The sequence below is a fragment of the Anolis sagrei genome, chromosome 1 (assembly GCF_037176765.1).
Source record: "Anolis sagrei isolate rAnoSag1 chromosome 1, rAnoSag1.mat, whole genome shotgun sequence".
In the NCBI taxonomy this organism is placed as follows: Eukaryota; Metazoa; Chordata; class Lepidosauria; order Squamata; family Dactyloidae; genus Anolis; species Anolis sagrei.
This window is the reverse complement of record NC_090021.1, coordinates 109243150-109353552: the sequence shown is the minus strand read 5'-3', so window position 1 is coordinate 109353552 and position 110403 is coordinate 109243150. Positions and strand designations below refer to the sequence as shown.

The following is a 110403-nucleotide window of genomic DNA, read 5'->3' as shown; positions in this document are numbered from 1 at the left end:
GGAAGAACACACAAGCCAGGATCTCCTTCTGGATCTCCTCTCTCCTGTAGTGATTTCAGCTAGGACCACAGGCAAAGAGGCCCATGCTTGGTGAGTATCCTCTAAACTAAATCAGCCAGGACAGATAAGCAGCTCCCCTGGTTGAAGGCAAAGGCACAGTTTATTACAATTTGGACAAAAAGGATGCAAGTACAAGCAATTTGCTCCAAAAGGTGCAAGCATAAACTCACAAAGAAAAACAGGATATCTTTTATACAGTTCTGAAAGTTATTCAGGCTTCCCACTTCTTCCCCTGATTGACTGAAAAAGAGGCCAGCTAGGATCCGCATCTGAATTGGTTGGGGGTTCTCCTGATGTCGCAGCCCACAGGCCTGGATTTCCATGGTGAGAAGGAAGACATCTGAGAACTGAATGGATCTGTATCTACTACGCTGCTTCTTCCATGGAGGAGGCAGACCCTCAGCCTCAAGCTGAATGAACAAACATCCTGAGCTCATTGTGTTGACAAAGGGGGTCATCTATCTGCATAAAGATTCTGATAGCTATCTGGCTTGGGAAATAGCTGGAGGGATCCTAGCCATTACCTCTTTTACCAAGGGAATATGTAAATTGGGAGCACAGAGAGGTGGCTGCCTTCAAAAGGTGTTTTGATACATGCCTTTGATACAGTTTAGGCTGTACTTTTAGGGATTGATACAGTACATAAAAGATACAAATTATATAGAAACCATCAAACTGATACATTTTATTAAATTGTTAGGTATGATAGAGTTTGTAGGGTACAGCTGCTGTTAGGTCTGTTCCGGAGTCTTTAGCACTTTGGCATTTCTCAACTCCAAATCTCCAAAAAAGATGTTAATAAACAGAAAAAAAATATTATTTGCTTGAAATCTTTTGGTGTTCTGCAAATCTTTTTTGTTTTGGGAGGTGGTGGTGGGATGGCTTGACAACACCCCCAGATTTAGAAATTCAAAATGAAAATATGCACATCTCAGACTTTTCCCTTTAAAAAGCAGTTTTTTTCCATATCTCAGGATGAAATTACTATTACAATCTCAAGCTTTCCATTACTCATAATTTCTATACTGCTTCCAAGTACCCACTGCTTCATTGCCAACGCTCATTCTGATTTGTGGATTTCTGTGACTCATTTTCCTCTCAGCATCCTCAGGTTTAGATACAAAAGAGGAAAGCGTGTGCGCATTTATGTTCCTTCAGAATGGCCAAAAAGGCCAGGAGAGGCAAGAGAAAAATCATATGCATCATTTCAACTGTTATTAAAGAAGAAATGGAGGACACAGATCAAAGAAACGTTGGTTAATTTAATTTATTTATTAAAATATTTCTATCCCATCCTATATTAAAAGATTTCTGGGCAGTATGCAAATATAGTGGAAGCAGCTATATTACTGTTCTTAATACTGCCAGACATGTTCTGGCAAGTGTCTAAGAGAAAGGTATCTGGGAGAAATGATAGGGCCTTGATGTGTTCTGGGAGTTGCAGTTATATAAGGCATTAAGCACAACTCCCAGGATCCTGTAGCATTGAGCCATGACAGTTAAAGCGGTGTCAAATTGCATTAATTCTGTAATGTAGATACATCCTAGAATTCTGGGTTTGAATCCACTGGCAATCCTGAGCAAGCCACTTTCTCAAAGTCCCAGAGGAAGGCAATGGCAAATCTCTGAATAACTCCTATCCGGAAAGCCCTATGATGGAGATGCCATAAACTTGAATTGACTTGAAGGCACCTAACAACAAATAGTTCATATTTTGTTAGGTCAACAATAAAACAGACAGATTTTTAAAATGTGTGATTAGAGACAACGAAGGTATCTGATATATAATGAGAAAGGCAAGCAGCATTTGTTATTTTATTTTTAGATTCATTTGGGGTTCTACTCAACTGGCCTGGCAAGAGAAATTTTTAGAAATCAGTCATTTCTGAAAATGTGCAGGATAGATCAGAGCAAATACAAGCTAACTACAATCATCATCATCATCATCATCAACAACAACAACAACAACAACAACGTCATTTCTGCTTAGGCCCAAGCTTTGAGTCAGCTATCCCTTTGTGACTATGTCATATTACCACTCTGTGTTGCGTGCAATTTTGAATCACAGTTCTTTCCATTCTTCTCTTGCAGATGTGTGACTCTACTATAGAGTCTTAAGCAGAAGATTGCTGTTGTGTGTTCATTGACTTTGAATCACATGGAGAAGATTTTGAAGTCAAGTATATCTTTGGAGTATGCCTGTAGCAGTTTTAAGGTAGTTTCTGGTCATGACTCCATAAAGAACCCAGCAAGCTTTCTCCCTCCCCCATCCTTGAGGCAGGCATTTGGTTTCTCAAGCAAGGAGGCATAACTCACTTATAAGGTAGTTCAGTGCAGATTAGGTGGATTTGCATTCTCTTAACTTTGTCAACTCCTTTTCTTTGGCTACCGAAACTGCATTTCTACATATTCAGCTGAAGTTTAAAGTACTACAACACTAGAAAATTTGAAGAAAAATGTCACAATTCTTACCTTGAGGAAAATGCTCTAATTTTGCTCCCTGTGGCTACATCCTTTGTGAAATGTATGGTAGCTCAAGTTGTCCTATATTCAAATTTCAATTATTTTTATGCTACTTTGTTTTTGCAAAATCTAGTTCTCTATGTCTGCCATTTACACTGACTCTGGTCTTATGTGGTTTTTCCCTCAAAAAATAATTAAATGAAGACATGCTGGCTGCAGTTTTCTAGGGTGCAAAAAGAAGATTGATACCTAGAACAGAATTTGTTCTGTTCATTCAATCAAGCTTTCACATGTGGGAATCTTCACACTCTTAAAAGGCTTTCATTTGCCTGTTCTCTTGACCTGCTGTCATTACCACTCTGTGCTGCGTGCAATTTCAGCATACTGAACAAAAAAGGAGAGTGAGAAAAAGTGACCTACACATGAATTGTGAAATACGAGTTATCAAATCCAGCAGCATAATGACTAGGGTCATCTTTCTTATGCCCAGATGGCTGGGAACATTTCTAGATTAGAAAATGGATATGTTTCTTGGAAAGCTCAGATCATTGTTCATTTCAATTAAATTAACAACCAAGGCAACCATGACCAGCACCTTAAAGCAATCTTATTCCTGGTTTCCTTGGCAAGATTTGTTCAGAAGAGGTTTGCCATTGCCTTGCTCGGACGCTGCGAGGGCATGATTTGCCAAATGTCACCTCGTTGGTTTAATTGCTGAGTCCTAGTTTCCAGCATCGTAGATTACATCTACAGTGACCATTTAATGCAATTTTAAACCGGTATTGAAGAAAATGGTTTTGCTATGCAGATAATAACATAAGAAATCCTGAAACTAGTTTGAGACCCTGGCGGTGATTTCACAAACCACAGAGCAGTGATGCACATTAAGGGCTTTCTTTTGCTGGTTTTGTGGGAGTTTGTTGTCTTGTTGCCACAGTTTGAAGCTAGCTTTGAATGGCATTAAATGCTCACTGTAGATGGGGCCTATACCCCAATGCTCAAACCACTACACCACACTGTATGTAAGCCATCTTAAATCATCATCATCATCATCATCATCATCATCTTTATTTGTATCCTGCCCCATCTTCCCAAGGGACAGGAGCAGCTCACAATACAAATTTAAATGCTACTCAAGTACAATGAAAATAAATCAAAATATTTTTGCATTGAATGTTATAGAATAACCCCCACCCCCAAAAAGGATAAACTCCACACAAGACTCAAACCATATATTAATTTTATTATTTTTTTACACTATGAAGTTCTGCAATATCAAAATATTTCTTTATTTATTTACTCAATTTATATCCTGCCTTTCTCTACCCCGAAGGGGACTCAAGGTAGCTTTACATATGGCAACTATTTGATGCCTTTACAGAACAATTAAATACATTTAAGTTAAAATTTAAAAATTAGAGTTAAAAATGTACATTAAAACATATAAATATTATAGTCACTATTAAAATCACTATTCAAATATTAACATTTTCCCAGTTTGCAATAGACTTCATTTCCAGCTGCCTGGCTGGAAAACTACACTACTAATGTTTTAATAGCATAACATCTGAGGGAAACCAAGGAGGAAATGTGTGCCCACAAAACTTAGACAAAGAGCCTATCTACTAATCCTGTAACAAAAGGAGTTTTGCTCTATGCTTAAAAAACTATATATTCCTGTTCTTCTATAAAAACCCATTTGTAACACTCATATGGTTATAGCCCTTTTGAGACACACCCCGCACGCACATGTCGCACACACACTAGCTGTCCCCCGCCACACGTTGCTGTGACCAAGTCTGTGTACATGGGTTTTGTGTGTATATATATTTGTGTATATGTGTATATGTGTGTGTGTGTGTGTGGTTTAGCACATGCATTGCATTGTATTTTTTGTTTTTTGGCTTTTGAAGTCCCTTCCTCTGTGTTTTTCAGTGTTTTTATGAGTGATGGTCACTTGTTGGCCTGAAAGGTGTATTGCGTCCAAATTTGGTGTCAATTCATCCACTGGTTCTCCAGCCAACAGGAGCCCAGATTGAACCTGGGCCAGCTTTTGACCAAAGAGGATAAAATGCCTTGTGTTGCATTGCATGGTTATGTCCAATCCTTTTTGAGTGCAGGCTCTGTATCAGACATCTTTTCAGGTCTGAAAGAAATGAACCTCTGGGTTTTTTTTTTGTGTTTTTTTTTTGCCTTCAACCCCACTTTGTGTGTTGATCTGGTCTGCATGGTACCAGGGCACGCTGGGCACCAGAACCTTTGTGGGTAGCTGCATTTTGACTTCATGGGTGAGGTGTTCATATTCTGGGGAACACTGACACAGTGAATGTAGAAAAGTTGGTAAAACTGGGAAAATGTGTCTTGCACTTGGCATGTGGATTTTTGTGTAGCCACAATAATACTACATTTATATACAAATTGAGAGAGGTGTTAAAAAGCTTGGGGGAAAGCAGATGTACGAAACACCAAAGAACCCAAAACAACACTTTTGGGCAGGGGAGATGCCAAAATAAATCAGAATCCTCAATGGACATAAAACACTAACTGACATCAGAAACTAGAAACAGGGAATGCAGCATCCCAGAACAAGGCATGCCTAACTGGTCCACCTGCTGGCATCTGGAAAATTATGTTGGAGATGTAAACTGCAAATCTATTTAGTGACCCAGTCCAAGACCAGAATTATTTTCAGCTCTTTTGTTCAAAGGATATATAGATTAAATCCTACAACAGAAGAGGGACGTGAAGAACCTTCTTGGTAAATAATAATAATAATAATAATAATAATAATAATTATTATTATTATTTATACCCCGCCACCATCTCCCCAAAGGGGACTTGGGGCAGCTAACATGAGGCTAAGCCCGAAAATACAATACAAAAAAATAAAATAAAAAAACAACAAAAAATTACATCACAATAAATTACATAAAGTGACAGGATAAAATAAACAGTGCAAAATAACAAATGAAAAGTTGAACACGGTGGGCGGGCCAAATCCACAAGATAAAATAATAAAACCCTGGATGAGATAGAAGTGGAAAAATGTATTTGAGAGGGAGGAGCCCAAAAAGGATGAACAGTGTGGTTAGGCCTTCATTAAGGGTGGAGGAAGGTGCATCATGAGGATGCCACTGTAGATGGAAGAGGCAGAAATGGGATATATGGTCACTCTCCAAAGGCACGTCAGAAGAGCCAAGTTTTTAGATCTTTCTTAAAGGCTGCTAGGGTGGGGGTTTCTTTTGAACATTTTCCTGTGGTTTATATGTAACAGAACTATGTCTAAAAGTACTTAATAATCTTCTCGTCACAGCAAATGCACCAGTATTAAAGTGTTTTGTTGTAAAGTATCTTTAACAAAACGAAGGAAGAAAGAGTAATGAATTCTGCTAATAAGGCAATAATTACATTTCAGGTTGGCTTGAACCGGGCCATTGTATGATTCTTTAGACTGGACAATATCAAAACTTCTCTTGCTTTGTTCTATAGTCACACCTACAATCACATGAAAAGTGCAGTATGAATGTAACACTGAAGCTGCTGTGCCACATATTGTTTAAAACTGCTAGACTAGTGAAGTAGGAAAGATAGATGTAATAAAAATTTTAGACATGTATTAAGAAGTAAGAGAAGACATTTATGACCTCATCCCATGGGTGAATTTCTCCGCTTTTCAGCGCTACTAGCACACTGCCAGCATGGAGTTCACTTGAGCCCATCAAATGATACAGGCCTATTTCCGGCAGGGCCCCATCAGGCTCCATGCCAGCAACACCAAGAAGCAGAGCCCAAAGATGCCAGGGATAATGCAGTACGAAACCAAAGACAAGATGGAAATGTTGTGGGATGGGATCCCATGACTAACAACAGTAAGGGGACAGATCTTTATGCTGTCTCACAGTTTCCCCCGCTGTTCTCTGGCATCTCGACCTCCATGTGATGATGTCCTTAGACAGCTTTCAGAAAAATTCACTATGATTAGTCAGAAGGGGGGAAACATTATTTGGTGTAGACTGAGGATGAAGCATCATGACAAATACAAAATACTACTGGATAGGTCCTGCAGTACAAGCAAAGTTAAATCCTCGGTTAATCTTATTTTATCACAGTGTTTTAAATTCTAACACCTCCAGATAGGGCTGTCATAAATCATTAAACAAAACAAGAAATTGTGCTGCATGTACTTCACTGATAGTAGCTGACTGCTTGGCTGAAACATGAAAGCCAAAATGTGGTTCCCAAATCATTTCATCTATTCATCTCTTAAAAAAGGAAGGAAAGAGATTTGCTACGGAAAAGGCATTTTCAACCTCATGTTTTTACATTTTTCACCAGTGTTACTCTAAAAGTGCTTATAGGCATCGCTTCCCAGTAGCAACAGTAACATCAAATCAGAAATGTCTTCTATTTGTTTAAGTTTTCAACAACATCCACAGTTTGATCTCTAACTTATGGTGTGGCTCATCTTCTTGAGTTGACACATCTGATAAGTTTCTGTTTTCTGCTTGTGTTAATCCTAATCTTGGTTCATCAGAGGTTGTTGGACTATAACTCCCAGCATCCTTGATCATGAGCAATGTTGCCTGTGGATAACAAAGCAACATTTGGGATACCCAAGCTTGAGGAGGTCTAGATTGTGGTAGATTCCCAGTTAACTTTAAACCATACATTTTATATTTGCTATTATTATTATTATTATTATTATTATTATTATTATTATTATTATTATGCCCCCTGTTGGCGCAGTGGGTTAAACTGCTGAGCTGCTGAACTTACTGACTGAAAGGTTGTCGGTTCGAATCCGGTGAGCGGGATGAGCTCCCGCTGTTAGGCCCAGCTTCTGCCAACCAAGCAGTTCAAAAACCTGCAAATGTGAGTAGATCAATGGGCACCGCTTTGGCGGGAATGTAACAGCACTCCATGCAGTCATGCTGGTCACATGACCTTGGAGATGTCTACGGACAATAGAAATGGAGATGAGCACCACCCCCCAGAGTTGGACACAACTAAACTTAATATCAAGGGAAACCTTTACCTTATCATCATAAGATGACTTGCAAGAACGTAATGTCCTGAATTCTTATGGTTAATGCCAAATTGAGTAGAATAAACAAGATTTTCTTCTGTGTTGACTGCTCATCCAACAAATGATTTAAATAGGTCTACTTCCAGTTGACAATGACCAATAGGATTCACACCAATGAAACAGAATATATGCTATTGGCCATATAAAACTTTAACACAGGACACTTGCTTTTCATGGTAGATCTTGCATGGAAAGAGGAAGGCAAAAGGAGTACAAAATGGGAATTTATATGGGAATTTAGCATATCCTAACAATAATTCGTACCAGTAGAGCCTTCATTAATATAAAAACTAGATTTTAAGAAAGCCAGGCTCTATCTATCCTTAAATTCAAGACCCAGCATTGAGTTGGACTACAAATCTGGACACTGGGATTCAATTCCTTGCTTAGCATGAAAGCTCAACTTGGGTGGATCACACACTCTCAGCCCCAGATAGTGTGGTAGGATCACTTTTGGGTCACCATTTGTCAAAAACAGCTAGAAGACACACACAACAACAATCCTGAGACTCACCATTCTCTGCTTTGCCCCAATTCAAGTAACAGGTATCTATCTAGAAATAATGTCTTTAAAGGCAGATAGAAGGGGAATGTGTGTTGAACTTTTTTTAGGCACAGGTACAGTAAGCATTAGGAGCCCCCGGCGGCGCAGTGGGTTAAAGCACTGAGCTGCTGAGCTTGTTGATCAAAAGGTCACAGGTTCGATTCCGGGGAGCGGCGTGAGCTTCCACTGTCAGCCCTAGCTTCTGCCAACCTAGATCAATAGGTACCGCTCCGGCGGGAAGGTAACGGCGCTCCATGCAGTCATGCCGGCCACATGACCTTGGAGGTGTCTACGGACAATGCTGGCTCTTTGGCTTAGAAATGGAGATGAGCACCACACCCCAGAGTCAGACATGACTGGACTTAATGTCAGGGGACTACCTTACCTACAGTAAGCATTGCACAATTAAATAGTAAACAACACTTTCAAACCAGGAACAGATTTTTTTTTTCAAATTTTGTTACATAGCATAATTGGGAGAGGGAGGGACATTTCAGGTGGAAAATATGGGCAAGAGAAGGAACCTGTGGGTTCGTAATGTGCTTAAGCCTCCGTGATCCCATTCATTTTACAGGAATTTACAGGGACCAGTGGGGGTGGGGGCTGGAAGTGGAGACATAATGCAAAGGTGGAGCACCTGTTTGTATGCAGAAGAATTCTTGGTTCGCAGTGGTCTATAGAGATTCCATCCATCTGACCAGGTGCCCCATCCCGCAGACCGCAAATTTTGAAAGCGTCCACCTGAGGGTGGGTGACCGGGACGGAATAGGGATTCTGTTAGTGTACCGTCCACCTCGCTGCACTACAGTCTCCCTACCTGAGCTAGCGGGGGTGGTCTCGAGCCTGGCGTTGAAGTCTCAACAGCTCCTTGTGCTGGGAGACTTCAACATCCACGCCGAGGCGACCCTCACAGGTGCGGCTCAGGACTTCATGTCTGCCATGGCAACCATGGGGCTGTCCCAACAAATATCTGGCCCCACCCACTGTGCTGGACACACATTGGATTTGGTTTTCTGCCAGGGATGGGAACAGGGTGGCGGTGTGGAGGAGTTGTCCATCTCTCCGTTGCCATGGACCGACCACTTCCTGATCAGATTTAGGCTCACTGCGCCCCCTAACCTCTGCAAAGGTGGAGGACCTATTAAGATGGTCCGCCCCAGGAGGCTGATGGATCCGAATGGATTCCTGACGGCTCTTGGGGATTTTCCCGCCACCTTGGTAGGTGACCATGTCGAAGCCTTGGTGGCTCTCTGGAATGGGGAGATGGCCAGGGCTATTAACATGATTGCTCCGGAACGTCCCCTCTCAAGTAGCCGAGCTAAACCAGCCCCTTGGTTTACTGAGGAGCTGGCAGTGATGAAGCGAAGGAAGAGGGAACTAGAGAGCGTGTGGCGTTCGGATCCGAGCGAGTCAAACCGAGCACGGTTTGTGTCCTTTCTTAGGGCATATGCCGCGGCAATAAAGGCCGCAAAGAAAACTTTCTTTGCGGCCACTATTGCGTCTGCAAAGAACCGTCCGGCGGAGTTGTTTCGGATTGTCAGAGGTCTTTTAACTCCCACCACTGCAGGTGGGAGCCCTGACAATTCGGTCGCGCGCTGTGAAGCATTTGCTCGGTTCTTTGCAGACAAAGTCGCCTTGATCCATTCTGGGCTGGACGCCGCGTTAGATACAGTCTCCGAGAATGTAACAAGAGCACCTGCTTGTCCTATTTTGATGGATTCTTTTCAGTTTGTGAAACCCGAGGATGTGGACAAGATACTTGGAGGAATGAGGCCCACCACGTCCATCCTAGACCCCTGCCCATCCTGGCTTCTGAGGGAGGCCAGAGGGGGATTGGCTGAGTGGGTAACAGTGGTGGTGAATGCCTCCCTTCGGGAAGGCAAGATTCCAGCGAGCCTAAAACAGGCTATTATAAAGCCGCTGTTGAAGAAGCCATCACTGGACCCCACTAAATTGGACAACTTTCGGCCTGTTTCCAATCTCCCCTTTTTGGGCAAAGTCATGGAAAGCGTGGTGGCCTCACAACTCCAGGTATTCTTGAGAAACACGGATTATCTGGATCCGGCACAGTCTGGTTTCAGACCGGGGCATGGTACCGAGACGGTCTTGGTCGACTTAGTGGATGATCTGCGCCGGGAGCTAGACAGGGGGAGTGTGTCCCTGTTGGTGCTCCTGGACCACCACGGTATCCTTCTGGGGCGCCTTGCAGAAATGGGTCTTGGGGGCATTGCTTTGCAGTGGCTCCAGTCATTTCTGGAGGGCCGCACCCAGAAGGTGTCATTGGGGGACTCCTGTTCCACACCACAACCTTTGACTTGTGGGGTGCCACAGGGTTCCATACTGTCCCCCATGCTGTTTAATATCTACATGAAGCCGCTGGGTGAGATCATCCGGAGTTTCGGGGTGAGGTGTCATCTGTACGCAGATGATGTCCAACTCTGTCACTCCTTCCCACCTGCTACTAAGGAGGCTGTCGAGGTCCCGAACCGGTGCCTGGCCGCTGTAACGGTCTGGATGAGGGCGAACAAACTGAAATTAAATCCAGACAAGACAGAGGTACTCCTGGTCAGTCGCAAGGCCGAACGGGGTATAGGGTTACAGCCTGTGCTGGACGGGGTCGCACTCCCCTTGAAGGCGCAGGTTCGCAGCTTGGGTGTGACCCTGGACTCATCGTTGAGCCTGGACCCCCAGGTTTCAGCGGTGACCAGGGGAGCATTTGCACAGCTCAGGCTCGTGCGCCAGCTGCGCCCGTATCTCGGGAAATCTGACTTGGCCACGGTGGTACACGCTCTTGTCACATCCCGCCTGGACTACTGCAACGCTCTCTACGTGGGGCTGCCCTTGAAGACGGCCCAGAAGCTTCAGCTGGTTCAGCGTGCGGCAGCCATGTTACTAACTGGAGCGGGTGGCAAGGAGCACACAACACCCTTGTTGTCCCAGCTCCACTGGCTGCCGATTTGCTACCGGACCCAATTCAAGGTGCTGGTTTTGGCCTACAAAGCCCTAAACGGTTCCGGCCCAAAATACCTGTCGGACCGCATCTTGGCCTACGAGCCCACGAGGACCTTGAGATCGTCTGGGGAGGCCCTTCTCTCGATCCCGCCTGCCTCACAGGCACGGCTGGCGGGGACTAGGGAGAGGGCCTTCTCGGTGGTGGCCCCCCGGCTGTGGAACACTCTCCCTGCACACATCAGACAGGCGCCCTCCCTCATGTCCTTTCGAAAAAGCCTTAAGACATGGCTGTTCGAGAGGGCATTTAATTAAGTGCTAACATTACGGTAAAGAGAACTGGAATGGAACAAGGAATATGAGACTGGTTATGATTCCACTATTAGACGAAGCGGATTTTTAGTGTAGTCTGTAATTGTTGTTAGTTATATGTTGTTGAAACTGGCTTTTTGTAATTGTCTTTTATGTGTACTGTCCACCGCCATGAGTCGCCCTTAAGGGCTGAGAATGGCGGTTAATAAGTGCATCAAATAAATAAATAAATAAAATAAATAAATTGGTTTAATCCTTTGCATCTTTAATTGATTTTTTAAAATGGATCAGGTTGTAATTTTCCCATCAGAATAGGCGATATTAAATTCATTATAGGTATCTGCCCAGAGTGTAGTGGAGGTTCCTTCTTTGGAGGCTTTTAAACAGAAGCTGGATGGCCATCTGTTGGGGGTGCTTTGAATGTGATTTTTCTGCTTCTTGGCAGAATGGGGTTGGACTGGATGGCCCATGAGGTCTCTTCCAACTCTGATTCTATGATTCTATTCAATGATTCTATCCAGCATGGCGTAGAAGTTCGAGCATTGCAGTGCAGCTATGGAGTCCAGGATTATAATCCATATCCAGTTTGGTGTAGGAGTTTGAGCATTGGACTGCGGCTCTGGAGTCCAGGATTATAATCCATACTCATCCATGGAAACCCACTAGGTGACCTTGGGCTATTTATTTATTTAAAACATTTATACCCAGTCCTTCTCGACCTCCGAGGAGGGACTCAGAGCGGCTTCCAATAGACAACAATTCGATGCCAAATATAATATAAAAGACATGATAAATATATCCACAAAATTAAAATAAATCTAAATATACATTAAGAACCCACTTGCCAGATTAAAATCACCAGAATTAAAATTGTCATCCAAAGCCGTCCAAGTCCGGTCCAATAAATCTTGCCTTTCCAGTAAACAAACTATTCTGTGAATGCTTGATCCCACAACCAGGATTTAAGCTTCTTCCAGAAGGTCAGGAGGGAAGGGGCAGATCTAACTTCATTGGTTCCACAGCCGAGGAGCCACCACGGAGAAATGTCTCTTGTCCCCACCAAACTTGACTGTGATGGCAGTGGGACCAAGAGCAGGGCCTCCCCGGATGATCTTAAGCTTCTAGATAATTCGTAGGGGGAGATATGTCCGAACAGGTAAACTGGGCTAGTCACACTTTTTCAGCCCCAGGGCAAGGCAAAGTCAAACCCTTCTGAACAAATCTTGCCAGGAAATCCCTGTGATGGGGTCACTTTAGGGTTACTGTAAATCAGAAAGAACTTGAAGGAGCATACTAAAAACAACTTTCAATATAAAGAGATAACCTGACTTGATGGAAGGGAATGGCCAACAGTTATTCCACCCCTGCAGACAGACGTAGTAGGAAATTGTTGTGTTTCCATTCAAATGGAAGGACATTTTGCTAGACATTGAAAGACATGGCTAATAAACAGATTAACATTTGAAAAGAGGAAGAAACTCAGGTGAATCAATAAGTCTGCCTGGAGGGGGACTTGTCATGTAACAAAGGGAACTGCCATTTCCCCTCCTTACATCACCCAGCAGCAGAAAGGAAGGCAAATAAGCTGCAGCCTTTATAGAAAGACTGGGGGAGAGGAACCAGCCCAGTACAATCAAAAGACTGACAATTCTCCTTGGAATGAGCCTTCATTAGTCCCTTGGCAGCTTGCCCACGTGCCACAGGAAAACTCACATTTGGTTCACACTTTCTCTTCAACACAGCTAAGAGCTGAGGATTGCAGAAACGTGACTGCCTCTTTGGCAAATACTGGATGGGAGATGGAAACTACTCAGTTTCTCCAGTCAGGCAGAGAATTGTTTGAAATTTTAGCCTAGTTAAAATTCTTTCATTGGAAACGTCTTTCTTCCAGTTTGGACTAGTTTTATTTTTGGAAGCCGGGAGGAGAACAGGGAGAGACACATTTGCACAGTTTTATCTAGGAAAGTAATAGCTCCTTCCATAAATAAGAAATATTGTTGGGAGTGGAGAAAATGATGAGAAAGATGTTGTTTATTGAGGCTTCAGTTTGGTTTTCAGGAAGGTGACACTAGGGATCTGCCAAGCACCATGGAGGCCTAGAACAAGATTTTAAACAATGAGGCAGCAGTGTTGGGACACCGTATGCTCCGCAAATTTCAATTACCAAGCATCAAACTAATTGCTAAGTACTGTGTGTGTGTGTCTGAGTGTCTGTGTGTGTCAGTTCCCCTCTTTCGTTACGCGAGGTTCCCACTTGAATTTACTTTTCAAATTGATATTAGATGTTTGTGCATTATATATTACTTTTCAAATTGTTCCTCCATATATGTGTTAAGAAGCTTAGCCTCCTTTTGTTTTGCTTTAAAGAGCAGTCAAACATGTCTGTCTTTCCATCGGAGCCACAGGCGGCAGCAACTAAAATTGATTTGATGGCTAAGACAACTGTTTGCGATGAGAAGGAACATCATTCAGCACATAACGTTTGGTGACAGAGATGCTTCAGAGAATACTAACAGAAACCCTGCATTTTTCCAATAAGGATGCCTGCCTTTTGAGGATGGATATGGACATATATTTTTAAACCCTATGTGGTTTTGGCATGCATCAGTCAAGCATTATCTCTGTCTATCTATTTGTCTGTCTTATCTATCTAACCCTGAACAAAACATAATGTAAATCAAGCTTGCAAATTCAATAGGAAGCAAGGTCCTGGCTTGCATGGGCCAAAGTGCTGTTCTCCAGATGCTCCATTTCCCATCAGGTCTAAAAGGCATAGCCAGTGTTGAAGAATGCTAGGAGCTTCAATCCAGCAATCTCTGCTAGACTTCACCTTTAGGGACAGTCCTCTTTGGCATCCATTAGGATTTGGTTCCAGAAATACCAACATCCATGGATGCTTAAGTGATAATAGTAAAAAGCACACCTGGACCACATATCTCACCCAGGTGGGTTTGCCTAACTCTCCTTTTCATTATCTATATTTTCATTATCTAACAAACTTATCCTTCGGCATCTAAATATGTAACATCAATTTCTTGCCTACTTTTATCCTGCTTGCTGCCTCTGAATTCTCTACCAAATCCCTAACGTTCTCCTTCATTTAGGTGAGCCTTCTACCTCACTGGAACATGCACACACTTTCATCTTTATTTTATTTAAGGCTGATGCTCACTTCCACACATGCTGCTCCTTATTTTGTCATGCTTGCCTTCCATATACAAGTAAATGCAAACTTGGTCAAGACCCAATTACCATTTACACCACAACTTTCTTTGTGTCTATTCCAGTGGTTCCCAACCTTTCTTTGACCAGGGACCACTTGACCAGGGACCACTCTCCAACATTAGTACAAAAAAAATTTTGGTCAACTTTAGATTTGTTTTGGTGTGCTGATTCAGAAAATTGTATTGGATAGAACACCTCCACTCTAGTTTCTGCTACAGAACATATGCCATGGTCAGAGACAGGGAAGGAGTGGCAGGTGGCATGAAAGGAGCGGAAATAAAATAAAATAAATACAATAAATAAAGAGGAAGGAGGCCCGCAGACCAGATTTTTGTCCTTGCGGTCTGCTGGTGGTTCGCTGCCCATAGGTTATGAATCGCTGGTTTGACATGAGGTATTAAATCATATATTCAACAACAGTTTTGGAATCACTACATATGGTGTATTTTAATGAAGAGCACAATGGTATATATATTGGATGTGGTGCAATGTCTTTTGTGTTCATTTTGTGCTTTGGTATACAATTGTCCCCTTCATATCCATAGATAAAATCTGAATTCATGAATTCAACCAACCATGGCTCATAAATATTTGAAAAGTTCCCCCAAGTAAACTTAGATTTTGTTATGCTCTGAGGACTATACTAATGCACACCATAGGCATACTGTGTTGTAGCTTAGTGCTATTTTGTAGTTCCCTCCAGCACACTTTTGAATTCTTTGCTAGTTTAATATAAGGGACACCATTTTATTAAATGATTATATATAATGGGACTTAAGCATTTTGATATCCATATGATAGTAGTGGTCCTGGAACCAAATCCCAATTGATGTCAAGGGCTCACTGAACATACAAAAAGTAGGAGACAGTCTCTAAAGAAAAGATCAAGAAAATTTGTGATCAAATGAAAACTTTGGCTTTTCATGAAGGACACATAATTTTGTCGATGGACCATTTTAAATGCTAGAGGGCCATGAGACGTGAGATAATTTTTCATTCATCCAACCAGCTCTTTTTTAAAATCAGATGAAATAAATACCCTTTAAAGAAGGGAACTGTAGATCTAGCCAAGTGTACACTTCAGTGGGACTTCATGGCAGTAAATAGTGCCCTCTAAAGGAATTTTGTTTGATTTACAATACATGGTTTCTTATTGATTCAAATAACTACTGTGCTTACCATTTTTTTCCAAGAACACAATTCTCATAAACTAGAAGAAAAACAGGATTATAAAAATGATTTCAGATCAAGTTAATTTGGATATACTAGATCACAATGTCATCGCTAAGACATGCAATTATTTTAAAGACCGTAATTACTAGGTACACACAGCCCTTGGCAAGGAATACATTATTCCCCAAAGTACTTATTTTTTGCCACAGAAAATGTATATAATCAGAACAAGGTATTTACATATAATATTTGCAGATGTCAGTGAGTAATACATCAGACTATCTCAGAAGTACACACCCTTTGAATGAACAACAGAAAAGTCTTGAAAAGGCTAGCTTTATTTTTAAAGTTGTGTGTAATGGTTTGAGCACTGGACTCACCAAGGTTTCAATTTCCGCTTGGCCATGAAAATCTACAAGGATGCGTCTACACTGTAGAACTGATGCAGTCTGACAGATTAAATATGATGGAAATTTCCAAGATGGCAAGTTGGGAGAGGACTTTTTTTGTGGCTGCTCTGGAATGCTTTCCCAAGAGACATTATGTTGGCCCCTTCCCTGAAGACTTTTGAAAGGACCTTTCAAAACCTTCTAGACTTTGGTGATGGGTTGCAATGTTCAAGGAAGAAAGGGCCTTTCAAAATGGGCTGTACTACTTATTTGCTTTCTATGATATTAATTTTAAAGCTGCATTTGTTGTGGCCTCTGTAAAATGTCCCAGTCTGGGGAAAAGTTGGTCATTCACATACCACCCAGACCATGATCATCTTACTAAACAGAATCAAATCAAATTCAATCAAGTGTTGAAGTAAAAGCCCAAATGCCACATGCAGGTGTCATCTTGGACAAAACAGGCAATTGTGAATCAAATACGTTTCTTCAAGGCTGAAAAGAAGTTAAAGAATCAGAAGCTCCCATTTATTGTTGTTGAAAGCGATAGCTTGTTCAGAGCTAAAGGTACATCTGTAATGTGGAATTAATGCAATTTGATGCCATTGCAACTGCCATGGCTCAATGCTATGGAAACAGAGCTGTCTGTTTACAAGGTCTTTAATCTTGTAAATGATTAAAGGATGCTGTTGCCTCGCCGAACTACAATTCCAAGAAAAGAAGAATTAACGCTTTTGGTAGCTTTCAGGTATAGCGATTACTTCCCGAAGTAAAGTGTGTGATGTGTGATACGTGAAATGCAGATGTGAGATGCAGATGTGCAATCAGTGAAAATTGTGCTTTTAATACTTAATAAATTTAAATTTTAAATTAAAAATTAAAAAATGCTTAATAATAAAACACTGAAGTGAATGTCAATTGTTTAAATTCAACAAAACAAACTAAAAATAAAAAATATTCCCCATTTTAAAAAGGAATCCAGCTTGTGATAGGACTTTAGTAGTACTGGTGTAAAGTGTCTTCTGAAAGGCCCATTCATATCGTATCATTATAGTACTATGATTCTGCTTTAATTGCCATGAGACTACTAGGATTCACAGTTGATAGAAGTTTATTCAGAACAGCTCCTCTGATGCCATACCACACTAAAAATCCCAGGATCCCATAGGATGCAACCAGACACGAGCTGAAGTCCAAAACACCTGGAGGGCCAAATTTGTCCATGTCTGGTCTATTCTGTTACATAGCTCAATGTTATGGAATCATGGGAGTTGTAATTTTATGAAGCCCTGAAGTCTTCTCTGTCCCAAAGTGCTGATCCTCACCAGACTACAACTCCCATGATTCCATTGCACTGAGCCAAGGCATCAAATTGCATTAATTCTACAGTGTAGAGATTAACCCGAAGATACAATGTTTCCATCAGGTAAGTCCTAATGGAGTATCTGGAAGTAGGCATAGCTTGGATTTTAATGGGAAGGGAAGATAATAATTTTCCTTCTTACAAAGAATTAAATAAGATATAAGACATAAAAACATGTTTACAAGAAAGCCCTGCTCACAATATTTGTAGCTTTTAAAGTGCATGGCCTTCATATACTTTACGTAAGACCTGGACACAAATCCGAATAGATCTCCTATACCAACTGCATGTATTGTATTGTTAATCACATCAAGGGTGTGTATCCTAGCAACGTCTCCATAAACAGCTGACCACAATACTAAAGGCCTGATTATTTCTGTACCGAAACCAAATCATATGGCTGTTTCAAAGCAATAATTTAATGGGAGATAATCACACTGGGCTGGACAAAAATTCAATTTATAACTCTATCATTGATCAATGATAGCACATTTAAACCAGTGAGATTTTGGATAAATGACTAGGGGAAGATATGACTATTATTAATACAATTACACAATTGAGTAGTAGATAATTTATCAGCAAGAGGATTAACAGGGAAGTAGTTCATTATCACTTATAGCTTGGGGAGGGGAAGGTGGATAAAAATTATGATTTTTGGTGTACATTAGTATTGTGTATATTGTGCATATTATATACTGGTGTGTGTATAAATATATGTTATATGTTTTTAAAATATATAGTCTGAAATTTTTTTTTATCAAATGACCACCTCCCTGAAATAAGCATGGCATAATCAAACAAAATAAGCAATAATGATGATAATAATAATACCCCAGAAAACTACTTCAGAGGTAAGCTTTTGAGGGCTATAGTATGTTGGATAAGAGCAAGGCTCCATCTGTGCTTCCCAACCCATGTGATATGTTTTTGGCAACGGACATATGCTACTGCAGTCAAGCATGGCCTTAATAGTAGATCAAAGTTGTAAGAGGCAGAAACATACCAGTATAGCAGAGAAAAGTGTTTTGAGTTTAATCCTAATCGCTTAGGACTGCTATGAGGTCAAATGATCATCTAACCCCATCCTAAGCCATTTGAATCAAGTTAAAACAACCACAACTGTTTGGCTGAATCAAATATGCTGAACACAAACCCATCACAGAAATATTTTAATAGAAATCATTTTGTTAAAAAACAACAACAACCATTCATCAGATAGAACTTTTACATAAAATATAAAGTTATAAAAACAAATTAACAATACATAATAAATATATTTTTGAATCAGTACAGGTGGTAACAGACTACAGAGTCACTACAGGAATTGCCCTAAAATAATTATTTTTAATGACACACTATTTTCTTCTTAGTCATAAAATAATTTGCTTTATATTACAAGAGAACATCTTTATTTTTGCATAAGAAGTGCAAGGACATTTGTGTAAAGAAGTACTGACTAGTGGCTAGGATCCTGTAGTGAGATGCTCACTAAATATTATAGTTATCTGTTTGCAAGATGGAACTGGAGGTCTCTGTCTACAAAAGTTTAAAGCTTCAGATTGGAAGCCTTAATATGGTCATGAAAAACAAAATCCATACATGTTACGTACTGAATAGAAGAATAAAACTGAACCCCCACACTAGACTTTTGTGTTGTGAGTGTGTTATAGGGAATTCTTCTCAAGGGCTTTCGCCCCATGGGTTTTAAATTGAAGCTAAATTAGTGATTTGGGAAATTGGCAAAACTAAAGAGTACTTTGAAATAGTCTGTTTCAAGCAAAGATGGCATCTCACAATTAAGCTTGTTCTAGATAACATTAATATGGCAGTTAGACAGCTTGACAATCTTGATGCAAATGGAAAGACCTGTCATTTCCTCACTGTTCCTTGAATCTGCTCTAAGAGTTTCCATCCCATTTCCTTAATCCTCAAGATGCCAATGTGGAACAATATCTTCTAATTTCCTTCTCTGCAAAGTTGCTGAAATCATTGAGGTGGGAGTGAGCAATGGGCATGGCATCCAGTTCTGATTTCTGTAACCTCCTACCAGAGACTACAATATTCTGCTTACTATCCATTAAATAGGAATATCATCCTCCAGGTGTTGGGATTGCAGTTCTCATAATTCTCCCCATCTACTCTGGCTAGCACTGCTGGGAGATGCAGTCCAACAATATCCAGAGAAGGATACATTACCTATTCCCATCCTGAAGTCTCCAAGACAGCAACAGCTATTAAATTCTTCATGGCAAAGGTGTTCCACACTTAACACCAGTATGGAAATTGTAGGACTCTTTATCATTGGTAGTCTGTAGTCAAAATAAACTGTACAGGCAGAACTATACTAATTCCTTGGCTTAATATGTTTAAATATTTTCAAATAAAAAAAGATTCCACATGAAATGATTTTACACTTCTCCAAAACTGAATTTAAAACTATGGGGCCATGAATTGCACTAAGTTACCAATCCTAGGCTTTCACACATATTATGCAATGCTTTCAGTAATGTATTAAATATTCTACAATGAGTTTTTGAAAGGAGAAATTAGGAGGGAAGCATTTAACAAATGTATTTGCTCCGATATTACTGAGTTTGCCAGCATATTTAATAGCCAGCAATGCCCTTACCTTTATAATTTAGTTTTAACATTCGCTTTCAGTAACAGACATTGGTTACAATTCATCAGGAGTATTTGTCCAAGGTTGTGTTGAAGCATTTCATAACACTAAGTAGATGCTACTCCAGATTGTAATTCACACCATATTTATTGCAGAGTAGGCTATGAAATGGGATTGCTATGGTATAGCTGCTTTGTGTCTAACCATAAATTAAGAAAAATTCTAAGTCATCTTACATAACTTTTTGGTTTGGTCTTAAAAGGTTTTTTGTCAAACATTCCAACAGAAAGTATGTGATAACAGAATATAAAATTATCAAAATCCTCACAACATACATAATTATGTGCCCTCCATACAGATTTGCATTTGTTCTACTGAATGGAGTGCTCATACGGATGTCTGCGGAAACTGTAGCTGCTTATGTAGTGATATTCCAAAGAAAGAAATGGGATTTGCTATGCAAAATTAGATCAACATGTTGATAAGAGGAAGAATAAGGTACAAGGACAGTTTTTCCTCTACAGTCATATTTTTGTCAGCTAGACAAAAGTATCCCATATATAACTAAGGGAAAAAGGGTGCTTTTTCCATAGAAAGACGAAAATACCACTGAGGCTTTTTGTCTTGCCTTCAATGTGACCAATTTGAAGCCCTTGCTGCACCAGAGCTTCCATAATCTCTCACCGCCTTCTGTGCTAACTAGGGTTGATGGGCATTACAGTCCAAAACTTCTAAAGGACCACACAAGAAACCATTTAGAAAACAGTCCTGGAAGGTCCTTGGGTATTTGAGGCAAAACATAATAAATTATATTAAGGAGGCCACCACTTTTAATCTCTTAGGACACCATAGAAGGAGCTCCACTACCCAGGCTAAATATCCTAATCTTTCCGCATATATGTCAGTCAGTTCAGGCATATAACAATATCTGAAAAGATAGTAAAACTATAAATAGCATATAAAATATTCATTGCACATCTGGAGTTTCACACACTACAATCATTGCAACAAAACTTCTTCAATTTCATCTTCTAAATAATCAAGAGCCTTAACTGCTGGCTTACTTGCTGCATGCTGCAGTCGGTGCCGTTTGGGGTTCAAGCTCTTTCCTTCGCCAAAGAAAAGATTGGCATCATCTTTTGCTCTGACTGTGGGGCGTTTATCCTGAGAGCTATTGTCTGTGTGGCTATCTTGTCGGAAAAGGTCCAAATCATTTATCTTTGGTGAACCAACAGTATTGGCACTGCTTCCAAAGAGTTGCTCCATTAAATTAGACTTCCTCTCTTTCTTCACATCAAGCCCTACATTCTCCTTGGGGAGGTCATCTAGGAAGTCACTTTTCTGATTGAGCCAACTTGGCCTTCCTGACGTTTTCCCAAAGGAAGGTACATAGCTACCAAATGTCAAATCAGTATATGTAGTTTCTGTATTCTGCAGTCTCTGGCTTTCCCCTTTTGTGATTTTATTACGTTGGTCATATTCTGGAAAACCATTGAGAAATTTCTCTGTTGTCTCTGAAATCTGGTACGACCTGTTACTTTTTTCCAAGGAGTAAGGTGTAGTTAATGAATTTGTGGTATGCTCTTGGGAAGTGACCTTCATATTGACTTGGGTTTCTCGGTCAATTTCATACATCTTAGCCAGCAGAATCTCCTTTCGTCTTTCCTCTTCTGTTCTTTCACTACTTTGTGTTCTATTTTCCTGATTAAATATTACTGCTTCAATCTTTGGCTGTTCTTCTTTTTCTAGAATAAGACTGTTTTCTTTCTTCCTTCTCTCCACTTCTTCTTTTTCCCATTCTGTTTATTAAAAAGAGAACAATGAAAGCCACATATTTTCTATGGGTTCCCCCCATATTTTCTACAACAGCAAAGTGAGATCTACAAATCACAAGGAATTGCCTGAATCCATTTTTGTATACACCTAAACCAAAAACAAGCCACTTCCAAAATTCAGCCATGTTTTCTGATGGCACTACAGATTGCCACCAAAATTTTGGAGACAGTAGCCAAAGTTGCTGCCAAGCAGCTTTGGGGATGAATTGTGGGAATGGGAGCTTTAAGGATGCGTTTATATGTGCTATGGGATAGGGGATGTCTCAAGTGAAAAATATGTGATTGAAAAAATCAAAATGACACTTGAAATTGTTATTTTATTTACAGGAGTAAAAAACAAAATCTAAAAAGATCAAGAGCTTTTTTTACAATTAAAGAAAAAAAGTATAAATTATAGTAATTGTTAGAATAATTTATTTTAATTTAATATATTAGGAGAAAAAGTCCATATGTTTATTAGTGTGTAAATTATACATGTGTGAGTTTCATATTCTGATAGTTTAAACCTGTAAGTGAATTTTCTTACCATCTCTCAGTTTCTTGGCTCTTTCTTCTAAAGACTGTATTTCTTGGTCACTTTTCCATCTCTCTTCTCTTTCTCTGCTCTCTTCCTCCTGGAAATCTTCTGCTTGTTCATTGCAGTCTTTGTTTATTACTGGATCCTTATAGAAATCAAATACAGTAAGGGAAGAATTTTTTAAAACACATTTGAATAAATACCCAACTCAAGGAAATTATATTAATATTTCCTAAGTGAAGATGTTACATCAATGGATATTCCGGTGCTCAAATCAGTGGAAATCAACATCAAAAGTGACATTATATTGAAGAAAGGCGGGGGAAACAGACCTTGGTCAAGTTTATGGGAACCCAGGCCAAACTCCAATCCACTTCAGCATTAGATCATTTCAATCCAACTGATATTATTGCTGAAAGAAAAGCTGAGAGATCAAGGCCTAAATGGAGGCTCAGTATATGTATCGGATTTACCAGCATGAAAACTGGGGGGAGGGCTTCTGAACCTTCATTAGCCATGTAAAAGGGGGGATTTTAGTAAGTGTTGCTTATCCCCTGGTTGTATGACAGCCAACAACTGCTGAAATTCTCTTTTCAGCTTAGCTATTCAAGGTACAAGATCTTTCTCCAGTTTCCACACTACTAACCATAACAGTTTCTCTTCCTGTTCAGGAAATGTGCCTCTACTTAAGTCTCTCTTCCTGCCTCATTTGCTACTTCTCAGGTTCATAGCTGACACAACTCAACAGAACTTCCAAACTGCATAAATTATGTGATCATTTGTCTGGATCCAACCAAAAACCTTGACTCCCCCCAGCAAGTATAAATTCCAATATATTTTCTCACAAGGAGAGCCCCAGACCTCATCCTAGCATTCAAATACTCTTTTCTGATAATGGGGATGAATGCCCTAATTCCCTAACCAATATCATGCTGTACTTTTAGTCAGCTCTAAGCCAATTAAGCCCCCTTTCTAAATAATGTAAATAAAACCAAAATACCTTTTTACACCGGATAGGTGATGCACGTTCAAATAGTGTTATTTAATTTCTTTTAGTAATGAGTTCGTAGTGGTCCATGGGCACCTTTTCCAAACAAAAGCCAACACAACCTATTCTAACCTGTATCCTGGGAAAAGTCACTTATAAAATGGAGACCAAACTCACCATTTTGAGTGAATCCTCCTTTTCCTCTGGCATTTCATCAGAAATGAAGTCTGGGGGCAAAGGAAAATCTACTGGGGATAAGAAGCCAGAAGTCTGCACTCCCTTTGTTATCTGGGCTTCTCTTTTGTTGTTCTTCTTAACAACTGCAATAAATAATATATTCATGTCAATTTATGATGAGATGTAAATGTCACTTCCTTCTTCATCTAAATAGCTGGAACATACTCATAAACTCAGTGTCTCATTTTTGGAAACCTTTAGGAAATCTTTCACATAGTAAAATTACAGATCATTGGAGGCTACTTCTTATTCCCTATCAAGGAGTGTGTATTTAAGATTATTCTTTAATATGTCAACCCACTTCATTTGCACTTTAATTGTACTAAGTGCACATTTACTTCAGTTTTCAAATATGCAACTTCAGATTACAGTTCAATACAAAAAAGACAAATAACTAAACATTCAAAGGGCAAACTGTCAGGTCAAAATTCCAAAAATTGTAGAACATACTGATTATTATTGATTGATTTATGATCACTAAAGTATACCTGGTCATAAACAGGGCTTATAAAATTTCAGAAAATGATTACCTTTTTTATTTGGTGTGGTATCAGCATCTTTTTTAGGTGACGGTTTCAACATTCGATTAGCATATATATTTCTTGCTTCAAGTTCTTTTTCCTTCTCCTGATAAAATAGAGAGAATTTGGTTTTTTCTAAGCAAAAATATTTTCTTTGTAGATTTTTCTCTGCCTTGTACAATGTTGATACGATTCTTCATGTAATGATATACAAATATGTTTTATTTTTGCAAGACGTATTTTAAGTTGCTTTCCCCCAAAAGAAATTAAACAAATAAATTGGCAATATTTCAACGTAGGACTGCTTGGAAACTTTCTATATTCTTTTTGAGGGTACTTCACTTAAAGAATTTGGCTCAGATTTCCACTATTACTGGAGACAGAGAGAGTATGGCAATATCCCTCAAAGATTAATCCACTCTTCAGGGAGGGAGCAACAAAATAACTTCCAAGGAGTGGTCTTACTATATAAAAAACCTAGATTAATCTAGAAATACAAGATTATTTCCCTTAAAAAAATGAAAAAGGGAAGAAACTCTTAGCCATTTCATCTTCTTGACAATTCTAGAGAAAATATTTCCATTTATCCTGAGAAAGTGAGAATGGAGACTATGCGGCCCAGTCTCGGTTCTATTTTATTAAGTTTTCATTCAGGGGAATTATGCATCTGCATTCCATCTTATCAAACATTTTTAAAAAGAGTTTTTGTATATCAAGTCTTTTTCGACTCAACGGTTATATCCTAAAATTGGGAAGTGAAGATCTATAAGATGATATCCCCTGCATGCAGAAGAAAATTGCCTCTTTCAATAAATGTCAACTGCCCTTTACTGTCTCCTCTCCTTCAATTTTAGCAGTACATCTGGATTTTGCTCAGAGGACAGATATGGGAAATGCATGATGTCCAGATGTTGTTGGAACACAATTTCAGTCAGCCTTCCTCATTTGGCTATGGCATGGGCACATGGGAATTACACTTCCACATACACATTAATATATATTACCCACTTTAGAACAGATATACAGTAAGATCTCTGGGTATGAGGAAAGGATATGGGTCCCATTCTTATGGGGGTGGTGCTGTACTGCAGAATGATAGTAGATAAAAGCCAAGATGGCTTGACCATGGTATACATTGCACATGTACCTTGTATCTGGTAAAATGCCAGGAACAGGCTAGAGTGGTGATTCTTAACCTGTGTGTCCCCAGGTGTTTTGGCCTACAAGTCCCAGAAATCCCAGCCAGTTCACCAGGATTTCTGGGAGTTGAAGGCCAAAACATCTGGGGACCCACATTTTGAGAAACACTGGGCTAGAGTAACCTGAAAAAATATTGTGACCAAAATCAGTCATAGGTTGATTAATGCATCATTGTTGTTCTAAATTATGACTACATAACACAATAAATTACACGAAAGCTACATATCCATATAAATGATTATACAGAAGCCAGAATATCTGAAATGAAAAAGAACAACTTCTATTAAAAGTTCTATATTGAAGAACATTTAATTCAATGGCTACCAGAAATTTGCAGTTTTTACCTTCAGTTTTTGATTCAGTCGTTGAACCTCCTCTTGAAAAACTTTATTTTCTTCCTGTGCTTCACATAATTTCTTTTTTTCAGAATGTAACTGTCTCTGGAAACTACTGTTACTAAGGTCAAGGTTCTTCTCCAAGTCCTACAATACAATATATATCAGAAATATCCCTTACTATAAATTCAAAATAGTGTAAAACATGGACATCACTGGAAGAACACTTGCAAAGAAAATTCATCTTCATGATTCCGGCTTGCTCTGGTGAGCAAAGGGAGCCTATAATGGGGAGTGGAGGAACTCGGTGTTTTCCCCAGTCCCAATGCTTGGCTGAAGCCTTAGATTTATTTTGGTTGTGAACCCAGCATAACGTAGTTTTAATCTCTATCTCTAAAAGTAATCACCTGCTATGTAACTGTAAAACCACCATAAAGCTGCTTAATAAAAACTAGCAACTCAACTAATAATGTAATTTCAAAGGACAGTTTCTCTCTTTGTTCTAAAAATTAAGGGTTGGAACAAAGATTAAGGTTTGGAAGGAAAATGTACATGAATGGAAGCAGAAGAAGTGACTGGAAGTGGGGATGTTGTTTTTGCCAGTTCACTAGTCCTCTGTAATGCCACTCTCCCAATCTTCTTTAATGAATATTGTTTTTTAAATCTATCACTACCAGTCTCTGGAAACGCCCATTTTCTGACTACAACTCTACCCCTAGATTGTAGCTCCCAACCAAGTATATAAATTGGGAAAATAGATCAAGAACTTTTTCCAGTTATGGAAGAACTGTAGATGCACCCCTGTGATGCATGGAGTTCTATGGCTTTACTCAAACTTACTTAAGTGCATATGAGGTTACACATTTAAGAGGTTAATATTTCTGATGAGGTTTAACAAATCTGAATGTTTAAAAAAGAGAAATGTAATTATTAACTGAATGAAAAGGAACTGTATAATGGCTGTTCTTCCAAAATGATTGCTATTGGGAGGGGGGAATTCCCCAGTCCCAAAATGTCTGCCATGATAGGCATGGCCAGTCACAAGTTTCTCATTTTTCCAAAGATAAATTGGTGGAGCTACAAGGAGCTATTTCAAGCACATGGCAGGAATAAGATTTGCATTCCAAAACACAAATCACTCTTTGTGATTTTTGCTCTAACACAGTGCTGCTCAAAGTGATGGCTCGTGGGCTGATGCCACTCCCCGAGGCATCTGCTGCCAGTCCACAGGGAGCCATAAAGAAAGAAACACTTGTAGCCAACAGGCAGAAATATAGTCACGGCTCTATAATGGGCAAAACATGTTGGGCCCCATGTGAGATAGCTTAAGAAACTTATTTAGAAAAAAAACAAAACAATTCAATGTGGCTTAGAGACCACTAGTCTCTAAGATAGTCAGAGCCCTAATATCATGCTGCATATTTGCTCACAGAGAAACCACAGAACATCTATCTTACAAAAAACAAACTGGTGATTTAAACACACATACATATTCATGCAAAACATCCCTTCTTGCCCCCCTTGCTCCGAAGCCACATTCTGCCCCCTTCTAACCTAGCAACTTTCAATTACATTTTTTTCTGAGTGATTAGATGCACTTCAAAACAAATGCAGTGATTTACCATTTTCTAATTTGTATTAATGCCTCTAGGACTCATGTGCATCCTGGAAGCATTCTTGGAAATAAAGGTAGTTTGGGAGCTTGTGCTTTAGTTTGTCACCTATTATTTTAATTAATATTCCAGCTATCAAAATATTGATTTAATCTAAAGGTGAAAATTTTAAAATATTAAACATTCAGTAAGTCCAATGAACATCACAGACATTATTAGGTTAAACTGCCCTATTATTTTTGAAATTAGCATTTGCTACAGTCATACTTTGATTTTTTTTCCTCCACTGCATCTTAACTTGAATATTCATATAAAGGTGGTACAAAACAATTAAAAACGTATTTATATGTTAAAATTGGAATTCATATAATCCCTTCACCTTAATTCTCTTCTCGCTGTCATCTAGTCTGTTTTCTGCTAAAGTTAACTTCTTTGCCAGCTCATCACGTTCGGGGAGGTGCCGGTCTTCTGCGAGCCTCCTCAGTTTTTGCAAGGTGCCTTTGACCTTGTACAGCTCCTCCTCAGAAGTCTTCAGCTTTCTCTCAGTTATCTGCTCCCTTTCTTGAGATTTCCTCAAGCGTTCCCTCAGTATTCGCATGTCCTCGTTATGCCGCGCCAGGAGTTGAGCGATTTCATTCTCGGTGTCTTCAAACTTATGGAGGGCTTTCTCATGTCGGTACTGAAGCCGCTTCAGTGCCCTATTTTCTTTCTGCAGGTCATCGAGTTTGACATGCAGTTCCGTCAGTTCATTACGAAGCTCGTTAATTTTCATCAACCTGGCAGAAAGCACGCGTTTGGTTACCAAGCTGATGTCTTTGGCAGGAGAGTCCCTGTTGAGGCTCTGGGATCTGAAACCCCAGCGAATTCCTCTTTTGCTGGGGGCATATTTAGAGGCAATCTGCTTGGTGGCTACAACAAACCATAACAGAACGGGTGTTAGGGAGAATTAGCATGCCACTCCTACGTGCAACAGTTAAATAGGATCAAGTCCTCTTCTCTGCTAGCGTACAAGTATGCCTCCTACCATCCCTTAGTAAACAATAACATTTGGATCCTTTGCTGGATGTAAAGAGTCTTTGTAGACTCATTTCCAGAAAATGTTAGAACAAAACAAATTCTGTACAATTTCAGGTTTTTTACCTTCTGTAGGTCTGCTTGAAAAGGGAGTTTGAATTCAGCAGGATTAATTATCAAAATGGTAGCCATCACAGCATTTACAGCCAACAGCTATACAACAATGAAGTTCAACTAAACATAATTGTGCCATATAGTAGTTCTGATGCAAATGCAAGGAAAATCTTCCATCAGTAGTTGGTTCCTAAAAACTGAAGTGATCTTTAGAAGAAAAAAGCCTTCTAATAGAGTTCAATAACTAAACCAATCAGGTAGAAAAGCCGAGTGGATCTCCAAGTTGTCGCTTTTAAAGCTTACAAATACCCATGGGGAGGCAAGTATTCATACCTGTTACAGCAGTGGTCCTCAACCTGTGGGTCCCCAGATGTTTTGGTCTTCAACGTGCCAAAATCCTAGCAAATGGTAAACTGGCTAGGATTTCTGGGAGTTGTAGGCCAAAACACCTGGGGACCCACATACTGAGAACCACTGTATTACAGGGACTGCAGGAAGGGTATTAATGCCTTTTCCCCAGTGCCATTTCTCTGATGAAACCCTCCACACAAGAAAAATCAACATTAACTATATTGGACCCATCTCTCTCCTCTACACAATGATGAGGCTATTAGCAATTATGTTGGAGGGAAAAGGAGAGAAGAGACAAGATCACAAAAAAGAGTAAAGGGAATAGTAACTGATGGGTCTCTCTACCACCCCCAGCTGATATTTTAGGAAAATCTTCCCTCTCTTTATCACATGATGATGATGATGCTGATAACAACAACAACAATGGTTCATGTATTACGTGCCACTCCTCAAGGCTTGAGTAAGGATACACCACAGTTAAAATATGTAGATAAAAATATAAGGCCATGAAAACACATATATAGATAGAGCCATAAAATCAAATCCCATTAAAATCATTTGAACCAATAAAATGTTAGTTCATAGGCTAAAACTGACTGGTTAGTCCTGCCTAAAGAGAACTGATTAAAATGTGAATGTGATTTCAAGCCTTTTATTTCAATGCAATATTAGATGTAGGTTCCGAAACAACAATGTTTCTTACATAATACCAATTGCTACATTTGTTATAATGCAGAGTATAAACTATATATTTGAAATATAGTTAACTGGTGTATTTCACACCCAAAGTAGGCTTCCAGCATTTTGTATGGCAAATGAAAATTTGTATGAATATGAGAAATATTTCCTTGTCTAAGTAAATTACATTTTTTCTTACTTTAAAGCAACACCTAGATTTTAGGCATTATAATGAATTGTAGTTCAGTGAACTGATTCTACCTTTTGTATTAGGTTTATTAATCATGTTTTATCAGCCACTTACCCTGGTAATGTGCAAGGCTTTTCAAGTTTTCTGCTTTACTGCTTTTTTCTCTAGTGTTTGTGGACCGAGTGCTAATAATTGGCGAATGATCAGAGGCACAAGGTGAATCGTCATCAGAATAATATGAATCACTGCTTTTATCACTGTCTGGTTTCTGATCGTGTCCAGTGTCCAGACTTCTTCCTCTCTCTCCCATTGTAAATAAAAATAATGTTGAATGCTGTTCCTCAAGGAATATTCATTTTTTTCTGGGGATGTTTTGGGCAGTTCCTGATAGAACTGCAGGCTGCTTAACAATTCTTCACTCACATTCAGAAAAAGAATTGCTGGCTTCACTTTGGCAATCTGCAGCTGTCATTCGGAATTGTTGTTTCTATCTAAATTCAGAGAAGAAAATGGGCTTAGTTTTTCACTAGAACTATAAAATTTCAAAAACATTGTTAAAAGAATATAGTGCCTAATTAATCTGGCATCTGATGTTTAAATAAGCCTCTACTTAAATAAGCCAACATGTATATATCAGAGACGTGAAGTTAATTAAAAGCTGCAGTCAAATAAGCATGTTTTGGATATTATTAGAAACACAAAGAAAAACACAGCACATTGCATCACTGAAAAAATGGATCATATAGTATTTGTTATGTACAATAAAAGAAAACATAAAATAGAGAAAGAAAATACTTGAAATGTGATGCTGAAAGAGAGTTCTATAGATATCATGCACTATAAAAAGGATAAATAAATGTCTTCTAGTAAAAATAAAACTTGAACTTCCAGTAGGAAGCAAACTGATTAAGCTGCAATTGTTGTAGTTTGGATGCATCATGAGACAAAATGACACAACACAAAGAAAAAATGCTTATTAAAAAGGATGGCAATAGATGAACTGATTCCATAAAGGAAGCCATGGCATTGAGTCTGCAAGGCCTGATAACTGTGGCTCAGGTGGTTTCCAGTTAATAGAGTCACCTTTTTTTGCAATCTGACTTGATTGCAACAACAACAAAAACCCCAAAACTAAAATGCATGAACACACACACATATATATACACACCAAACATTGTGTTATAAATTTTGTGTTACTTTAATTTAAAAACAGCAAGGCACTCAAGCTTCAAATAGGCTAATATTTAAGATTGTGGCAGCATAATATTTTGTTTAATATTTTTAGCATAGTGAGAACTCTAAAAACAAATAGCATGTCCCATTGTTTGGATAAGATCAAGGAGAATAGAAACCAAATATTTTCTTTACTCAAAATGTCCAACATCACAGCATGAAAGGCATGGTCATGCCCCATTTATTCCCAGCTTAGACCTTCTTGGAATATCCAGGCTTCACATATCTATTATAGAGAAAAGCTGTCACTGGATATGCTCCTTAAGTTCATCTAATCCTTTTAAACAGCCAACTAAGGTAACAGAAAACATCTTGTCTTGTAGTAAATGTTGTTAATTATGAATTCAGTATATAATCGTGTGTTTTCCAGGTAGGCTCCTATGGGAAATCTTGTGAAAGAAGTATCAGTCCAGTAAAGAGAGATAGCATTGGATTTCATAGTCAGATTAAGGCAGTTGTCTATGTTATTTTATATACTGTATATAATGTTATGGTACTTGAGTGGGTCATCTCAAATTGTATTAAAAGGAAAAAGATCTCTGCCTCTGCTGTATTCTCCCATAGTGATTTGAAATGCCTCAAAGGAACAGTAGCCTATGTTTTGGATTTTAACTGCCAGATGATACTAGTAGGCTGGAGCTGACAGGAGTTGCTCTTCAAAGCATTTGGAAGGTATCACATAGCTTTCCCAAGCTGCAGAGGCATTGGGTTTCTTCCAGAGGAAAGTTATCCCAACATTTACATGATTGAAAGAGGTTGTCTGAAATTCACCTTTATTCAAAATTTCAGGGAGTCTTCCAAAGAAACTGATTTTGTCAGTTCATTTCAGAGACTTCCTGAGAAATTCCATTTTCTCTGCCTAAGAAAGTAGCAGTTTGGTTAACACAGGTCAGAGGTAGCAGAATCTCAAGGAAAGTAACTTTTCTGTTGATAACGGAATTGAAAATGTATGTTGCTATTGTGTGCCTGAAGGCATTTTTGAGTTCTGGCAATCCTGAAACAAACCTACCGGGGTTTTCTTGGAGAAACATTTTTCAGAGTGGGTTTATTTTTGCTTTCCTCCAAGGCTGAGAGAGTGATTTCCCAGTGAGTTTCCATGACTGAGTTCGAATTTGAACCCTAGACTCCCATGTTTTCGCCAAATCCCTAGTCCGTTCATGGCCAAGAAGGGAAGGGGAATCTGTCTGCATTTAAATCCCTCAACAACTTCTTAACTGACAATGAAGTAACATTTCAGACATATGAGTCTTCACCTTTTTCCTCCTATATGATTTTAACATTTTTGCCTGATGAAGAAGCCAGTGCAACATTGACAACCTGAATAATGTATTTCACGCTTTGGAGGTGGCTGAATTGCAGTATCACTGCTTTGTGGGTTTTCCATTTTGTTGTATTTTGCTGCATAGCGAATACTGCTGAATATGTTTCCTGACTAAATCGGTAAAAAGAGCATTCTCCTCACATATCTTTACTCCTTTTGGATATCAGTTATTCACCCTAATTTACCACTTTTCACCCCAGCGTTATAGGGTGCATATTCCTGATGGCTATTGTTCCATTCACTCTCAGGGAAGAGTGCCATCTCATGCCAAACGTACATTGAATCTTACAGGATGAGATTGCACTCCCTCTCATTTTGCTTGTAGTTCAAGTCCTTTTTAATTTAAAATGGCTACAGTAGAACTACTCCAAAAATGTGGCATGATTATACCAGCTTCAGCATCTTTTTGATGGAATTCTTATTTTAAAAGTTGGACACACTTAATAGAAGAAAAATGTAGACAATATAATATTTTCAACAGATAATAAGCAGGGGAAATTAGAATGTATATGAAACTCAAAGAGGTCTCACCTATTTTGTGAGAGAACTATATTCCATGTGCCTGTACCTACTAGTCAAAAATGAGCTCATGGGGCCTCTTTTCCCACACTTTTCTATCCCTGGAATCCAATTGAGTAGTACTTTAAAGAGAGATCTCACATTTACTCAGCGTCTTTTAAAACCTCTAAGCCTAGGTACGGTGAGTTAAGAGTTTAATTTGTGCCATGACTGAGCTCTCTTAACCCAAATTGCTTTTATCTCTAATGCACTGAAATGCTATTAATCTGTTCCAGCCCCCCCTCCCCCCCCATTTTTGTTAGATTTTTTTAAATAAGAAAATGTACTTCATAAATAACAAATAGTGTATAAATGCACATGGAACAAAAAATAAGATCAACTTTACAATGCTAGAAACAGAGAGTTGTGGCAAGGAAGCACAAAGTGCAGAGGCAGAAGCATCATTTTCTTCCTACTGTACTCATTCCAGCCTTCCTACCTCTCTCTCTCTCTCTCTCTCTCTCTCTCCCCCCCCCCCCCCTCTTCATGAAGCCAAACATGCCAGGAATAAAAACCACACAAAATCAACTAACCCAAAGTTCCTTAAAGTGGACATAAGCAAAGCAGACCGCAATCTTCCAAAGCAGACAAGAGCATGAAACACAGAGGCTGCTCCCTTGAAGTCCCAAAGCCCCATACTCTCACGCTCCCTCTGGCGCTAGCTCTTAACACAAAAATTACTCATATGTCAAAGCGAAACCTGTACTGAGTGACAGCTCTTAACTCAAAATGCTGTTAAGTTGGGATGCTTGTAAGTCAAGAGTCCACTGTATACTGATTATCCGATCTTAATGAATTCAGTTGGAATTATTCAGGGTGAGGAAGTAAAGCTGCAATTGGTCATTTTTATGTTATCTGATGACACAGGGTATATCTACTGTAAAATTAATGCTGTTTGATTCTAGTTTAACTATTATGGCTCAGTACTATGAAATCATGGCAGCTGTGGTACTACAAATCCCAGATTCCATAGCACTGACTGAACCAAGGTAGATAAATTGGTGTCAAACTACATTCGTTCTATTAATTCCTGCATGAAAATAGTAGAAGCAGTGCCTCAGAGACTTTTCACCTTTCTCTGCCTCTTAAATTTTTCCCCTATGAATTATGGCAGCCCCATGCTTTGGAATATCAGTTTGAAATTGGCCATTGACACTTGCATGACAACCCAAAATACTGCCAAAGAATGGCATCTACCACAGTTTTTTTTAATGTGCTTTAGCTTTCCCCTTTCATTTAAAGGAAGTTCCCTGTTCAAACTATCCTCAGGAAATTTACCTCTGCAACCTGTACTTTAATCAAGAGCGCTCTGTCAAATTTTGAAATGTCTAGCAGAATTTCCCCAAGGAATTATGGCTGCTACAGATGTTCTCCTTTATTATTGATAGATATCTTCCTCACTTCAGGTGATTAAAGAAGACATTTATGATAAATTTAACTGACTTTTCAAAAGCAACCTGAAGGATATTATATAAATAGCCAGGAAATATATTTAAGAAATTTACATATATAGCACATTAAATCACCCCACTCCCCGGATTTGAACCCGACTTTTCGGTCAGCAAGTTCAGCAACTCAGTGGTTTAACCCGCTGTGCCACCAGGGGGCCCTTTTACATACACCAACATTTTTCTCCTTTCCGTGTACGATTACTCAATATACATACCATATATATATAGTTTAACTAGCTTGCTTAATTCCAGTATCTTCTGTTTCGATTGTGTTCTGCAATCTTTACATTTTGTAATATGCCACACTGGTAAAGTACTGCAGTTCTTCAATTCTATGACACAATTTTCCCATATAAACATCTTTAAAAATGAGGTGCATCTTAAAATTGTAGATGATGTGTGTGTGTGCATAGACAGCCTTTTTTCCTATTGGAGGTACTGAAATTAGTGTGCTTCTTACAATTGATAGAATCTTAGAATCAAAGAAAGACAGAAGAGGTAAAGGCTACTAAGTCTTTACAATCTATTAGAAGGACAAACTTTATTTGAAAGAAAGTGCACTAACCAATATTTGTCAAAATGCTATTCTAGTTCCCTAAGCTTAACAGAAAAACCATTTGGGAAGATAACAGCAGCAGGCTACAAAATATATTCTATTGTTAAATTACTGTGGTATTATAAGGTAAATCTGTTGGTCTAATGCTAAATAAATTTCAAGCCCTCTTAAGAATCTTTTCAAGTACTTGGACAATTTGAGGAATTTATAAATTAAGAATGCATTTTTCCCCCTAAATGAAATCAAGTACATAGTGTGGCAGGCTTTACCCAGTTTGGTGCCCTGCCAACTTGTAAACTAATTTCATCAGTCTAAAGAAGAACTGTTCATTTTGGAGGCTAATGAATTGCTTTGAAATTTGAGTTACTTCAGCAAGTATAAGGACTTTTATAATTAAAAAACTTCTTGGTCCATTGCCTTTAACTATCATGGCACACTTTCATTTAATTATGAAGTCATTTTAATTTCAGCACACACCAGTTAAATCCTCAAGGTTATCTACATTTCCTTGGCACTTTCAAAAGCATTGTTCAAAATTCCAGTCATTTACAGACTTACATGCAAGTAACAGACACAGGCAGAAATCAAATCTACGGAAATAACAGCAAGACAAGATGGTTACTGTAAGTCATGAAAGGCTTTCTTTGGTGTTATATAGCTAATAATGCTAACTTGTCTCCTGGGTTTCATTTTCAAATGCATATTTCACATATACAGAACACAAACTTTTTATTTAGGGAAACGGGTGGATCTACACTAAGCATGGGCAAACTTAGGCCCTCCAGGTGTTTTGGACTTCAACCCCCACAATTCTTAATAGCAGGCAGTTTGTTAGGAACTGTGGGAGTTGAAGTCCAAAACACCTGGAGGGCCGAACTTTGCCCATGCCTGATCTACACTATAGAAATAATGCCATTTGACACCATTTTAATTGCCATCACTCAATACTATAAGATCTTGGGATGTGTAGTTTGGCGAGGCACCAGCACTCTTTAGCAGAGAAGGCTAAAGACCTTGCAAAACTACAGGTCTCGGGATTCCACAGCACTGAGTCATGACAGTTAAAGTGGTGTCAAACAGTATTAATTCTATAGTGTGCATGCGTTCTGCATCACTACATGCAAAAGATTACGACTTGAAGCTTTATGTTCTCTCCCTGAATAAATCCAACTACATTCAGTGAGATTGGATAGTCAATATCCATAGGATTACAGCCTATATCTAATATCTCAGCCACAACAGGGTAGAAGAAAGATCACCTTAAAAACCCTTCTGGGCTCCATTACATTCTAACCAATTCTTACCACATAAGAAATAGGCTAAGATAGGCTAATAGGCTAATATCATTCTCTATGTCACCTGAAAAAGTGAACTGATATCCACAAAAGAAAATAAAAATCAGACTTTAAGTTGCTGTTAGAAAGTGTTTCTTTTTTTCCTTCTTCACGATAAAAATCAGTGCAACTTTCTATTTTAGGTTTCTTCTTCTTCATCATTATCATCATCATCATCACTTTATTTCTTAATTAGTCGCTCTCCACCAAGGTGCTCCGAGCGACTTACAATTTAAAACAGTTTATACACAATATAAAACATTCTATATAAAAACATTCAATATAAAAACATTCAACATAAAAACATTCAACATAAAACATTCAACATAAAAACATTCAGCAGTGACTATGGCAAAATTTGATCCGGTTACTTAAATGCACAGCCAAACAGCCAAGTCTTGAGCGCCTTGGCAAAAGGTCGCAACTCCGACATTGCTTAGTGTAACATTGCAATTCTGACAATACAAATGGAAAATTAATTCACTTCAATGCAGACTCAACATGATTCAACAGTTTGAGAATTGGAAAGGGACTGCAAACCATTCATTTGCATATTGACAACAGGAATGATTTTGCTTAATCTAATGCTAAAATAGTGGCATTTTTTCAAATAGGTACAAATGGGAGTGAAATGATGGCATTGTTTCAGTGGCATATGAAAGAGACAAAAGCAGAAAGATTTCATACCTCTGAATGGTAGAAAAAAGTCCACTCAATGCTGGTTGATAAAAACTGGAGAATAGCTTGTTCCTGTTAGTATGTTACCCACTTTTTTGTCTAGGACAACAAAAGGAATAATTAAGTGATAAGATAGTCCCCTTGGCAGGCTGCAACGTCATGTTTCAGCAGCTGAAAGTAATGAAATGTCACTTTTAGCTACCAGTTGGCTGATGCTTGCCCTTTTTAAAATGAGGCTTAGAGATTTCTTTTCTGGCAGCAGCAGCAGAAATACACCATTACATTTAAAATCTGTGCACCACAACTGAAGAGAGATATTGACAAGCTGGAATGTGTCCAGAGGAGGGCGACTAAAATGATCAAGGGTCTGGAGAACAAGCCCTATGAGGAGCGGCTTAAGGAGCTGGGCATGTTTAGCCTGAAGAAGAGAAGGCTGAGACATGATAGCCATGTATAAATATGTGAGAGGAAGTCACTGGGAGAAGGGAGCAAGCTTGTTTTCTGCTTCCTTGGAGACTAGGACGCGGAACAATGGCTTCAAACTACAAGAGAGGAGATTCCATCTGAACATGAGGAAGAACTTCCTGACTGTGAGAGCCATTCAGCAGTGGAACTCTCTGCCCCAGAGTGTGGTGAAGGCTCCTTCTTTGGAAGCTTTTAAACAGAGGCTGGATGGCCATCTGTCAGGGGTGATTTGAATGCAATATTCCTGCTTCTTGGTAGGAGGTTGGACTGGATGGCCCATGAGGTCTCTTCCAACTCTTTAATTCTTTGATTCTATGATCTGGATGCTTTTAATTGTTGTTCTTTTAAAAAGATAAAGAATATCCAAAATCAGCATAAAAATGAAATAGGGGTGGAGGCCTGGGAGGCACCTGGGTCTGACTTTTGGGTTTCCAAATCAGAACCTGACACTATATTCAATGGGTCTTACTTCCTAGCCAGCGCTGTATGTTCAAGTTTGCAAATGCAGCTGTTTTTAAACATATGTATTTCAGACTTGTAAAATATTAGGTACTTTGTAAACTGATTAAATAGATTACACCCATAAAAGTATATGTCATTTCCATACTTTCTTGGGAAGTGGCCCCGACCAATGTTATAACTACTTCGTTTTACTTCAGAAGACCAAAGACGATGATGTAACAAGAACATCATCATATAATTGTGTTGGAGTGCCTACAAATACAATAGCTAGAGAAACATAGGTCATTCAGTATGATTCTATGGGCAACATCCAGTGGAAGCTGACCACAGAGAAGCATTGGCACACCTAGAGAGAACATATTAATCAAATCCCCAAACAAGCAGAGCTGCAAAATTTAAACTTCTAAATGTGGAAAGGCTTTAATTGATCTTATCCCATTTTGGTGCCTTTTATATTTCCTAACTCCATATTTCAGAGGATAACAAAATGCCTCATATTACGCATACATGGGGTCCTCCTATTTCTCAATGCCTTGCAAGATAACATATTAAAAGGGAAATTGCTAATTTATTAAAATCAGCAAAGCACAGCATCATAACTAACAGAACGGAACTGATTTCATCCAGGAAATGAAATATTAATATCAAAATACACACATTCACAATGTAATCCCACAGGTTTACTAGATGTAGGTCCCACTGTGCTTAGGTGAACATCCTCCTTAACAAGTGTGTTTATTTACTTCAGGGGCTTCAACGGAAGGCTTTTATTGTGCACTGAAGTAGCTCTGCTCTGTCATCTAAATACTCCAAAGATACCAGATCCCATCTGATCTTGCATGCTAAGCTGGTCATTTTGGGTTAGTACTTTAATGAGAGACTACCATGAATACCAGATGTTGTAGGCTATATTTCTAAGGAAGGAAATGGCAAAAAAAAGAGAGACAACTTTCTCATATTTTTTGCTTAAGAAAACGCTATGAAATATAAGGGGTCACCATAAATCAACAGGCCACCTGAGGGGACAATAAGTGACAAGAAAAATATATGATATTCCCCATTTTCTAATACTTTTTTCTATTTTGATTTCTTATTAGAAAAAAGGAAGAAAAAGATGGAATAGCTGCATATTGTTTTTCAAATGGTGATATTAGGAATGGTGATGTTAATCCATCAGTTCACCCAGTAAAAATGAAGATAAAGTCTAATCCCTGAAAACCACTGCTTTAAGCTTTTTACTGATCTTCTGCATTAAGAATTAAAAGAGAATTTTCTCACCTACTAATTCTACAGTGGTATGGAAGGGTGATTAAAGAAAAAGAATGCCAAAAAAGGCCACAGAAATCTTATCTTCAAAAGTGAACATGCTGTTACCGTTGCTTCTCAAGGAGCGCACTACTGTCCACAGCATAATAAAAATGGTCAAGCCTCCCGTGACTAGAAAACTAACACATCTGAGCTGTAAATCCAAAACATATTTCTAGAGTAAGCACTCTAGAAGACAGGGGAATATACTAAATATGCCTAAAATTATGCTATTGTTGTACGATGAGCTTTCACAGATTAGAGATTGGATGCCATTAGTACTTCAAAGTTCAAAGTAGGTTTTTTTCATCAGCCACATACCTTTGTAAATCATGCATCACAATAGTCACAAGAAACAGAACGATGACATTAAAAATCAAAAGCATGAAGAGATATCTTCAGTTGCCATGCAAATGCACGAACAACAATTACAAAAAGGTGTATATGGGAGTAAAGAAACAACATTCAAGTGATAGTTTGTGCCACTTCAATGGAGAGCTGAAATACATCCAAGATTAAACACAGAAACGCAAAGAGTACAATAGTATTAAGAAAAAACTTATGTAGCTGAATCAGTGTTTTATGGTAGTGCTGGACCAGAACTAAAGAAACAAGAGTTTAATTGCCCATTGGTTACCTGGGAGAAGTCACATTCTCTTAGTTTTAGAGGACAGTAGTGGCCAACCTCTTGGGGAAAACTCTTGCCAAGAAAGCCCTGTGATGAAGTCTCCATCATTCAGAGATGCCTTAAGAGCACAAAACAAAAAAGTATTGCCCACCTTGGTGGAGATCAACAGCTAGAAACATGAACCAGAACACTCCCTCCTATTTATCTTCATATCAAATCTGATTAAAAGAGTTCTGGCTGATAAAAGATTACGTTGCAAAACACTTATGGTCCTAAGGATTAAGAGAGAGACGGTGGCTGCGTGGTGGCCTGAGACTTGGAAGATTCACATTCAAACCTTCATTTAGCTATAAATTTCACAATGGGATAGATGCATTCTAGCTCAGGCATGGGTAAATATTGGCCCTCCAGGTGATTTGGACATCTACTCTCACAATTCCTAACAATTGGTAAAATGGCTGGGATTTCTGGGAATTGAGGTCCAAAATTTCTGGAGGGTCAAAGTTTGCCCATTCCTGCTTTAACTCCACCGGTCTCACAAGCCTGTTGTGACACTAAGGGCCCTTCCAGACAGGCCCTATATCCCAGGATCTGATCCCAGATTATTCGCTTTGAACTGGATTATATGAGTCTACAGTGTCAGATAATCTGGGATAAACAGATACTCTGGGATCAGATCCTGGGATAAAGGCCAGTGTAAATCCAGCCAAAGTGGGGAAGGGAGAGGAGGAAAGCTTCCAACACAATTGAGAAAAACTGTTAATTCAATGAGTGAAATGAATCAGATGCCCTATATTTCTTTATTCTGTACATGCAAATAGCCTGTATCACCAGAAATATTACCAAAAATACTAGTGAAAACCAAATCTATGACTGATATGAAAACTCACATTATCATGAACATCTTACAGGCGCAACAGGAATATATGCTTTTTGTTTCAACAAATTAACCGATTTTCCTTTGGAAATATGTATAGAAATAAAACATTTGACAAAAGAAAGGGAAAGGCTTAAATATTTTCTAATCTGGAAAGCTAATCAACATCAGCCCTGGATGGTACTTGGATGGAAGACTGCCAATGGACACCTGATGCTGCATTTAAGAGGAAAACACTGCAAAAACCATCTCTGAGAATTATTTGCCTAAGAAAATCTTGTGAAATTCATTGGCTCACCACATATAGTAGATGTCCCCTTAAAAATGTATACATGATTTAACAGTGAATACAAGTCGCTTCTGGTGTGAGAAAATCAACTGTCTACAAAGATGGTGCCCAGGGGATGCTCAGATGTGTTACGATTTTGCGGGGAGACTGCTCTCATGTCCCCACAAGGTGCAGAGCCAATCTTCAGAAATGGGGCTACAAAATGGAGCCCACAACATGCGAGTGTGGAGAAAAGCAAACCACAGACCACTTACTACAATGCAGCCTGAGCCCTGCCACATGCACAATGGAGGATCTTTATACAGCCACACGAGAGGCACTTCAAGTGGCCAGCTTCTGTTCAAAGGACATTTAGTATAATGCCAAATTTTAACTTTGTTTGTGTTTTTAAATACATTATACCCTAAATTCGCTTCTGACACAATAAAATAAATAAACAGTGAATAGTAGCTATAATGATTATTAGAAGACTAAGTAAAGACAATTCCATTTAAGAATAAATGTCATAATATTTATTTAGAATTAGAAATTTTATCATAATTCACAATTGTATAACAGGTGTTCAAGGTGTTGCCCCTGCACAGCAATGCACTCACTGCTTGCATAAGGAAAGCATAGAGTTGCAAACCTCACTTAAAAGTTTATCTTCTAATGTGGTTCTCAACCTGGGGTCCCCAGATGTTTTTGGCCTACAACTCCCAGAAATCCCAGCCAGTTTACCAGCTGTTAGGATTTCTGGGAGTTGAAGGCCAAAAACATCTGGGGACCCCAGGTTGGGAACTGAATACTTCTATATTATCAGAATCTTTAATCCAATAATATTTTTAGGAGCCAGTGTGAATGCTGAACCATGACTCTGGAAACCAGGGTTCTAATCCCCTTTTTGACCACGGAAACACACTGGGAGACCTTAGGCAAGTTACATTATGCCAGGACACATCTAAACTGTGTAATGAAAGCAGTTTGACACCACCTTATACTGCCATGGCTCAGTGATATGGAATCATGGGAGTTGGAGTTTCACAGGGTCCTAAGAAGTTTCTGCCAAACAGTGCTGGTGCTTCACCAAACTACAAATGTCACACTTCCATACCGTTGAGCCATGGCAGTTAAAATAGTGTCAAATGGCATTAATTATAGAATGTAGAGTCTTGTAAAAAGCAAAGCTCTTGCCAAGCAAACCTTGTGAAGAGTTTGCTTTTGTGAAGGCACATAATATTTGTTTGTGATGTCCTGTACATAATGTCCAAGGGTGCATCTACACCAAGCATAGGCAAACTTTGCCCCCCCCCATAGGTGTTTTGGACTTCAACCTCTACAATTCCCAACAGCCTACCAGATGTTAGAAATTGTGGGAGTTGAAGTCCAAAACACCTGGAGGGCCGAAGTTTGCCCATGCCTGATCTAGACTATCACATCGTCTGGGGATTCCCTGCTCTTGATCCTGCCTTCCTCACAGGCGCATCTGGCGGGGATGAGAGACAGGGCCTTCTCAGTGGTGGCCCCTCGGCTGTGGAACTCCCTCCCTAGGGATATTAGATTGGCCCCCTCTCTCCTGACTTTCCAAAAAAAAGTAAAGACTTGGCTCTTCTTTGGAAAACGCAGCGTAATCAATGAACATGAAACTATGAAGAACAAACATGGAACGGCCCAACAATGCTACTAGACAATGAGTTTAACAGGATGACTCTGGTGATTAGATTTTTAATGTTTTTTTTAAGTATAGTTTTTAAAGTGCTATGTTGAATATTTTTAATTGTATCTTTTATGAATGTGTGGCATCAAATTGTTGCCAATCTGTTGAGTCAACCCTTAGGGCTGAGAAAGGCGGGCTAGAAATGCCATGAATAAATAAATAAATATGGCTATGCCAATGCCTGATCTACATGGGTAGACTTAATGCAGCTTGACACCACTTGAACCGCCCTGGTACAATGCTAAGCGATGCTGGGATCTGTAGTTTGGCAGGAATAGAGTAATAGAATCATAGAGTTGGAAGAGACCTCATGGGCCATCCAGTCCAACCCCATTCTGCCAAGAAGCAGGAATATTGCATTCAAAGCACCCCTGGCAGATGGCCATCCAGCCTCTGTTTAAAAGCTTCCAAAGAGGGAGCCTCCACCACACTCCGGGGCAGAGAGTTCCACTGCTGAACGGCTCTCACAGTCAGGAAGGGAAGGATGGAGGCCTTGGGAGACTCCCATTCCCAGGATTCCACAGTATTAAGGCATAGCAGTTCAAGTGGTGTCAAACTACATCGGTTCTGTAGTGTAGAATCACCCTAAATCCAGCAAGGGTAGCGACCAGAAGGTGAGGATTAGGAGGCAATGTATTCCTATGAAATAGATAGTTGCCCATATCCCCTACAGACAAAATCATGGACCTAGGAAGAACCACTGCAGTATCAAGTACTATGGATCCACAGGCTGAGCTCTGAAGCGTATTTACACCCAAAGCAATCCCCCTCCCCCTCCTCCCCCCCACCCCCTGAGGCCTTCCTGCTCCCCCCGCCTCCTCGGCGTACCTCAACCAAACGGTTGCTGAGTCTCCGTTTAAAGCGGCCTCGACTTCGCCGCGAGAGATATTGACAACAGATGCCAAGGCAACGGGGCGGAGGAGGAAATGGGCGGGCCGCGCGCGGGGCGGAGGGGGGCGGGCGCGCGGAAGAGGAGGAGGAGGAGGAGGCACTCCGGCTCGCTCCCATTGGCTGCTTGCTTTGCTCAAACCCTCGCCGGAAATCCCATCCGGCACGTGCGCGTCGGCCGGAATAGGCGAGGCCAAGGAGCGGCGCGCGGGCCCGCCAATTGGGCCATTCGGCTAAGCAGGGGAGCCCTCCCATTGGTCGGCGGGAGGATTCCAAGAAACAGGGGGAGGGAAAGAGATGAGAGCTTCCTTGTCTCTCTCAGAGGGAGGAGAGATCATTGCTATGGCCAGGGCCCGTCCGCACAGCTGAATTAAATCCCATATTTTCTGCTTTGAACTGGAACATATGGCAGCCATTGGTTGAGGTTCTGGGTTTTAGCCTGCCACTTTTGGACTCTCGCTTACTGAGGTGTTCTAGTGAGTGTCTCTGTAGATCTTAGAAGCATCCAGATAAATGCATTGAATAAATAAATAAATTCTCAGCCAAATAATGCTGGTGTCCCTATCATTTCAATTGGGGTTGCTCCGGGACAAACCTATACTGGATTTAGCCTCTATTGTTTAGGAGCATAACTTCTTTTAATGTGTATAAAATCCATCTTTTTAAAAAAATCAAATATTCAGTAGGGCAATTCAGGCCCCTTCCACACAGCTTTATAAAATCCCCATTGAACTGGATTATATGGCAGTGTGGATTTAGATAATCCAGTTCAAAGCAGTTATTATGAGTTATTTGCCTTGATATTCTGGGTTATATGGCTGTGTGGAAGGGCCCTATGTTGCATTTGTACTCGGAATGCAGGAAAATAGCAGACCTCACCCAGTTGGATTTTAACTATCAATGATACTATTGTTTAAAATGGAAATGCAGTTATTGATAATTATAGATTGTAATAAAAGAGTGAAAGAAATCGAATGGGAAATTCTTAAAATGAACCAAAAGTATATACCCATATTTAAGCACTGTTTGTCTCAATTAGTTGTGTGCGTCTCTAGATGCTCGTGGGATTACTCCTAGTAAAGAGGGCATACAATTGCTGTTTCACTTTACTTTCTGAAGTGATATTAGTTTTGTTTAGATGGTAAGCATACCAGTTTCATGTATTGATGATTGTGTCTAAATCATGTGATAAATATGCAAAAATGGTTTTTGCTGAATTTTAAAAGTATCTCCTTGTGTAAAGGTTACTAGGATAACTTCATACTAAGCTGGCAGAGACTACTACTCATCGAAAACTGTTCTACTCATAGCGTTAATTACTGACTTTGTAAAATTTAGATTAATAGTTTCCTTTGAACCTGTCAACACTGTTTATTCATAAGTCCTACCTTGCAGCAGGTTAATTTTACTTTCAATTTAAGAGAGAAAAATACCATGCCCATTCCTTTGGATAAATGCACCCATGCTCAAAGCAAAGATGTATATTGGAGATCCCAGGGGCAAACTCCCAAGCAATTATGTTAGAGCTGGTTGACAAGGTCTGGCTCAGAGGACTTCCTTCCCACTTAAGTCATGCAGTTGTGCTTGGAAGCCATGGTGTGTGATGGGAAAACTGTAACCCTCCCCAGATGTTACTGGATTGCCACTCTCATCAGTCCCAACTAGCATAGCCAATGATGAAAGATTTGAAAATGCATTTTGCCCACCTGGGCAAAGTTAGACAAAGGAGAGAAAATGTGTGACTGTACTGTACTTATATCATGTTAGTCAGTCAAAAGACAACAGAAGAGAGCAGAACGGAGGCGCGCGGGGGTGTGTGTGTGTGTGCTTGGACCAATTTGTGCTCTAAACTATGCTTCTTCCAAAATACCCAGCCAGCCAATTATGCAAGTTTTGTTTTGATGGAATAAGGCTTAGTCATGACATCTGTTCAGAGCAGTGATCAACTAGAGACCCTTGAAAGGTCAACTAAAGATCCATGCAAGTTCAATCCACTTTTCACAGCTACTAAAGATCATTTTTCTCTGAATTGATCTATCAGTAATAATGTTTTATATCAAAAAGTTCAGAAAAAATACATTTTGGAAACTATGACTTGGAATGCAGTAATAGAAGTTTTTAACCTATTTCAGAGAAATAGACCAAGCAGAAAAGGAGGAGGAGGAGCATTCTATATCAAGAGAAGAGAGTTCATGATGGATGGGGATTTCTTAAAAGTGAGCTGTTTAAGGAACAATTTCAAACAGTTCTAATGAGGGGTGAAAGGAGGTGTCTAAAGAAACCAGAATAGATGTCTAAAGAACTTTCAAATGGGCTAACATCTAAAAGAGACAAGCACAAGAAATGGAAAAAGGGAGAAAGCACCATAGAACAGCTAGTACAGAGCTACACGCAAAAATGAGCTTAGGTTAAGAGGTTGAAAACAAAAGAACTTTTGGGATCATGTCCATGGCAAAATGAAGAACAAGTAAATAGTAGAGGCCCTGTGTGGCGAAGATAACAAAAAGCTAACAGGAGACAGAAAAGCAGAATTACTCAACAACTTCTTTACTCCAGTCTTTTTGAAGCAAAAGGAAATTAGTTTTGTATTTCACTTATTGCCACTATGGCTACAACCTGCTATAGTAACTTGCTAAACATCATGTTTTACAATAAATCGATAGAAAAACAGTTCAATACATGGTAACATTATGTAGTAATTACTGTACTTACAAATGTAGTACCAAAACATTGCAATGTATTGAAACAGCTGTTGATCTGGGTGGGAGGCAGACTGCGTTGGATAATACAGAGACTTATATATGGAACTGATTACTTCTTTTTTGCCCATTACTGTATGTGAATGTTCACTCTCAAGCAATGGAAAGAGAACAGGAAGGGTCACATGGTGAGTTGTCTCCTTCTGCAGCCAAAACTACTGACCTTTAATGTCTTCTCTCTTTTTCTCCAAATTTCTAAGTGCAAATTCTCAGTTAGTCACTTCAGGGAACAAGGAAAACCAATATTCCATGTTCTGTGTAGTTGCAGAGCACACTTCTAACCACCAAAGATCCAGACCCTGATAGCGTTTTCTTGCTTACTCAGGTCTACAAGAGCAATGATGGGAATTAAGTAGACAAAAACAACCATCCTATGTCATCTTCGTTTGGGCAACAATGACATCCATAGGAAAAAGTGAGAACGTGCTATGGTCAGAACTTGGGAAAGGTTTCCATTCAGGACCAGCCAACATGGTCATTGTGCCAAGGAATGACAGAAAGTGCAGGCCACCTTGCATTATAAATGGAAAGTTAAGAACTGCCTTCTCCCTCAGACCTGTCCAAAATGACCATTCATCTCTTCTCATTCTCTAGTATTCTTGAGTTATCTGTTCAGATTCAGCAACATGCTTGATAAAGTAGGGCATCTTAAACTATTCTTATTACTCTTATGCCTGTGCCGCCTAAGATGTCAGCTTTCAGAGTACAGCTATTTGCAGCTCCCTGAAAGTATTTTCTAAAATATCTTTTTGACAGCAGCAGCAGTAGAACTGCTCTCATCATTACTGCACCTTTCCCTTTGTACTTTTCTGGCAAGGAAAAGTAGCTGCAGATCCTTTCAACTGAGCTGCACTCTTGAACATATCAAAGTATCAGGATTTATACTGTCTGGCAAATTTCAAGTTAAAGGTCAAGGCATTTTTATTTTTCCAAAGAGTTTAAACCACAGATGAGAAACCTGTGGCCCTCTGATGTTCAAGAACTACTATAGCTATCCCTCTGCATTTGTGAATTTGACTTTTGCATGGATTTGATTTAATTGTTCATGGATTTGACTAAAACTCATTGTATCCCTAGGTCCTCCAAAGTGACTATGAGGACAATGGCAATAGCCAACTTCCTCAGTCATGCTGAAGGACCTAGAGACTGTTAAAGAGAACATCTCTCCAGGAATCTCCAGGTCTTTCAATGGAAGCTTTCAGTGGAAGATAACTATAGAGCTGTGCTGGAAGGTCTGGAAATTCTTTTTTTTAAAAAATAAATAATTTTTATTGAGTTTTCCTTCAATGGTGAAAGAGGGGTAACAATCAACATGATAGGAAAGTAGGAAATAAAAGGTAGGGTAGGGTAGGATAGTGAGGAGGAAGAGGGGGAGTGGATCAGCCAAAACAAAGCAAAATCAACCACCCAAGATCCATATGAAAGTCATAGGGGAGAAAAGAAAAAAATAAAAATAAAATAATACAATAAAATCTCGGGCTTCCAGTTCGGTCAACAGAGGTACATGCATTAAGTTGCTTATGTCTTCTTATGGTCTCATTCGCCCCGTAATTGATGTTAGTTCTTGGTGGCGAATGTTAAATGTTTAGTTTGATTTTCTCTCTTAGATACTCTTTAAGTTGGTTCCAGTTTACGGGTTTTTCACAACTCTGTTCCCTTAGTAAATAAGAAAGCCTATCCAGGTCCATGTATTCTACTATTTTCTTAATCCAATCCTCACTGGAGGGGATTTCTTTCGTTTTCCATTTTTGAGCAATTAATACTCTTGCGGCAGCTGACATATAAAAAAAAAGATTTTTTCATCATTTTTCTTTAAGTCAAGATCTGTTATGTTCAACAAATAGTATTCAGGCTTCATGTCGAATTTTGTTTTGATTATATTTTGTGTATGTTTATGGATCAGAGTCCAGAATTTTTGGATCTCCTTGCAACTGCAAAATAAATGATAATAAGTTCCCGCTTCTTTCCTACATTTCCAACATAAGCTATCATGCTTTTCATTAAATTTGGAAAGATGGATAGGTGTCACATGCCATCGATGGAACACTTTAAGCCAGTTCTCTAATATATTCATGGTCTGGAAATTCCTAGAGAAGTGGTCTCTCCGATAAAAAAAATAGCAGTTTCTTTATTTACAGTTTTTCACTTTCACGGATCTCTGTGTCCCTAATCTTGTGCATGTGAAGGGCTGACTGTACTCCCATCATGGATCCCATAGCGAAATCTTAACATTTATTTATTCATTTAGGTGTATACATATATAACATCCAGCTAGGTAGCAAGAGGTTTGGAGTAATATCTGAAGGCCCATCCAAACAGGTCCAAAAATGGGACTTGTCTTGGGTTTTACCTGAAATGACGCCTCCAGTAAAAATGGATTAATTCAGAATTCATTCGGTTTCCTTGGCTTGTTCAAAATTAATTAGATACCACGTTAGATCTGGGTCTTCCTAAAAGGCCTGAGTTTAATGAAGTATTGGTCCTGTAAAGAACTTCTGGATAGTCCCAGGAGCCTAAAGGTGCAGGATGGTGCCTTCCTCCTCCCGAAAAGTTAATTAAAAGGTACCTGGCCACCATAACTTACCTTTTCACTTTGTCCCGGAATGAGGAAATGATGCACAATGATGCACAATGGAAGAGGTTCTGAGGAGAGATTTTCTTCATCACCGCTCCCATCTCCTCAGGATGTGTGGCCAGGTACCTTTTAATTAACTTTTAGGGGGAAATGGGGGGGGGGGGGGGAGGGTTCGGATGGCTTCATACCATCCTGATTTTAAAAGAGTGGGTTTTTGTTGTGGAGTGATGACTGAAACCCATGCCGAAGCAGGTTTTTTAAGTCCGCTTTTGTGCGGATTTTAGTCCTTTGTGGAAGTACCATGAGATCATTCTATGGAGAGTCCTGCCACTTAATTTCAGCCAATGGATGATGTGATGTCATAGCAATGATTTATATAGGGTCTACCTGTTATTTTGATCTTCTCGGGTAGAAAATGATTACAGGTAGTCCCCAGTTATGAACAAAATAGGTTCTGTAGGTTTGTTCTTTGTTCTTAATTTGTGTGGAAGTCAGAACAGGTGCATTTTTACGTGCACCTGTTTATGTGTCCAGCCACACATGCTTTGCGTGGCATAGGGAAGAGTTAACAGCCCTGTGTTGTTTGCTTTGATTTCTCTGCCACTCTTCAAAAGATTTCACTTCACTTTCTGTCCCTGTGATAGTTGAATTTTGATAAATTTGGCTTTTTGTGGAAAAAAGGATTGGTGATAAAGCTTCAGTTAAGGCTCCTTTTCCCATGGTAATTCTTTCTGGAGTTAATTTCCCTTCTGAGGGGTAGATTTCTCTCATTTCCTGTTGTCTCACCCCCATTCCTAGCTATGAAAAATTTGTAAGTCAGATGTTTGTAATTTGGGGACTGTCTGTACTGCCCTATTAAGCAACAACAGAAATTTGAGAGTTTAGCTGAAGTTAGAAGTGTCTGAGAACCATGTGAACAGTCAAAAAGAAAAATCTTGATTGTTGCAGAAATCCTCAATCCCGGTGAAACCTAAGCATTGCCTTTCCTTTGCCTTGCCCCAAGATCACATTAGTATTCTTGGTTGAGGACTTGCTGGTGCTTTCAAGATAAAGAAGATCATTTTGGAATATTGAGGATTGGTCCATGAAGTCACAAAGAGTCGGAAACGACTGAACGAATGAACAACAATAACATGATAAGTGATGGCAGAAAATACCCCTTTCTATTTTTAAGTGCTATCTTAATTAATTGGAGTTCCTATTTAAGTTATGTTAGCTGTTCTATCTATACATTTTTTTGGCTAAAGTTCATGGTGGCTCTGTGATCTCTATTAATATTATCAGATTCGAGGTTCTGAGCAGATTATCCTGCCACTGTTCGTAGTCTTCTTAATGTCAATGAAAAGAATTTTATTAAACTTTATGTGTGTGCACACATTTATGAGGAAATTTCACAGGGTTTTGTGTGTGTGTGTGTGTGTCAGGAGCGACTTGAAAAACTGCAAGTTTTGAGAGAATTGGCTGTATGTTGTGGTGATGCAGAGAGGTCCATACATGTTGCTTGGAATTTATGGTGAAGCTTTGCTCCTCACCCTGGAAAAATGCCTGTGGATCCTCTAAATCCCTATCATCCCTCACCATTGGTCAGGCTTTTTTTGGTGTTAGGAGCAACTTAAGAAACTGCAAGTTGCTTCTGGTTGAGAGAATTGGCTGTCTGGTGTGAGAGAATTGACATTGTCCAGGGGACACCCAGATGTTTGATGTTTTACCATTCTTGTGAGAACTTATACCATGTCTCCACATGGGGAACTGGAGCTGACAGAGGGAGCTCACCTCACTCTCCCCGGATTCACATCGCTGACCTATCGGTCAACAGTTCTGCCTGCACAAGGATTTAACCCATTGCTGCAATGGCAATTGTAGTCCAAGATCTGTGGATTCCAGCCACAGGCCCCCAGCCCTGGTTTAATCTACAAAAGGGAAATGGAAATAATGTGGGTCTTTTTTTTGCATACGTTATTTTATTCCTTGGGGTGAGAGACTAAAGAAGATTGGTGTGCGTCCAAGGAGTTATCAACCCATTTCCTTGTCCTTTTTATTATGTGTTTAAATAAATAAACCTAATATTACAGATACAGAGATGTTTTCCGTTTACAGAGCTCTCTTTCCCAAGGGAAACTTAACCTGAAAAATTGCTCTTAGTAGTTCTTATCTTTTGAAATAAGGAGTGCAGCAAGAATTCATTAAGTCACTGCGCAATTATATGCATGCTTTTTTTAAAAAAAGAGTCCAAATGCATTTGTAATTCGACAACATCTGTCTTGTTTGCGTTGTTTCACCCAGACTTTGCATACAGTATGCAACAAGGATGTTAGTCATTCATTTGGGGCATACATGTCACACTGCAGTATGCCAAACCAATAATGACCCTCCCTCAAACCAATCTGGTTTGAAATTGTGTGTGAATGTACCCTAAGGTCATCTGTCAGTTTATGGTAAGCCACATGGATTTCATAGGGGTTCTTGGGCAAAGGTTTTGCCAATTCCTTCCTCAAAAATTAGTTTTCCTCCCCAAAATCATTGTGTGAACCAGTTGAAAAACATGGGCAGGATGTTATTCCTCGCAGGAACTGACACTATCTGCATGCTTATTTAGTTATATTTAAATGTTATGCCTCTTTTGCATGAAATAATAAACACCTTCAAGGCTTCACAAATAAACTGACAACAAAACCATCACCAATAAATCTATACAAAAATAAATAGAAATAATAAATGAACCCCCAAATCTCAATGGAGACATTGGGAACACTAGATTAGCAGGCACAACACCAGAACACCCCCCCCCCCCCAAATGTGTAGGACTTAGCCTCCCATCAAAACTGAGATGATGTGGATAATGAGAGTTGGAGTCCAAGACACTCTTGGAAGTGGCTTGGTGGTAGAAATCCACCAGAGATAGACAAATATAGATTTGTACAGAGCTCCTTTCTTGCCTCTCTTAGTATATGTGGCTTCTCCAAATAACAATTTCCTTCTTTTCTTCCTTGTCTTATGACAATATAAAGATAGCTTTAATTTCTAGTTCAAAGGATCAGAATTCTCATTAAGCACCCTGCAATTATCTCTGAAGCCTCTAAGTGGAGCTTCAGCACTGAAGCAGGCAATGGCTATGAGTTGGCAGGAGTTGACCTAACTGCTGTGCATGCCATCACTTTGTACAAGCTATAGAGACCTTTTCTTTCATTAAAGCTCTTTATTTTCCTCCTTTATGTGATTACATAGATTATATCTGCACTCCTATATGTTGTTTCCATGGAATCAAGTACTCTTGAACCCAGAGTCCTTCTGAGAAGACATGCATAAGATTTTATAGTAGGGATGTTGAGGAAATGTACTTTGTGCATTAATGATGTCAGCCAGTTTGACAGTCTGAATATGGATTAGGAATTTAGTTACCTGGTCAGGACTCTCCCTGAGGCTAAAGGTTTAGAAGGCCAAACCCTGAGGACTAAGGATGATCCATGTCTGATATCACCGGGAGTAGGTTCTGGTGAAGCTGCAAGAGTGCTGTTACAGTGGGTAGGCCATGCCAATGCACTAAGCGCTATGCATTAAGTATCAACTACAGGAAGTGAGTATGGACAAAGAGTCACTCTTTCCTTTAATTTGTTTAAGTCTGTTGACCTGTGCCAATGTTTTGTACCTGGTGGGCTCCAGGTTCACATAGAGGCCTTTCCACACAGCCATATAACCCAGAATATCAAGGCAGACAATTCACAATATCTGCTTTGAACTGGATTATCTGAGACCACACTGCCATATAATCCAGTTCAATGTGGATTTTATACAGCTGTGTGGAAGGGGCCATAGTTCTATAAAACTATGGAAATGTGTGGTGGTGTTATCGTTTGAATTTTCTACATAATGCAAAAAATTGTATGATACAATAAGAGTTATGGAGAACAAAATCACAGACTCATATAATCAAAATGTGTGAGAAAAGGTTGAAGGGATCAGCTTGGTGACACGAAGATTGAAGGGTGCCATAAGCTGCATATTTTGAATGTCTCAAGAGAGAAGAGGCTACGGACTTATTCTCTGTTGTCCCAGACATAGGACCATGTCTAATGGTTTTAAGATACAAGAGGGGATGTTTTGACTGAATTTTAGATATATATAAGAATGGTTTGGCAACAGAACTAATTGCCTAGAGAAGTAATGGGGTCTCCTTCACTGGACACCTTCAGAAGGAGGCTGGAAACTTACATGCGGAGATGATTTAGCTCCATATCTTGCACTGAACAGGAGATGGCTCATGTGGCTCCTTTCGACTCTGTTTCTATGTCTCTGTGCTCATTGTTAATAATCCATCTATCAAATTGTGTTCAGTCTTTGTCGTGTGACTCACCATTCAATGTATACATTTTTGTACTACTTATTGGTATGGGAACCTAACATGCATTACTAGAAATAGCTGCATCCTTTATCATCTGTGATTGGACCATCTTTGATCTACAGTTACATCATCAGAAGTTTCTCCGTGTTCCTGTCATATCTGATACATTGGTGATTGTCTCATCAAAAGCTTCTGTAAATAATAAACAAGCTTGTTGCGAATATAGAAATTGAACTGGAACATGGAACAGGAACATTATTAATCAGGGGATATGAAGCATCATAAAGGAAGAAATGGAACATAAACACTGCAGTATGAGAGTGAGGCCCCTTTCACACAGCTGAATAAAATCCCACATTTTCCACTTTGAACTGGAATATATAGCAGTGTGGACTCAGATAACCCAGTTCAAAGCAGATATTGTGGGATTTTTTGCCTTCATATTCTGGGTTATATGGCTGTGTGGAAGGACAAAATGGGCAAAAATGAAACATTTTGAATCTGATAAGTGCACAGTGTTTACTTAGGAAATTAAAACCTAAGAAGAAATAGAGTGCCATTAATTGAGAGAAGAAATGTAGCAAAAAGAGCCAAAGGATATACGGTAATGCAAAATCTGATTGAATAATATCAACAGGATTTCAGATTCGTTTTATACCTTGTATTTATGCAGTTTTAAAAATTATTAATACTACTAATCGTTCTATTGTTAATGCAAATAAAATGGGGGGAAAGTGAGACAGCTTGCCAAGTTCATCTAAGTAAAGGGAATGATTGAGAATCTATTGAATTTCGACATACTACAGCATTTCTGGAGCTCCCGGTGGCACAGCAGGTTAAACCGCTGAGCTGCTGAACTTGCTCACTGAAAGGTTGGTTGTTCGAATCCAGGGAGGGGGTTAGCTTCTGCCAACCTAGCAGTTTGAATTCATGCAAATATGAGTAGTTCAATAGGTACCATTTTTGTGGAAAGGTAACAGCACTCCATGCAGTCATGTCGGCCACATGACTTTGGAGGTGTTTACAGACAATGTCGGCTCTTTGGCTTAGAAATTGAGATGAGCACCACCCCCAGAGTCGAACACAACTACACTTAATGTCAAGGGGAAACCTTTACCTTTACAGCATTTTTATTTTCATATTATTTATTTATTATTGAAATGAACCTGCCTCCCATATTCATTTTGAAAAGTAAACATTCACAAGGTGGCCAAATCTTTCAGCGCATCCAATACTATTATAGTGATTGGGTTTTTTGAAATGGGATTGACTTGCTTGGATTATATTTTAAGCTCTTCTTCTGGGGCCAGCTATTGTCCTACCTGGCACAAAGCCACTTTGGTCTGGGTTGATATATGCCATTATGAATTTATTTAATCTTTAAGGACTAATTGATGCAAATATTTATTTTGGTCCTGATTAACTAATATTATTACTCTATAAGCAGTTACAGATTGTGTGTTTTAGCAAAGTCCTATTTTTGCTCTATCCCTGGAATTTGGTATTTTCCCTCCCAGTAATATATCATTAATTGATTTATGTAACTGTGTAATCAAATCATCCACAAACATTTTGAAAAAATGCACCTGGACATGATCATTTATTGTGTTTGAAATTGTTAATTGTGTTCTTTATAATCAACCAAGCATGGGACTTAGAAAGAGATTGTGCAAAATCTTCCTGGTGACAAAAGTGGGTAAATGATTCAATTCTCCCAATTTAAAGTCTGTTGTATAATTATAGTTATATTGGCTCATTATCAGGCTTTCTGTGTTACTTTGTAGATCTGGAAAAAAACAATCTGATTCACTGTGTGACTGTGCCCAGTATACCCAGTGAGCAGAGGGCTGGAAAATTACATGATTACTCCAAAACAGCCTTTCCTTTGGTCTCAAATACTGCATGAAGCCTGCAAGCAGTCTAATAGTTCCCTCCTACACATCTACTTGTGATACCTTCAGCAGTGACAGTCATAATAAGGCAGAGTGGACTATGTCTTTTGATCTTTATCAACATTATATCGTGGGCGGTTGAAAGAGAGACTCACTTTTCCAAGCCTTTTTGGTGATTCATGGTGGTGTTTACTTTGGCTGATAACCAGAAGTAGCTGGAAGCTTCCACATCAGTGGGGAGGTGAAAATGTGCATTCGTCCAAAATTCATAGGAGTGAATCCCTATACTGTAGTTTCAGACCTTTGGATAGTTCCTTGAGTTTGCAAGACCATAAAAGGTCCATTAATAGCAAAGGTATCTAGGGGTGCATTACACTGTAGAATTAATGCAGTTTGAAACCATGCAGTTGCTCAGTTATGTAGAAACGTGGGAGTTGTAGTTCGATCGGGCTCAAACACTCTTTGGCAAAGAAGGCGAAAGAGCTTGTAAAACTGCAACGCCAATAGCACTGAGCCATGACAGTTAAAGTGGTATCAAACTGCATTAATTCTTCAGTATAGATGTACCCCTTAGTGGTGGGTACACCTTGTTATTAACTGACCTAGTAAGGTCTTGCAAACTCAGGCTTCTTTAACTGAAAGTGCACCTATGCTGTAGAATTAATGCAGTTTGACACCACTTGAACTCAATGCTATGGACTCATGGGATCTGTCCTTTTACAAGGCCTTTAGCCTTCTCTGCCAAAGAGTGCTGGTGCCTCACCAAACTACGACTTTTCATTTGTGCACAAACGAGAAAACTTTTTAAAGCCAACCCTATTAAAAGGCAAAAGGATACTCCATGCAATTATGCCGGCCACACGACCAGGAGGTGTCTATGGACAACGCAGGCTCCTTGGCTTGGAAATGGAAAAGAGCACTGCCTCCAGAGCCAGAAATAAAAGGAGAAGCCTTTGACTTTGTCTGTATATTTGTGTTTCATTGTATCTCACTGTAACAAGGCATTGAATGTTTGCCTGTATGTGTTTATATGCTGTAATCCACTCTGAGTCCCCTTGGGGGAAAGAGCGGAATATAAATAAGGTGTTGTTGTTGTTGTTTTGTTGTTATACAGCAAAGTTAAGGGCTTATTTTTTAAAAAAACCCACAGGCAAGCAAATGAACTCCCACTGAACTCTTGTTTCAAACTCTAAACCAATTTGGTCCCTGTGGAATGTATTTACATGTAAGGCTTCAGTTCTAAACACACTAAAAGAACAATCCTATAATCCATTTACACCAGGGAGGCACCTTTGTCGGCACAGCATGGTGCCAGATCCGGACACTATACAATAAACCATTCAGATTGGGAGAGAAAGCCACCAATTTAAAATATTGTGAATCAAGTTACCTTCAAGTTATGTCTATAAGGGCATCTCCACTGGATAATTATTGCAGTTTGACACCACTTCTACTGCCATGGTTCACAGCGAAGGAATCATGGGAGTTTGTTGCACTCTGGCAGAGGAGGTTAAAAAGCTTGTAAAAACTACAATTCCCATGATTCAATAGCCTTAAACCATGGCGAAGTGGGGTCAAACTGTGTTTATTCTGCAGTGTAGATGCATCCCTAATGTTTAATGAATCTCTTATTTTTACTCGGGTCCGATCTTCAGTCTATCCATTACAGTATGTATAGGCAAATATTACAAAATCCCAAACACTTTTGATTGTCAGCATTTCTGGCAATGGATACTCAACCTGCAACAACAACAACAACAACAATTTATTTACCTCTCCTCAAGGCTGGAAGCTCCATTGTGTATGGGCAAAATATTCCAAAATAATAAACACTTCTGGTCTCCAGCATTTTTGATATGGGATATTCAACCTGCTAAATAATAATAATAATAATAATAATAATAATAATAATGACAGTAAATAAAGAACAACACTCAGAAAACAGGGGAATTCCAGACAAGAAACAATCATGGCTAGCTAACACCTTCCAACAAAAGATCCTCCAGGCAGGAAGCAGCCAAGCTTTGAAGCTGCAAGGTCATTAAATGCTAATCAAGGTGGCCCATTGCAACATTCACACCTACCTCCAACAGACAAGAGTTCTTTCTCCCCCCCTGGACATTCCACATTTCCTAGTTTCCAACAGACCTCACAACCTCTGAGGATGCCTGCCATAGATGCAGGCAAAATGTCTGGAGAGAATGCTTCTGGAACATGGCCATACAGCCCAGACACAGCAACCTAATAATAATAATAATAATAATAATAATAATAATAATTATTATTATTATTTACCCACCTCTTCTGAAGGCTGGAGATGCTATTAGATATAGACAAATATTCCAAAATGCTAAACATTATGGGTTTTCGGAATTTCAGATAAGGGATATGCAACCTGTAAATATATTATTATCATTAATAATAACAATAATAATTTCAAGACTGGAGATGGGGTACTTTGCATCGAATATGTAGACTAAAGACATAAGAGAAATCTCACTCGCCTAGTTTCCAACAGGTCTCACAACCCCTGAGGATGCTGGCCATAGATGTGGCTGAAAAGTCAGGAGAAGATGCTTCTGGAACATGGCCATACAGCCCGAAAAATGTACAGCAACCCAGTTATTCCGGCCATGAAAGCCTTCGACAACATAATGAACTCTCATCTGCTTGAAGAAAGTGTGAATGTTGCAACTGACCACCTTGATTAGCATTTAATGGCCTTTCAGCTTCAAAGCCTGGCTGGTTGCTGCCTGGAGGGATAATTTGTTGGGAGGTGTTAGCTGGCCCTGATTGATTCTTGCCTGGAATTCCCCTGCTTTTTGGTATTTACTGTCCTGATTTTATATTTTTTTTCTTTCACTACAAGGAGACTCAAAGAAACTAAATGACAGAAATGAGTTGGAAAAGATGGGGGGGAAATTGAGCATAACAAGAAAACTTTGATGTTGAATTAGGTGATCGTTTCAGGCCTGGCTTTAAGGTGCTATTGTTGAGAGAGGTGTGTTTGGCTTCTCCTGTGCTGACCTGGACCTCCTCCTTGCATGTGTGTTGGTTTGTTTCGGGGCTGAGTCTCTTCCTTTGCTGTGCCCGTGCTGGCTGGGACTACATTTCCCAGGCTCCTCCTTGCGGCCCTTAATCCCCACCCTCGCTGGCTTTTTTATCTCTTGCTCCCTGGAGCAAAGGAGGCTTCCTTATCGGAGGGGTCCATCCTTTTGCTGGAGGAGGGAAAGGGAGCAAGGCAGGCAGGCAGGCAAGGAGGGCAAGGAGGGAGCTGAGCTGCTACTGCTGCTGTTCCTGCTGATTGGCTCTGCCTTTGGGAAGGAGCCTCCTTGGCTGCCCAGCGCCACTCACCTTTACCTTTAAAGCCGCAGGAGGAGCTGGTGCCAGGCGGATGTAGTAGGAAGGCAGGCAGGCAGGCAAGGAAACAGGAGGAAGGAAAGAAAAGGAAGGAAAGAAAGAAAGAAAGAAAGAAGATGGTCATTCGGGTCTTCATCGCTTCCTCCTCGGGATCCGTGGCGGTGAGTGGAGCCAGTGCATCTCTACACTGCTGAATCCATGCAGTTTTGGCCCTGGGAGGGGTAGGTTGGTGCTCTTTCAGCAGGGAAGGCTGTGTAAGGCTCCCCAGATCCCACAACGTCCTGGGAGTTGTAGTTTTGCAAGTGGCGGAGGCTCCTTCTTTGGAGGCTTTTAAGCAGAAGCTGGATGGCCATCTGTCGGGGGTGCTCTTTTAGCAGGGAAGGCTGTGTAAGGCTCCCCAGATCCCATAACGTCCTGGGAGTTGTAGTTTTGCAAGTGGTGGAGGCTCCTTCTTTGGAGGCTTTTAAGCAGGTCACGGGTGCTTTGAATGTAATTTTCCTACTTCTTGGCAGAGGGTTGGACTAGATGGCCCACGAGGTCTTTTCCAAATCTATGATTCTAAGTACTTCATCCCATAACGCCATGCTATGGAGTCCTGGGAGTTGTAGTTTGCAAGTGGCGGAGGCTCCTTCTCTGGAGGCTTTTAAGCAGAAGCTGGATGGCCATCTGTCGGGGGTGCTCTTTTAGCAGGGAAAGCTTTGTAAGGCTCCCCAGATCCCATAACGTCCTGGGAGTTGTAGTTTCCCAAGTGGCGGAGGCTCCTTCTTTGGAGGTTTTTAAGTAGAAGCTGGATGGCCATCTGTCAGGGGTGCTTTGAATGCGATTTTCCTGCTTCTTGGCGGAGTATTGGATTGGATGGCCCATGAGGTCTCTTCCAACTCTACGATTCTAAGTACCTCATCCCATAACTCCATGATATGAGGTCCTGGGAGTTGTAACTTTGCAAGTGGTGGAGGCTCCTTTTTTATGGAGGCTTTTAAGCAGAAGCTGGATGGCCATCTGTCGGGGGTGCTTTGAATATGATTTTCCTAATTCTTGGCAGAGGGTTGGACTAGATAGCCCACGAGGTCTCTTCCAACTCTAGGATTCTAGGATTCTAAGTACCTCATCCCATAATGCCATGATATGTGGTCCTGGGAGTTGTAGTTTTCCAAGTGACGGAGGCTCCTTCTTTGGAGGCTTTTAAGCTGGATGGCCATCTGTTGAGGGTGCTTTGAATGCAGTCTTTCTGCTTCTTGGTAAGGCGTTGGACTGGATGGCCCACGAAGTCTCTTCCAACTCTATGATTCTAAGTACCTCACCAAACTACAAATCCCATAGGATTGAGCCATGTAATGCACCCTAGGTCTCCAGGTTGCTTCTCTCTTTCTGGAGTTTTTCTTAGGCAAGGAATCCTCAGAGTTGTCTCCACTAGTCCCTTCCTCTGAAACATAGCCTACAGCACCTGGTGCTCCTTGGTGTGGTCTCCTATCCAAGGGCTAACTAAGGCTGAGCCTGCTTAGCTTCCATAAATGAGGCCCAGGGTGCATCAGCACACTGTAGAATGAATACAGATAGACACCAGTTTAGCTGCCTTGGTTCAGTGTTATGAGATCTTGGGGCTTTTACACTTTTGGTCTCCAGTATTTTGGATAAGTGATACTCAACCTGCCAATAATAATAATAATAATAATAATAATAATAATAATAATAATAATAATAATAATGTTCAGTGCCTAAAGACCATGGTCTGCACATAAATACAACTGGTGCTGACAAAATTACCATTTGTCAGCTGCAAAAGGCCACCCTACTGGATCTGCATGCATTATTCACCAATACACCACATCGTCCTAGATACCTGGGAAGTGTCCAATGTGTGATCCAATACAACAGCCAGTAGAGTGATCTTGTCTGCTGTGGATTCATTTTATTGTGTTTCAAATAATAATAATAATAATAATAATAATAATAATAATAATAATAATGCTGCAAAGGCTAGGCTGTGGCATAAACCAGTACAGGTGGTCCCAGTGGTAATCGGCACACTGGGTGCCATGCCAAAAGATCTCAGCAGGCATTTGGAAACAATAAACATTAACAAAAATAACTATCTGTCAACTGCAAAAGGCCACCTTACTTGGATCTGAGCGCATCATTCGAACTGTTCGACTATCTCGTTTGCTGTGTTTTTGTGTCAGTAAAGTAATAAAAAGGTGACACAATATGAAGATTTAAAGATATAACTGCCAGTAAAGATGGTCCCAGTGGTGATTGACACACTGGGTGCAGTGCCTAAAGACCTTGGCCTGCACTTAAAAACAATCGGTGCTGACAAAATTGCTATCTGTCAGCTGCAAAAGGTCACCCAACTCGGATCTACACACATTATTTGCCGATACATCACACAGTCTTACACACTTGGGAAGTGTCCGATGTGTGATCCAGTACAAAGCCAGCGTAGTGATCTTATTTGCTGTGTATAATGTGTCTTAATTTTATATGATTTTAAAATCATTTTTAATGTATATGTTTATTCCATATTTGTTGTGTATATGGCGTCAAATTGTTGCCTTTTTGTAAGGCCACTCTGAGTCCTCTTCGAGGTTGAGAAGGGTGGGGTATAAATACTGTAAATAATAATAATAAATATTTTACCCACCTCTTCTCAAGGCTGGAGGCACCATTATATATAAACAAATATTCCAAAATGCTAAACATTAAGGGTCCTCAGCATTTTTGATAAGGGATACACAACCTGTAAATATATAATAAATATATTATTATCATTAATAGTAATAATAATATAATTTCAAGACTGGAGACAGGATACTTTGCATCAAATATGTAGATCAAATACACAAGAGCATTAAAACACATAGTATATTCAAGTTATTATTACTATTATGTTTATTTATACCCAACCACTACTAACAAGTTGTTAGAAAAGGTATGGGAAGGAGATGTAAGGCCTCTGATGGACCCTTGAGCAGTCTCTGTCAAGGAATGCTGGTGTGTCACCAAACTACAGCTCCCCTCACAATGAGCCATGGCAGTCTAAAGTGGAGTCAAGCTGCATTCATTCAACAGCATAAAGGCAACCTTTGGGGTCTCTCTTGGGCAAGGAATCCTGAGAGGTTGCTTCCTTTGAAAGCCGAAACATGCTGTAGGTAGTCTTTTGAGCCTTGGACTACAACTCTGTCCCCTTCCGCACTGCCATATAACCCAGAATATCAAGGCAGAATAGCCCAAATATCCCGGTGGCGCAGTGGGTTAAATCTCAGAGTTGCTAAACGTGTTGACCGAAAGGTCGCAGGTTCGAATCTGGGGAGTGGCATGAGCTCCCGCTTTCAGCCCCAGCTTCTGCCAACCTAGCAGTTTGAGTACATGCAAATGTGAGTAGATCAATTGGTACCGCTCCAGCGGGAAGGTAACGGCACTCCATGCAGTCATGCTGGCCACATGACCTTGGAAGTGTCTACAAACAATGCTGGCTCTTTGGCTTAGAAATGGAGATGAGCACCAACCCCCAGAGATGGATACGACCGGACTCAGTTTCAGGGGAAAACCTTTACCTTTACCTTGTCTGCTTTGAATGGGTTTATCTGAGTCCACACTGCCATATATCTCAGCTAATAGTAGAAAATGTGGCATTTTATTCAGCTGTGTGGAAGGGGCCTCAATTTATATCTGGTTTGTAGAAGTCATGCAGTTTGATACCACTTTAACTGCCGTGACTCAATGCTATGGGATTTGTAGTTTGGTGAGATACCATCACTCTTTGGCAGAGAAGGCTGAAGACCTTGTCAAACTACGAATCCCAGGACTCCACAGTATTGAGCCACGGCAGTCGAACTCGGCTCTAATGGCATTCATTCTACAGACGCGCTCTTTCTCAGCCCCAGAAAACCATCAATAGCTTGCCCTAAGACTCGAAGGCACACAAGAGTAACTGATTGGTAAATAAAGCAAGCAGAATAAAGGAAATATTGCAAAAGGATAGGACTCTGTCCTTTTGCAAATGCTCTTGTTGTGGTTGTTTTGGCCTTTTTTTCCTCTCCTGAGGTTATAGGTGGAGCCCATGTCTGGTGAATGTTTCATCTTATCGTCATACGGGAACTTCTTTGGGTTGGGCTGGAATGTGGTTTCACCATTACATATTATTTTTGCTCCTGGTGTGCTGCCGTTGATGCTTTTGCTCTGCCTCTGAGAGAGATATGTGGCCTTTAATTCCAAAATGCCAGGACCTCTCTCTTGCTTTATGATTTGGAGCTTTCAGAGAAAATGTGGCAAGGCTGCGTTGTTGGTTTCCCTAAGAAAAAAGAGGGACAGGTCCCTGAAAATCAAGGCATAATCATTAATAATGCTCTATTTACTTTTTTCTTTTTTAATGGACCCTCCATCTGTTCAAATGGCTTTGGGGCAGGAGGCTGTCAGATGCGCTCAAATAACCGCCTGTTGAAGCTGCAGCCCTTGTTATGTAAATATACTTGGGTGTAAATGGAATGGAAGCAATTATTTCTGAGCCAACATATGGAGACTTGGGATGCATGCACCTCAAGTAAAATCTTTATAGAAGGCTAGACTGAGATGGCACATCCTGGAAGATGAAAGGATAGGTTATAAATTATGGACTGAAGTGGAAAAAATGTATTTTTAACCAGCTGCACAGATCTTTAATTTAGGAAAAAGCATATGTTTTGAGTGTATGTACCTTTAAGGCTGGATCTACACTGCCATTATCTGATTCCAGATTATCTGCTTTGAACTGGATTTTATGAGTCTACATCAGGCATGGGCAAGCTTCGACCCTCCAGGTGTTTTGGACTTCAACTCCCACAATTCCTAACAGCCTACCGTCGAGGCAAGAGTTTATACTGCACTTTTCTGTTACAGTAAAATACTAGAATCAAAGTAGCCTAAAATAATACATTGATATTAGATCCAAATTACTGTTGTGACATGCTTGCTTTGACACAAACTATTTGTATACACTTGGGATTGAGTTCTCTTTTACTATTCGGCACTTCCTAAATAAACATGTTTCAGATCAGGCTGCACACCTTAAGCAGACGTACCTCATCTATCAGTTAAGACTTTTAGCCCTAGTTTATAAAATTACAATTTGTTAGAAATATTAATAAGCAATATTTTTGTAATTAAAACCTTACTGAAGACTTCGGACCTTTGAGATAATTGGGCCGGCAATGATAAGATCTACCAACCAAAAGGTTGCAAGTTCGAAGCCCAGGGTTGGCATGAGCACCCGACTGTCAGCCCGGCTCACTCTTTACCTAAGCAGTTCGAAAACAGCTCACATCTGTGATTAGAGAAATTACGTACTGCTAATGCGGGGGAGGTATTTTACGACACCATAAAAGAAAAAGATCAAAGAATGCCGGTGACCAAAAGGAAGGAGGAAGTCCTGATGGCTCTTCATCAAAGAGGATGGAACAACAGGCGCCAAAAAGCTGGATGTTCAACACAACACAATATATACCTCCTTTCTGTTCTGTCTGTATTTGTCTCGTCTAAAAAACAGCTTTGAATGTTTGCCATGTATGTGTACTGTGATCCGCCCTGAGTCTCCTTCGGGATGAGAAGGGCGGAAAATAAATAAAATGTTGTTGTTGTTATTATTATTATTATTATTATTATTATTATTATTATTATTATTTGAAGCACAACAAGATGAGTCTACAGCAGACACTCTGCTGACTGTTGTATTGGATCACAGTCGGACACTTCCCAAGTGTCTAGGACTGTGTGATGTATCGCTGAATAATTCGTGCAGATCCCAGTAAGGTGGCCTTTTGCAGATGGTAATCTTGTCAGAGCTGATTGTGTTCAAGTGCAGGCCAAGGTCTTTAGACACTGCACCCAGTGTGCTTGTCACCACTGGGACCACCTTGACTGGCTTGTGCCAGAGTCTTTGCAGTTCAATCTTTAAATCCTCTTATTGTGTCAGCTTTCCAGTTGTTTCTCTTCAATCCTGCTGTTGCCTGGTATTGCAACATCGACGATCCATACTTTGTTTTTTTTTTTTTAACACAATCGTGAGGTCAGGAGTATTGTGCTCCAAAACTCTGTCAGTCTGAATTCAGAAGTCCCAGAATAGTTTGATGTGTTCATTTTCTGTAACTTTTTCCGGCTTGTGATCCCACAAGTTCTTTGTCGCAGGCAGATGGTATTTGTGGCACAAGTTCCAATTAATCATCTGAGCAATGGTGTTATGCCTCTGCTTGTAGTCTGTCTGCGCGATCTTCTTGCAGCAGCTGAAGATGTGATCTGTTGTTTCATCTGCAGAGTCTACATTTGGGATCTGTCGTCAACTTTTCAATTCTGGCTTTGATGGTATTGATTCTAATGGCTTGTTCTTGGGTTGCCAGAATCAGGCCCTCTGTCTCCTTTCACAAAATTCCTTTTCTGAGCCACATCCATGTTTTTTCTTTGTCAATTTGTCAATATTCACTCTGTCTTATACACTTTAAGCAGTTTACTACTATTGACTTCCCTCAATGTTGGCTCTTGACTGCCTTTCACATAATCTGCCAGTGCATGTTTTTTGTTGTTGTTGTTGTTGTTGTTGTTGTTAATATCATTACCTTTACCTTACAGGACTCATCTTGTCCATAACTTGGGGACTGTGAATGGATCCCAGGATTTTATCAGGAGTAAAATCAGAAATCATTTTTAGTATGTCTTCTTGAGGGATGGCATAGATATTTCTTTGGCCAGTACATGATGGTTAAAACCCTTCTCCTCTTCTATTGCCACATCTTCTGAGTCCTTTTCAGAGGAGATAGGAAATGTATTTCTGTAAAGATAATCCAAATGTAAAGAGACATCTATGTAAACACGCTAATGTAAACAAGCTAATGATAATTTGGGAGGAAATTCTTATAGGGTAACGATCTCTGTTTTAGTAAAGCTGACCCTGAGCTTGGTTTCATGGACAAACAAAAAACACATCCCTACTGGAAGATCTTTAGCTAGATGATATTTTGTGCTCAGTTCATTTGGCTGGTGAAAGCGGATGCTCTCGATCAGATCTGGCAGGAAGCATACGCTGCATTCGGTAGCTGTGTGCTAATGGCCAATAACAACTAATTATCCGTTTGAGGAGCCTGCTGCGTAAATATAAAATCTTTTCAGAACTTGCACAATGCATGGTCATTGAGCACTCACAATAGAAGCATTCGCCCCCATTATAACTGTAAGCCCATTCTTGGCAGTTGGTTTATGTGAGGGAAATGCAACACTAAAACATTTCCTATTTGTTGCATTTTTAAAGGAGAAAAGAACAGATGTTTTCTTGCTGTGGGATATTGATTAGACATTTTTAGGATGGTGGGCATGAGCTTCAGTCCTGGGCACTGGGGGTGAGCAAAGCCTAGTATTCCAGATGTTGGACTGCAGCTCTCAGCATTCCTCACCATTGCCTATCCTGGCAAGGGCAGATGAGGGATGCAGCCCAATAACATCTGGAGAAAAGCACTTGATCACTTCTGCTGTGCAAACTTACAGGGAGGAAGGCTAGTTGAATTCAGGAAGGCTTACTTTTTAGTAGCCACACATCACTAATATGGTGCTTTTTTCGTGTCAGGAGCGACTTGAGAAACTGCAAGTATCTTCTGGTGTGATAGAATTGGCCATCTGCAAGAACCACTGGGTTAGGTGCTGATTTCAGTCCTCTGGATTCCACTGCAATCTTTACCTCTCCTCCTCTCCCTGTGTCCCACCGAAATTTAGTGCCATAGTAGCAACCTCTGGTGTGTTTCCCCACATTTTAGAGCTAAATTAAAGTGCCACAGGAAGGCTGTGTACTTGGTTTTAGAAGAGAATCATATTTCCCTGAAGCCTGTTAAGTGGGTTCTTTTTGTTGTTGTGAATTACCATATGCTCTCTTGGCTACCATCTGCTGTCTTGCTGCCATGACTCATGCTTGCATGGCTCTTCACAAGCCACTCTCTTGGGATGCCATAGCCAGGGATTGTAGCTTGGAAGACTTTTATGCAAAAGGCCTCCGCTTTTCCAATCGTACCTTCTGTGGCTCGGAGTGCTGCCATGCATTTGTGTGGGGAAGGAGAGAGAAGAAGGAAGGACATAGCACGATTTCTCTGAAGCTATGAGAGGCCTAACATGATTCACTTTCCTTTTGGTTAAAGGTTCTGTTGTTTTAGATAGCAGCTGGGAATTATCTTCCCTTCCAGATGCTGTAGGCCTTGCCATCTCAGACGCTCTGCAGCATGCCGAGAGTTGCAACTCAACAACACTGAGAGGACCACATGGTTTCCCACCCCTTTCTTTAGATTACCGTTATCTGGAATTATTTATCTTTCCATCAAAATGTATTATCAGCAGTGCTCCACAGATAGTTTCTTGTTCCTGGTGTGTTTAGGTAGACCTTTGGCTTATACATTGTTTAACACAGTGGTTCTCAACCTGGGGTCCCCTGATGTTTTTGGCCTACAACTCCCAGAAATCCCAGCCAGTTTAGCAGCTGTTAGGATTTCTGGGAGTTGAAGGCCAAAAACATTTGGGGACCCCAGGTTGAGAACCACTGGTTTAACAGATAGAGGATTTTTTAATAGGGCTTATCATGTACCCAAGTCATTTCCTACTTATGGCAACCCTAAGAGGAGCCTATCTCAGAGTCTTCTGGGCTAAGAGTGTGTGAGTTGCCCAATGTCACTCAGTGACTCTCCATAGCTGATCATGCATTTGAACCCATGTCCCCATAGTTGTAGTCTAATACCCAGAGCACAGCACTAGTTCTATGCTCTTATGGGATGCTTTTATACCAGTGTTACCAACCCTTTTTTGAGCAAGGACTACTTTGACCAGGGACCACTCTCCAACGTTAGTACCAGAAGGGTTATGAATTGGTTTTTGGTCAACTTTAGATTCAGTTTGGTTATTTGGGGTGCTGATTTAGGAAATTGCATTGGATAGACCACATCACCTCTAGTTTCTGATACAGAACATATGCCATCCAGTAGTCGCCATCTGCTCGCCCACAGAAAACCATATTTAATCATCTAGAGCTGATGCAATAGTACTAATCTTTTGTGGGTAGTCAGCTTCTCTCCTCCTGACATCCCCATTGCCTTGGCACTGTAAGAGGCTTTTGCGAGACCAGTCAATCTCATTGTTGCGTGGTTTTGAGGTAATGCTGTAGTAATGGTGAGGCTGTGACCATATTTTAGTTCTGGTGGACCACTGGTGGTCCAGAACCACAGGTTGGGAACCACTGTTTTATACAAATAATTCATACAGTTGCACTTCGTTTAAATTATCTGTAAGCCACCTTATATCCTATACAAGGAAAAAGATGAAATATTATATAAATAAGTAAACTCCAACCTGCATCTTCTGTCTCCCATTTCATATCTTTTTTTAAAGTGCGCCACTGGGGAGCTGAAGGCATTGACTCCCATCACCTTCCTATTGCATTCTCCCTGGTTCATTTTCTAAGTCTTGTTTTTGCATAATGTTTGTTCTCCTATCAGAGGAACTACAGAAGCATTGTCCATCTTGAGCTTTTGTGTAGAGAAAATTGTATTGGTAGAAATACTGTTTCAAAAATAGAATAAAAATCATTATCCTAGGAAGTCTCTTTATTTATTTCGTACTAAAGTGCAGTAGTTCTGGTTGCCTTGTTCTGATTGTATCTGAACTGACAGCTGTGGAAAGGTAGTGCCATGGGCATGAGCTATAGGCAAAATAGATTTCATCACCAGGAATTGGTTTTGCACTAAATTGGTACTTACATTCAGAATGCTTCGCATACCTATCTACTGAAGTCCTCTCCTCAAGTTGTTTCTTACTCCAGACAAATTGGTCAACAACATCAGAAAGACCATATGATTTCCTCCCTTTTTGCAGTTCTTGCTTCTTTATTCCTTTCTTGTGAGAAAATCGGATCTACATGCATAAGAAAATGGTCTGGACTTTTAGCCAGGGTGGAGACGTTTGTTGAAAGTGTTTCAAGAATATTTGTATCCTCCCAGAAAGATTTGGTACAGGATAGAAGTAAAAGTGTTAGCAGCCATTGTGTTGATAGCCCAAAGAGCATAGTGATGCCTCTATCACTTCCAAGTAACATGTTGCAGGCCGTGGTGGCTGTTACTTCTAATGTTAGTAGAACAGTGAATATCTGTTTGATTCTCCCCTCCTCCCCCCAGACTTGAAAGGATCTCACCAAACTGCTGAACCCATTTGGGATATGAAGTTCAGCACCTTGGAAAGTTCCACCAAAGAACATAAAGAGGAAGTATAATAGATACAATACTACTTTAAAAATGTAATGCATCTCAGATAAGTATATTTAAGATTGAAGCTCAAGTTCATGATTAATGAACAATAAAAGTCTGCTCATATTCCATGCCTTTTTATGCTAGGCAAATATTATGATAGTAAACATTTAAAAGGAAGAAGCTTTGATAAAACTGAGGGATTGCTGGACTTTGATTTTGGCCAGCCGCTTCTTATCTGTGGTTACCGTTGCCCATTTAGTCCACGCTCTGGTTATATCCCGTTTAGACTACTGCAACGCTCTCTACGTGGGGTTGCCTTTGAAGACAGCTCGGAAGCTCCAACTAGTCCAACGCTCGGCAGCCATGATTTTAACAGGAGCGGAGCGCAGGGAGCATACAACCCCCCTGTTGCGCCAACTCCACTGGCTACCGATCTGCTACCGGGCTCAATTCAAAGTGCTGGCGTTGGCCTTTAAAGCCCTAAACGGTTCCGGCCCAAGCTACCTATCCGACCGCATCTCTGCCTATGAACCCACCAGGACTTTGAGATCTTCCGGGGAAGCCCTGCTCTCGATCCCGCCTGCTTCTCAAGCACGGCTGGCGGGGACGAGAGATAGGGCCTATAAATACCATCAACTACAACTCCCAAATAACAAAATCAATCCTCCCCCAACTCCAATCGGTATTCAAATTTGGTCATATTGGGTATTTGTGCCAAATTTGGTCCAGTGAATGAAAATACATCCTGCATATCAGATATTTACATTATGATTTCATAACAGTAGAAACATTACAGTTATGAAGTAGCAACGAAAATAATTTTATGGTTGGGGAACAACACAACATGAGGAACTGTATTAAGGGGTTGCAGCATTAGGAAGATTGAGAAACACTGCATTAAGAGTGTTAGCTTCATAGTTTTTGTACTGTTGAACTACAAATCTGATGGTGGTCTTGTTTTGAAACTACAAGTGCTAATGTCTCTAGAAAAAAGGAATTGTTAGCTTCTGATGCTAAATAAATAAATTTTTAAAATTCTAGATTTCTCGATACTCGCTTTAATTAAACCAATGTACTGATACTTGTTATGCTTCCTTGAAGGCACGAAGGAACAGAAAGCAAATGAGCTTGGGGACAGAAGACTGGGAATCTTGTCTTCCTTTGCCAATACCTGTCTGGCTGTTGGATGCTTTATATCCTCCTCAGTGTTGACATTTGTTTAGCCTGCTCTTGTTAGCAATTTGCTGATGGTGCTTTCAGACTAAAGCACTTGAATACTTTTGCCCTGGTATGCAGAAATACTAGTCCTGCATTTTGTACCAGTTGATGAGCTCATTGTCCCAGTTGAAAGGGAAGTGTAAAGCTGACAACCATTTTGCATGCTTTTGGAGATTGTTGCATTCTTTCCCTTTATTCAGTAACTCTTGCATTTTAATAGAGATGATCCTCTATGTGTCTGTACTTACACATTGAACATACTGAAAAAACAAATATTGCCGCCCAGCCAACAGCACAGTTCTTTTCTTCCTAGGCTATGAATAAGATTCTCCCCATGCTCCCATGATATTGTTTCTCACTGATCTCAACTATCTTACCTAACACTATCTTTCTCTGAGGCCACATGTTTTCTTTTAAGTTTTTTTTTGTGTCAGGAGCAACTTGAGAAACTTCAAGTCGCTTCTGGTGTGAGAGCATTGGCTGTCTGCAAGGACATTGCCTAGGGGTCGCCTGGGTGTTTTACCATCCTGTGAGAGGCTTCTCTCATGTCCTCGCATGAGAAGCTGGAGCTGACAGACTGGAACTCACCTTGCTCTCTGGATTCGAACCACCGACCTTTCGGTCAGTAGTCCTGCGAGCACAAGGGTTTAACCCATTGTGCCATTATGTTTTAAGTAACATGCTATGAGAAGAGCATACTGTTGTAAGACCAACTCGTCTACCCAATATGCATTCTGTGCTTCTCGGTTTGTAGTCTGTTTTTTTTTTCTCTTTCCTTCAATTCATTCGGTGATGGAGCTTATCTCTCAGCATAGATTGTGGCCTTGTTGGCTAAGAGTTTCCGAGAACTGTAACCTGGGAAAGTATCTTTTCCATGTTCTACATTGACTTACCTCAAATGGTTGTAGTGGTCTGTTTCTGGGTGAAGCACAACGAAAATTAAAAGTGTAGCTAATACTTAAAAAAATGAAGTTGCTCTATCTTCTTTGAACAAACCCTTGGTTTCCCTTTATTTAGAGTTTCCTTTACCCATTTCTCTGAATGCATTCCTTATACCTGCCTCCATTTCTTGCTTACATCTCTTCTCCACATATAACAGGAGTGATCAGAAACAGTGCTATGGTGTATATGTAACATGGATGGACAATGAAAGATGCATGTCACCGTTTCTTAGTGGACTCGTGCTTTTATGAAGACTTTGATTCCCATCCACAACAGCTTAATGTTATGTTGTCGATACATAGTTGTGGGATCTTTTCTCTTTTCCAGGATGGGAGAGAAGAGGATGTTGGACAGTGGGTGGGTCACCACTGTGACTTTATCATAAAGAACAAGAGTAGAAATTGTGATCCTATGGATAATATTGGACTGAAACTCACAGCATTCCTTATCATTGGCTATGCTAGGGAATGCTACTAGGAGATGCAGTTCAGAAACCTCTGGAGGACTGCACAGTTCTCATCCTGATTATAGATATGTTGTAAACAGACCATGATATAAGAACATTCACATAGTGATTGGTAACTTATAGAAAGTAGGCAATAGCCATGTCTTATTTATTAGCTGATTTGAGTTATCATCGTCAATTTATATAGCACCTTCAAACGTACATAGTGCTTTACAATAAAACAATAAAAAATAGGGGGTTGGGCCGAAGATGTACAATCAAAAATATGCTTGTATACAATATGTAAGGGCCCCCTGGTGGCACAGTGGGTTAAACCACTGAGTTGTTGAACTTGCTGACCAAAAGGTTGGTGGTTCAAATCCGGGAGCAGGGTGAGATTCCGCTGTTAGGCCCAGCTTCTGCCAACTGAGCAGTTCAAAAACATGCAAATGTTAGTAGATCAGTAGGCACCACTTCTGCGGGAAGGTAACGGTGCTCCATGCAGTCATGCTGGCCTCATGATCTTTGAGGTATCTATGGACAATGCTGGCTCTTCGGCTTAGAAATGGAGATGAGCACCACCCCACAGAGTCAGACAAGACTTAATGTCAGGAGAATTTATTTATTATTTATTTATTACTGGTGCTTTTACCCCGCCCTTCTCAACCCCCGAGGGGGGACTCAGGGCGGCTTACAAAAAAGGCAGAATTCGATGCCTTTACCTTTAAAATATGTACATATTGGCATAGACGGGAAAAAGCTACAAAATTATACAATATAGTTGCAAAAAAAATCCAGATAAAATGCTTTAAAAAACCACCCCATTTTAAAAGATGCGTCACTTTTCTCAAGCAGCAATGTGAGTAGTCTAGTTAATTATACACTTCACATTTCCACCCCATTATTGAGAAAATTGCTGGACTAGAGGGCAACTCTCATTTAAGGTAACTGTGCTAACACTCAGACATTGGGGATTGTATCGTATGATGTATGTTCACACACATCATACAATGCAATTCATTTCCCCAAACTGTTAGAACAATTACCTTACCTTGTCCTGTTGTTTAGCAATAGCCTTGAACTGTAAGCTTTGTCTGCTAAAATGACATAGTTAGACATGAAAAATACAGCTATGCTGTTTTGACAAAGCAATTCATAAAGTAAAGGAATTGATGTAAATATACAAAAAATATCCTGGAAGTTATCTGGTAATGTTGCATTATTTGTGGCTGAGGAAAAGAAACAACCTCCTCCTTTAGAATATTTTAAAGATTAACCTCAACACATACTGAATTACAAGGAAAACGCAGATTCATGAATGTAGCCGATAATGGATGTTTTTCTCCTAAGTGAATAAGTAATACATTTCAAGAACACATTAGCTGTCATCCTATACCCACTTATAAACCTCCTTGAATTTAGTGAGAGTTTTTTTATCCGACTAAACATGGATAGAATATTATTTATTTAGGTAAATTTAAACGTTTTCCCCTTTACAGTCGTGTCCAACTCTGTGCGTTGGTGCTCATCTCCATTTCTAAGCCGAAGAGCCGGCGTTGTCCGTAAACACCTCCAAGGTCATGTGGCCGGCATATTTCATGGTGCACATATTTATTTAGGTGATTTATACCCCATGTTTCTTCCAACCCTGGGATTTTAAAAGATGCAAAAAAAAAAAACCCAGTAAATTCTACCATAAAATAGGGTAAACAGAATATAATATTGAAATGCCATTTAAACGTGCGTCAGTTTTAAATACAAGTACTGTACTCCCAGTCCCTTGGTAATTTGTTCTGATTTTCAGGAAGCATCTGTGCCGACTGAAGATGCCTCTTTAAACACACACCCCGCCAGATTGCGCGCAGTGGATGTCCTGCAGTGCATAAGCCATTTCTTAATCTCCATCTTGCATCTCAGTAGTAATTACTGTCTACATTTGTAGGCATGGCGTTCTTCACGAAATGATTTTGGCACAGGCGACAGCAAAAGAATGGAAGGGATTATTTGGAAGGCATGCAGAGGCGTCGTTGATCTGTTTTTCGGCAGCAAAAACATGCCACTGTTTTCGGAACTGCACAGAGTGTGCCAGCTTGGTTAGACAGCAGGCTCCCAAAGGTGATCATTTCAGTAGCATCTCTGTTTTAAAGAAGCAAGTTTTCTGTCTCTGCATCACTGTGCATTTGGCTACTGTTGGTGAAACGTTGCTCTGATGCACCAGTTGTATATCTCTGTTGAGTAAATGACAGGATGGAGACATGGCTTTTACAGCCCCCTTCATTAAGCTTTGTAACACAAAATCCCTTCACTCAGTTCAAGTTATTCCTGTTTTGAAATCTTCTTTTCAATGGTTTCAAAGAAATATGTCAGGTAGCTTCACATAAAGCTAGGCTGTTAGAGGGAGACCAAAAAAAGACTATTTACTCTTTGTAATCCAAAAAGTATGCTTTCAAAACTCTCTCTTTTATTTTCTCATGCAATCATACACTTGTAATACTAATTTCCACAGAGAAGTGTTGTTGTTCATTCGTTCAGTCGTCTCCGACTCTTCGTGACCTCATGGACCAGCCCACGCCAGAGCTCCCTGTCGGCCGTTACCACCCCCAGCTCCCTCAAGGTCAGTCCAGTCATTTCAAGGATGCCATCCATCCATCTTGCCCTTGGTCGGCCCCTCTTCCTTTTGCCTTCTACTTTCCCCAGCATAATTGTCTTCTCTAGGCTTTCCTGTCTCCTCATGATGTGACCAAAGTACTTCAACTTTGTCTCTAGTATCTTTCCCTCCAGTGAGCAGTCGGGCTTTATTTCCTGGAGGATGGACTGGTTGGATCTTCTCGCAGTCCAAGGCACTCTCAGAACTTTCCTCCAACACCACAGCTCAAAAGCATCGATCTTCCTTCGCTCAGCCTTCCCGAAGGTCCAGCTCTCACATCCGTAGGTTACTACAGGGAATACCATGGCTTTGACTAGGCGGATCTTTGTTGCCAGTCTGATGTCTCTACTCTTTACTATTTTATCGAGATTGGACATTGCTCTCCTCCCAAGAAGTAAGCGTCTTCTGATTTCCTGGCCACAGTCTGCATCTGCAGTAATCTTTGCACCTAGAAATACAAAGTCTGTCACGGCCTCCACGGTTTCTCCCTCTATTTTCCAGTTGTCAATCATTCTTGTTGCCATAATCTTGGTTTTTTTGACGTTTAGCTGCAACCCGGCTTTTGCGCTTTCTTCTTTCACCTTGATTAGAAGGCTCCTCAGCTCCTCCTCGCTTTCGGCCATCAGAGTGGTGTCATCTGCATATCTGAGGTTGTTAATGTTTCTTCCAGCAATTTTCACCCCAGCTTTGCATTCATCCAGCCCCGCACATCGCATGATGTGTTCTGCATACAAGTTAAAAAGGTTGGGTGAGAGGATGCAGCCTTGCCGTACGCCTTTCCCAATCTTGAACCAGTCTGTTGTTCCGTGGTCAGTTCTTACTGTTGCTACTTGGTCCTTGTACAGATTCCTCAGGAGAGAGACAAGGTGGCTTGGGATGCCCATCCCACTAAGAACTTGCCACAATTTATTATGATCCACACAGTCAAAGGCTTTAGAATAGTCAATGAAGCAGAAGTAGATGTTTTTCTGAAACTCCCTGTCTTTCTCCATTATCCAGCGGATATTGGCAATCTGGTCTCTGGTTCCTCTACCTTTTCTAAACCCAGCTTGAACATCTGGCAACTCTCGCTCCATGTATTGCTGGAGTCTTCCTTGCAGGATCTTGAGCATTACCTTACTGGCATGAGAAATAAGGGCCACTGTACGGAAGTTTGAGCAGTCTTTCGCATTTCCCTTTTTTGGTATGGGGATATAAGTTGATTTTTTCCAGTCTGATGGCCATTCTTGTGTTTTCCATATTTGCTGGCAAATGGCATGCATCACCTTGACAGCATCATCTTTTAAGATTTTAAACAGTTCAGCTGGGATCCCGTCGTCTCCTGCTGCCTTGTTGTAAGCAATGCTTCTTAAGGCCCATTCAACCTCACTCCTCAGGATGTCTGGTTCTAATTCATTCACCACACCGTCAAAACTATCCTCAATATTATTATCCTTCCTATACAGATCTTCCGTATAGTCTCGCCACCTTCTCTTGATCTCTTCAGCTTCTGTTAGGTCCCTGCCATCTTTGTTTCTTATCATACCAATTTTTGCCTGAAATTTACCTCCAATGTTTCTAATTTTCTGGAAGAGGTCTCTTGTCCTTCCTATTCTGTTGTCTTCTTCCACTTCCATGCATTGCTTATTTAAAAATAGTTCCTTATCTCTTCTGGCTAACCTCTGGAATTGCGCATTTAACTGGGCATATCTCCCCTTATTATCACTGTTTCCTTTTGCTTTCCTCCTTTCTTGGGCTACTTCCAGTGTCTCAGCAGACAACCATTTTGCCTTCTTGGTTTTCTTTTTCTTTGGGACGTACTTTGTTGCTGACTCCTGAACAATGTCTCGGACTTCTGTCCATAGTTCTTCTGGGACTCTGTTTACTAAATCTAGTCCTTCAAATCTGTTCTTCACTTCCACTGTATATTCGCTAGGAATGTTAGTGAGATCATATCTAACTAGTCTGTGTATTTTCCCTGATCTCTTTAGTTTTATTCTAAATTGGGCAATAAGAAGTTCGTGATCTGAGCTACAGTCAGCCCCAGGTCTTGTTTTCACCGACTGGATGGATGTCCGCCACCTTTGGCTGCAAAGGATGTAGTCAATTTGATTTCGGTGTTGACCGTCTGGAGAGGTCCATGTGTAAAGCCGTCTTTTAGGTTGTTGGAAGAGAGTATTCGTTATACACAGCGAGTTTTCCTGGCAAAATTCTATCAGCCTGCGTCCCGCTTCATTTTGTTCTCCCAGACCATGCTTGCCTGTGATCCCTGTTGTCATTTGACTTCCCACCTTGGCATTCCAGTCTCCTGTAATGAAAATAATGTCTCTTTTTGGTGTATTATCCAGTAGTTCCTGCAGATCCTCATAGAACTGATCTACTTCTGCTTCTTCAGCAGCTGTGGTTGGGGCATATATTTGGATCACTGTAATGTTGAAAGGCTTTCCTTGCACTCGAATTGAGATCATTCTGTCATTTTTTGGGTTGTATCCAAGCACCGCTTTAGCGAATTTCTTATTAATTATGAAGGCTACTCCATTTCTTCGATGTTCCTCTTGTCCGCAGTAGTAGATCTGGTGGTCATCTGATGTGAAGTGGCCCATTCCAGTCCATTTCAGTTCGCTGACCCCCAGAATGTCTATCTTTAGTCTTGACATCTCACCAATAACAACATCCAATTTACCCTGGCTCATAGATCTTACATTCCAGGTTCCTATGGTGTGTTGATCTTTAGAGCATCGGATTCGTCATTCGCCTCCAGTACCGTCGGCCGCTAGCCTTCCTTTCGGCTTTGAGCTAGCTGCGTCATCACATCTGGGGCTAGTTGAACTTATCCTCTGCTCCTCCCCAGTAGCATTTTGGCCATCTTCCGACCTGGGAGTCCCATCTTCCAATGGCATACCGACATATCTCTGGTTGTACTGGTCCATTTAGTTTTCTTGGCAAGGATACTGGAGTGGTTTGCCATTGCCTTCCCCAGGGATCACGCTTGGTCTGACCTCTCTGCCACGACCGTCCCGTCTTGGGTGTCCCTTCACGGTTTCGCTCATGACATCATTGAGGTGCTCAAGCTCCAGCGCCCCGACAAGGCGGTGATCCTTTGCTGGAGCACAGAGAAGTACCAGATGGCAATACTTGATGCTGCCATTGGAGTATCTTTGTAGTCACTTTATGAAGGATAGGGGAGCCCCTGGTGACACAGTGGGCCGGGGCCCTTTCATACTATGCAATCATGTGATTCCACTTTAACTGCCATGGTTGCATCCTATAGATTCTGGATGCAACTGAGAGCAATGGTGGCACTGGCCTCATTAAATAGACATAGCTTGCGTAAGATACGTCATGGTGTTCTTCTATTTTGATTGGCCCAACAGGCTGGGCTCATAGGAGAAACCTGTGTGAGCATGTGGCAGCTTCCTTGCGTGCTGCATGATGCCAAATTAGAGAGGAGGAGCCGTGACCAGCTGCTGCGTGGCCCATTTTGGCTGAAAAAAATCATATGTCCAGCCGAACAAGCTGGACTGGCTGAAGGGAACCAACCAAACTGAATCTGTGCACCAACCTAGTAACCATATCAGTTAAATTGGAATCACAACACTGTATGTGTTCAGTGTTTCAGTGCTGTAACACTACAGTACAGCATTGTAGTGCTATGATGATCGGCAACCATCATGGCCATTGGACATGCTAGATGAAGATGATAATTGCTGTAAGCAACCGTGTTGGGAAAGCTGAGCTAGTGGTTTGGTGTAGAACGTTTTTGTAGCTCCCATTACCAAGAAGAATGTAATCATATTATAACAGATTTTCCCAGTCAAATCCTCTATTTCTGGTTGGCTCATACTGCACCAATGTGTTTCTGACATGTGGCGACCTTATTGTGGTGTTTTCTTGACAAAATTTGTTTGAGGGAGGTATGTTGCCTTTGCCTTACTTTGAGAGAATATGACTTGCTCACCATGTGGGTTTTCATGGCTGAACAAGGATTCAAACGTTGGTTCCAGGAGTAATAGTCCAATGCTCAAACCACCACACCATGTTGGCTCCCATGCTTCATTTCCGCTGCCATTTTGCTTGTATCCTATGGGATCTTGGGGTTTGTCATTCATTGAGACAGTGGCTGAAAATTCTATATGGCCCTCCCTAAACAGGAAATCCTAGGTTTCTATAGGGTTGAGCTGTGACAGCTGAAGTGGGATCGAAATGCTGTCGTTGATTTTTGTGAAGTCTTGTGTATCTCTCTGGCAGCCAAAGCAATTCTGGTCATGTGGTTCCTTTCAGTGCTACAGGAGAGTACCCTTCTCTTCACTGAAGCACTTTAAGGTCTAGCAAGGAAAGGAAAGGTGATTGCAGAATTAATTGAGATTTAGTCAGGACAGGATTAATGGTTTCCTTGTTGTATGTGATTAATTCCTTGAAGGATCCAAGGAACCAAAAGCAGCAGCAGAAACAAGGGCAGAATGCAAGTACAGGCAGTGAATAAGACCTTTGTGGTTGCCTCTAGCATGTTTCTCTCTGCAGTGAAGATGCAGTCTGTTTATATATAGTCTATAGCTCAGATTTCTTCAATGCATATTTAAGTTTCTCTCTCTCTCGCAGGATCTACACTGCCGTATAATCCAGTTCAATGCAGTTAATCTGCATTAAGAAACTGGATTATATGGCAGTATAGATGGGACCTTTCTCTTATAGAATCAGAGAGTTGGAAGAGATCTCATGTGCCATCCAGTCCAATCCCCTGCCAAGAAGCAGGAAAATCGCATTCAAAGCACCTGACAGATGACCATCCATCCTTTGTTTAAAAGCCTCCAAAGAAGGAGCCTCCACCACAGTCCAGGGCAGAGAGTTCCACTGCTGAACAGCTCTCACAGTCAGGAAGTACTTCCTAATGTCCAGATGGAATCTCCTTTCTTGTAGTTTGAAGCCATTGTTCCGCGTCCTAGTCTCCAGGGAAGCAGAAAACAAGTTTGCTCCCTACTCCCTATGTCTTCATCTCACGTATTTATACATAGCTATCGTGTCTCCTCTCAGCCTTCTCTTCTTCAAGCTAAACATGCCCAGCTCCTTAAGCCGCTCCTCATAGGGCTTGTTCTCCAGACCCTTGATCATTTTATTTGCCCTCCTAAAATAACCAAGGGTCTGGAGAACCAGCCCTATGAGAAGCAGTGTAAAGAGCTGGGCACTTTATTCCAGATTATAGAAGGTGTAATTACATTCATATATGGTTAAAGTGTGTTGTGTATCTATTGAAATTGTGGTAAGACAAGCAAATTCCGAACCTCCAAATTGTTCTAAAAACTTTCAGTTGCAATGAAATAGTTTATATTGATCCATTTCAGATTTTACCCATTCTCTCCTAAATATTATTTAAGTCTTACAAGAATTCCTAAACCGGCTCCTAAGGGTTTAAGACTGGTAGTTCAGTTGATCAGGTCTGAGACTCAAGGTCCTTCAGTATCTGCACAATCCCCCAATATCTGCTTTGAATTGGGTTATCTGAGTGCATATTGCATATATTCCAGTTCAAAGCAGATATTATGGGATTTCCTGCTTTGATATTCTGGGTGATATGGCTCTGTGGAAGGGCCGCCAGTGAAAGGGAGAAAGCTGGATTACATCCCACAGATTCAAATAAAACTGGCTGGTTTTAAAAAGAATGAGAATTGTGTGGCCTTGTGTGTATTTTGGATTGCATTCTTCATGAGATCATGGCCTTTACATTTGGCTAAAAATGTTCCTTAGAGGCAACCAGTTGTCAACTATTAAGGGCTACAGGGAAATTTGGCAGAGTTCAACACTGACTCCAAGAAAAATGTGCAGAAATCTAGGATTTGGGGCCATGGAAAAGGATGTCTCTGTCATATGACATTGTTAATCAACATGGCAACATCAGGAGGAATGTGTAGATAACGAAATCTTTGTTTCTCAGTTTGCCATCATAAGTTTGTGATTATAAATTAAAATTCAGGATTTCGATATATTAGCATGGAAAAACATTGCTCTTTGAAAATAATTGGACTACTTATAATGAGAGTAACTTAGTTTATTGTTGAAGACTTTCATGGCTGGAATCACTGGATTGTTGTAGGTTTTTCGGGCTTTATAGCCATGTTCTAGAACAGTGGTTCCCAACCTGGGGTCCTCAGATGTTTTTGGCCTACAACTCCCAAAAATCCCAGCCAGTTGACCAACTATTAGGATTTCTGGGAGTTGAATGCAAACATCAGGGGACCCCAGGTTGAGAACCACTGTTTTCTAAGCATTTTCTCCTGACGTTTCGCCTGCATCTATGGCAGGCATCCTCGGAGCCTCACAACCTTTGAGGATACTTGACATAGATGTAGGTGAAATGTCATAAGAAAATGCTTCTGGAACTCAGTTGTTGTTAAAACTTGGTTTATATCCTGGCTTTAGAGACTGCCTATGTGCTAAGGTTCATTTTTATTTTTCACAGATAAAGAAGAGACAGCAAGACATTGTAAGGTTTCTGGAAGCCAACAAGATCGACTTTGTAGAGGTGGATATCACTATGTCAGAGGAACAAAGGCGATGGATGTATAAAAACATCCCTAAGGACAAACAGCCTGCACAAGGCAATCCGCTACCTCCCCAGATTTTCAGTGATGATGAGTACTGCGGAGTAAGTAACTTTGTCAATGTCTGATTTTGGATATGTCTAACCCCACTCATTACTCATCTTTGTAAGCTATAAAGGCATCTGTTGTATTTAACAGCAGACCAGTAGCAAAGAAAATCAATGCTCATTGTGTTTTCCTACAAATGGTTCTGCATTTACATTGCTAAATGAACATGCAAATATAAAACACAATATTTTGTATTGGCAAGGAGTATGAAGTTTTGTTTGTTTTTTGCTGTTTTCTGGAACAGGTAATTCTGTGGTGGCATCCCAAATTTTGATAACCTCGGTCCTGAGAAAGTTGCATTTTGTTTTGTAAAGTTTCATGGATTAAATTTTTGACCAATTCCTTTTTAAAAAATCATAGATGGGTTTTTGTTCCCAAAGGTTCAAAGACCACAAGGAATTGCTATAACGCCAAGTGGATTTTTCAAAATGACAAGTAAGCTGTCAAGTTCTCTGGAACTTTTCAGCATGATGAACATTAAAGGGAAACGGAACTTGACTTGATCTTGAAGCATTTTTTAAATAAGAGTTGGGAATCTTTGACACTCAAGATGATTTAACCCACAATTTCCATAGATTCACCCATGGGAACTGTACTCCAGAATATCTTGGAGGCAGCACCTTTAATTGGAGTAGGTGCTACTAGATGCTACAGTGGTTTCAGGTCATACTTAGGTATATGGAGTAGAGGAAAATAGAATTGATAGTTCCTCATTTTTCTTCAGACCGATGCGAATCACACTCTCCTTCTAATATAGCAAATAATTGTTAAGATAAATATGACCAAAAGTGGAGTTCAATCTTAGGAGATGGACTAAGTCAAATACATTAAGGGAACTCAAGTTAGGAGTTATTAACCTAGTGGCTGAAGGTGATATATCTTTAAACAATCCAGTTTGTGTTACTTTGCCACTCTGAATGCACATAGTTTGATTGCAGAAACTCAGTAGGCTTGAGCTTGGTTAGTATTTGAAGACCATTAGGAGAGATGAAGCATTACTCAGTATAGCCAGGGAAAAATCCTGCCTGAAACCCTTATTGCTGCCAGTCAGAGAATATGGGTTGTTGTAGGTTTTTCGGGCTGAATGGCCATGTTCTAGAAGCATTCGCTTCTGACGTTTCACCTGCATCGATGGCAGGCATCCTCAGAGGTTGTGAGGTCTCTTGGAAACTAGGAAAATTGGGTTTATATATCTGTGGAATTCTTGTCTGTTGGAGGTAGGTATGAATGCTTCAATTGGCCACCTTGATTAGCATTTGATGGCCTGACAGGTTTTTTTAGGTATGACTTGTTACTGCTGGGGGAATCCTTTGTAGAGAGGTGATTAGCTGTTCCTGATTGTTTCTTGTTTGGAGTTCCCCTGTGTTTGAGTTCTGTTCTTTATTTACTGTTGTAATTTTAGAGTTTTTGAAATACTGGTAGCCAGATGTTGTTTATTTTCAGTGATCCTGGCCATGAAAGCCTGCGACAATACATAGTCAGAGAATGATCAAATAGCATGACTGTGTATAAGGCACCTTCCTCCCTTTGGAAATCCCATCTTCAGCAGGGTAAATATTTTCCTTTTCCAGTTTCAGGATCCTGTGGCTGAACAAGCCATCTTAGGCAAGGTTTGTCAGCCCATGGGATATGCCCAAGTATACATTAACCTATTAAAACATTATTTTTCCCTATTGTCTGCAAGGATCTGTGAGCTGTCAGATAATCTGGGATAAACAGAAAACCTGTCTGGAAGGGCAGGGCCTATCTGGAATTCCTTAAGGAATTTCTAAGTCTTCCAACTCATCTTTACAGTCAAATTCTCCTGGAAGTTGACCATAGAATCTCACTGGAGGATGTTAAATACCTGGATAACTGTTCTCTCTAGGAATCTCTAGCTCCTCCAGCACAACTGTATGGTAGAAGTTGACCATAAAGTCATCCTGGAGGACCTAGAAATTTCTAGAAAGAACTTATTAATCAAATCATTGAATAATCAAATCTGCAACATCCGATGCTAGCAGTTGCCTAAGTGACAGTCCTGTTAACAGAGTTGCATTCCTTGTAACTAATTTAATCCTTTACAGTGTCTTGGCCAAACTTAACTTCGCAGTTAACCATTATGAGTAGATGAGCGTTGAAAGTGGAAAGTTAAAATGGGAGCTTTACTCAAAGGTGAACTAAATTTAATCTACAAAATATCCTTGGCTTTGCTGCAAAGTACGCAATTCATTGGAAAGTAGCCAAGGTCTCACCTTTCAAGTTAAAGAGCTGTTTTATGTGCAGTGAAATCCATGCTTGATGAGCTGCCTGATAGCTATCTTTGTAATTAGAAGAGATTTCTTTGCTTTAGATTCCCCTTTCCATATGTTTCAAATATCACAGAGAAGGTTAAAGCAAACTTCTTTGCAGGATTTCTTCCAGCTGAACAGGAAATCTGAAGGTGGATCTTTGGCTGATTGTATGAGTAACAGAGCAACAACATCCTGCTGTGTGCGTGATTTTTTATTTACTTCAGTCTCTCTCCCCCCCCCCCCCCTTTGTGGGTATATATGGGTGTGTGGGACAGAAAATATGCACAGGGTTTTTAAAACATTTACAGGCATTGGATATGAAACACACTGATGACAAATTTTACTTTTAGAAAACATAACTGTTCTCAGTCCTAATGAAAATAGTTTCAGTTTCTGCAAAATGGATGAATCATATTTAAGTGGCTTAAAAAGGCCTGCCTGTTCTTCAGGAATTCTGTCTTAATTTCAGTTAATATCACAATATACAAAACGATACTTACTGTATCTGGGATGCATTCTTGTGACAGTTTAAAGACATCAGGTATGTTTTCCTTGTCTGCAAATGTTATGTGAAATAAACATTGACACACCAGTTTGATTTGCAAGCTCAGTTGGGTTTCTGTAATGGAGCCCTATTATGACATTGCCATAGTTATCTAGTTAATGCTATTCACAAAGACTGCCATGTCTGAATTCTCATCCACGAATGTCCCCTGTTGTGTCTCTATAGAATGAATAAATGACACTTTTGTAGTGTTTTGAACTATTCAAATATTTCATTGTTGTTGTGTGCCTTCAAGTCATTACCAAGGTACGGTTACCCTAAGGCAGTGATTCCCAACCCTTTTTTTGACCAGGGGCCAGGGACCTCTCTCCAACATTAATACCAAAAGGGTTACAAATTGGTTTTTGGTCAACTTTAGATTTGGTTTGGTTATTTGGGGGTGCTGATTCAGAAAACTGCATTGGATAGATCACATCAGTTCTAGTTTCTGATACAGAACATATGCCATCCAGTAGTCGCCATCTGATCACCCACAGAAGTCTCAAGTTGCTCTTGACACAACAGCCCCCCCCCCCCAGACAACCATATTTGATAACCTAGAGCTGATGTGGTAGTAGTAATCTTTCATGGGTAATTATCCTCTCCCTTCCCAACATCTTTGTTGCCTTGGCACTATAAGAAAGTTTCGCAAGACCAGTTGCTCTCGTTGCCACGTGGTTTCGAGGCAACAGTGTAGTAATGGTGAGACCATGGACCATATTTTTACATTCTTGCAGAGCACAGGTTGGGAACCACTGCCCTAAGGCAACCCTTACCACAGGGGTGGGTTTTTTGGTAAAATTTGTTGAGGAGGATATACCTTTGCCTTCCCTTAAAGCTGAGAAAATGTGACTTCTCTAGTAGATTTCCATGACTGAGAAAGGAATTGAAATCCCAATCTCCTTAATCACAGTCCAGTGCTCAAACCACGACTACACCGTAACTCTCTGTGCTTCATTATCTTGGGACTGGGGAACACTTTTAAGATGTTGTTGGGCCCCATTAGTCCCAGCCTGTGGTAAAGGCTCAAGGCTCCCCACCCTTGCTATAAGGTGAACATGAACGATTAATCCCACTCATCCAAGAAGGCCTAAATTGTAGAGGATGAAAGCGAACAACCTGCCCGAGTCTACTTAGTGAGTTCCTGCTGATCTCAGCTCTTTTGATGCTATTCTGAGTTTGGCCTCTTCCACACTGCCATATAATCCAGATTATCACAGCAGATAATCCACATTATCTACTTTGAACTGGATTATATGGGTCTACACTGCCTATAATCCAGTGCAAAATGGATAATCTGGATTTTATATGGCTGTGTAGAAGGGGCCTCCAGTGGAGTTCTTTTCCAATTGGATAGGAAGAGGGTGGATTACTAGTCAGCAGAGCCAGGAAGGTTCTGATCATAAGGAATATCTGTTCTGTTTAGAATCATTTGTTTTGTAGTATTTTAATTGTCATTGTGCAGCAGCAGGTTAAACTGCTGAGCTGCTGAGCTTGCTGACCAAAAGGTTGGTGGTTTGAATCTGAGGAGAGAGGTGAGCTCCTGCTGTTATCCCCAGCTTCTGCCAACCGAGCAGTTAGAAAACATGCAATTGGGAGTAGATCAATAGGTACGGCTCCAGCAGTAAGGTAACGGTGCTCCATGCAATCATGCCTGCCACATGACCTAGGAGGCATCTAGAGACAATGCCGGCTCTTTGGTTTAAAAATGGAGATGAGCACCACCCCCCAGAGTTGGACAGAACTAGACTTAATGCCAAGGGGAAAACCTTTACCTTTAACTGTCATGGTTCCATTTTAAGGGATCTTGGAACATGTAGTTTGGTGAGTTACTTGTTCCAAAATACCCTGAGTAGTGAAGGACTGAGAATTTAATTAGGCAATTCTGTTGTGTACTTTGGGAGCTATAGTTCAGAAGTGTGTGGTAGACCTCTCTAGCAGAAAATTGAATATATTTATAAGTTTGGAGAGAGAAACCCATGTCTGCTCCCTTGAGCTCTTAGGAAGAGGTGTAGGATTTAAGTGACAATAATTGGAGCATTCCTTAAAAGAATCAACAACGTGATCAGTTAAAATTTATTCCAGGGCTTAGGTTAGTGTGGCCACATACAATCCCAACATCTTCTTCCTTCCAGCTTCTCAGGGCCCTTTCACACAGCCCTATATCCCAGAATATCAAGGCAGAAAATCCCACAATGTCTGCTTTAAACTGGGTTATCTGAATCCACATACAGATAATGTGGTATTTTCTGCCGTGATATTCTGGGATATAGGGCTGTGTGGAAGAGCCCACTGGCAACTTAAAGCCCCTGGGTGCACCCATTTTAAATTTAAATTAAATCTCCTGAAGGTTACCTAAGTATGGTATTTGAACTTAATTCTGTGTAGTGTCCCCCAAAGCAGAAGATTTGCAGAAAATAAAGCTAAATGAAAAAATGGAAGTGACAAAACCAAGGCTAAATAAAAACTGGTGAGGCCGGCCAGAGGCAGGAAGCTGGTTCACATCCCTGGTTCAGTTTTCCATCCGTGATGCTCATTTTGAAATAGCTGCATTGCATTGTTGATATTCCTGTGATTACCTTGGCACTAGAGATTTTCATGGTTTTCAAAGCTGTTGATCATAGCAGGCACTCCACATTATTTCCCTTTGAAAGAACAGCTTTGTGTGTGTGTGTGTGTGTGTGTGGGGGGGGGGGGTACATTATGATGAAATCTTTCATCTGCACAATTGAAATATCTCCCATTATTTCTGTGTCAGGGGGCAAGAGGCATAAAACGTGCAAAAACTTTTTTTACTTCTTTCTCTGCCAGCTTTCTGTTCCAAATAACATACTTGTCAACTCTTCTCTCTGAGCTGCAAATTTGTATCTGTAAAAGCAAGTATCGATCTAAAAAAACCTGTAAAGATGTCTCAGTTCGCTAGATTTTTTATCAAAAAGTTGTGTCAGGTGTGCTCTTGTGTATATAGCCTACCTAATGTGTTAGCAATAGACTTGTGTTGAGTTGCTGAGAGTTTTCCATGCTGTATGGACATGTTCCAGAAGCATTCTATCCAGATGTTTCGCCCACATCTATAGCAGGCAACCTCAGATGCTATGAGCAAAATGTCAGGAGAGAATGCTTCTGGAACATGGACATACAGCCCAGTAAATTCACAGCAACTCAGTGATTTCGACAACACCAGAGCCCCTGGTGGTGCAATGGGTTAAACCCTTGTGCCAGTAGGTCAGTGGTTCGAATCCAGGGAGAGCAGTTTGAGCTTCCTCTGTCAGCTCCAGCTCCCCAAGCAGGAACATGAGAGAAGCCTCCCAGAAAGATGATAAAACATCAAAACATCCAGGCATCCCCTGGGCAACGTCCTTGCAGATGGCCAATTCTCTCACACCAAAAGCGACTTGCAGTTTCAAGTTGCTCCTGACATGACAAAACAGAAACATGAACACAGAGTTGTGTTGCTTTGAGGACAACCGCTGTATAGCCCAAGGCTATCTGCCAACACATAAATGAGCTACAGGTGCTATTTTGCCTCCCCAACAGAGTTCTTGTCCTTGCATATAGATAGAAGGACAGGACCCCCAAGGAGTTGAAAATAAAGAGAACATGTGAGATATTAGCAAGCCAATATTAAACAGCAGCTGCTTTGTCTTTCACACATTCTAAAACAATAGGCAATTGTCTATATCAGGCGAAAACTCTCAATCGTGATAATGCAACTATTAAACACTAGATTAATCTTGATGTCAGAGTGCTTTTGAAAGTAAAGTATAAAGGGCAGTGTATACACTATAGAAATAAATGTATGATTTACAAGTCAGATAATGAGAAGGCGGGAAAGCTTGGAGAAGATAATGATGGTGGGGAAAATGGAAGGAAAAAAGAAGAGGGGCCAACCAAGGGCAAGATGGATGGATTGTATCCTTGAAGTGACTGGCTTGACCTTTAAGGAGCTAGGGGTGGCCACGGCCAACAGGGAGCTCTGGTGTAGGCTGGTCCATGAGGTCACAAGGAGTCAGAAGTGACTGAACGAATAAACAAATACAAGTCAGAATCTGTGCAAAGCCTATAGAAATAAATACATTATATATAAATCAGAATCTATGCAAAAGCACACAACAACAACCCCATAAGGTTACTGTCATGTGCTTTGCATAGATTCCGACTTACATATCACAGGGTTTTTTGGGCAAGGTTTATTCAGATAAATGATTTGCTCCAAGTAACCTAGTTGGCTAAATAAAGATTTGAACTTTGGTCTCGTGAGTCCTGTTCCAACACTCAAAGCACTACACAGTGTTGGCCACATAAATTCTGCAAAAATGTTTCTAAAGATGGTTTTAGCAGTGGTTTTCTCAAGGGTATCCATCAAAGCACTTACAAAATCAGTTCAACTGTCCAGAGCAGGCCAACTTGGACAGACCTACTACTTCATCACAGAAGAGAATGAATCCACTTTAAATCCGGTTTCTGCCTCCTACGGATTCTGGGTTTGTAGTTTAGTGAGGCTTTTTAAAGGACCCTCCCTAAACTACAAACCCCAGAATTCTGTAGGAGGCAGCAACCGAATTTAAAGTGGATTCATTCTCTAGCGTGATGAGGTCACTGCATAGTTATTTGGTATGTCAATGCTCAGGAAACCCACCTAAGTATTCCTTTTGAAATGCCTCCACAGGTGATTATTTGTCCTATTCATGATTTATTGGCATTTTATCTCTTGGATGAAACAGAAATATATCAGTAGTGGAGCCTTATTTAAAAACGGCTTGGCTAAATGGTTTTTGGGCAGGATTGTTTGCTCATGAACAGGGGACGAGGACTTTGCCTTCTGAATCTTTTAAATCTTTTCAAAACAAAGCCCCTATTCAAAGGATAAGCTTGTTAGTGAAACAGGGAAGGCAATAAATAGATTGCAAACAGAAACTAAGTGAGGCTATAAAACAACTCTGAAGGCTTTGTCAAAATATCAACTCTTGAAGGCAGTGCTTTGAGCAAGAGCTTTCATTTGTCATTCCTGCAGAACTGAATTGCCCTTTCAGCCTGGAAGGGAGTCCCATTGTGAGCAAGGCAGTGTATTAAATCTCGGAGAAGCAGGGGGTCTGACTCACCTGATCACCCGTCAGGTGTTATTTCTCTGCCACCCCCTCTGCATTCACTCTGCTTTTGTAATTTGTGCAAGATGCTCTGCCTGCTTGCTACTGAGAGAAACATTTATGCATCAAATTGGTTTAACTCCTTTCCCAATAATTCTGTTAGCATTGATTAGAATTGCATTTGCCAACCAAATGAAAAGGCTTTCAAGCAGAGCACGAGTAGGCAAAGTGTAGCCCCTCTAGATGGATTTGGACTGGAATTGCCTGCATTCCTCATTACTGGGATCAGGCATGTAGCCGGGGGGGGGGGGGGGGGGGGGGGGGGGGCTCGGGGGGCTTCAGCCCCCCCCCGAAATTTTCATGGTGGTTCGCGAAAAGGCCTTATTGGTGCATTATTTAAACTGTTATGTTTATTCATATCATGATCTGATCACCATACTCAATATATCCCATATGCATGGGGGTATTGGGGTAACGATACAAAAGGTTTGCTAGGCTAAACCCTCTTTCACTCAGACTCAGCCCCCCCCCCGAAACTCAGCCCCCCCGAAACCCCCCTGAAAAAAAATTCAGCCCCCCCCCCCCCGAAACGAAATCCTGGCTACGGGCCTGACTGGGATGATGGGTGTTGCAGTGTGACAACATCTGAGAGACCAAGGCATGATCTAACTAAATTCAACTGCTAAATCAGAATTCAAGATACAACTGAAGACCCATCTCTACCTAGTCAATGTTAAACTGAATTTTTGCCAGCATTTTATTGGTGTTGGTTTTTGTTGTGTGTAGTTTGATATATGCATTTTTATCGTGTTGTATTTGTCTGTCTGCTTTAACTTTAAGCCATAGGGAGAGATGGGTAACATAATTATAATTATAATGTGTTGCTTTCTATCCTTTGTTTACCACCACTGATTTAACTGCAAAACCACTGTTTTAACTGCATAATAAAAGGGTCAGCTCAAAGTTATCCTTACTTAGGCTATCGCTCGTTGTCTGAGTATGATGGCCTTCCAAGTGTAGGGTCTTGGCAGTGTGTCTGTAGGTGACTGTAGACCTTTTAAAACTATGGCATAGACACCCAAGAACTGGGAAGCCCTGGCCCTTGAGCACTCTAACAGAGGTCAGCGGTGACCAGCAATACTGTGTAATTCAAAGAGGCACGAATGGAGGACAAAATGGAGAAACTGTCCTCCTCAGTCTTGCTGTTGTCACATTGCAACTTCCATCATCCCTAGCTAGCAAAGTCAGTAGTGAGGAATACTGGGATTTGCCACCCAACACCATCGGGAGGGAGCATACTTTGCCTACTCATGTTTTGCTTGGTCCCTGATGTAGTTCTGATCCACAAGCCATTGGAGAGTGTTCAGGAAAGAAACAGTTTTAGACACAAATATATTCTTGGTACATGAGGAATTCATATTTATGTGTTGGGTTGTATAATTTTTGTTAGTATGGATGTATTGTTGTTGTATTTGTTTGGAATCAGCCCTGAGTCCCTTTGGGAAGATAGAGCGGAATACAAATAAAGTTGTTATTATTATTATTATTATTATTATTATTAGTAATAATAATAGAAATGACCAGCGCCCCACATTAGGTAAAGCACTCCAACTGATGAGGAATTCCCCTGGCTAATGCTAACTTGAGAGCTGAAGTGGTTCACAAGGACTAGGTAAAGTAAAGGTTTTCCCCTGACATTAATTCCAGTCGTGTCTGACTCTGGGCATTGGTGCTCATCTCCATTTCTAAGATGAAGAGCCAGCATTGTCCGTAGACATCTCCAAGGTCATGTGGCCGGCATGACTGCATGGAGTGCCATTACCTTCCTGCAGAAACGGTACCTATTGATCTACTTACATTTGCATGTTTTGAATCTGCTAGGTTGGCAGAAGCTGGGGCTAACAGTGGAAGCTCACACTGCTCCCCAGATTCGAACCTGTGACCTTTCTGTCAACAAGTTCAGCAGTTCAGTGCTTTAATCCACTGCACCATCGTGGGCTCCATAAGGACTAGGGAAAATCAAATTCAAGTTGCTAAACAACGGTTATATCACCTGCTGTTGTTTAACCTACTGCTTCTTAAACTGTGGGTTCAAACCCCAAAAGGGGTTCCTTTAGCTCAATGTTGGGGTCCTGAAAATTTTGGCAGCAGTAAAAAAGTATTCTGAATATCATCTAATATGTTAACAATAGTGTGTTAACATATTTACAATGAACTCTGCAGAAAATCTATATACCCAGGGTTAGGTCAAAATGTCACAAACCAAAAGAGGTTGCCAGTGGAAACATTTAAGAAGTCCTGGTCTAACCTGCTATTCAATCAGAAATAGAATTATCGTCGTCGTCGTCGTCGGACTGCTTCAGAAATTCTCCGTGAAGCATCAGAGCATTTATACTGTTATCAATGACAAAACAAGACACTGTCAAATAATTAGGAGACTAGAATTATGCTAATTTTCTAGAAGTGTTAGGCACCTATTTTTTTATTTTATCAGTAGTTCAGTTATTCTGATTGAATGCTATATAAATGGGTTGGAACATTAAAATGTGACGTGTTCTTCCTTTTTTCTTTCTTCCCTTGTCTTTAGGATTATGACTCATTCTTTGAATCCAAGGAGAGCAACACCGTCTTTACATTTCTTGGGTTGAAACCTAGTTTGGCATCAAAGGTGAATATTTCATGATCTGAAGCATAATGAGACGCTGCTTGTCATGTTTGAAGTGCTATCTCTTTCGTAGTAGATGGTGAATTCTGTGATCTGGGGGGTGGGAAGAGAAAATGAAGAAGTGTGAGGTATTCTAGTCAGCATCTTAACCTGAAGTGAGTGGAATAGGTATCTTCATAATTTTTAACCACTTTGGTCCCCATTTAACACAGACTCATCAAATCAGAGACTTAATTAGACTGATTAATTGGGTAAGTGACTGATTTGATGGGTTTGCTTGATCTGGGACCATATCTATGGAGTTTGATATTTATAATGATGACTCGTCTTAACAGGATGCATGATCTAGTTAGGACTAGCAAGAGTCATACCTTGCAATCACTCTGTTTTCCTCACATTTTTGAGGATTTCACTCTTAATAGAGCATCAAGAAGTTGATGCTTTATCACTGGAAAAGGGATCCCTCCTTTCTTATGAAATACAGCACATTTTTGGATCTATTTAGACTACAGTATGACTCTTGTATCCATGAGGGATATAGTCCCAAGACACTCTGTGGATGCCTGAAGCCATGGGGAATAGCAGAACCTATATTTTGACTACACTTGGGCCAAAAGCATACCATAGAATCACACTGGAGAAGCTAGAGAAGTTCACAAACACTTCTGTGGCTGAGAGAGTATTTTTTTGCAGTATAGGTAAGTGAAACCATTGTTTTTAAATCAGTGGATAAAGAGGTAAGGTAAAGGTTTCTCCTTGACGTGAAGTTTAGTTGGGTCCGACTCTGAGGGCTGGTGCTCATCTCCATTTCTAAGTTGAAGAGCCAGTGTTGTCTGTAGACACCTCCAAGGCCATGTGGCCAGCATGATTGCATGGAGTGCTGTTACCTTCCCGCAGAAGCGGTACCCATTGATCTACTCGCATTTGCATTTTTTCAAACTGCTAGGTTGGCAGAAGCTGGGGCTAACAGTGGGAGCTCACTCCGCTCCCCGGATTCAAACTGCTGATCTTTTGGTCAGCAAGTTCAGCAGCTCAACGGTTTAACCCGCTATGCACCAGGAGCTCCTAAGGGGATTATAGTATTATATCCAAATAACACCAGAGAGGCTTTGAAATGTGTCCTTTTAGATTGCTGTTATTTCTGAAGTCATTCCTACTTTATATCAACCTTGAGGCAAGTCTATCACTGAGTTTTATCAGCAAGATTTGTTTGGAATGGGTTTCCATTTCCTTCCTCTGAGGCTGAGAGAGTGTGGCTTCCCAGGGTCACCAAATAGATTTCCATGGTTGATTAGGGATTTCAACACTAGTCTCCCAGTGCCCTGCTCCAGCACTCAAGACACTATACTGCAATGGTTCGCAACCTGTGGGTCCCCAGATGTTTTGGCCTACAACTCCCAGAAATCCTTGCCAGTTTACCAGCTCTTAGGATTTCTGGGAGTTGAAGGCCAAAACATCTGGGGACCCACAGGTTGAGAACCACTGCTATACTGCATGACAGAAACTATTTTAAAATGCCTTCAGTTTAGCTTATTGGATTTTGTTTCTGGCTTTTCATATTTTAACTCTTGCATTAAAAGTTCTTTTAAAATCTTGTGTTATTGCCATAGTTGTATGGGAAACAATTAGCTGTGTGTTTTGATACTCTGCTGTTATAATATTTGGTGGTAGCCACTCGTACAACAGTTTAGAAACTATGCAGGTTACAAAGGGATAACGATATATTTTGTCCCCCCCCCCCTTGTTCTTTTTCTAAAATAGGAGTCGGAGCCTTAAGAATATTCCTTGAGGATTCAACAAGCACATTGTCTGGGTGAATGAAATCCTTGATGTTCAGCACACAACACCTTCCCTAGTGGATCACTGTGATACAAGCCAATATGCACCATCAATAGTTTGCTTGACACTGACATGGTGAAATTAAATGGTGGAAACAAATGGGGGTAAATGGTGATGGTGGTGGTGGGTTCTCTTCCTTATTTGCAAACATATCTAAAGTTAAGGTCAGGGACCATTGTTGTAGCAGGCGGTGATATTCCATTGACTTGCATATTTCAAAACGGCAGCTGAATCTGATAGTACAGGTATGTATTATCAGAGCTTCAGTGGCTCTGAATCAGAGGTGCCACAGACATGACCTTCAATCCAATTAAACTTGAAGATAAGCAGCACTGAGCTGCAAAAATATCAAATCCCCCTTTAAAAAACCTTCTCCAAAATCAAGAAAGAAAGAACAGGGTTTCTATTTTTCTGTCCAAAGAATATCTACTAATTGTGCTAAAATGTGCTCATTGCCATTTTTCTCCTTGAAAAATCAAATACAAATCTCACCTCTTATCTGGCTGACATGGTGCTGTAGAGTTTGAAGGCATGGATATCCCTCCAGGACTGAGGAGTTTGCTTCGATTGAAAACTTCTTCATGCAGCTTCAAAGAGGGGATTTGCCACAATACTTTCCACCATATCTCAACTCTAGAAGGGAACAAATGCCAGTGAAGGTCTGTCACTTTGAGCCATTGATTTGCCAAATTTTATATTTATACATTCAATAGTTATTCTTCTACCTTATAGTAGTAGTGCTGTCAATGGGATTAATGGTAGATCAAAGGATAAAACCTGTAGAGTGCCATGGAATGTAACCAGCGCCCGCAAAAGCACTTAAGCCAGGATTTTAAGCAGGTTAATAGTTCTGTTGCCTTAAAGGGAATGAGGTATGAGGAGGTTTTTTTTTTTAACAGAAGACAGAAGCATTATGTTCAGCGTGCAAAATGTGTCACTAACTGGTTGGGCTGGTGTTTTTAGGGTCTTCTTATGGTGAGCCATAATCATCGGTAGTAAAGGTAGCACGTTCTATCTCAGCGGTGCATCTTGGATGCTTATAAATCAGGGACGTGGATCCCTCCAGGTATTGTTAGACTGCAACACAGCCACTACCTTTAGCTATCAAAGCCAATGGTGAATCATTATGGAAGATGCAATCAAGCAATGTTTGGATAGTCTTGTGCCCCCCCCCTTCCTGTTTTGAGTGAAAAGTGTGAGATTGAACACTAATAATGTCCTGTGCATCTCATCTGGGACATTGGAGAAACCTCCCACAAGGATGGTAATACATCAAAACATCTGGGCATCCCCTAGGCAGCGTCCTTGCAGATGGCCAATTCTCTCACACCAGAAGCGACTTGCAGTTTCTCAAGTCACTCCTGACACAGAAAAAAAAAACTCAATTGTAAAGGAAGTCCCATAAAGTCCAGCGAGACTATTTTCAGATGAATGTGTAGATAAGTATGGCTTAGTGTTTTTTTAAGTCTTAATTATCATTTGGAGCCCGACTACTGTGCCAGAGCAAAAATATCAGAACCACAAAGGTACACAGGCTCAATTTCTGCTGATTTTGCATCTGTTACGATTGTAGTCTAACATTCTGAGCGCACCCGCAGAACTGAACCTTTGGTATCACTTGGAATGATTTCCTGGGTAGAACTAGTAACACTTGATGCATCAGTTTACATCAATCCTGAACCTTCAAATCCTAAATTGAAACATAGGTGCTCGTGTGTGAAGTTCAAGTTGTATGCTACTGTCCCAAAGAGAAATACCGTATTTCAATGAATCTAAGGTGCTATCAAATGTGCCCCCTTTTGAAGCTTCGGTTTCTGAAAAAAATAAAGCAAAGCAATTTTCTTGGAATGTTTTAAAAAATTATTCTGCACGAACAACACCTTTTTTTTGTTCTATGCCTCTTTGCAGTGCAATGTTTCCTGTAGGGCAGTGGTTCCCAACCTTTGGTCCTCCAGGTGCTTTGGACTTCAGCTCCCACAATTCCTAACAGCTAGTAAGATAGCTGGGATTTCTGAGAGTTGAAGTCCAAAACACCTGGAGGACTCAAGATTGGGAACCACTGCTGTAGGGTGAGGAGGGAGTGTGAAAAAGTCATTTTGTCTGCATAAGTCTATTTTCAAATCTATAACCTTGTTGGAGAAGTGGTACTTAACTCAGCCAGACAGTGAAAAGCTGTCTGGCTGAGTCTGAGGACAAAAATTGGGGGGTTTAGCAGAGCCATTGGGGCTGGGGCCCTTCCTCCTTCTCCTCAAGGTAAGACAGTGTTTTTGGTTTTTTAATACTCCCCCTCCCCCACAAAAAAAACCCAGTGAATCTGAGGCGCCATTGAATCTAATAATTTTAAAGCCCTTTTAACAAGATTTGATGAAATACAGTAGAGATAGTTTGTTGTGTTTGAACTGTTGTAGGGAAAGTTGGTCATGTTTAGCTTAAGTCTCATTCATTTCGGCGGGAATTAAGCATAATACAGAACTAAACTACAGATTATATTGTAGAGCAGAAGGATGAGAGTTATGCAGAATTCCAGATGTTGTGGGACTACAAGTCTCATCAATCCTAGCCAACATAGGCAATGCAGAGATATGCTAGGAGTTCAACATTTGGAAGGAGCACATGAGTCTCATCCCTGGTGCTGACTTAAATTGGATTTTGTTTTTCTTACAAGATATTAAAGAGACTGGTATGTGGGTGTTGGGAAATTCTTCCTCTGAATGCAGCGCATAATGAGGAAGACAGGCTGTCATCTTGTCAGGACTTACACGTGCTGAAATGTCATTTTGGACAGGCACAAGAGCTGTTCTGTTGTCATTGCTCTCCGTCCAAAAGCCTTCCATACCCAACAACTGTCAAGCCTCAGGATGGGACTTCCTATTGCTGTTGATTACCAGTGAAGAAAGATGTGGGAACATGAATTGAACCATGGAGGTTTGTTTCCTTCCCAATGGAAAGGAAGACACAGGTGCTCTCCATTTGAGAGTGCAATCTCATTTTTATAAATCTCCCATGACCTAGCTGAGACCTGCTCTTTTGTCTGAACTATCTCCTCCTGGGACTTGATAGGTGTGTGGCACTGGGAGGACTTGTAACTGCACATGCAGAGCTATGCGTGTATACAGTATCTCTTTATTTCTCAACTCTAATCAACACTTGTATCCCCTAAACCAGTGATTCCTAACTTTTTTGACCAGGGACCACTCTCCAACATTAGTACCAAAAGGGTTACAAATGAGTTTTGGCCAACTTTAGCTTTGGTTTGGTTATTTAGGGTGCTGATTCAGAAAATTGCATTGGGTAGACCACATCAGCTCTAGTTTCTGATACAGAACATACAAACCATATTTAATAATCTAGAGCTGATGTGGTCTAGCCAAGGGGAAGGGTGTGAAAGAAGCAGAAATAAATAAAATAAAATAAAGGAGGCTTGCAGATCAGATGTTCATTCTTGTGGCCCACTGGTGGTCTGCAGCCTACAGGTTAAGAACCACTGACCTAAACAAAGCATTTAGTCAGTGCCCAGGGGGTTGAGGAGCGCCCAGTAATATTGAATTTGGCTGCATTCAAAGAAGTAACACACTTTACAACTGTAATGTATTTAAAGTATTTCCGTATCATCTCCCAGTCTACAAGGGCTCCACATTAATTAATTTGAGGGCTGAAAATGGTATAGCTAGATGCTGCTGAGACAGTAAGACTGCCACCAGAGACTTCTTTTGGACTGGGAGCCAAAAATGTTCCACTTATTGTCTCAACAACATCTACCATTTTCAATGTTTTACTCTGCATTTAATGTGCAACAAACAATATTTGCAAGGATTTCACTTCTTTGGTCATGTGCCCTGTATCGGGGTACAGTTTGAAGCCTCTGGATCCAGGTAACCAAGCAGTTCAAGTTTTAATCTTAATGACACAGCAGAAGAGAAATGGAAGAAAAGCTACCCAGAACGAACCATGAAGAAGCCCTAATAACACAAATGTGTGTAAAAGCGAAATGCAAAAATGAGCCCTGTGGAGGCGGTCTGAGCTCAGGGAAGTCCCAAGAGCAGCTCCTTGAAGAAGGAGGGAACAGGATGGCAGGACAAATGTGTTCTTCCAAAAGAGGTGAAAACGGCTTAACAGTCCACTGTGCTATCCACTCCACTGTGCACATACAAATTCTAAAGCATGCTTAAAGTAGCACCTTACATCCTAGCTAATTTTAGTTATGATGATATTTGTGATAAGATACTATATTGTCAAGATGCCTTACATTTTTAATTTTTTGGCAGCAGGAGCATGTTACTAGAATGCAAGATTGAATGGAAAGCTGTCCTGTTCTTATGCCTGTGCCAGATTGCTCAACTCACTGGTGATTGCTTCTTGATTTTAAGTGTAAAGTTGAGCTTTTCGATTTGCATTAAAATTTTTGCAAAGTGCTTGATATTTTTCCATTGTTTTACAGCCTTGTGATTGTTTTTTTAAAAAAATGTAATTATTTCAATGCATCCTTCCGTTCATGTGTCTTAAAATTTAGTCTCCTTTCTTTTGTTCACAAACATCTTATTTAACCAGTTCTTTGACCTTTTGATCTTCCAATGATGTGCTTATGTCAAGAAATAATTAAGCTTATTAGCAAACTATGGTGAGAAACTGTGTTTATATAGCCTTATATACTAATCATTCCTATGTATGTATTGTTCCTGTGGATGTATCATGATTTCTCTCTCTGTTAATCAGCACTGTGGTTAACTTGTACAAGTCAACTGTGATTTATTTATTAATAAAATTATCTCTTGAGTTACTTTTTGGACCAGAAAGTCTTTATTATCATATATAGCCAAAACAAAGGCAGAAGAAAAGTAATATTAACAATTGAGAACATTATGTTGGTCTTACAGTGAAATTGCATTGTGCAACTAGGGTTTGGAAAGAGTTGCTTAGATTAGGGCTTCTTAAACCTTTTCCACTTGTGTCCAAGAATTTTTCACGTGACTCTAGATATATAGAAACATAAATAACTATAAAAACTAACATTTACTGATAAGAAACCAACATTTGCAAGGCTTACTAAACAGGCTAATTTTCCTTTTTATGAAATATAGCTAAAGCATCTTCCGCAGAGTTTTACTTCAAACAAATATGTATTTATTTATTTACTTCATTTTTACCCTGCCTTTCTCACCCTGCAGGGACTCAAGGTGGCTTACAAACTCTGGCAAAATTCAATGCCACGTGGACGTAACTAAAACACCCCCAAATCAAATTATAAAAACAGGTAAAATATATGAGCAATTAAAACACATTAACAATAAAACAGATTAAAAACCATATAAAGTGCTGACTCTTGATCTCATACATACCCATAATCATTTTCCAAAATCCATAGTCATTATTCAGGCTGTTGAAGTCTAATTCCGTAATATCCTATTCGCCAAACACCTGCATACAAAGCCAAGTCTTAAGGTTTTTTTTTCTAAAGACCAGAAGGGATGGGCCCTGTCTGATGCCAATAGGGAGGGAGTTCCACAGCCGAGGGGCCACCACAGAGAAGGCCCCATCTCTCGTCCCCACCAGTTGTGCTTGTGAAGAGGGTGGGGCTGAGAGCAGGGCCTTCCCAGCCAATCTTAAAACTCTTGTTGGCACATAAAGGGAGATGCGTTTGGACAAATTTGTGTAAATGTCTAAAATATCCACTAGGTACATTTCAGAAAACCTCTGCTATTGCCAAACTTTTTCAACCCCAACATTGAGCTAAGGGTTTGAGGTCAGGACTCATAGTTTAATAAGCAGTGGTTTAGCTCAGAGTATGAATGGCTATGCTGGCTAGAGGAGTTCTGAAATGTATAACCCCAAAATAAGTTTTTCAAGCACTGTTTGATCTCTTTCTACCTGCACTGTAGCTAAGGACAGTGCAGCACATGTGGAGACAAACAGCAACACCAATGTGTAGCTGTTCTTTTCTCTCACCCACACTGCATAATAAGGCAATATGTGAATGGGAGGCCAACACATCACTCATCAGTTGTCCTTCCACATTTGCGAGTTTGACTTCTTTACTTTTGATTATTTGTGGATTTGATTAAAATGTTCTCTCTAGGAAGCTCTAGACTCCCCAGTGCGACTATGGACAACCTTCACCAGAAACTAACCATTGTGTTGCATTGGAAGATCTAAAGCTTCTTAGAAAAAACCAGTTTTATTGGCATTTGTAGGTCCTCCACCATGATTCTGTGTCCGACTCCCAGCAGAAGGATCTAGAGATTTCTAGAGTGGTATTCTATCAAATAAAGGGGCCCTGCATCTCTAACCTCAGTGAATGTGAAGGGCCTACTGTATACAGTACATTTTAACTGTCTTGGCTGCCTGTTTTGGTGTCTTGCAAGTTGTAGCTTGGTTAGAGGCATTAGGGAGGCATGGGCAAACTTGGGTCCTCTGGGTATTTTGGACTTCAACTTCCACAATTCCTAATGGTTCGTAAGCTGACTGGGATTTCTGGGAGTTGAAGTCCAAAACACTTGGAGGGCCGAAGTGTGCCCATGCCTGCATTAGAAGACCTCTCTGAGAATGTTAAGTTCCCTTAAGTCCAAGGATTTTGTAGCATGGAAAATTGTAGTTTAAGTAGAATCAAAATTATATTATCATGAAAGAGTCACAGATTGCAATGATTGCTGAGTACCTATTGCCATAACCCAGTTGACTCTGGGTAATGTGTGAACTCTCCCTCAAGAGCACCTTGACTGAAGAGAAATTAAAAACAAACCAATGTAATGTTTAGATTTCAAAAATTTGGTAATGGGTTTGAAGGCATATTTTTGTAAATTATTATCCCTGTTCCTATTTAAATTTCCTGTCAATTGTTTTTTGAAAGACTGGAGCAAAAAAAAAAAAAGTTCTACCTTCATGAAACTCTCCTCCTGCTTCCATTATGTCTGTGAACTGCTTATAAATTCCTCCTACAATGTGGTATTCACTTCAATCAAAACCTTTTCCTTGCCCAGGGGGAAACCACTTCTGTAGCTGGAAGAGGAAGTGGTATTTTGGGGAAAGAGGTATTTATAAGAAATTAGTCCTTTCTTATTCAGAGTTAGACAGAACAATGTTGCTCAGCTGGAGCATGAAATTTATGTAAGCCTAAAATATGTGAAGACCTTCATCATTTATTGTGTGTGTGTGTGTGTGTGTGTGTGTTGAAGAACCTTTGTTCTTTCAGGTGTTTTGGACTGCATTTCTTGCTGTCCCTTACCATTGTCCATGCTGACCTAAAGATCAAAAACATCTGGAGGATCAAATACTGCATTGGCGGAGCTCTCAAAGAGAGGCTGTCCACTTTGGATCTTGTTAACACTTCATTAGGATATGCAGCCAAGACTTGCAGGGTCTTCAGGATTTCATACCCTACTACCCTACAAATCTTAGCTCACTCAGGACACTCTGTTCTCATTAGGTTGCCTTGAAGATCCCTATCTTAAGAGGTTCTTCTTCCAAATGGCGTTTTGTATTTTTGCAAATCATGGGAAGCCTTCCAATAGTTTTCTGATCCTTCTCTAGTGGCTCTTAGAATTTTCTTTTCAAAGGAAATGCAATGCAGGATCTGACTTTTCCATGCTGTTTGAAATAAGCATCCAGTCCCCAAGACTAAGCCTGGCGTTACCACATGGCCCGCTGAACTTCTACCTGGGAGAGGCAATATGGCTGTCTACTGTGAAAACCTTACTTGTTAAATATTTTGCAAATGGGACCTGCTTTCCTTGTAGAAACCCTTCAAGCAATCTAGGTTCACTGATTTTTCCACCACTTTGTGGTCTGAAGTAAATAACCATGATTGAGGAACAGAGCTTTGTAGGGGTATTGGCAATGCTGGTGGAGGGACGCATGACGCATGCATGTCCTTCATTGAGTGACTGCAGCTGAATTGACATAAGGGCTACATCTCAGCCTCACTGTGTAATATCCCTGCCCTGATGTGACCCCTTTACTGGCATCCACCTTTAATCCAAACTGAAATCAGATTGGAAAGCTACACAGGACCCGCATAGTGTGTTTCTACTGTGTATATATCTTTGCTACATTAGTTTATATCTGGTGACAACTACAGCAGCTGGTTGTATGTTAATGTTTTATTCCTGCAACACATGCGCATCTATGCAAATCCACTTAATCAAATAGTATTTATCTTCTCCTCATTCTGACTGCCCACTTACATTTCTATAAAGTGAGGCTGTTAGAAAAGGAGGAGGCTGATCTAGGTGAAGACCTGAGTGAGCTGACCCCCTACTAAAATGGCCCACTTCCTCCCACCCCACCATGAGCATAATTCAGACATCAAATCATGTATTTTCAAAGTTTCTTCCCCAAAACTGCAGAACAAAACTGGTATTTTTTTTAAAAAAGACTGTCACCTGAAAGCCCCAGGCATCCTAAGAAGTTTTTTCACATGAGAAGGAGAGGAAAAATATGTGTTCCAGCAGAGCTGAGATGGAGATAAGGTGTCTTATTGAGCCTGTGTAAATCCATCCCTCATTGCAAACTAGTGAGTCGTCATTGTGAAAGAGCCACTATAAGGCACCCACTTCAGGCTGAGGGCAGGCACAAATTGATGTTGTCTTAGATGCAATGATTTTCTATGTGGGCAGTTTGCCTGTTCTGTGAGTTGCCAAATGTTGAGTAAATTCTTTGAGTTGCCAAATGTTGAATAAACAAAGTGTGATACATACAGGCCTGACTTAGAATCATAGAATCATAGATCTGGAAGAGATCTCATGGACCATCCAGTCCAACCTCCTGCCATGCAGGAAAAGCACAATCAAAGTACCCCTGACAGATGGCCATCCAGCCTTTGTTTAACAGCTTCCGAAGAAGGAGCTTCCACCACACACCAAGGCAGTGAGTTACACTGTTGAACAGTTCTTATTGTCAGGAAGTTTTTCCTAATGTTCGAGTGGAATCTCCCTTCCTGTAATATGAACCCATTGCTCCGAGTCTGCTCCCTCTTCCTCATGACATCCTTTCAAATATTTATCCATGGCTATCATGACTTATTTGGATGAATCTTATCCCTTCCCCTGTAATAGTTGTCTCTTATTTTAGTATTATGTTGCAGAAGATGACTGATATGTGCGCCACAGGATTTGTCTACATAGCATTGTCTTAGTTCTGAGCTCAAGGCACCAACTCAGATGTTTGAGAGACATAAAAGGGAAATGTTGTGTGGGCCTGGAAAAACCCAGCCTTTGTCAATGGATAGCCACCTGGGTTTGTACAGACACTGCCACATTCATTGGTTCCATTGTATTATCTTTTTGAAGCTGCTTTGGCGGTCGACTGCTGCAGCTGCATCTCGGGACATAATGTCTGGTTTGCAGGAACCCACTGTACTGAGGGCTTTTGATCCTTGGGTGTAATAATAACCACGCAAGAGCACCTTGTGGCACTGTAGTTTTTTATTCTTTCTAGCAGTTGTATCTCAGGAAGACATTCATCAGATCCAGTGTCTTCTCTCTTGGTGCTGAAATGATGGGAAAACCAGCTGTTCTCATGCTTTCATAGACCATTCAGCCATTACAGAAGACTAGGATTTGTATTTAATATTAGATTGCTCAACTCTTCCTGCCAGCAGAACCCTTTTCTTTATTGCAATTTGCCTGGAAGGAGACAGCTGAAACATCTCTCCACTACAAATCATCTTAAGTAGGAAGACAGCAGCCTTCCCAAGAATCTAGTCTTCTCTTCCCATGGCCCATGTCTTTTGCATGTAAAGATGGTAAGGTTTGTTCAGAGGAGGTTTGCTTTTGGCTTCCTCTGAGGTGGGTTTCCATGACTGAGCAAGATTCATACCCTGGTCTCCAAAATTGTAGTACAATGTTCAGACCACTAAACTATGCTCCCTCCACTAGAGATAATCCCAGGAAATTATTTTGCTGTAATAGGCAAAAGGTTTGCATATGTACCAGGAGTGGGGAAAAGTATGACGTTGGAGCTGCACACAATCCCCTGAAGAAAAAATGTAATGCAAAGATACAGAATGGGGAACGCCTGGCTTGACAGCAGTACATGTGAAAAAGATCTTAAGTCCTCGTGGACAACAAGTTAAACATGAGCCAACAGCGTGATGTGGTGTCTTAAAAAGCCAATGGGATTTTGGCCTACATAAATAGGAGTATAATGTCTAGATCCCTCTATTCTGCCTTGGTCAAACCACACCTGGAATACTGTGTCCAATTCTGGACACCTCAATTGAAGGGAATGATGACAAACTGGAATGTGTCCAGAGGAGGGTGACTAAAATGATCAAGAACAAGCCCTATGAGGAGTGGCTTAAAGAGCTGGACATATTTAGCCTTCAGAAGAGAAGACTGAGAGGAGATATGATGAGGGCCATGTATAACTATGTGAGGGGAAGTCATGGGGAGGAGGGAGCAAGCTTGTTTTCCACTGCCCTGGAGACTAGGATGCGGAACAATGGCTTCTTTGGAGGCTTTTAAGCAGAGGCTAGATGGCCATCTGTTATGGGTGCTTTGAATGCGATTTTCCTGCTTCTTGGCAGGGGGTTGGACTGGATGTCCCAGGAGGTCTCTTACAACTCTATGATTCTATGATTGTTTGTGCCCTTTGGCATCTCCAAAATCCCCAGGCTGACTTCCTTCTGTCCAAAAAAATGACTGAATGGCTATTTTTGGATGCCTCTAGGTGTACAATTATGTTTTAAAATAGGTTTCAAAGCATCCCTGTACTGTTTAACAACAACAACATGCTCACTTTGGGCAATTAAAAGTGGACTTCTAGCCATTTTGCTGGTTTTAAAATTTTATTTTTCCAGTAGGAAATGTAGCTCCCTGAGGATCTTAGTTAGGGTTACACTTTGCCTACCTTCCTTCTAGGAGTGCAATGAGCATGGTATAGTGATTTGAGAATTGGAGCCTGAATTTTCCCTGGATTATCAAAATCCACTGGATAACCGTGGGTAAGTTATGCTCTTTCTATCTCAGAGGGAGGCAAAGGCAAAATCTCCTCTGAGTATGTTTTGCCAAAACCCAATGATAGTTATGCTTTAGGGTCACCATAAGTCACAAATAAAAACACAACAACAACATCAACAACATAAATACATTAATGCACATAAGTATATTTTGGGGAAAATTATCTACTAAAACAATTCACCGGGGGGCGGGGGGGGGGGGGGGGTTAAAGAGTTTCAAAAAGCCAAACAAAATTTCGGAAGAATAAAAAGGAAAATAATACAATTTTGGATTAGTTTAGCTGTATAGCGTATAATGTATATGAAACAGTTTTCACAAGACTGTTTAAAATTGGCAGTTATCGTTAGAAAAAAAAGTCCTTGGTATAATCTTTGATTCCCAGATGGTACCTCTAATTTATTCTGTGAAGCAAACCTAATATTTGTAAAGAGTCAATATTTCTTTGATATATTCTTATGGCAAACGTTTTCCTTCTTTTCATTTTGTGTGAAACAGTCTTTTCCCTTGAAAGATTTCAAGCTGTTTCAAGGACAGTTCTGGTTTTCCCTTCTGCCCATTAATCTCAGATTTCAAAGGCAGCCTGGCGTTACTTACATTGGGTGGCAGACAGATTTTCGATATGCCTGTTCCAGGGGAAAATTCTGTATAAAATGTTCTATCGGTGCTATTTTCATTAAGTAAGAAAGGTTCAGCTGAGTCACCTTTTTGCAGGAGATCTGTCCTGAAGTACTGGCACTGAATAGATGCAGTCTGTCACAACCCAAAAGGTAGTAGTTTAAATCATGTCGAGAAGATCTTATTATGTGAGAACCGAACATGAAAATTGAAGCACCGTTTTTCTAAAACCTAAGTACACCCCTTAGTTGTTCACCATAATTAGACAGAATTGGACCCTAAAGGCAATGTGGATTCGTACCGAGCACCTTTCACTTACTGTTACAGCACAGGGGGATGGCATATGTAAAATATGTTTATTAATCTAGCACAGTGGTTCCCAACTTTTTTTTGATCAGAGACCACTTGTCCAGGGACCATTTTGCCCAGGGACCACTCTCCAACATTTGTACCAAAAGGGTTACAACTCAGTTTTTGGTCAACTTTAGATTTGGTTTGGGATGCTTATTCAGAAAATTATATTGGATAGACCACATCAGCTCTAGTTTCTGATACAGAACATATACCATGGTCAGGGACAGGGAAGGAGTGCCAGGTTGTGTGAAAGGAGTGGGAATAAAGTAATAAAATAAATAAATAAACAGGAAGGAGGCTTGTGGACCAGATTTTCATCTTCGCAGCCCACTGGTGGTCCACGGCCCACAGTTTAAGAACCACTGATCTAATAGAACATTGAAGTCCAACTTCTGGAGCCAAGCACCAAATACTGACTCATGCAGATGAACACTGATCCACTGAGTAGAATTAAAAAGGAAAGCACTTCTGAACATATGTCTTTCACCAAGTCATTGTCTTCTATATTAGAACTCAACAGTCAATTCATACAAAAATAGAGGGAGAAGAACCATTCTATGGTTTCTTTTGTTAATCCAATGGGTCTCAAAAAGCCTTGCAGTGTATGTGAAGATCCCAGAGCTTTGTGGATTACAGTGGCATGTTCCTGTAGTCCAATAAAATAAATTTTCAAAGCTTTAGTAAATGTTAATCTCCAGCTTTATTGAATGAGCACATGATTGGTATGTGCTGGTGTTTTGAGCTTCCACACTGCAAAATGCCTTATATGGTTGGCGTGCTCACAACCAACCAAATAGCTAGTCTGCACAAGAGGAAGAAGATCTTTGCTGAACAGGTGCTGCAGGGATGAAATATGCTGGTGAGTCATCAAGTACAGGGGCATGGATAAGAATTATGATCAGCACAGAGATAATTTCAATGTTTTTGAAGTAGCTTCTCTAAGATGGGACATCTGTGATCACAGCATTAATTTGTAAGTACACTGAGAAACTCACTCTCTAAGGACTTCATCTCTGTGCTGCTAAAATGGACTCCCACAAAGGCCATCACAAGATACAAGGCCACTTCCAGTAGCTTGTGGGATCTCACTGTGGCAGCGCAGGGAAATGAAAGGAAGACTGCATTTCCAGGAGTTGGGTGCTAACCGACTCCAACTGACAGAAGCCAGAGAAAAGCTGGGGAAAGGCAGAGAAAGGATGTGGGATGGTTGCTATCCTTGAAGACGGAAAGGCAAAGGACTACAATGGAAGAAAATGAAAGATGAGGTCCTAAGAGAGTTGTACATGTCAAAGCAGAATAAGCAAAGTGGAGCAGTAAGTAGCAACTTATACTCAGTTAAAAGCTTCTGTTTTTTTTAAAAAAAACCAAAATGTATCATACTACATCAATCTGAATCTGGAAAACCCACACAGAAAATTCACTCTCTTGACACCACTGCATAACTGTGTAATGGGCACCATGTTATATCGCAATCCCATTTATCGCTACACACACATGCCTTCTGTTTCCAGTAGGAACACACCACAAATCTATTGTTCACAGCCAGTTTTGTCCAATACAACCGCATTTCCCAGGCCCATAAGACAAGGTCTCAAATCTCTTGGATTTTGTATAGCCATTCTGAAAGTACAATATCTACTCATGGAGGCAAAGAAACAAATCAACAAGACAGAACCCAACTACAGGCAGTCCCTGAGTTACAAACTTCTGACTTAGAAATAACTCATAGTTAAGAATAGGGGTGAGACAATAGGAAGTGAGAAAATCTACCCCTGAAAGGGAAATCAACTCCTGAGAGAGTGATTATCTTGGGGGAAAAGGTGTCTCTACTGAAGCTTTCTCACCAATCTTTGTTTCCACAGCAAGCCAACCTTTTCTAAATCCAGTTATCACAGGGACTAAAAGTGAGGTGAAATCTTCTGAACAGGGGCACAGGCAGCAAAACAAACACTACAGGGGTATTAACCCTTCCCTATGCTATCCAAAGCTTACACACACACACACACACACACACACACACAGAGCTGGAGTTACACTTTATAAAGGTAACTTTTGACTTACCTACAAGTTCAGCTGAAGAACAAACCTAAAGAACCCCTCGTGTTCATAACTTGGGGATTGCTTGTACCTTATCACATTGGGATATACTCCATTTGTATCAGTGTGCATCCAGTCTTTTTTTAGGACTGCATGTATACTGTATTTAGATAGGATTCATATTGACACCATCTTGTCCAATTCTTATGTTTCTAAGATACTGTCCAGTTGCTCAAAGTGCCACAAAGCTGTAGGATATCCTATTGTTTCTAGTGAATTCTGGAATATCCCCAATTTTGTTGAAATTGGGCAAATCTGTGACACTCACTGGAAGTGCCAAATGTTATGGGGACATGAAGCAGACAATTTGGGGGAAGGTTTGGGTTTTCTTGCCCATTTAGATGCTCCCTCAGTCTTCAAGTAGATTCTCAGCGAATAATTTAGTCTATTAAAACGTATGCTACAAAACTCAAAGGTTCTACAAGACCCTTTGTATACTGATATATACACTAGCACAACTGTGCCTATGAAATGGACAATGGCAATTTGCCCACAGGTGTGCGTGAAGGCACATAGCTCTCCAAACTTAAAGCAAAATCTGCATGTGTCTGAAAGAAGTTATATTTTTCCATTCTTGGGTAGTTTCCTTGTAACAGATGTATCACATTGGGAAAAACACTTAATTCTTTGTTTAAATAATTGAGTAAAAGCTGAAGGTTCGCTGCACAATGCAATGATTGTCAGGAACACTCTTTCCACAATCCCCGAGTTCCCCAAAGGGAAAGGAGTGGGCAGCTCTAAGGCCGCTGGCTGCTGTTCTTTATCTTCTTTGCTGCTGACCTAGTTCAGGGCTTTGCAGGCAGGAAGAATGAAAAATCCTCCTCTGATTAAAATATCTCACCATGTGAAGATTGGAAATGTTGAAAAAGAAGATTGTGGTAAAGAGAGACTTCCAAAAAGAAACAGGATATGGTGATGAAATGGGATGGAGGTATTGTTTTCATTCAACATCCTTTTCACGGTCTCATCCCTTTCCCCTGTTTTAAGGTAGTTTAAAACATGATGTTTTTGTGACATGGATAGAAAGAAATTAATGGTGTGCTGGTCTGAGTGGGAGACCAGGGTCCAAATTCCCACTCAAGCTATGGAAACTCACTTGGGCTCCCCTTCTTGCCTATCTGGAAGTGGATTTGGCTATCAGGCTACCAGGCTGCTGGGGGTACATTTGCTTCATCTTCCGAGGGAGATGAACTCTCAGGCGAAGAGAAATGACTCGGAGGATGAACAAATCTTGCCTTGTGATACGGTCATGTATGACCTTGTGATATGGTCACTTTAGAACAAGCATGAGCAAGTTTCAGCCCTCCAGGTGTTTTGGACTTCAACTCCCACAATTCCCAACAGCCAGTAGGGAGTTGAGGTCCAAAAAACTTGGAGGGCCGAAGTTTGCACACGCCTGCTTTAGAGTCACTGTAAGTGCAACATGACTTAGAAGCACACAACAAATGCATATGTGGAGAAATTTTCTCATGGTCATCTACATGTCTGGAATCCAGTAGCTCTAATGGTACAGATTCCATCATGAGATTGACTCTGTTACCATCATAAATTCTTTAACTATCCAATGCACAGTATTGATGGAGACAATCTTTAAAATTGAAGGGACTCTTTTGGCAATTCAGTTCTACTGGAAACTCAGCTCTATTATTGTAGTGTGGACAGGAGACCGCTATGTCACCAGGAACTAATCTGATTTTATTTGGGTTGAATTTTTAAAATATCTGGTTGAATCCACCAGAGGTTTCTAGTTAGGGCTGAAAAGGGTCCTATCTACACTGCTATACAATGCAATTTGAAGCTTATATAATATAGTTCAATGCTGTGTTATATGTTAAACTGTGTTATATGAGTGTACGCTGACCATATCATACAGTTTTAAACTGCATTATATGACTGTTTAGATAGGGCCAAGGACTCTTGTCTAAAACTCTGGAGAGCTACTTCCAGTCAGGTTTGACAATATGGTCTTGGACAAACCAGTGAGTAACTTCAGTATAATGCAAGTCCCTATGTTGTTACCTTCTCTGAATGGATGGGACACAGCAGCTGCAGTGAAAATAACCTTTCTGTGAATGACGACTTAAATGAAAAACTGTATAACATAAATAGCCTAGCACCACTAGCCATGTAAGTGTAACTCTGCCCTGAACTTTCACATTAGGTGTTATATTTTTCTTTCTTTACATCACTGCCCTGTAAAAGGTTTTTTTAAGAGCACGGAATCTGTCATCAGTTTTGAGATTAAGTGGTTCATTTTAGCATGAGTTTTCATGAATTTTGCAAACATGGGTATTGAATAATCACCACGCCATGTTTGTTTCAATAACATCAACAGTGTGATACTGACATCTAGAGGGCAACAGGAATATTCTGTAGCCAAAGAAATGTGGGACACTATGGCTATTACACTATACCAGTGATTTCCAACTTGTAGTCTGTGGACCAGTGGTCCGCAAGAACTAAAATATGGTCCGCGGCCTCATCATTACTACACTGTTGCAATGAGAGTGATTGGTCTCACGAAACCCTCTTATACTGCCGAGGCTTATTAAATATGGTTTTCTGTGGCCGAGCAGATGGCGACTACTGGATGGCAAATGTTCTGTATCAGTGTCGTACACAACTAGAGTTAATATCAAGGGGAAGCCTTCACCTTTATCTTACTATTTATGTACTTATTTACTTAGCTGGTTTGAGTTTCCTTGAAGAGAGAAAAAGTGGGATATAAATAAACATGATGATGATGATGATGATGATGATGTTTATTTATACCTCACTTTTTCTCTCCACAAGGAAACTAAAAAAAAAAAGTTTGGATTATTGATGTCACAATACCAGGTGACAATTGAATTGACGAAAAACAACAGAAAAAAACACAGCCATTATCAGGACCTCAAAATCAAAATGCAAAGGCTCTGCAGGTAGTCCCAGTTGTAATCGGCACACTGGGTGGGGTGCCATGCTGATCTCAGCCGGCATTTGAAAACAATCAACATTGACAAAATCACGATCTGTCAGCTGCAAAAGGCCACCTTACTTGGATCTGTGCGCATCATTCAAAAATATATCGCGCAGTCCTAGACACTTGGGAAGTATTCGACTTGTGGTTTTGTGATATGAAATGCAGCATATAGATGTCATTTGCTGTGCCATGCTGTGTTTTTGTGTCATAATAATAATAATAATAATAATAATAATAATAATAATATATTCTGCAGAGCATACCTAATCCTGTTTGAATGTGTTTGATAAGTACATTATCTGAGAACATCCTCCTCCTTAGGGCCTTTTAATTTTGTCCTTAGCTAAACTTGATTGTTAGTTGGCTGTCCAGTTCATTTCACCGAAATGCACCTAAAGATTGTACTATTGTTTATTTGCCTACTTAAAAGCACCTGCATCCACTTGCAATGGATGA

General features: G+C 40.4%; 2 protein-coding genes across 6 annotated transcripts; one reads left to right on the top strand and one right to left on the bottom strand.

Moving 5' to 3' along the window:
* Window positions 1–18719: 18719 nt before the first annotated feature.
* LCA5 (lebercilin LCA5) lies at window positions 18720–43663 on the bottom strand. Of its 5 annotated transcripts, XM_060752953.2 has the most exons (10): window positions 43462–43663; window positions 39781–39889; window positions 36921–37010; window positions 29895–30271; window positions 27813–28342; window positions 25830–25967; window positions 24295–24391; window positions 23705–23847; window positions 22549–22684; window positions 18720–21986 (listed from the first exon to the last, which is right to left on the bottom strand). In XM_060752953.2, exons 4-10 carry the CDS (start codon window positions 30088–30090, stop codon window positions 21187–21189), a joined length of 2040 nt encoding a protein of 679 aa, XP_060608936.2. In that variant the 5' UTR covers window positions 30091–30271; window positions 36921–37010; window positions 39781–39889; window positions 43462–43663; the 3' UTR covers window positions 18720–21186. The 5 variants fall into 5 exon arrangements, with proteins under 5 accessions (XP_060608936.2, XP_060608934.2, XP_060608935.2 ...); XM_060752951.2 differs by lacking the exon at window positions 39781–39889; XM_060752952.2 differs by lacking the exons at window positions 36921–37010; window positions 39781–39889.
* A 14554-nt stretch (window positions 43664–58217) lies between these two features.
* SH3BGRL2 (SH3 domain binding glutamate rich protein like 2) lies at window positions 58218–97744 on the top strand. The gene is made up of 4 exons (XM_060752954.2): window positions 58218–58607; window positions 80370–80555; window positions 91051–91131; window positions 92890–97744. Exons 1-4 carry the CDS (start codon window positions 58563–58565, stop codon window positions 92902–92904), a joined length of 327 nt encoding a protein of 108 aa, XP_060608937.2. The 5' UTR covers window positions 58218–58562; the 3' UTR covers window positions 92905–97744.
* Window positions 97745–110403: the final 12659 nt, after the last annotated feature.

What these genes read in the sequence shown, in the direction of transcription:
- LCA5 (XM_060752953.2), bottom strand. Translation starts at nt 30,090, where the DNA reads ATGGGAGAGAGAGGAAGAAGTCTGGACACTGGACACGATCAGAAACCA. An exon ending in AAGCCTTGCACATTACCAGG is followed by an intron (nt 28,343 to 29,894) that starts GTAAGTGGCTGA and finishes GGTTTGTTGTAG; the next exon opens with CCACCAAGCAGATTGCCTCT. An exon ending in GACTGAATCAAAAACTGAAG is followed by an intron (nt 24,392 to 25,829) that starts GTAAAAACTGCA and finishes CTATTTTATCAG; the next exon opens with GAGAAGGAAAAAGAACTTGA.
- SH3BGRL2 (XM_060752954.2), top strand. Translation starts at nt 58,563, where the DNA reads ATGGTCATTCGGGTCTTCATCGCTTCCTCCTCGGGATCCGTGGCG. An exon ending in CCTCCTCGGGATCCGTGGCG is followed by an intron (nt 58,608 to 80,369) that starts GTGAGTGGAGCC and finishes TATTTTTCACAG; the next exon opens with ATAAAGAAGAGACAGCAAGA. An exon ending in GTGATGATGAGTACTGCGGA is followed by an intron (nt 80,556 to 91,050) that starts GTAAGTAACTTT and finishes CCTTGTCTTTAG; the next exon opens with GATTATGACTCATTCTTTGA.